Here is a 143,964-nt window from a genome sequence, read left to right on the forward strand (position 1 = left end):
GCAGACCTCTACTGCCACCATGTGATCAATCTAAATACAACGTCAACAAAAAGTAGTATTTATTATAGTTACCCCCCCCATTTTGCTAATGTCAACAGCAATAAAATATGAAAATATTTTCACAAGTGTTCTTCACCTTCTGTCTGTAAAAATTACTTATAGTACCTTACATTTCACAATATTTAAAGATAACATTAATCTTCTGATGATAAAAGCTGTTGACTAGTTTTCTACTTCCAGCTTGATTTAAATGTAGATCTATATTCTGCAAAGTGCAAAAGATTGCAAAGGTATTAGATATGTAGTTAGAAAATTATATGTTATCATTAGCGTAAGGTATTTGTCCATTTGAATTTTGCAAACCAAATGAACAGAAAGTGTATTTTAAAGCAAAATTTATTTGTGGACCCTGGATCCTTGTTAGACGTTCACAAAAATCAGCTGCAGCTGTCCATAAACTTCAAAGACATCGATGTCGTCCAGTTTAGTAAAGTGATGCTTGTAAGTGTGTGTTTGCAGGGCATTCACAAACACATCATAATGCTCTCTACTGCAGGAGATTTCGACCTGAATCACACAAAACAATAAGATCATGTCACAAAAAAACTTCTACTCTTAATTCTTAAAGGGACAGTTCACACACAAAAAAAAAAAAAAAAAAAAAAAAAAAAAGAAAGAAAAAAGGAAATTCTATCATTTTCTCACCCTTGTGACATTCCAAACACATAAGCCTTTTGTTCATTTTGGAACATAAATGAAACATTTTTAATATTATATTAACAACAATTCTAAGGAGCCATAAAAATAATATTGATTAAAAAGAACTCTCAAACGAGTTGTCTTAGTCTTCAAATCCTCATCTCAATTAGCCCTTACATTTTATTTTTTTTGGTACTGGTTCCAAGAAATATTAGTTTTTGATTCTCAGAACATTCCCCAAACAGAGCTTTAAAGGGTTAAGAATGTTTAATGTTACCTAAAAACTTCAGGAACATTTCTGCAGCCATGCTGCAATATTAGGCCTACTTTAATAAACAGTAGGCCTATATTAAAGATTAAATTCTTTCATGAATATGTAAGGTTATCTGGAACATTCATCTATCTCACTGTACCACTGAAAACTGCCTAGATCATTATCAATAGAGTAAAAAAAAAAACATCCCTGCAGTGTTCTGGGAGCATTTATGGTTATTAGAAAAAAAAAAACATTTTGCATGCAACGTTGCAAAAAACTCGAGATGCGAGAGCAAACGCTTCCGTCTAGTGCATTTACATAGAAAAACAAAGTGTTTAAAAAGAAACAAAAAGTGTTAAATTGGAGTGTAAAGTGTCTCAGTGGGGTGAAAAAGCGTATAGGTATGGGTTAATTGTTTGAGTTTTAAATTGCTTGTTTATATTTTAAAAGCTACCGCCTGCAAGTTTTCAGCGAAAATCAGTCAGCCAGTTCAAGTTTCAAAGGATCAAAAAAAAAATAAAAAAAAAAAAAAAAAATAGAAGAAATAAAATGTATATAAAACAATCAAATAGGACCCACATGCTATGAGTTATTTCAGAGAGATTTTAGATGCTTCTACATAGCCTATAAGCATTATACAAACATTACATTTAGCAAATTAGAGAAGTACGGTCATCTTAATTATAATTTCAACAATCTGAAGCAATAATAAATGAAAACAAGTGCAAGTTTGCATAAAACTATCGTCAGTTCTCTGCTTTTACACATAATGAAAATGCTACTGTATTTTTTTATTTTTAAATCTTTTGTGGATGTTAAATAAATATATAGGCTATATAATAAGTGACAAGAAAACTAAACTGAAGAAAAAAAAAACTTTATTGTTTTTAAACATGAATACAGGTTGATAGATATTAAAGTTCACAGTAATAAAAGACCACAGATGGATCACTACGGTCACCGTGACTTAAATGTCAACAGAGACAGAGATATTTATACACTGTAAAAAAAAAAAAAAAAAAATGTGTCATTGTAATCAGTAACAGTACCATTTATTTCACTATTTTGAAAAAATAAAATGGGCCAGCTTTTCTTAACATAATTCATGTTATTTTGGAGAGAGATATACAGTATAAGGTATAATTAGAACATTTTTATGCTGTTCATTTGTGTTATAATTGATTCGTTTAAACATACATCAAGAGTGATAAGAGTTTCAAGATGGCTATATAGAAATAAGCAACTATTTACTGTAATACCATATACATGATAACATACTACATAAGGAAGACAAAATACCAAAAAGGGTATTATGTTAATTCAAAAAAGCAAAAATCACAGTGCTGTTCATGTTTACGGTGAGCCATTTTTCTGTATTTGAAAGCAATTTTACTTTTCAACAATTAGCAATGCTTTCCCTTATCTTTCTTTTAAAAGTGATTTAAAAATGCAACATCACAGATTCCTGTTAAGCCTGCACTAAAGTCAGCTGCAGATCTCCGGAAATCTCCAAAATATCAATGTCATTCAGCTTTGTGTAGCGATGTTTGTAAGTGTGTGCTTGTTCGCCGTTGACAAACACATTGTAATGATAGGGATTGCAGGAGATGTTGACCTGCAACACACATGAGTAATATTATTTTTAACTCACAATGAAAGCATCAATATAGTAATACATGTTCATGGATGTAAGTGTGCCTACCTGGAAAGGTTGTCCTTTGTGAAACGGCAAGCTTCCGGACCGTTCCTCTGTACCCCACTGCTCCATCTGATTGGTGTTGAGCACAACCACTCTCTCATCGAAACGAGGATTATAGTGCAATGCAATCCCATCTCTGTAGCGCAGGTTAAATATTATTCTAATGGAGGAAACAGAAGACTTACATCTTAAAATGAACAGATTTACATTTTTGTTTAAATATTAGCTATAATTAAAATAACTGTGTGAGTCTGTCATCTGATGTCTGACCTGTTAGCATTGTGATTGATAACTCCGTGGATGACAATGTTTTTGCCAGGGTGAAGTCCACCATTGATGACGGTTTTGTACGGGATAGTCTAAATGCGAGTCAAAATAAAAAGATATTTATAAACGAGTGACTTTAAAGTCATGTAAAACTTCAAATGTTTCAATAATGCAATTAAAATGTTTCAAATTAATAACACTGGTTTTATTAACAACATCTACAACTTGGTCTACTGATGAAACCTAAATAAGCTTATAGCAAAGGAATCTAAAATGAATTCAAATCATTTTAGGAAAACAGTTAATGGAGAAAAACTGCAGAACTATTGCAAAAAGATACGGACAGAAAGGTGAATGTCCTAGAGAGGCCATCAAAAGTCATGAACATATATTCATGCAAAATAAAATAAATAAAACTTTCAAGTTTCAAGAAGCTTGACAGATACCCACAAAATACTAGTTATATCTGTAAAAATAGGTTAAAAACTTATGAAGTGTCACACTGAAAGCACAGATTCTCATATTTATCTGAATCTCTTCATGCATGACTTTCAGCTGTGTATGGTAATGTGATTTCTTGTGTAGAGTTGCTCTTACATAGTTAGGTGCAGATGGGTATGCTGGGAACTGTGGGTAGATAAACATGTTATTTTTATCATTTCCTCATACAGGACAAGCACAATGTGATCTCAAAACTGTTACTGAAAGATACAGGAGACTGCAAATGTCACGCTTGCTCAAACAACAGCAGCTTAGCGAGCACTTTCAACACATCAGAATGACACAAAATAAATGATTCATTATTAACAACATCACAAATAAGAACACTGTTAAACACAGATAACACTGAACAAAGGTTTTCTAAATGCTGACATGGTCAACCGACTAAAATGGGAAGTTGTGTGCATTGACACTTGGCAGAGGTGAAGTAGATGTCATCATTTTCTGGAACCGTAGTTGACACATTAACCCTATCACACCAAATGAGGAAAAACAAGTATATTGTCTTTCTTATAATTTCTTCCTCCAACCTTTCATGTACATTATGTTGCAGGCATTGTGTGGGCTTTGTAGAGCACCAATTAAATCATAATTTTGATCACCATAAAGGTGTCACATGACATATTTCATGATGTATTAAGCACTTACCCCACATCCTGGAGGAACAGCATACTGAGGCTGTAGATTAAAGGAACAGCAGTTGTTTATGACAGGAAAACTGCAATAATAATCGCGCTCCTTAATGTTGTTCAAACAGATTTTGCTCTCACCTGAAATCCTGTTTGAGGTGCAATATAACCCTGAAAAGATGATATACAAAATGCATTCAAAAGACATTGCAAAGCTATGCTTGCTATTATAAAGTGCTGTATCTGAGTTTTATCTCAAAAGTTAGATGCAGTATGAATTGATATCCATCTGTCTTACAGGTACATGGTGATAGTACTCACTGGAAAGGCTGGTTGTGGAGGTAAATAAGGCTGCAAAAAATAAAATAAAAAATGTTTATATGTCATATTACATTTAAAAATGTTATTTAAATAAACAGTTGGCCTAAAAGTATTCAGCCACCACACACACTGAATACTGCTTTAATTTGAGGAACTGCACTTGTGATTACTTAATACATTCATTACAAAAGACACTGGCACAGACAAAAGTCATTCCAAACTAGCTCAAAAGGGAAGTTATAGTCTGAGAATGTATTGAGAATGTCTAACAATGTATTTTAGTTCTCACCGCAGGATTCTGGAAGGCAATAGAGTTCAACTCCACCATTCCCTCCACCGAGATGGTGTTCACGTTAGTGTATGGAACACGGTGTCTATAGTCCATGAAGTGTCTCCCATTAGTAGATATCTAAAGAGAACCATCATAAAAGTCATAAATGAAAAGAGGTGAAATGCCTTTCAAATAATTAACTATTTATCGTTCTGCTGATTAAAAAGAAAGATGCCAATGGCTACTCTAAACTGCAAATCTGAGAGTGAATGTCCTTGTACCTTGTATTTGTCCTGCTCAACAAGGATCTGGAGGGTGAATGTTTGGCCTTGGGGAAAGGGAGATTCCTGTTTGCGCTCCTCTGAGCCCCAGACCCTGCTCTGGAAGGTGTTATGCACTACATACCCAGGGATCTCATAGCGTGGGTTAAAATGCAGAGCAATATCAGCCCCAGAATGAGAACCACACATAAGGTTCACATGAAATCTGCAGGACAAAAAGGAATGAGAAAGGAATGGGTAACAAGGAAAGTGTGATTGTATCGTCTCATCTCATTTCTGATCTGATATGTTCTAAAATAGTTGCAAGGCTCACGAAGTGACACCTGAATTGGTAAATAATTATTTACAAATTAAAATTGTACTACTAAAAAAAAAACATCAAGAGCACTTTTGCAGCGTTGGTTAAAGGGAAACAGCATATTGCTCAACACTCTTTGAAAATGAGAATAATGTTCTTGAAAACTATCATTAAACACTATTCCTCACCTGTTAGCCCCTGGTAAAACCCGTCCGCTTAAGATAATGCTCTTCCCCTCCTGCAGGCCTCCCTGGATTTGGCCACTGAATGGGATTCTCTGTGTTGATGTGAATAGTAATATGACACATAAGTACTCACCTAGCGTGCAGTCTGTATCTGCCCTGAGAAGCTAATACCCAAAAATTGAGGTAAATTATTAAAATGGCTTGTTTAATATACAAAATTAGGGCATGGATGTCTTTTGGAGAGCAGAGTTAGTTTTCACAAGCCAGCTGAGAAGGGCACACACATGTGTGTGGTTTCAAACTCCTAGTCATTAGATTAGAATAGCCTATGTGAAGTCCTCCAAACTTAAACTTCAATATCACCTCGGGGCATGGTGTCACATTTTGTAATATTTATTTATTTTGTATTTTTTTGACGTTTGTAGTTTTATAAATATTTTAGCGTTTCATAGACTACTAAAGGCATAATCCCAATGTGAAAATTTACGTGCCACACCATGTGACAACATGTGACACTAATGAACTGAACCTTTTTACTGAACGGTGAAAATGTTCATTTAGGCTAAAAAAAAAAAAAAAAAGAGAAAGCAAGGAGAGGAAAAAATTAAAAAAAGACACCATCCTAGGCTAGGGAACTTTTTAAAGGAGTTTTAACTTTAAATAGTGAAGTAGCTAACGCAGAAAAGAGGAAGTAAGACAAAGAAAATAACAAATAAAGGAGATATACTGATAAGCCATATGGTCCGTGTAACGCTTCACAATTCAAATTTCAGACCACATGGAGTAAATGCAAAAATGAATAAAATGACAAAAACAATCGCCATTTTCTTTCCTTTTTTCAATTTTACTTTTGCTAAATTGTGACTTCAGAAATGATAATTTGAATGAAAAAAATCTAAACAATTTTTCCATTTTTATTTTTTTTTTATCTTACAATTTGTGCTGTGGGCTGTACCATTAGCATGAGGGTGTGCCGCAGACTGTTTCACAAACACTTAAAGGGATACTCCACCCCAAAATGAAAAATTTGTCATTAATCACTTACCCCCATGTCATTCCAAACATGTAAAAGCTCCATTCGTCTTCAGAACACAATTTAAAGGGGTCCTATTATGCTCTTTTACAAGGTCTTGATTTTGTTTTGGGGGTGTACTAGAACATTTTGTTATACTAGGTTGTTCGAAAAACATATATTTTCCACGTATTTTACATTATTACAACACATCTCTCCCCAGTCTGGCATGAATGGCTGGAATAGTTCCTGTATCAAATGAAGGCCCGCCTTCAGAAATACGAAATGCGCTGTGATTGGTAAACTGCGCCAGTCTGTGCTGTGATTGGTTAGCTGGGCCAGTGTGTTTTGTGATTGACAGCACTCGGCGCCTGGTCGGGAAATGTCATGCCCCTTACCATAGCTGCCTGCTGTGAGCTTCAGTGTAAATATTGCGTCAAAATCAAATTAATTTGAGCACGATTTAAACCCGGATGATTGTAACCACTCTAAGCTCATAATAACACTCGTAATATCTGGTAATATCGTTGTGATATCACAAATCCTGGAAAAGATGCATTGTAGTCCAAACGAGTCATTCGTTGTAGTTTTTGAAAAGTGATTTCTCCTTTTGAATTGGACTTTGAGCATAGTAATTTTGCAGATCTTTTTTATGCTCAAACAGCAACATTACAGACTAACTAAAGTTGAAAAAGTGAAAAAGCATAATAGCACCCTTTTAAGATATTTTGGATGAAAACCTGGAGGCTTGAGACTGTCCCATAGACTATAGGAGACTGTTGACAAAGGAATTACTGAATAAAGTCATTATTTTTGTTTTCTTCGCTTACAAAAAGTGTTCCCGTCACTTCATATAACCCAGATTGTAGGTCTGATGGCAGATGGAGTATTCTGATGACAACTTTCATACCTTTTCTGAACCTCGAGACTGTTATTTATTTGGCAGTCTATGGGACAGTCTCAAGCCTCCAGGTTTTCATCCAAAATATCTTAAATTGTGTTCCGAAGACAAACTGAGCTTTTACGGGTTTGGAACGACATGTGAGAAAGTGATTAATGACAAAATGTTCATTTTGGGATGGAGTATCCCTTTAACATGGCTTAATGTATCCTACTAAAACAGTGACACTGGAGGACACACCTTACTAATAAACAAATAGGCTACTATTTACAGACAAGCAGAATAGCCCAGGACATGAAAGCAAATTGCGCTAAATTGCACGTTAAGTGTTTTGTGCCCCACTGAAAACCTAAAGAAAATACGTGGCTCAATGAACGAAGACAAGACGGTGGTATACATTAAAAGCACAAACTCTGTATATTTATTAATAAAATGTAGCCTATTAAAGCAGAAGAGAATATGAATGCTGCACGCTAAACTGTTGTCCTCCCATAGTCGTAATGGAAGAAGACGGTGTAAAAGTGCGGCTAAATTCGGTATACTACACCTCATTAATTTTGCCTACTGGGAAGCATGTGACCGGAATATGAACGCGACACGCAAAGTTAAGCGTTTTCCTCCCTTTGAAAACCATTATTAGAAAATGCTATGGTTTATGGCTTAATGCATTAAGACAGTAATTAAAAGAGCAAAGAATACATCTTATTACATCTTATTAGCAGAAGAGCCCAGAGTTTGAACGCAACGCGCAAGTTTCCCGTGAAGCGATTTCTGTCTACCATAACCATCGGGGGACATTCTAAAACGCATAACGTGGCTTAATGCATTAACACAGTGTTTTTAAAGGACCAAATTCAGTAAACACACTATTAATAAAGCATATAATGTATAGACAAGCAGGCGAGTGTTTAATTACGCATTAAGCGATGTCCCTCCCAAGGAACCAAAGTCAATAAACATTATTAACATAGGATAAAGCTTTATTCATAAACACCAGTCACGAAAATCAGTCTACATATATCTCAGGGCAATGTTAGAACTGTGAAAGCTACATTTGAAAAACATTACAGCCTCCAGTAATTCGCTATGCTCGGCTGACTGCCACAGACTAGCGGGAAGTGGCAGCGGCATCAGCTGCCGCCGAGTTCGTAATTCGTGATAATGTTGTAGCCTGCTGAAAAACATATTATAGCCTAATTTCTTAAGTCACAATTTAATGAACTGAAAAAAAGGAGAGAAAATGGCAATTAATTTATGAAATGACTGAAAAAAAGAAGAAAAAAATGAATGTTTGGTTTCATTTTTGCATTTGCACTATATCTGAAAATTGAATTGTGAAGCTCATAGCTTATTATGACGCCATATGATCATTTTCGCAAATAATAATAATAATAATAATAATAATAATAATAATAATAATAATAATAAATAAATAAATAAATGATCAGTCACTTACCGGGTTGTAAAACGGTTGTTGCTGATAAAAAGCCATTCTATCAGTTCTTACTTTCCTGCAGCTTTAAGTGTGTAAGAGAGAACAAAAGGAAAGCGAGCAGTTTCAAACAGGAAAGATTTAAGAACCACCTACTACAGATGTCCGCTTTTCGATTGAAACACAAGTCAAGATCGAGTTCTCCAGAAGGCTTGGAACTTGGCCAATGCTCATTGGCTGTACATGGGCTTCTACGTTTTGCTTTTTCTAATGTTGATCAATGTGAACGTTTATTCACTGATCAATCCCAAACTGCTCTGTGAGGAGGAATGTTATATAGCCTGTAATATAATAGCAATACGTTAGCTACATAAAATAGACAGAGGATGGTCATTTTGGGGGAGAGAGTTAAAACAGAAGGTTACGTCTCACTAAGTGATAAATATTTAGGCTATTTTAGGAATATTTGTAGGCTATTTCCCGAATAATCGACACTCCAGAAGCGTTCTCCCATGAGAAGTGCAAAATACAGTCTGCTGTAGGGGACAGAGGGACTAATATCATTTTTCACGGATAATCATCCTCTTATTCATACTAAATATGTTAAAACATGGCATGTCAAGATGTCAACTATAACATGATTCTAAAATGACTTGCGTTGCATGCCCAAACTAAATATCTTGTAATTTTGAATTTACCCAAACCGCCTAGGAAAATCACGTAGATCGTCTTAACTCTTTGTAGCCTACTATTTTCCAGGAAAAGTAATTTTATGGCAGACTTTCAGGAAACGTTCTGCCAAACCAGATTACCAGGGGCACGTTCAAGCTCACACCGGTGCGCAACGTTTTGCTACGTTTTCCGGGTTGAACGACACGTTTCCTGGAAACGGTGTGCAACGGGTTTGAGATGCGTTTTCTCTTGTTTGGTGGGTGTGTCAGAAATGTCGGCCCAATCAGCGGCAGCATGTATATAAACCACGCGGTATTAAAGAGACACCTCGCACAATGGGTCCTAGTAAAGTAGTTTACAAATGTGTCCGCTGCAGCTCGGTATATGCAACAATTGAAGACAGTAAAAATAGCATATCACCATGATGATGTAGTTGTTTATATTTTTAACTTCATTGCAAGGCAAGTTTATTTATATACCAAATTTCATACACAGTGGTAATGAAGTGCTTTACAAAAAATGAGAATGATAATTAATAAAGGTATTTAAAAATTAAGAACTAGAAATAAAATAATTTAAATTAGAATTGATTAGCTACCAGGAGATAAAATAGATGTGTTTTCAGTCAGAATTTGGTAAGATGTGTGCTTTCATTCTGGACGGCAAGGGCAGTGACTGTAACATCGAGGGTACTTTGCAGTATTAAACAAGTATTTATATCAATATCATCAGGCTCCGAAAATTCTTCAAAAAGAACACAGAGAATGGCCTTCTCAGCTGCCATAGTTGCAACGCTTGCGTCATCACAACAGGGTGTTCAACACGCCACCGTTTCCGTTTAAAAAACGTTTTGCAACTTTTTGTCGGGGCTGAACGCAGCCCAGCTGTTTTGTAACATTTTTGTACAACCCAGAGCCATAAAATAATGCGGTGTCAGAGAAAATGTTTAATGCTGTACAGTAAAGGAGCAGTCAATGTGTGGAATTTTTCTTGTACAGAAAACAGTTTTGGAATTTAATAACCGTAGACAGATGTAAATAATAGGCTACTACAAATACTATAGCCTTAGTACACAGACTAAGGATTTTCTTTAACATTTTTTTCTGATACATAAAACTCCTGGAAGCATGTTAAACTACACAACATTAACAACTAAGAGTATGTTTGTTTTTGAACAGGGTGAATTTGCGGAAAAAATATCTGTCAAATTACTAAAGTACTAAATAGGCTAGTACTAAATAAAAAAGTAGCTTATACTAAATTAAAGACAAAATGCAATTTCTGATTTCAAATAAGAAAAACATCTTACAGATTGTATATATACATAATATGTAAAACTCTAGATAAGATTAGAAGTAGCCTAGATTATATAGACCTACCCCTGGTTTCACAGACAAGGCTTAAATCTAGTCCCAGAGTAAAATGCATGTTTGAGCTGTCTCAACTAATGATATCTTGCTCTGACATATCATAAAATATGTCAGTGCCATTGTTCTGTCTCAAGATACACAGATGTAACATTTTTTTTTAAAAAAGCCGCTTCAATATCTTAATTTAACTAAGGCCTAGTCCTGTTTTAAGCTTAGCCCTGGCTGTGAAACCAGACTATAATGTACTATAATCTCGCTCTCTTTCATGAAATGGAAAAAAAAAAATATTTCAAATGTTTTATTTGTTTATTCCTGCGAGGATAAAATTACACTTTGTTTACAGACAAGTGGCTATAAGCTTTACAAAAATATGAATTCATAATTACATAACATTAAAACCACAATCTCATTCTAGAAATGTACAATTTGTGTTCGACACGCTTTGTATATAAAGAGCTGTACAACAGGCGTAAAGTACCTTTTCAAAAAATTTCAATGGAAACATATAACATTTTGTACAAATAAAATAAGAAATCTTAGCTGTACAATAAATAAAACAATAGTTCTCTTTTCAAATTCCTTTAAGTTGTCATGGGAACAGTCACTGCCATCTTCACCATCCTCTCATTGTTCATAACACCACAAATAAACCACTCAAAACTCTGCATGCACACTCTCACACACTTTCTCTCACACACACGCACAAATTAAAACAAGAGGTATAAGATATTAAAAGTTCCTGAACATCATCCTGCGGGGTCAAAATATTTTTCATTCTTTATGATATTAAAAATACCTCATCAGGATCCTTATTTTTGAGGCTCTTTATCCATCCTGGAAGGGCTCAGTAGGTCAGATTAGCATCCGGTAAATGATTATTCATGTAAATCTTAATATTGAGCAAATACATGGAATATGGAAGTCACTTTTTTTTTAGGGTACAGGAAATTTTGTAGACTGTAAAAGCTGAAGGTCTATCCTCAAAAGAGCATGGAAATCACATTCCATTCATCTGACGGCACACGAGGAATTTGAAACAGCAAAACGTGGCAATATCTGCTAACTCAATAAATCTGCTGAAAGCCTATCAGCATATTTTCCATTTACAAAGTTCAGCTGAAATGGCTTTGCTCAGTGTTAGAACAGGCAACAGTTCAAAAGTTGCCAAAGATGGGGCTACTATAAGAAAAGCATCACAAAAGTGAACATTCTAAAAATTACTCAGTTGTTTTCTTTAAATGCAGTAGCCATGCTAATGTTAACAGCAGCTGTGGACAAACTGTCGTATTTGTAGACATAGGGACAACGAGAGCGGAGGCCTGGACTGCAGTGCTCACGCAGACAGTGGTGATGCCATGCACTGAACATTCAGCCAATCAGAGAACAGAAGGAAGGAAAATACAGAGGAGAATATAAAGTGACATGGAAATATGATGATTTGGAAGAAGTCGGTGGTAAGAAGAAAGGTTGAGACATCAAGATGGAGACAGGAACGGCAGATGACAGAGAGGGGATCACAAGTTTGGCCCATTCCCAGTGCGGAGAGAAACCCACAAGAAAAACAGCAGAGACAACACACAAAAATATTAAAAAGAAAAATACAAAAGGGATTCAGGGATTTCAACTGCTTGTACTGATAAATAATAATAATAATAAATCATTTTATATTATATAATGTATTACATTATATAATAATATATTATATCATTATTGTCACTGATATTATTTAAATTTTTATAAATTCAGATTACACTCTTTTAACCACAGTCTAACCATCGTTTTTAAATGTACAAGGTGAATTACTGACCACAGGCCAGATATCTGGGCATATAAACATATTCAAAGTGTAACAGGTTAAATCAATAAGCACCTTCCCCCTGATCCAATCCTATTATCTGCTTCTATATAGTAAATAATAAACGATAAGTCACACAAATCTTCACACATCTGCAAACCAGACCATTCATTCATATAACGGGCAAAAACTTTGGTAGCAGAAAAATGCGCACAAACATACACTGTCACTTATTGATATTTTCCGCACCATATGATATCAGGTTTGACCAAATATATAATGGTTGATTCCATGCACAGCATCCTTCTGACTCACAATAAACTAAAAATCCAATGGTGTAAAATTAAGTAGGCTCAGAATAGAGACAAAAACAATGCACAGGTCGGCTCCAAACGATCAGTTAGTTTTCATGCTCCCTAAACTACACCCCAAAAAAAGGGGGATCTACTGCATGCTAGCGTTCCAGACTAGGATACATACTCCTCAGACTTCCAGAAGTGCCCGGGATGTGAGAGTCTGCGATTGAGCTTCGGCAGCTTCTCTAGTAAGTCTGACAGCTGAGTGAATGTGGGTCTGTCCTCAACCTTAAAGGACCAGCAGGCTGACAAGATCTCCTGCAGTGCGAATACAGTGACCATGTTAATATTATATTGTGTATATGTAATTATTTTTAAATATATATATATATATATTCCAGGGCTGGACTTACCGTAACCTCCTTGCCCAAGCTTGTACCCTTCTGGGTCAGTAACGTTCTGATGCCTTCTCCACTTCCCAGCTGATAGATCAAAACTTCAGTCGGTTGGTTAACGATAGGCCATTCTTTAGCCTGGAGTTCATACCAGATAGTGCTGAGACAGAAACATTTAGAGTCAACTGATCAACTTCAGTGTTGGTTTGCAAAATATTATAATTTGATTTTGATAAAGCCTTTACAATGAAGCACCAATCCGATTATTTTTAAGCAGAAATGAAACATTACTACCGAAACCAAATGTTTGCATAAGAGGCCCTGTATATGTGATGCAGATGTGGGAAAAGAGATTTGGTTTTTTACCCAAATGCATAAACATCAGCAGCTTTTGAAAAGGGCAAACAGTCTTCTTGGTTTCCTGGTCCCATCTTTTGCACAACCTCTGGAGCCAGGTAATAGATCCAACCTCGTGGAAGCTTCAGTTCATTTTCCCGCCTACAAACAAACGCATATGATAATGAAGTTCTTAACAAAGCATACTGTATAACAAGGCTATTTTAGTTTTCTACCACTGGGGTAAATGACATACACCCTACCTGTCCTCCTGGACAACTCCAGACATCCCAAACAGACCGAAATCGGTGATGACCACTTTGTTTGAATCGTAAAAAACATTCTTAGACTTTAAATCTTTGTGCACTATTCCCTTTGCATGGAGGTAACCCATTCCCTGCAAAAGATAAAAGACACAAAACAAAACCATTATTAATGTGATTTGAGTTAAAGAAGCAAAATTTATGATATAATGGTCAGATTTTTTTTAGCTGTATTACATTTTGATGAAACACTACAAAGACATTTTTTGGATAATAACATGCACTGATAAATCACTCAAAATAAAGCCAAGAACATGTATTATATGTGATGCTTCATACCTTTACAATTTCCTGAGCGATTTGTCTTATCTTGTTGATGTCAAGTTTAGAATCCCTGACAACCGAGTAGAGCGTCCGTCCTTTACAAAAGCTGCATCAGGACCATAATACATAAACACATTACAATCAAAACACAAATGCTCCTATATATTATAACATACTACACATTCAAAACACACACACTACCATTCAAAGGTTCAGAGCAAGTTTTTTAATGTCTCTAATGTCTAAATATATCTAATGCTCACCAAGGATGCATTTATTTGATTAAAACTACAGTAAAAACAATAATATTGTGAAATACTACACTTTCAAATAACTTTTCTGTTGTAATAAACTTTATAATGCAATTCATTTCCGTAATGAGAAAGCTGAATTTTTAGCAGTCAAATTCTCCACTCTTCAGTGTTACATGATCCTTCAGAAATCATTCTTAAATGCTTATTTGGTGCTCAAGAAGCATTTATGATTATTAACAGCTGTGCTGCTTAATATTTTTGTGGAAACAATGATACATTTTATTCAGGATGGTGAATAGAAAGAACAGCATTGATTTCAAACAGAAATCTTTTCTAAATGTCTTCACTGTCACTTTTATGAATTAAATGCTACCAATCTTGCTGAATAAAAATATTAATTTCTTTACATGAATGACACAACATTGAGAGAGCTGAGAGAGGTGTACCTGGTGATAATGGCCAGATGAGGCGGGTTCATGCAGGCCCCCATAAACAGCACCACGTTCTCGTGTCGCGTTTGCCGGTAGTTCATCACCTCCTTCTTGAACAGCTTTAGGTGCTCCTGGTTGTTACCATCAATCTCTAACAAGCGAACAGCCACCTCTCCATGCCAGCGGCCCCTGCACACCTTCCCCCAGCGGCCTTTACCGATCAGCTCTCCGAGCTCCAGCTGCTCAAAAGGAACATCCCACTCCTGCAGGTAAACGCTGGTCTGGCTGGCCTTACGGCTTATGTGGTCCTTCCAGTAGCCCCTGCAGTTGGGCAGGTCATCCACTTCATCTCCTTCACTTTCATCGTCCGAACCTTCCTGATCCTGACCGTCGTTCCCTTGCTGCTCCTCATCCTGAATGAGAAGAATAATAACCAATTTAGTCAATTCTAGGGCTAAATGTACACTCAAGGCCAAAAATATTGCCCCCTTGGTAAATATGATCAAAAAAGGCTGTGAAAATTCATCTGCATTGTTAATCCTTTTGGTCTTTTATTTAAAAAATTCACACAAATGTATCCTTTCATTGGATAATAAGAATTTAAAATGGAAGGAAATATCATTATGATATTTACCAATATTTTATAATATATACTATATGTTTCATATTCACATAATCCTAAATTAGTTTTACTTAGAAGTTTCAGAATTGTCGTTTAGTGGTCAGGGTCACTACCTTACATCAATGACCACACAAAATCATGTGACCACTACGGAAATGTTGCCACCAAATACTTTCAGTTCCTAGTTGCTCTGTGTGTGGACATGTTTCTTGCAGCACTCACCACAGCTTCCCTTTGGCCTGTTGAAGACTGGCTGACATTACCATCCAACTGATCGGTTTCTCTGCATGGAAGAGAGGACATACTAAACTTAGTGGTCATTTACTAATCACTTTTAAATAGTTATTATAACAATTTATGATATACAGTATGATCTAGACCATTTACCTAAGGATAGTTCACCCAAAAAGCAAAATTCTGTCATTTACTCACCATTATGCTATTCTGAAGCCATGTGATTTTTAATATGGATCCCAAATAAAAGAAATACCATATCATGGTTTGATATCAAATGTCTTGTCATTCACAAAAAACCTCATGAGAAACAACTTGACAGTCCACGTTTGAAATAAATGATATTTAGGTAGTGTTATTTTAGTGTAATATATATATATATATATATATATATATATATATGTATATATATATATATATTAGGGCTGTCAGTTTATTTCCTTAACTTAATTATTTAGTTATGAAAAAATAACACTATTAAAATATTTTAACGCAGTTAACGCACTGGCCCCGCCCCCAGACTTGTACATCATCTTACATGAGTTTGAACTTGCAGAAAATTTTCTCAAGAAGTCAACTGATTCATTCAAGATAAGGCAATAACCAAAAATGTGTGCTGTTCAACTACAGTTAAGAAACATGCAGAGTATTTATAATGTACCATGAGGAACCAAAATCAATGTATCTTGCATTTCAGTTGTCTGGGGTCAAAACATATCTAGAAATACTGCAGTAACAGTAATCGAAAGAAAAAGTTTTTACCCGGTGTTGCAACCTCCATCTGAATATGTGGAACTGGATATGTCTGTGAGAAAAAAGAGATTCTTGAGTCATACGTGACATTAAACTTTCAGTTTCCATGTAAAGGTGCGCCAAGTGTTTCTACTCCACTTAAAGTTTTGAAGTTGAAAGTAATTGCCATTCAAAGCTTCCTGAAATTTTAGGGTTTTTTTTAGGATTCCATGATGAATAGAAAGTCCAAAAAACACCATTTATATATAATATAGAATTTTTGGTAACTTAATTTATAAATGTTTTTGGGGAAAAAAAAAAATTAATATATATATATATATATTATATATATATATATATATATATATATATATATATATATATATATATATATATATATATATTAATCAGATTTCTGAACATAGTGTATATGCCAATGTTTAGAGATTTTAGAAATATTAATAGTGATGTATGCTAATAACTTGGTGCACCTTTAATATAATACAACTAAACAACTGAACATATCTTTTAGGTTCTCTATAAACAGCACAAGAGACAGAGAATTAAAAGCACATATACTGCAAAAAAAAAAAAAAAAAAAGCAATTCCCATAGATAACCACTAGAAGGCAACACACCACAGTATAAGCACTTCTAGCAATTTTATCTCAATTAGAGTTCACTACAGCTGAAGCTCTCAGGATTGGGAAACAGAGTTGAGTTGTCTCGAAACGTCAGTGATAACTCAACTAGGAACTCAGACACCACACCTGAAGAGTAAATAACAGAGTTTTGTGGTGTGATGGATTGTTAACTCACCAGGGAAGACAAACTGTTTTCTATGCTGAAAGTAGCAGGCAGCTATTGAGTTGGACAAATAGACAAACGTCCACAAGGAAAAGAGAAAGACCCGGTTAAACAGCTTGCTTGTTATGCGTCAGCGAGAGTTACTTAAGCAGATATTAGTAGGTTAGTGTGCATTTATTGAAGAGGTTATTTCTGAGCATTGGAAACAAGAAAAGAGTGCTTAATAATGCTGTGCTTCAAAAAGAGTGACATTCTGTAGTGCAGAGGTTTAAATGGGTTTTACATGCGGATGGCAAATAAGATCCTGGTGTATTGATCTAAACAAGACTAACCTGGGAAGTGAAACCGACTGTCAAGGTGACCCTTAGGGGAGGGGTTGGGTGGTGGGGTAGCGCTTGGGGGGTTGCTCTGACCGAAGGGGGCAGGTGAGGAGGGGGTGGAGGAGGTGGTGGAGGAGGGGTTACTACTGGAGTCCAGGTGACTCAGTGATGGAGGGTGGTCCTGAAGGGAGGACACATATCTTAAAAAACTTTTTCCAAACAACAACCAAATGAGGTGCAAACATGGATGTTTGAATCAATTAAGACATTTTATAAAATAGGATTTCAATAACAAATCTTATAGGTAGTCACTAGCATCATAAAATAAAATTGTAAAAATAAATATAAAGATATAAAAATAATGTATTTTAAAAAAAAAGTATAATATATAGATGGATGTTTGAAACAAGTATGCCATAATATAAAATAGTGTTTCAATTAATCCTATGGGTACTCACAAGCATATCTAAATAAAAGTGGAAAAAAATTAAATGAAATAACATTTATTTTTAAATTATAATTTTATTTATATGATATGATTTATTATTTATTTACTTTATATAATATTAAAAATATTAATAATTACTATGTAACATAAAAATCTTACAATATTTTAACTATAATTACATACTTCATTGGCAATCATCAGCATCACAAAATGGAATTGCAAAATAAATTAAAAAAATAATTTACCTAAATTATTATCATTAATACTACAACTACTACTACTAACAATAATAATAATAAATTAGTATATAGGGTATAAAAATTATATTATAAACAGTTATGCCAAATTATAAAACAGCATTTCAAATCTTATGGATTGTAACAAACATTACCAAATGGACTTGCAAAATTAAATAAATAATTAAAAAATTATAAAAAATAAAATAATTAATTAAAATACTATATCATATAATTTATAATTTATTCACTTAAAATAGTAATAATAATAATAATAATAATGTTAGTTCCTAACACATATATAAATATATAATATTAATTTAGTATGGTGTGACTTTCAACTTCCTTGTTTGTGTGGTTTGCTACATGCCTTTTTGTTTATTGCCTTCGGTAATGTTCCATATTGCTGAGACTCTGCCGGTCGCTCCACCTGGTTATTGATACCTGACGGTACTGACTCTGTTCTTCTGATATTGTTTGGAACTGAAAAAAAAAAAAAGAACTTTAGATCATCTGCAAAGCTGTCTGAAGATACAGTATACTACATCTTGTACAAAAAAAAAAATCTTACATTGTGCAAATGAAATCCTGCACTTAGGGGCCTCTTTGGTACATTTATTGTGGCACTTCACCCTAAAACAGATGAAAGCAAACATTAGGAGGAAGATACTCGGAAATCAGATGTGGTTTTCCTAAAAAATTCCTGTGTTTGCTTACTTGCAATGTTTGCATTTAACACCAAACATCATGTTCTTCTTGCACACCTGACACGTCTGAGACAACCAGGACTTGGTGGAAAACCTTTAAGGAGGCACAAAAAGAAAGCCAATATCAGTTGTGTTGAAAGTTGAAAGACAAACATGGACTTAAGAATGAAAACAAGCAAAAGTTCAATGGTCAGTACCTGTGTGTGACATCCAGACCAATATCCTTCCTCATGATTAGCGGAGAGCTTCCATGGGATGCAACATTATCTATATAAATGTTAAAGAAAAACAGATTGTACTCAAAATGGATTAAAATTGAGTTTGGTGTTAGCATCTCTAAGCTTTAGAGTTGCCTGGATGAATTTTTCACTACAGTGCATTCGGGAATGAACAGTATGTGTAAAGCTGCCTTGAGCCAAATCAACATATTTCATGAGCAAACATAATGCAGATGTCTAACTGTAGCCTCTTCATCTGAAGTGCACCTACAGTATGATGACTGAAAATGTTATCTAGGTAGGGAGCTCACTAGGTTTTGGAGTACACAAACTTGAGGTTTACTAAAAAGCACTTACTTCTTACACCCGCGGGATCTCCCAGGTGACTGAGGGTGTTTGGTAGGATGCAGGGGGAACGGGCAGACAACAGTGGTGACCGTGAGGGCGAGTCTTCCCAGCCGTTTCCTCCACCATTTACCTGCATGTTCAGAAGCGGCTTGTTTTTCTTCCCGCTCCTGCAGGCAAAAGGGCACAAGTCAACATTGAACATTAGTGTGATATGCTTTACTCCATTAGAATTTTGGTGTTTTTGTAAATTAAATTATAAAATAATTAATAAATAATTAGAACAATTAATCATTACCATTATAATAACAATTCATTAATTTAATTGAATCATTAAAAATTACTTTGGCATTCAGATTTTATGACCTAAGATACTACATGAATGGAACATTTGAATGTAAAAATCATTTTTACACTGCAGAACCATCTAATATGAACTTGTGTACAAACAAAAAGCATTTTACAATGTAACCTAAAATCATTAAGACTTATCCCCTGCAATCTTTCACTGGAATTATTACAATGCAGCCAATTATAATTCCCAGAAAGCTCTCATAATGACTCACTCTGCACCTCCCAGCAAGAAATCTTTCTATAGTAGTTTAAATAAACACACATCTGCAGCTTGTCCACCACAAATATTTAAAAAATGTGGTGCAAATGCAGGCGTGAGGCTTCACAGACAGGGAGTTTTTGAGGTGGACTTCAGTTCTCATACATATTATGAGGAGGAGCTCCAATCCTGCGGACGTTTATAGGCTCAGAGGAGCGGGAATGATCAAGCACCGGACGCCAGCAAGTCTGAGAAGGGGTCTGACCTCGGCCTTGTGCTAACGGGAAACACTGGGGCTACGTGAAGGGGCGGAAGGACGGGAGTGTTGAACTGCTCTCTAAAACCTGCCTGGAACTGGGCCATCAGTGATCTCAGATGTCACAGCAGTCCACTCCCACAGACTGAACACACACTGGGCAGCTCAACACAGTATGGTACACGTATCAACAGTGGGATTCAAAGGAATATGTAGAACATTTTGTCTAAGAAGGATTTCTTTATTTATGCTTCAGGGCTACAATTCATTCCAAATTGTTGCTGAGTTAGGCAACATGTTGTTACGAGTAGCAATTGTTGTGCAATGTATAACTAAAATCCTCTGGATTTATAATCAGCATCCTGCTCATTTTACATCCAATGTTATCATTATTTCTTTCCCGTTTCAAACTTGTAGGACTTTATTTCTTCTGTGGAACACAAATGGCCATTTTTTTTTTTTTTTTTAATATCCAGCCATTTTCTTAGTATAATTAATCTGAATGAGGAATGGGGCTGTCAAAATACCAAAATGCAAAAAAAACAACAACAACAACAACAACATGAAAGTATCGTAAAAGTATTCCATATGACTGTATTGCTATATTAAAAAAAAATCTTAAACGATTCAATCACTTTATGCAAACTGTAATATATAATTTTTGTAGTGCTGTCTAACAATTAATCACATCCAAAATAAAAGTTTTTGTTTACATAATATATGTATGTGTACTGTGTATATTTAGTTTGTATATATAAATAATACGCACACATACAGTATATATTTTGGAAATATTTACTTCCATATACATTTATATTCTTGTATTTTATATTATAGGCTATATAAATATATCTAACAATAAACATAACATATTTTTCTTAAATATATACATGCTTGTGTTTGTATTTATACACACATAATAAATATACACAGCACACACATATATATTATGCAAATAAAAACTTTTATTTTGGATGAGATTAATCGTGATTTAACGTTTGACAGCACTATTTTTTTAAATCTCTGATAGATTCATTAAGTCACAGTGGAAAAGGAAGATTATAAATCTCAGTTTGTTCCTCACACAAATATGTCATATGGGTTTTGAAGACTTGGAATAAAATGCACAAATCATATGGACCCCATTTATGATATTTAATGGTGACAGAATATTCATTTCAAAACCATGAAATTGTGATTATGAGTGTAAAAGAGTCTTAGTCAAAATTCTTAGTCAAGTTTCAAATGAAATGTCAGCATACAGTAAATTTTTGTGCCTGTTAAGGCTGGCACTAATCTTATGGTTTGAAGAGGCCTCACTTATGCTGTAGATTTTATCTACACCCTTCAGATGAAGATATTCCATTCCCATCATCTCAGTGCATTACTGCATGACTGTATCATGCAGTAAGTGTTTCTGAGAATCTGACATCATGTTTATAGTATTAGGTTGCATCAGGAAGGAAAAAAAGCATCACAAAACACAGGCTAACGGACAAACAGTATATATTTTTTTGGTTACAGACAGCTTCATTATATTTATATACTGAATTGAAATTGGTTTTCTTTCTTGCATATACATTACCTTTTAAAAAACTTGGTGTCAGTACTTTATTTTTTAAAGAAATGAATACTTATATTCAGCAAAGATGCACTCACTTGATGGCAGTAAGGACATTTCTAATGTTACAAAAGATTTCTAGTTTTAAATAAATTGCATTCTTTTGATCAAAGAATGCTGAATAGAAATTTATCAAAGTTTCCACAAAAATATTATACAGTAAAAAAAAAATTCAACATTGAAAAGAGCAGCAAATCAGCTTATCAGAATGATTTCTGAAGGATCATGTGACACTGAAGACTGGAGTAATGACTGCTGAAAATTCAACTTTGCATCACAGGAATAAATTACATTTTTATATATATATATATTAAAATGGGAAACAGTTATCTTAAATTGCAGTAATATTTCACAACATTACTGCTTTATTATATTTTTGATCAAATAAACGCAGCCTTGGTGAACATAAGAGCTAAACTTTTGAACAGAAGTATATCTGCTTGCTGAATTGTGATTGGTTAGTTTTCTTTGCATCTATTTATAGCCACAGAATAACTTTTTGTGAATTTCTGTTTGTAGCTGACTCAATGACTGGACACTTTTTTGTTTTTACAAAAACAAAAGCAGGTCTGATATGGCATTTCATTTACATGCTTACACCAGGATTTCCTTCAGCAATTTCTGAAATGCATATTTAGCTTGCAGTCAAATATTAGCAATGGTAAAATAGCAAAACTTGCTTCAATTTAGACAGTCCCTTTTAAAGACATCATAAAGCCCAGCAGCAGTCTCACATAAATCAATACTGTCATACTTGACATTTGACATCATTCAGCTTTTAAAAAAAAAACATTTTTGAAGCAAACTCTGAGAAGAGATCATCATGCCATGAAGTAATACATCCATAAATAAAATATTATTCAGAGCTGAACTTACTTGTTGGGTGTAGGGTCGTCGATCCGGTTGGCCAGTTGGCTCTGGCTCTTACTGCGTTTGAGGTTGATGTTGGGCAGAAGGTTTAGCAGCTTACGGGATGGAGGTGGTGGAGTTCGTGTGGGCTTTAGTTTGCCATACCTTCTCTGTGGTGGTGTGGCTGGAGGGGTGGACAGCAGCCCAGGGGTGCAGCGGTTCAGCTGCGGGGAGGATGAAAAAGGGTCCGTCAGCCCATCACAGTGAGGGTGGATGATTGTAGGGAAGTCCGTTGAGGGTAGAGCAGAAACAGAGACGCAGGAACGAGGGGCAGGCAAAGCAGAAGGAGGGGGCCAGCTGGTTGGGCTGGGACTGTAAAACTGATGTGCATGCATCGAACAAGATAGCGGGTCAACAGAGGTACTGTCACGCTGAGTGGGTTCTGCTATCCACGGGATGCCCTCTTTCTTAAGTGCTGCACCTAAAACAAAAAGAGTAAGAGACAATTCAGAAGAAGGTGGATGATCAATGCAGGCCTCCAGACCTTAATTAAAGTGATTGTTTACCAGTGTCATTTTAGTGTTATTTATTTAATTTTATAGTATTTATTAATATTTTGAATGAGCTTTTATATTTTTAGTATCAATTTAAGTTAATTTTGCACATGTCATTTTTATTCATTTTCTATATTTCTATTTGGTTTTAATTGACTTTTATTGAAGTTTTAGTGTTAGAATTTTAGTACTTTTATATTTAGCCAAGGCTATATATATATATATATATATATATATATATATATATATATATATACATATATATTAGTTTATATCTTATTATATTAAATTAAATGAATGAAAAGTATTTTAACTTTTAAGTTAACAATAACAATTATTCACAAATGTGATCAAAATTAAACTTTTGCGATAATATTTTTAAATCTAGCTGACACTGGCAATTTGGCAATGGTCTGGAAAACTTTGTGCACCTCCATATATGGTATTGTCAATATATTTACCATATATGGTATCATATCAATTCATAAGTATCTCATCATCATGCATTTTACTACAAAATTATTTTTTTTCATGTAATGGCAAAGTTGAATTTTCAGCTTTAAGTCAATCTCCAGTGTCACATGATCCTTCAGAAATCATTATAATATTCTGATGTGGTGTTCAGAAAGATTTTTTTTAAGGCTTATATTAAAAACTTAGAGGTTTTACCTCTAATTATTTTTGTGGAAACAGTTACACTTCAGGATTCTCTAGATAGAGAGTACAAAAGAACAGTATTTATTTGAAATGAAAATATTTTGTAAAATAATAAAAGTCATAAAAGTCATTATAAAATGCATTCTTGCTGAATACATTTCTATTTTTTTTCTACTAATTTGTCAATTTTATTTTATTTTTTTACTTGCATTACTATTAGACATTATTCTAAAATACAAAAATGGCCAACAGCTAGAATCTGAGCCTAGAGCAGGAAGTCCTAGTGTTTTTGTTTTGAGTAAGCAGTCACCTGTATCAGTAGCGCTCTTGAGACAGGAGAGGGCAGTGGTGATGCGGGAACACTCCTCACTGCTAGAGCCCAGTCTTTTCATGGTGTCTTCCACCTGCACACTGGACATTTGCAGCAGAGCATCCAGAGACAGCTTCACAGGGACTGCCTGGAAGACAGAAGAAAACATTAATAATGGCATAGGCAGAAAGGGACATTGGTGATTAATTGCGCATTGAGTCAATGACTCAGTATTATCTTATTTGGCCAGTATTTGACCAGAGTCGATGGTATTTCTGTGGCTGTAGACAGAAAGAATAGAGTCTATACACTAATTAGAGAAAGATTAGGTGATAAAGCTCCCTGGAATCCCACCGCCGCCACTAAGACTGCTGGATCTCGTGGCACCAGACTGAGCCAATGTCCAGATACCAGTTTTCTTTCTCTGTCCGCCTGTCTCTGTTCCATTCCTCCACCCTAAAACATCCCTGCACTCTTTGGCATCTCCCTGCCGTATTCCAATTCTCACCCAAAACACACACACACTCTTACTCAAATGCATGACTGAGAAGCTGCCCAGCAACAGTTGTAGTTGTGGTCAGTGAGGTCTCCATGGTAAATGAATAGATAACAGGACACATGAGGTCCTTTGGTCTAAAGGATCAAGGGAGGTACAAAAAGTCTATTGACAGACAAAATGGGGTGAATAAGATTCATCAATACAGGGTTTTGATTATATAGCACACATCAACGTAAAGCAGTTTGAGATTGTGGAGTCAAACGTTGGTAATTAACAAAATGGACAAATAAGGTGAACAGCAATGTTTGTGTGTCTGGTCCAGGGGAATCTTACAACCACTGCTTTGTTTACTGATAGCAGGGATATGTGTGTGTGTGTGTGTGTGTGTGTGTGTGTGTGTGTGTGTGTGTGTGTGTGTGTGTGTGTGTGTGTGTGTGTGTTTTTCACACACAGCTACTGCATATAAGACACACTTCAAGGACACAGCTGATAATTAAACGTTGTAGAAGGTTTTAAATTTCTCAAGTTTACCTTCCTTGGGGGCCCCTAGATTGAGAGAATACTCAGACACTCTGAATTTCCGATCAAATTTTCATCTCCAACACTCTTTACTCCATGCAAAAATCATTTTACACTATTCACTGTCATCAATCAAATGATAGAACTAGAACTTAAGGTTGTAATATATAATACATCAGTGTTGCTATTGATAACCAAAATTAATAGTAATATAAAAAAGTTGAAATAAAATAAAATAGAAATATTAGATGAAAATCTTTCATTAAAAAAAATATATATTTAAATAAAATTAAATAAATTAAAGCTTAACAGAAATCTAAAGTGGAATTTCAGGATCTAAATTTACTGAAACTAAAATAAAACTTAAAATATAAAATAGAAGCTACTACATAAAAATCTAAATATTAATAAATATTATAATAGTTTATATATTTATAGTTATTTATAATAGTTTATAATACAAAAAAAAAACACTGGACTATACAAATATTCATATAAATATACAGCGGTTTCACTTAGATGTAGATGTACAGGATGTATGAAAACATTGTGATGCATCGATGCATCGTTAATCATAATCGAATCGAATCGTGGGCCTCTGAAACGTAACCGAATAGAATCGTGAGATACCTATAGATTCCCACCGCTAATGCAAAGTGATCCCAATGTGTCTGGAAATAAAGATTATATTGCCTTTAAAATAAGGACACCAAAAGCAAAGTTAAAAACCAAAATCTAAAAGGACACAAAGAGATCTTTAATACTTCTGGAGTTACAACAATAGAAACATTACGGGGGGGGAAAGTGCCAAAAGGTGCCTTTTTCCCCTCTATTTTTGAACTGTCACCATTGGCATTCACAAAAAAATATAAGCAAAATCAAAAATGTGAGCCGAGGATGTTTTTTGGTTGATTTGACACGTAATGTCCCAAATATATTTTAATATATTTAACATTTATTTAGTCTGTGATAAAAAAAAAATATTAACAAAAAATTAAATGAAAATATTTAAAAGCAAAAAAAAGAAGGTATATCCCCATTTACACATGTAATTGTGTTTGTATGAGGTGGGTGGGTGTAATACAGCACATCATAAACAAGTTAAACGGCCTTCTAAATGATAAGCATGACACTCAGGGGAATGGAAATCTCCCAGCATCCTCATGGAGACTTCCTTTTTGAACAAGAGCCAGAGATCAGCATTAAGAGCACAGATCTCTTCTCAAAGACAACATCATCCACTCATTTAGCCTACAGCTGAAAGAACACAAAACTAATATCAACTTAAGCCGAATCTAAATCAAACCAACAGGCATAATCTCTACACAAACATACAGTAACATGAATAGCCTAATTATTTATCTACTGGAAATATTATTAATGTTTATTCTCTCTTCTGTCATTCAGAAAACACAACATAATGCATAATGAGGGTGTAAAATGCACCTCTTGGTTGCTCTATAGGTTTATTGTGTATTATGTGTTTTATATAAATAAACTTGCCTTGCCTTGCCTTGCCTCTGGGGCAGAGAGCAGGTGAAATGACACATACCGATACCGAGGTGATGTCTGAACATGCCTTCTACCTGAGTCTATGAGCTGATGTAACAGGGAGTGATGCTCTAAACAAAAAAGCAAGACGCAGCATTACGCTTGCTTCCATCCAAACAAACACGCACAGAATTAAAATCACCCAGGTGAGCTCCCCAAACAAATAAGTCCTTATCAGTGACAGTTACTGCTGGCTCTGTCAGTAAAGCTTCACATGAAACTACAATCAAACAGAAAAAGTGTGACAGTGGGTGCTTACGAATTAAATAAACAGATAAAAATCACCAATCCGCCCTCAACAAAACTCTTCAGTGGAACTGCAACTTGATAAGCACCTCAAACAAATGGCAAACGAGGAATTTCCTCACAAGCTTGTGAGCCTGACATGAGCCTGATGTGTTTAAACATAGCGTTAGCAGATATCTGCCGTTGGTAATTCCGTTTGCAGACTTTCTATGACCACAGAGGCTTGCATGCAGGCAGGAAACCGACAAACATCAAAAACAAAACACACTTGACAAAGTCTTGAAATGAGACTGTAAAACACGAAGCAGTCAAGCTTACTATACCATGAGAGATTCTCCACTGAAGTTGTCCTTTACTAAAGCTCATAGCCCAGAAACGAAAAACCAAAGTCTCTCCTCAAAATCTCAAGTCAGTCACGCTGTGAGAGCTGCTCCCTTCCAACCCAAACTTCCCCTCCTACTTGTCCTGTCCCTCCTCCCTTTCCCCACTGTCCCTCCCCTCTATCCCTCTTTCCTTCCTGTTAACATGCCTGGGAAATCTCTCCACAGCTCTGGACACTCCTCCTAAAAGCACATGGTCACCAATACAGGCATTTGGTTTCCTGTGTGCAGTTTAACATCCCTTCTCTCAGCTAAGGATGTGTCATGACGGTCAACTCAGGGGCATCATGCTACTTTTTATATGTAACCAAAGGCATGAATAACAACTTATATGTTAATGTCAAATTAGTATAACTATTCTATTTAGCAAAAAAATAAAATAAAAAAATAATAATAATAAAAATATTTTTTTTTTTTTTTTTTTTTTACTAAACTTGTACCTACAAAACATCTTTTTAATGGGAAAAAGTTATTTCAACAACAGTGGCACAACTTAATTACAATTTCTCCCAGATATAAAATAAAATTGTAAAATACACTTTTTTAAAAACTATGAGACTAAACATTTTTTTTTTTTAATTTATTAATAAATAAATAAATATAGTCAGTGATCACCATGCATTGTCAGCGTCAACATTTCAGTTTTGATGTGAGAAAAAAAAGTGTTATTTTCTGGCACAGTGACAATTTCAACTATTTTTCCCAAAAATAGAATAAAATAAAATAATAAAATAAAATACAAATATTTAAAACTGACTTACCATTCAATGAACTAGTTTGACAATGTTTTCTTACTTTTATTTTATAGTTTTACACTAAAAAAATGCTAAATTTAAGTGAAACAGTTCAAGCATCTTTCAAGACCCTGCATTCTGATCCAATCTGATCCTCTTGTGTAAAATCCCTCTTTAAAAAAAGGCTTCTGACTTTGGTCTGTTAAACTGCAACCAACTTTATTATACAGGGTTTTCTTAAGTCAGGTTATCGAACTACTCTTTCAGGCATTCCACTGACTAGACGACTAACTGAGCAGACATCACTGATACCACACAAATTCTACTATTCTACAAAAAAAAAAAAAAAAAAAAAAAAACTAATTTATGAGGCCATTAACTGAGCAGGATGTCTTTTGACTATGTGAAACATAGATTAATGAGGGTTAGGCTGGCCTAAGTCCTTCTTTGACCTGTCACTATACATTTTGTGCATAAGTGCTCAGTCTGGGCCGAAAGAGAGGCCACATCAGAGGAACAAAGGAGAGAAAGAGAGAGAGAGAGAGAGAGAGAGAGAGAGAGAGAGAGGCTACAGCACAGGAAACAGAGGTTTGGGTGAGATTGCATTTGTCACAGACTCTTTTTCTTTCTATCTCTTTCTCTGTATCTTTTGCCTTAAGGAAGGCCACTGGTAGATCCACAGGATGTGACCCACAAAAAAATATGACTCAACCACAACCACTCCTGCCTGTGCCCTTTAGACTTACTCAATAACACATGCTGGCATGTTGTGGACTGCCTAAACTCAAATGCTCCAAACCTTGGTTGATTTAAATTAAGCATTATATTCCATAAGCAACTAACGGTCCAAAATACTAAAAAAACCGCAAAAGGAAAAAACTGAGAAAATAAAACAACACACAAATTTGAATGGTGGGTCATGGTTGTTGATCCACTCTCTCACGCTTGTTGAGCAATGGGAAACCCCATCACTGTGGCAGCTGGGAACATTAAGGAATGAGTCACAATAAAAAAAAAAGAAGTAATTAATGTGTAAAGACGTCAGCCTGTGACATCAGTTGATACTCACGGACTATCAGAGACACCAGATATGCATATTATGGATCAGTGTTCTTTAAGTATTATTTATATAAAATTATGGTTTTTATTCATATTTTGAATTAGCTTTTATTTTATATTTTCAGTCGTGCTAATTCTATTTAATTTAATTTGATTTATGTTTAATTTAGTTTTATTTCAGTATTATTTTTAGCTCACTTTTAGTTTTCATTTATTTCCAGTTATGGTATTTTAGTGCTCCAATTTAAAACCAATGCAACATTTCTGTTTTGTTTTTTTATTTAGTAAAAATTTTGAATTTAATATTTAGATTTTTATTTCAGCTTCAATATTGTTTAAATGTTTTTAATAATTTAAGGTTTATTTCACGATAATAACTATACAATCAGATGGTCACATTCTAGGACATAATGCTTCCAAAATATTTGGAACGAATGAATGAATGAATGTTTCTGCTTTACATTACATTCCAAACCAAAGTAATAAAGAAATATTGCATAAGCACTCCTTCAAGCAAAACTGACTTCATACAAACAGTAAAAAGCACATTAAGACTGGTTGGTTAAAAATAAAAGAGTGAAGTTAGTTTTAAAACAAGTGATAGCATCATAAGCTTGATAAGTTGCTACTTGTGTTTGATATTTACTTATGTAATGCAATGACGTTCAGACATTTAGGTGTGACCTAAATGCCATAAAATCAGAATGATTGAACATGATCAGATATGAAGTCTATGATAACAGATGTGTTGTTTTTTTTTTTCACAGTATGATGACACCCTAGATAGTTCTCCATTTCTAGTAAATGTAAAGTACACAAATGCACACAAAGAAGTAGCAATAACTGAGAGGACAGCAGAGGTGTTTCCTGGTAGTTCTGTAGATGCACCAGAACTTACATGTATGTAAAACATCTCCAGTGGAACACGCTTTTCTAAAATGTCTAATCATGCAAATACAACCACACTGGCCCCAGTCCCATCTTGCCTGCCCACAGGAGAAACAGCATTCCTCTGCTTTTCCTGAGAAAGCACTATCCCATTATACTTTGATACACTGGGGCAACTGGATTCCCTGCTGTCCTCTCCGAGAGGGGCCGGCTGCCCACGTGTGTGTCCTGCCACATGCATGCATTCCTGCCCCGTGAATCACACTGTAGCAGCCTGGTGTTACACGTTAGAGAACAAACTTACTGAGCTAGGGCAGGGATTGTCAAGTGGTGGGTCACAACTCAAAATTGGGTCTCAGGTTATAGAAATAACCAATGCAAAATGAAAATAAGTAAATAATAATAATAATAATAATAATAATTAGGCTCATCACACATCAATATACACGTCAACATATGTAGGTTTAACTAAAAATATATAAAAAGTAAGAGAAATATTATCCAGACTACAGTAAAAATGTTTTCTCTCACAATACAAGCAGTTTATGATGACCACAATATGCTTTGTATTGTGAGTGATTTTATTTTTCTTTAATTATTACAATTATTAATTTAATAAATAATATTAACATCTTTAAAGACATTTTTGTTTACTTTTGTACAATTTATGTAATTTAGTGGGTCATCACTTATGTCAGATGTAAAATCTGAGTGCTGAAGCAAAAGCTGGCCACAGGCTGATGCAGACAGACATAAATGCACTGTTGCGAATAAACAACGACAAGGCAAGTATTTTGGGACATGGAAGAGAGAGGAAAACTGGAGGAGACATAATAAAAAAACACACAAAAAAACATGCTGTCCTACCGCAGTGACCGAAGTGAAGCAGTCAGCTAATCAGAGGCATGCCGCAAAGTGACCCCTTCTGTCCCCACTGGGATAAACTGTTTCTATTTTTAAAGTTTTGTTCCTCAGTCTTGCATATGTTGCTTATTTCCCTGTGTTGTCTGTTTCCGTGCCTAATGAGGACAAACAAGTCTGCGCATTTGCCAGGCAGTCACGAATGCTGTGCTGTTCTGGTCAGCTTTGAGTATATGACAGTATGGGGTGGTGGGCAGAGAGACGGAGAAAGAGAGACCCCTTTTGGAGTCTAAAAATAGACTGATGAGAGAGCTTTTGACACAGTGGCTGACACTGCACATTCTGAGCTTTGGAGTGGGATCAGGTGTGTGAATCCACAGAGGACTGAAACACCACAGAGACTCTCAGCAGCAAAACATCTTCCCTCTCCTGTCCGAATCCTCCAATATTCATTTTTTAAACAGACATTCATTAAGTAGAAGCTACAGTTTAAGAAGCCTATTTTAAAAAGAAATTATTCAACTGTAATTAAATTGTGTGTTAAATATGGGTGAATAATAAAAAATGCTACATTTCCTTATTTAAGCAATAAGGTACAAGAGGCCATGTTGTACAGAAGTGACTTATTGTGTTTAATAAAATGGTAAGTAGATAATACAAATAAGGTAAAAACTAAACATAATATTTAAAATTAATATATACATACATACATACATATATAAATATGTGTGTGTGTGTGTGTGTGTGTGTATTTTTATTTATTCTACATTTTTATTTATTCTACATTTTTAATGTGTGAAAAAACACTGGCATTTATATATGTAAAACAAAACCCTTAAAATAAACAAAGCACAACACAACACAAAACAAAACAATATAAGTGAAATAACACAGAATAAAAGGACATTAACAAAAAACTAAAAACAAAACAAATAAAGTAAAATAAAATGAAATAAAATAAAATATCAAATAAAATAACATAAAAGAGCTGGTGTTCTAACTAGTTTGATAATGTTTTTTTTACTTTTGTTTTTATTTTTGCACTCGTAAAAAATGCTAAATCTAAGTAAAATAATGTCTTTCAAGAGATAATAAAATAAAATAAAATAATTTGGTAATAAAAATACTGATCAAAACAATAATCTAAAACCTAAAATGGCCCATTAACTGAATAAAGGTCATGAAGCAGGGAAATACAGACAATAAAGGACCTAAGAAACAAACACATTGAGTACAAACACACATATTGGTACCTCTATGAGCTCTGGCCGGAGGTTGATGGTGTACAGCCAGTCTATGAGTTGTGGGTAAGAGTCCAGCGCAAGCGGTCTGTCTCCCTCTGGAACGCTCTGCTTCCACTCTAACTGTTTACTGATGTACTTCACCAGCTTCACCTGTAGATGGCAATCACACACACACAGGCTTAGACTTGTGTAACTGCTGTAAGAGACAACTCATTGAGCCATCTGTTTGCTTTTTAAATGAACACCATTTATCCTCTAATGAGTTTTTATACCTCTGAAGGAAGAGAAATTAACCATTCTTATTAACTTAACATGATGCTCTTTGTAGATTAAAATCCACTGAGGCAAAAACAGGATGACGTCAGTCACCAAAAAGGCAAAAAAAAAAAAAAACCTTCAGAGAAAACCAGCTGTTTCAAAGTGCCTAGTCAGATGCCACAGAAGTTTGATTATGTACAGCAATGACGGATAAGCATGTTGATAATCCAGCGCAAGCATTTTTCTCTTAACCTTCATGTCCGCAAGCAAGCGTTGCACGCAGAATGCAAAGTGAGAACAGAGCAAAGGAAATCCCCATGTGTGACTTCATTGTAAACGGTGGGCGATGAAAGTGTTTGCTGTGTGTGTGTGGTGTCAGTAAAACAACCGAATACAGTGCAAACAAACACTGTACACAAACACACCACACTTTCTTTTTCAGTTCCAATACCAGCCAGTGCATCCCCCCGTCATTATCTTACTATCACTAGAATGATATTGGATTAAAAATAACAAGCCAATAATGTTCAACACTCACAGGACAAAGACATTTCAGACGTACCCTCCCTTTATTGCCGTAACACTCCCACTGCAATAAACAGTGCTGTCTATAAATAGACATTGGTTATCATGGCAAGGGAGTCTTTCTCACGGGTCGTCTGTTCCTCCACTATGGCAACCCTGGCTGGAACACATTTGGCGGCTGCAGTCAGAGTCCCATGTGACATCATGGAGCAGCGAGACACTGCGGTCCGCAGGTTAACAGAAACCACTGCACACCTGCCTCTATAGGTACAAGTTCAAACACCTCAGAGACAACCACAGCTGCAACTGTGCTCATAAAGAAGAGGCCGTTTTCACTGACTCAAATCTATAAAGATTACTCAGAAATTTACTTTAGGTAAAATTGGGTAAAAGACTTGTTTCGATGGGAGGTTTGGTGTTTAAGTAAATTCATTTATGAAGTGGAAATAATAGTGATAATCAGCTTGTTTGAATATATATACAGTAGATATAACTATATTAATAAATATAGCTGTAGATATAGATTAGCTAAGGTGGTAGATATGGATATTACTTACAAATAGCTGTAGATATAGATTTAGCTAAGGCTGTATATATATATATATATATATATATATATATATATATATATATATAAATATATATATATATATATATTAGGTCTGTCAAATGATTAATCACGATTAATCACATCCAAAATAAAAGTTTTGTTTACATAATATATGTATGTGTACAGGGTATATTTATTATGTATATATAAATACACACACATAAATTATATATTTAGAAAATATTTACATGTATATACATTTATATATTTATATTCTTATATTTTATATTATATATAAATATATTTAATATATAAACATAACATATTCTTCTTAAATATATACATGCATGTGTGTGTATTTATATATACATAATAAATATACACAGTATACACACATATATTATGTAAACAAAACTTTTATTTTGGATGTGATTAATCGTGATTAATCATTTGACAGCCCATATATATATATATATATATATATATATATATATATATATATATATATATATATATATATATATATATATATATATATATATACAGCCTTAGCTAAATCTATATCTACAGCTATTTATAAGTAATATCCATATCCATAAAGTTTTTTTTTTTTTTTTTTTTTGAAAGAAACCAATGCTTTTATTTAGGATAGGTTAGGTTTCGAAGTGGCAGTAAAAATATTTATGATGTTACAAAATATTTCTTTTTCCAATTAATTTATTTTGTTCTTTGGAATTTTCTATTCATCAAAGAATCCTCAAAAAAAGTATAATGAGTATAAACACACCCAGCATGTATGATAAGCCTTTAAATGTAATTACACAATGTGCTAATTAACCAAATTAATACATAATAAATCAAGTACATAATTATTTGGTCAGGAAAGACCCCATGTAAAGAAAATTCTAAGACATTACACTATAGAAAATATAAACACTACATATACACTACAAAAATGCATTAAATGCAGTCATGCATTAAAAATCCCAGAGATATCTGCATCCTCTTCAATTCTGTTGCTTCTGTATGCAAAAACACATCCTGGATGCATAATTGCCTTTTTTTTTCTTTATAACCATTTGCATTTATAAAATGTAACACTATTTATTTATCAACTAGCTAAACACACATTCTGGCAAATATTTCACACATTTCAGAAGTTTTTTATATACCTGACCTTTCAAATCATAAATAGTCAAGACAGTCAAAGTGCGACAGGGCAGACTGCGTTGTTGAGCAGGAACAGAAGTAGTGCCATTCGTTTATGCAAACCACTAGCGTGCAAGAATAATTCTACCTATTTCTAGATTTCACACATTGTTACACGTCATCATTTTTGCCAAACTTGTGCTCTATCTAGAGATCACCACAGAGAAAGACCCTCAGTTGTCTACAAAAGCTTTTGTAGATCACAGTGGCAAATTTGCCTGAACCTGTAGCCCAGCAACCAGCCACCTGTGCAGTTGATTAGCTCTCTCCATTCGTATCTCTATATAAGGTCACGGCTCTCGGGAAGAACGCAGCTGCAGTATCAGCCTTACTAGCCATTAATTCCACTGAGAGACAAGACAGCAGTGGATGGCTTTATGTATGAGCATATTATCACCTCACCCAGGCAAAACCACCAACACAGAATGTAGCGCAGTCTTCAAAAGAGAACAAGAGCACCTTATCATTAAAGTTTCAGGAGGTCTATAGCAGTCTGAGAAGGTGTGCTGGCTCTTTTCTCTAGGTACTATCTGAGAATGCCCCCATTTGATGCTGATTTGATGCATCGGTCAGCCACGAGCGAACCTCAAACACAACAGGGTGTTAGCTTGCACCAGACACAGCCTGGCACAATGTGCAGGAGTGTGCCTGTATTCAATGACTATCTCTCCTCTCATCTGCCGTCTCCGTTACACCTCTCAAGGGGCGGCTGGAGTATGGGGCAGGGGGACCTGCTTAACTAAAGTGTCTGCAAGAGGATAGGTTGAGAATCTTTTGTGACATTTGAAAGCACCCGGCTTCTTAGATGCAAAATGAGCTTCATTAGAGAGGTAAGAGACACAATCCATAAAGGTTGGTGTCGGGTACTACAGACCTCTGTGAAAGTTCTAAAAAGAGCGTACGTTGGCAATGAAGAGTGTAGCGAGTGTGATGCTGATTTCATAAATACGGTTCCTGGTAAAACGGTTCTACAATCATTTCAAGAAGAAGAGCGTTCCTGATATGAGTGTACATGGAGAAATGTGATTAGATGTGAATGTGATTTCTTTTGTGTAGGCATGCACTCAGCATCTACAAATTCACTTAATTTAATTAAATACGACATGCATAAAAGGTTTCCAAAAAGAAGTGTCATGGTTGTACCAGATGATAAGGTAACTGTAGACTGTATTGGAGTAACGTGGATCCTGTTACACACTGTGTCACCAATACAAGCAAACCTGCGCCTATTGTTTCTGACAATAACATAAAAGCATATGGGATAATGCATGCTAGGTTTAAACAATCAGACTACCTCCAAAATCATGATAGGGCTATTATTTCAGCTGAGTACATGGCAATAGATCCATTATATGATTAGTCTCAATGATGAAATCAAAAACAGAATGCTTAATAGACAAAAACATGGATGAAAAGTTGCTAATTAAAAAAAAAAAGTAAAAGTGATGTGACATACAGCCAAGTATGGTGACCCATACTCAGAATTCGTGCTCTGCATTTAACCCATCCAAAGTGCACACACACAGCAGTGAACACACACACCCAGAGCAATGGGCAGCCATTTATGCTGCGGCGCCCGAGGAGCAGTTGGGGGTTCAGTGCCTTGCTCAAGGGCACCTCAGTCGTGGTATTGCCGGCCTGAGACGCAAAACCCACAACCTTAGGGTTAGGAGTCAAACTCTCTAACCATTAGGCCACGACTTCCCCACAAGCACAAAATGTGCAGCACTAGACAATAAAGTGCAAGACTTCGTGGAACATAAGACACAAGAAAAAAGAAAGGGGGGAAAAAGAATGATAAAGCTGTTGAAAACCACATGGGGATTTCCTGATATGAACAAACATTAGCCGGTTGAGAGGCCCATGCTCCACCGCACCTAATGGGCCTTGCAATGATGTGTTAACTTTCCATCCATAGAAACTATGTGCAAATGAACCTTAAAGGGGTCATCAGATGCCCATTTTCCACAAGTTGATATGACTCTTTAGGGTCTTAATGAAAAGTCTGTAACATAGTTTGCTTAAAATTTCTCAATGGTAGTGTAAAACAACATCCTTTTTACAATGTCAAAAACAGCTCTTTACAGAGCAAGCTGTTTTGTAGCATTTTCCTTTAAATGCAAATGAGCTCTGCTGATCCCACCCCTCTCTTCCGAGCCACTCTCTGAGGGACTGTTTACTTCAGCCGCATTCATCGTGAAACTTGCTAATTAGCAGAATATTAGGAAAGCGATTCGCAAATATTCATTAAAAAAAACTTATACTCACTTCTTCTGTTGGTGAAGCTGAAGCACCAATATTCTTTTCTATACTTTGTTTTGACAACATTGATTCGCGAGTTTCTGTGAGATCTCATGTCACTGTCATCAAGTGAATGGTCTCACGGTCTGCTGGTGTGTGCATTCAGAGGATTATAAGACTAAAAATCCGTTGAACTGTCTTCAAGTCTGTAGTCTCCAATGGTTTTAAAATCATTTAAAATCATCTAGTGTGCAGCCAGCTTTCTTGTCTACATCTGCTCCGATGGTGAAACAATAGAGGACTGATGACTAATATCGTGGGAGGAGCCTGTCTGTGTGACGTCACGCAGGCAGGCATCTGAGATCGGCTCAATTTGAGAAAGAGAAAATTATAAAAAAAAAAAAACACTGGGTGGATTTCTATAATTATAGGGTGGTTGTGTACACACACCGCCAACACACATTTCAGTTCAAACAACTTGTAAAAGTGCATGTAGCATCCGATGACCCCTTTAAAAAGACTTTGATGAGCCCTCACGTCACTGAGTAAAGACTGGTATTTCCCAGAAACCAAAACTGAGATGCTAGGGAGTTGTGATTCTTCAAAATGTGTTTCTCAGTTAGGGCAGAGGTCCCCAACCACTAGGTCGCGAACCACTACCGGGCGGTAGAAGAATTATTACCGGGCCTAATGGGTCGCTATGGAGTTATTGTGTATAGTTATTGTATTGTTTTGTTTATTTTGTTTTTTTGGTTTTTATTATTGTTCTTTTTTTTCTTTGTATTCGTTTTATGTGAATTAGGAGTTTGATGATTTTTTTTTGTTTATGTTGTTTAAATATTTTTTCTGCTCTGATCTGTCACATATTAGGGGTTAAATGGATCGCAGTTGATCCGTGATATGTACGGACGAGACCCTACACTGTTTGGCATGGATGTGATTCGCAGATTAATTTGCCAATTTACAAGTTCAAGCAATTTTAAACCACAAGAATAAGAAACGAAAGAGAGCTCAATTCGATACTCACACGCTGTTCTCGCACACAATCAAAGCACGCACAAGCGCACTATATATATATATATATATATATCCCCCCCATACCATCCACCCCCACCCCCTACGTCCAGTCGGTCCACGAGAAAGTTTTCCAAACGTAACCGGTCCGTGGTGTAAAAAAGGTTGGAGACCCCTGAATTAGGGTCTATTACATAAAAGAGCATTAACCGGGATTATCCCTCAAGTGCTTATGATTGCCACTGCCCTGGCACTGAAACCAAGATTGTGTCATGAGCGGGTTTTATCACATTCAAAAATGTGGCAATCCCTCTTCCCATCCACTGCAAATTTAATGATTTTGAAATAAGCCACAGGTCTGTACTCAAGATAACTGAGCCAAAAAGGTTGTTGCAGGTAGTAATTTAAAAGGAAGTCAAGTTGCAGAAATATATTTGTGTCATGAGTCAGTGTACTTTCCAGGTTAAGCAATTTTGGATCTTTAAAATGGACCACAGGACACAACAGGTTAATGATATATTCTAGCTAAGAGTGCTTAAAATTACATTGTGCCAAACCTGTATGACGTCCCTCTTTGTAACACAAATGAAGACATTTGAAAAGTTTCAGAAAGTCAGTGGGATCTAAATGTTGTTGCAATCCCACTGACCTTGATTACAAGGAAAAAAAAGGTGAAGGTGAAACCTTCTTAGAAATAATGTCATACAGGTTTGGAACAATGTAACAGTAAATTGAGTTAATGATGAGAGGATTTTCATTTTTGAGAGAACAATCGCTTATAATGTGATCTGCTTGGCAGTGGATTTCAGTTCACAGAAAGACGGAGAAGATGATGTTGCTGGAATTGTTCTCCTAATTTGACACTTTAAACATTCCCACGTCACCCACCTACCACTTTGCCTTCAGATGGGGGAGACCCTTTCATCAAGAGTGATGTCACTGCAGCATGCAGGGACAGCACCAAATACCCAGAAATAGGCTTGTTTGAGATGCGCCTCACCTCACCTTAAATGTAGGCGAGAGTAGGCGGCTGCAGTGAGGGGAGGAGTGAAATAAGTGCAGTCAAGACGGACAGTCCTGACCTCTCGAAGGGGAACAGATACCAACGAGATCAAAGGCGGATATCTTGTTATTCTCATGCTGTGTTGCTAATAAACATGATATAATTTCAGTTCTGTTGCTTTTATATGAAAATAAATATGATGAACAAGACACTCAAAGTGCTTGCTATTTAATTCCAGTGAAAGGTGTATATATCATCCATTTTTACTTAGAAAGATTTTTATAGAAAATAAATAAAATTAAATATTTTAGAAGAGAATGCAGCATCACAGTTGTCTGAACCAATGAGCATTAAGATGTATCGTCAGTCAGTCGTTTCCCATCCTGCATTTGATCAGTGCAGTTGGTGGAGAGCAACTGCGCTCAACTGCACAATCCGACACAGCCGCCTCGCCGTCGCAAGAGTTTTTTGCCATACGTCAGCATGGCATCAGAGCAAGTTGGACGTAACTCTGACACTTTTCTAACTGGCGTGCATCTCACGGTGATCACCGGTGATCGGTTCTGCACAGATTTTGCTCATCTCAAACAAGCCTAATATCTAGTGCACATCGGTAAAACTTGTGTTACCTTAAACCACAAATTAAAAGGTTTTTAACCATCATACTACTCAAATCCTGGTAAATAATTTAACAAAGATGACCCTAGTGACATTATTAACAGACAAAAACTTCTAAGACTACCAATCTTGAAGGTTACTCCCAAAACTTGCACGCAATTATTAATCAAACTGGTGGATTTTTGGTGAGCTGTCAGTAGATACTACGTTTTTGTGCAGACCACCTATGCCCATCTACAGGAAATCCCAAAACACAAGATGGACTGTTTTTTTGCCAGCACAAAACAAGTAAGAAATATGACTTCAATGCACAGCACTTATACACATTTTAAAAAGATGCATGATTTGCTTCTGAGAACACACAGTCTTGCAAACTGACAGATTCAGGCCACAGAGTGGTTGTGGCTAGATCTGTACTGAGCCTGTGGAGAACATTTAGTGATAGCCAGATGGCAGCACTGAAAGACAAAGAAGATGTGACTCCAACACAAATGTCATCAAAGGGACTTAGACTTTTCACAAGATGAAGAAATAAAATGCAAGATTTAGCAGTATAGTTTCACACTTGACTGCAGACTGACCGACATTTTGTTCTGAAAATAAACTGCATGAAACAGATGACACACTTCTGTGCTAAAACTGTTTTAAACAGTCCCAAAACACACCAAAATGAGGGCACATATAATACAACAGAGAAGATTTACATCTCTGTGGCAAAAAAAATTAAATAAATAAATACATGAAATAGTCAAAAAGAACTAAAGCTGAGTATAGGGCACGGGTAGTACCAGTTGTGCTGGTTAGACCCTGCTCCGAAGTAGGAGCTAATTTGGTTCTTGAAAAATGCAGTCCGGTACTAAAATCGCACCCAGTTCTTGCGGTCCAAAAACACCCAAAAGTAGTTCCACAATTAGTTCTGGTACTACGAAAATGTTCCTGCTGTGCAAAAGGCCCTTATGTTTCACATGAAGCATACATGATACTGAACTATTAGATCTAATGCCACTGAAGTTTTTAAAAAAATCCAAAAGGGTACCTCAAAATTTGCACCCACAATGTTGTACGTTTTCAATGAAAGTTGGCATCTACCAATGGGAGGTCCACCTGAGGTGATCCACTACCTAAAACAATTGATTACAGCAGGCAAGCAGCACCACCTACTAGTACAATGACTTGCTGACCTCCAGACTAAATCACTGTCAATATGAATGCCTGACATCTTTACCAGGAGAGAGTGTGGGTAACACCCATTGGTCAAGTAATTATGTAACACATGGTAGTTGGACATCTGCTAGCGTCCAGGTCTGCATCTGTTCCCCTCACTAAATCAAACAAAACCCTAAGAATTTTCTTTTGTTCCCCTATTGAGACAGATAAAAGAGATGTCATTTTGCAAACAGCTTGTCTTCTCCAATATCCATAAACACACACAGTCTACACAGTTTATTCTGAGTGCTTGATGTAACCCTACTCCTAATGCAATTCGGCCTGCCTCTCACATGCAGGCTTATTGTTCAAGCAGAGAGAGGGAGGAACGCATTGCCTGGACTTTCCATCACTTTTGTTCTTCAGCCCTTTGATGGATGCCCTTTGTCTACACAAAAGTGTTTAGTGGAGTTGCGGCATTTCAAGATTGTAGCATGCAGAATCAGACTCACTTTCACAAACCCTCCCTCGGCTTGAGGAATCTTGCTCACTAATCACATGCATGTGAAGGGAACACGCTTGCTAAATATAGGAACAGCCACAATAGCACAAACACACAGCGATCTTTCAAATGGCCAGAGAAGACAAGCCACTAACCAGAGATTCTCAGCTGCCAACCGCAGTCATTCCTTCAATGTCTGAAGAACAAGCACAGAGAGACAGCCAGCTCATCCACAGGAATTCTGTGAGATTTACTGACAGGAATCTAAACGATAATTGCCATTTAGCACCATCTCTCTGTGCTTCGCTTTGAGTGCCGGGAAAACAGGTCACCAAGTAATTCAAGTGTGTCCAGAGGTAGCAAACAAAGTCCTGCTCAACTGTTTTGGTGGCACTGATTGGGGTATTTTCAATGAGGTTAAGTTTAATGAAGATTAAATCGAGGAATATGTATCAGTCATAGCTTACATCAAAAAGTGCGATGATCACCACACTACCCAATATAAGACCTTGGATAAACGCTGAGATCCAATGTGTGACCGAATGACCGCTTCTCCTTATATCAGGGGTGCCCAATCCTGCTCCCGGAGGGTTACTAGAAACCTTTGAGCAGGGGCTGCTGGAGAAAGTTGTCCTACAGAGATTAGCTCAAACCTTGTTAAAAACACCAGCCGTTAACTTTCAGGTAACCCTGAAGACTTTGGTTAGATTTTTCATGTGTGTTAGATTGAAGTTAAACTGGATGATGGACAGGTGTACTCTACATAAAAGTGGCTCTAGGACTTTACAATCAGTATGGGCTGTGTTTACTCTCTCTGGGAACATTTTTATAACCTCAGGGGATTGGTCTCTGGTCCCTGGGTATGCAAACTGTATCCTTGTAGGTCCAGGAAGTGAGCAGGTAGGGAATCCCGTGCTACCACCCGGATGCTGTAGTCAGGGACTCAGGTTGCTAGGCCACTATGTCCCTCGCTCTGAGCTGGCCCTTGGGATGTCAAGCCACTCTCTGAGGCCTGACACCATTTTCACTCTATCCGTCTTCTCTCATCCTACCACAACAGGCTTTTGATGCCCACAGCTCTTCAGCTGAACCTACCTCTCCACAGGTATCAAAAGAGCCAAGGCCACCTGCTGTTCCTTGACTTCAAAGGCAACCTTTCTTAACACTGGTGTCACCATATTGCGGAGTCCACTGCAATACCTACCCCGCTGACCTGAGACTATCATGGAACATCAAAGCAATTACACAAGTTGATGATATCAACAAGACAGTCCACAGGGAAAAGGTAAGACAGCTTAAAGTCTGGTAAAAAGAAAACAATCACAAAATGACACGATTAGAGAGTTCAGACAAAGATGTCACCTTAACAATGGCCTTAACAAATGAACCCTGAACAACTCATCCTTAACCTGAAAGTACCTTTCTTCCATAAGAGACTCAAGGGCCGTACACACCGGGACGAATATCGGCGCGCGTTATTCGCCAGCGTTTTTCAACGCGTTTTTTGTGTTCACACCCAAGCGATTTTCGCTGACGATGAGCCGAGTGAACATGCAAATTCATTCCCTGACATTAGATGGCGCTTAATGTAAAACAGAAATACTATACTAGTTCTCTTTTATCAAGATTTTTATAATCGCTGTCGCGTTTGTCATATAGTTCTTTGTGTTCCGACACCAACGAGACCAGCAACTCTACATTCATCTTGCCTTGCATCTTCGTCGTCTTATTCCTTCCCGGCAGTGTAGACGCTACTTGGCGTATATCTTCTTCGCCGTTACGTATGTGTGCTCAGCAAGACAGTTTTGTGTTTGAGCGCCCCCAAGTTGTGTTTTACTGTAACTTCAGAAGCTCCAGACACGTGTGCAAAAGCGCCATTCTCATTGGTCGTATAGTTTTTGACGCGGTGCGTCAAACCAAAAAAACGAACCCGAGGCGTTTTTTAAAAAAATTACGCTTTTACGCGTGCCGTTTTTCGCGTCGGTGTGCACACTCACATTGGCGCCCTTTGTTTAGTCACGAGGCGTTAAACGTCGGCGAATATCGCGCGCGAAATTCGTCCCGGTGTGAACAGGCCTTTAGGCTACCCAGTGAAAATGTAACAGCTTCTTCAGGTGTGTCATAGAGAGTACCTGTGTTACCTGCTGGATCACTGTCTGGTATGTTAACTGCTCTGCTTTAGATAAAAGAGCTCTGCTGTGGGCAGTAAAAATAGCTCTGTTAGTCACTGGAACCACACTTTCTCTTGTTAGTTTCATCTGGAGGAAGCTTGAGGAATCCAAAACCACTAGACTTCCAAGTCAGTCTATCCAATAGCTCTGACAATCAACAAATGGACTGTCTACCCCCACACAATGCAGAAATGCAACCCATACTCCTGACTCTGCTTGTTATTGTTCTACCTCAGCACAATCCTTGCCGCATTACAGTCATTTTATGAGCAATAGACTCTACCTTTACATCTTGCAATTCAAGTCTCTCTGACACTGCCTGCACTATATTTAACACCATTTTTTTTAGCTTTTATATAGCACGCTGGGTGCATATTGCTTTGTATTTAATGTAAATTTCTTGTAATAACAGTTCACTACGTGGTCTTATGAAATCACACATTATCATATTGTTATATAAATATTGCTATGTTTCAAAGGACATGCAATTTATTATTTTTCTTGCACTTGGCTGATAATAAGGAAAGTGATAAAAAAAAAAACTTAACACGACTTGAACAAGAGTTATTTTTGAATTTTATCATGAGAAACAATGAAATGCCTCCCTAACAAACCTGTAAAACTTGTAGATAAGTATCACCAGAGCAAGCACCAGACACCACAATGCCACAATGCCACAATTACCTGTGTCCGTGAAAACTAGCATCATTAACATTTCAAAGAATAACGGTTTATTTAACAAAGCCTCAAGCCCATCTTCATTATTTAAAAGTGAGAGTTTGTGAGCTGTCAACATGAAAGCCATGTTTTGATTCAGAGAAGAAGGGGCTTGACCTTAATAATTAGATAATTTCATCTTCAAAGAAAAGCCCTCATTTATGGTGTTTTATTAAATACAACCATAATAATATTAAAAGTGCTGTTCCACGTTTGACCAAATTGGGATTTCAGTTCACTTTTGTGGGAGGGGTTAACCACTGTTGAAAAATACCTGCGTATGGTTAAAAATAGCACTAACACTCCTCTGACATATGCTCCTCTTGTTTGCAGAACAGATAACAGGCTGTTTGACATAGAACATGTAGTTTTAAAACAGCACAGACTTTGAGTAGTTTACTCATCTGCGATACACTAAAATATTCCATTGCAGTGATTATCATAAGGTTGAGTATGAAAATTACTCAATATGAAAGCATTTACACCTTACCTTACTACTGCAATAACATTCTGTAAAACAATTACAGAAAATGTTTATTGTATGGCTTAAATGTCTGTTTATGGCTGAAAGCACCATATAAAGTAAACATTATTATTTTCATGACACAGCTGGTCATGTGATTTCAACACGGTGGTGCATATAAAGGAGCAACCTGCTCCATGATAAGTGCTGTTCATTTCTTCAAGTGCAAAACTTTTCTACTTAGCAATGCAAAACATTTGGCTACACAAGTAAAACTTTACATCAGGAGGGGGTAGGCAGATGCACCCTAAACAACTACTTCAAGATCCAGGAAGTAATGTCAGACAAGAGGGGGTTTCCATGACCCCTATCATTTATGAATTTGGTGTCAATATATCAATAAGCAATACAATTAATATTGACTTGAAGGTGCAACTACAAAGTAAACCTCATTATTTAGGCATTTCAAGAACTATCATACACCGTCTAATAGGTTACTGGGTCGCACTAATGTCATGGCACTTACTTGATTTAATAACAACCTGCAACCTGGCATGCACTGTAGCTTATTATTTGAAATACACATAGGCAAAAAAAAAAAAAATTACCTCCAAAGCGCGTATCTCGTGTTGGGTCAGGTCGTTAGATGCGGCGCACTTGGTCCGAAGCCCCTTCAGACTAGAGATGGAGATCTCGATCAGGTTCTGGATGAGTTCGCACTGGTGAAGCGCGTCCATCCCTGCGTTGCTGCCATCGCTCGCGTCCAAATGCTCCTCATCACTTGCGACCATGTTTCCAACTTTGCCAGAGACACTAGTATCCATTCCTCGGCATTGGCACGGGTTTAGGGGCATGAGCTCGAACTACAGCAAACACTGGTCCAAAGACATGTTTGTAAACGCATGTAGACTAAACGGAGGTGCCAGTCCTACTCCAAGCGAGTTATTTACTAGTTCAGAGCGCAAGCATACACCTCAAACATACTCGTGGACTGGTTTGACAGCCAGACAGGACGCGTTCTCAGCTTGCTCCGCCTCAAATGTTGTATGTATATCCCGTGAAGCCCTCTGAGAAGCGCTCGCATAGGTCTCACCCTCTGTCAGCTGTCTGAAGAAGCGTCTGATGCTTTGCAGTGTGGGAAATGAAGTTTCGTTTACACGCGCATCGGACCGTTTGAGAAACGCTTACGTAACTGAGTATTTGTTCCATTTTTGACTTAAAAGAAAAGTTGTTGATATGTTTCTATGTTTTTGCTATTGTGTATAGGGACCTTGATCTTGTTAAAAGCGCTTTATAAATAAAAAATTATTAATATTATTAGTAGGGTAGAATAATTTAAATACAATTTAATACACTTTATTGTCCACAAGGGGAAATTGTCCTTGACTCAAGTTGTGTTTATGCTGAAAATATGTTGAATGCACATCAATCAATCAATCAATCAATCAATCAATCAATCAATCAATCAATCAATCAATAAAACCAAATACAGTAACAGTAAAAAAAACAGTATGATGTGAAAAAAGTGAAATATCCATAGTTAAGATAAAAAAAATTACATGTAGGCAATTATTCTGATTTTTTTCTTCTATATTTTTTTTTCTCAGAGACAATTCATGCTTCTAAGTTAATTAGCATGAGTATAATTTATATTGTACAGTACTGAATATTGTTAACTACCTCTCTCACAGCAGGCTTTAGATAAATGTTGAATAAAAAAGTGTAGAAAACTAAATTTTTGATCAATGTCAATATGTAACCATTTTTACAACCCTTTGGTAGAACTTGTCTTGTCATATAACTGCTCTTGTTGGGTTAGTAATACAGTTCCCATTATGTCATCAGAGGCACACTTTGTCTAAGAGCTGGAAAAACACGTTGTCTGTGTACAGTATGTGTGTGCGCATGCAAGACTGTTCACATGCTCTGTGCCCACTCAGATGAGAAAAGACTGTTTTTACACTATCCACTGCGTTACGACTTGCTGGGTACCCTTGATGTTTAAGTAATGTTATGGTAATTCAATTATTATATATGATTGTGTAAATAAACAACTCTTTGGCTGTTCAGAGTTCATGAAAGTGTTTGTGGCGAAGTGCTGCTTTATGTTACATAAGCATTAATATAATGCATATGCCTTGACTGCTGATTAGGAAATGTAACAAAAAGACATGGAGAAATGTTACAGCACCAACTCGCTGTATCAGGCACACACTTTCCCATGGGAAAAAAACTCCTCTCCTCTGCAGCTTGCCAAGAAGGAGACATAATTTCAAAATGAACGGTAAAGAGGGCTAAAGCCAAAGAAGAGCAACTGCAAATTGTTTTTCTCCATGAGGTAACCAAGCCAAGACACTGTTAACCAACTGTATTAAAAGGACAAACTGTAACCAGTTTCTGTTTTGGCTAACAACACTAAGAAAAATGTTTATGTCCATGTCAGCTGTATGACAGGAGCTTCGTGGTTCTGTGGCCGGTTGAAATGCTGATTAGTCAGTGATCTAAACCTATAGCCATCCACACCCGGTATCATCAGAGTAATGACACTGCAGAACAGGTTAGGCTAAATAGAGAAATAAGAGATGGAAAGACTTAAATTGACACTCCCTCCATTCCAGGTAAGCATTGGTTGTTTCTCTGTATCAGTCAACACATTTTCACACACAAACTGCATAGGTGGAGACAGGCAGTTGTTTAAATATGGTGCTGAATATTATTAGCAGGTTATATAAACTATAGCAGATTGCAAATTCTGTTATCAGGCTGTGAATTGATTACCATCTGGTTAAAACTTGTTTAAGGAAATATGTTCACAAGACGTGAAGTGGGAAAAGTAAATAAGCATATCCTACTTTTAAACAAATAATGTCTTTTAAACATATTATTTTAAATAAACTAAGTTAGAAAAGAAAAAAAAGTCAAATGCTGTTGTTTAAAATCACTTTCACTTCCATTTTGATGGGAATCATGCATACGAATGAGTAAATTAAAAAAAAAGAAATAAGCATATAGTGCCTCCTGCTGGAAAAATAGGGAAATTAGTAAATTTATAATAATTAAAAACTCCCTCTCAATCACTTGTCATGTCATTTAACTGGTATTTTGTTGATGTCACTGTTGAGGTTTCAGATCTGTGTTCCAGAAAGTTCGTTTCACCTTAGACATTTCACACAATCTAGGCTACACAGAATGTGTCCTGTGTGGTATTGCAGCGTTAGATGCAACATCAGGGCAGGAAGTGATTCACAATCAGAAAAGTATTTGGTTCACAGGAAGTTGGGACAATGGAAGGAAGGCAAAAAAAAAAAAAGAAAAAAAAAGAAAAAAGTGCACAACACTTATTTCTCATTTGCAAATAGCATTATTTCTACAGAAATCATCTATATATATATATATATATATATATATATATATATATATATATATATATATATGTGTGTGTGTGTGTATGTATATAGTAATCCGTTACTGATTCCAGATTACAAAAATTGTAGTTAGTAACCTAATCCATTACATTACAATTTTTATGTAATATAGCCTAATCAGACTACTTTCAGATTACTTTTGATCTATCTCGTTTTTCAAATTGATTCAAATAGTATAATCCTGTATCATATTGATGAAAAAATACAAAGAGTAAGAAAATATATTCCATTTGTCGTTATCAACAACGTGAAAAACATTAAACATGATATTATGTCAAGGTTACCCAAACTGGGTTTGTAAAGGTACTGCAGGGGGATTATGAGTTTAAAATAGTTTACATCGAATAAAAATATATTAGATGAAAGAGGATCAGATGACCAAAAAAATTGGTTAATCTGTGAATTTAAAATGTGTCTGAAAGACAAAAGTCTTCCACAGTAATAAATGGTAACATAACTGACTGAGTACTATTCAAATATAAAGTTGTGTTTTCATCAGTAGTTGATGCAATGTTGAAACACAAAATGATTTTTGTAAATTCAGTGGTTAGATACTGTACAGCCGCCTGACTAGTGACTGGTCTTTGTGTGAACGTCCACAACACTGGAAGACTTTCAGATACAACTGGTAGGCTGTTTTAGAAAGGAAATTTAAAATATGAAAAAGAGGAATTAAGGAGAATTAATAAATTATGTTTATTAAATTGTTGCATGTAATCCACAAAAAGTACTTAATTTTTGGAATCTGATTGCGTAATCCAGATTACATGTAATCAATTACTACCCAGCTCTGTACACACACACACCTCAGGACAATTTATCAACAGGAAAAAAATTATAAATGTTAAATATAGCCTATTTAATATATTTATAGGCTACATATTTTTATTTTTTATTCTTTTTACAGGTTTACATAAATTATGTTTGTCTTAAAAACTATCCAGAAAAAAAATATTGCTGCATGCTGTGTTGAATATAAATGAATTCACTCAAGGCGTACAGTATGACTACAGCAGCTGCAGCTAGATAGCGCGCGTTCACTGTCAGTTCGCTCACACTAGTCTGAGCCGCTGAAGCAATCTGGACAGAGTGGGAATGACACGCACAGCCGGTGTTGTGTCCAATTCTGACCCCCGCCAGATTATTACCCCTACAGTATTGGTAGGTTTAGGGTTAGGTATGGGGGAGGGGTTAAAATTAGGGGCGGTGTTAGGATTAGGCAATCAGATTTCAACGAGGGGGGTAATAATTTGCCTGGGGGTCGAAAATGGGCACAACACCTGAAACGGATACGGTCATGCAGCTCTTTCTGACCGTCGTGCAAGATTCTAGTGAACCTTGGCAGCATTTATGTAATGGATGAATGGATTCCCATACTGGTTGTTTTTAGGCAGAACAGAACTCGCTGAAAAAGAATAAAATTAAAATAATTTTGAGAAACTTTTTAAAGAATTTTTAAAGTTCCTTTGGGGCTATAATAATACTATAATATAATTTTATTATAATTCACATATTTAGGCCTATACTATCATATATATATATATTCCATCAAACACAATTATTCAGTAATTGGTCTATTTTTCCAAATAGAAGCTTATTTTAGGCACCTAATTTCTTGATAAATAAAATGGATGTTTAAAAAATGCACTTTAGAATCGATATTTTTATGCGAGGATCGATCCTTTCGATACAACGTCAGTATCGAAAGTATCGATACTTAAGGATCGATCCGCCCAAACTGATCACACCGGTTTGATCGTACGCGTCAAAGGGTTAATTAAACTGACACGTGAAAGGGTTAACCCGATAGCATAACCTCTGCTAGTCAATAATAAACCCGATAATGACCTTTCATGCCATTTGGACAGAGTCAACACTCGGACTGTTCAGTAAGTTTTCACACTCTGTGGAATATAAGCTCAAGAAAACATTGACTTCTATTATTTCTGAAAGAAATGATTTGAATGAATATGAAATCAAAGTGATCATTACGTATCTAAGTCTAGCAGTTTAAAATTGCGATAGGGCTGAAGGTCGGAATGATGTTTTCTTTAAGGGTTCTTGAGGAGTGAATTGTTTGTTATGTGGAGCCTGGGAAGTTCAAACCAAATTTCACAGCTGTGAAATCTGACAATGATTCTTGTTTGTACAGTCATCGATGGGTCAAATAACCCACTGAACTGAGAGCTACCAAGCCCTTGCTGCTTTTTGTTCATAGACACAGAAAATAAAAGGTTTTTATACTTATGTAGGCCTATTTTTGCACATTTCATTATAATACCAATATAGAAATATTTCAATACAAGTAAATCATTTGTAAAATCTATCTCATCTATCTTCAGCAAGGATGTATTATAAGCGAAAAAGACATTTATGTTCCAAAAGTAAATGTATATTTGAACTTATGAAAAATCATAAGAAAATGTTTAATCAAAAATATTAAGTAGCACAACTATTTTTAACATTGATAAATGTTTCTTAAGCAGCAAAATTATCATATTAAAATGATTTCTGAAGACTGGAATAAAGGCTGAATAAAATTCAGTTTGTCATCACACAAATGTAAAAAATAATATATATATATATATATATAAACCTTCAAGACAACAAAATGATTTAAAATACTTTATTTCAACAATCATAAAACCAACAAACAAAACCCCCACTGACTGGAGGACAAAAAAATAATAAAATAAAGTACATTCTAGTAAAATGACTTTTTGTTGACAAATTCACTTGCTCCTGTTGAGCACAGCATTAGGTATTTTGTCTGAAACAGTAGGACAAATAAACTAGTTTCCAAGCATCTCTATAATATTCATTAATGATTGAAAACTACTACCACCGTATTCTAAAAAACTGCAACTGCTAAAATTTTGGTTTGAACACTGAAGTGCATCTATAACGTATCCTTTCTACATCTACTTTATAGGAATCGGTCTATAGAAAACCCAATCTGTTGAACATCAGCATACATATAAACAGACATACATATAAAGACTTTCAAGTTTTAGCCATAAATGAGGGTAAGAGAAAACTGACTGTGCCAATCATATCAATAAGAACCCAAGGGGATCTTTGGCTCCAGCTTTTTCAACACATTTGTATTGCCAAGACCATGACCAGATGAATTTGCCACATTCTTGATTGATACCATTCAATTGCTTTAAATGACAGGCAGGGTCACATGCGTTATACAATCAATTTACAGAATCATGCCTTTTTGTTCCAGGAGATCCAATAAACCAGTTCCTCAAAATGAGAGGTAGATGAGATATGCCCAAACAAAAACACCTCCACAAAACCTCACTTTGGCTCTCTGTTACAACGCACAAGGCAAATGTCAAAGTGTTAACAGAATGAGGTTCGATTGTGAGTTAAGTGGTGAGAATGTGTCAGGCATAAAGTGATGTTTGAGAAGCATGGGGAAAAAAGTTGAAGCTATCACATTTATACAAACATATGTATATACACATGCCTTTACAGATCTCTGTACAGATAAAAAATACACACTTTATGGAGGAAACAAATTAGCCCATGTGTTACTGAAGTGTTAGGTTTGTGATGATGAAAGCAATTACTGAAGCAGCATAAGTTTGTGGATGTTTATTTTCTCTAAAGAGGCACGTCAAGGGGAGGCACTGCCTGTGTCCCTGAACTACCCAACTATATTTCGCTCATCACATGCACATACACACTTTCACATTGTCTCTTCCCTTCAATCCCTCTCACAACCAGCAAAGAAAAAGAAAACACTGCAGAACATTCGGGAGACAATCCCCCCGTCACATCGCTTTAAACTCAGTTTAGGAATACCTTAAACTGAGCCAGAGAAAGCACCACTTTCACCCATCATTTACCAACTGTAAGGTGCTGTACAAATTGTACCAGAATAAAAAAAGAGAAAAAAAAAACGTGGTCCACTGATTTATTAAGGCTGCTTGAAGGCCACTGCCTTATTATGGGCTAAAAAAAAAAACAAAAAAATTTGAACAAAGCATTGAAATACACTTGCAACTAGGAAAACTAAACTTAAAGAAAAAAAAAGAAAAATAAATAAATACAAAAAGAACTGACCTCACCTTTATTAGGGAGTCGGTTTGATCAGGAAAATATTTATTTTAATTTTTTTTTACGAAAAAAAGAAAAACAAAAACCCATACACATTTCATTGGTTTCGTGTTTCTCGTTTCAACTTAAAGTGTCCTGTATGCCAGGTAGTCGTGCATGGAGAAAGGAATGGGCAGCGTATAAACCTGCTGGGTGGGCATGACTCGCCGCAGGGTCAAGCGGCACAAGTGCTGGAGGCTCGCAATGCTGCGTGGAGAAGCCCAGAAATGCACGCTGCCATCACGAGACCTGTGAAAAGAAAATCGGATGCCATTTAGTTTATTTAACTTGGCACTGACACGTGATCAAATGTGATCTTGAACAAAGTCTGGTTGTGTTTATACAGTACAACTTGCCAATTCATCTTTGTTGGACTGCTATCATACAGAAACGTACGAGTTTATGTGGGACAGCCAACTCGTCTAAAGAATTTCATATACAAAGCGGGCTGCAGAACTGGTTTGGTGCATTTCTTAAATAATAGATCGTTCAGGATACTTTTGAACAAAGTGATGAAAATAATTTTTGGCTTCATCGCAAAACAGAAGAACAGTTAGAAGCCAAGATAAAGATTCGATTCTTGAGGTAGTAACACTACCCAGCAAAGAATGGAGTAACAGATTCGTACCCGGCAGCTAAGACACTCCCGTTAGTAGAAAAGGCACAACAGAGGCCATTAGTGAGAGGGCCGATGGCTTGAGGACTCTTCTCATCGATGCTCCAGAAACGCACCAGCCTGAAAAATGAAAATACAAGTTGATTGGTTTTTTTTCCACCACTGCGGTGTCTTGCATAACTTTTAAAGCAAATAAAACATGAAACTGAAAGTATGAAATTTGCCAAAAATAACTAGTTTAAATAATGATTTTATACAGTACTGTTCAAAATTTGAGGGCAGTAAGATATTAAAAAATTTTCCTGCAAGGACACACTAATACACACACTGATTAAAAAAAATTAAAAAATGACAGTAGAGCCATTTAAATAAGGATACAAAATTCAGCTTTGCCCTCACAGGAATAAATTACATTATATTAAAATGTAAAACAGGTCTTTTAAATGACTATTTTTGATCAAGTAAGCAGCCTTGGCGAACAAGAGAATGGTCCTATCACTTGCACCTAACCGCAAAACAAATCATATGCACAGTAAGTGCAAGTTTTATCATCTGCCATTTTGTAGAGCACAAATGGTTTCATTCTCTCAATACGAGAGAGAGGCGCCTCCGCCCAGAATCAGCAGGAGGCGCAGCGAAGGCAAACCGGGCACCTCATAGTGATTAATGGACGTCATATGAGAGGCATGTGATCTTTCCCAGAAAGAGGCCCTGCAACAAATCACACACTCCTTCCAGAGCCCCTATCACCTTAATGCTTAATACAGGCTACTAACTGCAACACAAACTATGTTGAGTTTTCAAAAGCATATAACCAAGTGTTCGCATTATCTTACATGTCATCAGTGACACTGGCAATGTGCCGACCGTCGTGACAAAAGGCGACAGACCGAACCCATCGATCATTTGCTCCTCCTGCAAATATGGGTGAGGGAGGGGGGAAGAGATGCCTGAAGGGAAGATAAGAGATGAGTTAAACAACATGAGCTTGAGAGAGAAATCACACAGAGCTAGAAGAGGAAAAGGGGGTGGAAAAACAAGTCACGTACCCCAGCTCGAGCAGAATGGTGGCTGTATGAGGGTCCCACATGATGACACGGGTGTCGTAGGAAGCTGTGGCCAGCAAGGCCCCGTCCGGAGAGAACTCGCAGGACACCACGTCATTATGATGGCCCTCCAGCTTACGGATCAGAGTATACTTATCCATGTCCCACAGGAAGACCTGCAATGCAAAAGACAGATGTTATAGCCTACTGTGTTTTTTTCAGAGACAAAGAATTCAATTATTTCAAAATAAACAGCAAGATCAACATGTGCTAAGCATCATTTTTTAGGTAAAATATTAAGCGCTACAACCAAACCCAGAAAAAGTAGCACATGCCAATGAAACAGCAAGGCTTAGTTGCACAGTCAAACTCTACAGAGCAGCTAGCAGTTGCAAGTCTTTAAATTACATCAATGCTCACATTTTTAAAATTAAAATCTACAGTGACACAGAAATACTACAGTGTACACATAAAATTACAGTTAAATATATAAAATTACATTATTCCAAGAATTACTACATAATTTGTAAATAAAAAAAATACAAACAAGTAGTAACTTAAGGTAACATTATGTTACTCCACTGGTATCCCCTTTGAGTTTTAGTTCACTTGAGTTTACAATAGGCTTGCACCACGTCGGTGGAGGCCTACGAAGAGACAGATACTGCAAGAGAAAAGAACATTCGATGGCCAAAAGGTTGACGCCTTTGGCAAACACAGAATACAGACGTCACAACTGCAAACTCTGCTAATAAATCAACCATGAGAATTTCTAGTGCTTTATTTGCTCCAGCACAATTTTTAACAAGAAAGTGCAAAGGTGCGGTCACATTTAAGGCTGTTGGTCAAATTTTCATGGGCGAAATCTATTGATTTCAATATGAATCCATGCAATCGGGAATCATGTGAGGGCAAAAGATTTCCCCACACAGATTACGAAATGGTTTCAGAATGATCAGGAACCGAAAACTGCTTGGTTCGAAAGTGACTTACATTTACATTTATGCATTTAGCAGACGCTTTTATCCAAAGCGACTTACAGTGCATTCAGGATATACATGTTTACCAGTATGCAAACCAGTATGACTTAAGTGTGAGCTATGCTTCAGCGATACACTTAACAAAGGATAACAAACTTTCAAAAATGTGAACACACCTTAAGATTTTTGAGTGCCAAGAAAACAAGGTCCCTGCATGGTCTTTATATTAAAGGGGTCCTATTATGCTTTTTAACTTTTTGAATTTTAGTCAGTGTGTAGTGTGTATGTTTGGGCATAAAAAATATCTACAAAGTTACAAATCCAAGTCCACTCCAAAGGGAGATATTTCGATTAAAAAAAAATCCCTTTTCAAGAAATACAACGAATGGCTCATTTGGACTACAGTATTGTTTTCCGGGTTTTGTCACAAAGCAGCCCATTAGAATATCATTGATTCCCGCCTATGAAAATTGAATGATTGGGGGGTGGGGAGGGCGAGGTCATGGTTAGAACGCTTGGTTGAGTGCATCAGACTAGACAACAGCGTAGTAGTGGTGCTGGTGTAGCATCAAGTTTTCTCAAGTTATTACACATGCACCGTTTTTTTAATAAATTGCTGACAGTACAATACTGGCCAATGATGTAATCTGCAGAATTTACACTTGAATTATGAGACTACAGTGTATCCCATACATTGAGTGTGGGTGTTTTTATATCACTGTATTTCTGATAGAAACCGACTGTCTTCAGAAAACTGGATGTCATTTTCATTTCATCTTGCATGTAATGTCTGACAAAAGCAGCGTTTGTGAGCGAAGCGCTGCTTTGTGTACAGCGGTTACCGAGAAAACCTCGGTCTCCACTCCAACACGCTGCCACAAACAGAGTGCAAGTCTGTGGGAAACACTGGACTATGGTATAAATAAATTCAACTGTATAACAGTTTCACTGCGATTCATGTTATAATGTTAGAATTAAAAAACAATAAACATAATACATATGCACTTATCTGTAAATAGTAAATGCAGTTATTTTTAAGTGGTTTTTGACATCGTATCCAAAACATGATTTAGGCAAAAACACAAAACAAAACATAAAAACAACGTTACCACTCTAATATGTCTTGTAATTATCCATGCGTGCAAAGGTTCCGTGCGAATCTCTTGCTCAATATTCTCGGGGTCAGAATCTGGCTCAAGTTGATATGGCAATATTGACGCCATCCTTAACTATACTGGAGCAGATGGAACTTGCTGCTTTGGCAAGGGGTGTGGCAGTACTGAAACACCATGTAATCTGTTCGCCAATTACAACTCACTGGGACAGCTAACCAATCACATCACATTTCGTTTTTTCGGAAGCCGGGCCTTCATCAAACCCAGAACTAATCGAGCCGTTTGTGCCAGGCTGGGGAGAAAGGTATCGTAAAAATGTAAATTATGGGAAAAATAATGCGTTTTTCTAACCACCAAGCATAAGAGCACGTTCTAGTACACCTCCAAAACAAAATCAAGACTTTGTAAAAGAGCATAATAGGACCCCTTTAAGAAAACATTCTTGTTTATTCCTTATAAGCTACAGACACTGCACTTGAGTAAAAGTATACATATTTATTTATTCATAGCTAATTGCTGTTTAAACATTCTGGTTTTGTTTGAGAAACTACAACAGTGCGTTATACAAGGCTAATTTACAATTATCTCTTACCTGGCATTGTGAGTTGAAAGGGCTTCAGGGTGCACAACTACTGCCAGCATTCAATGTTAAGCTAAGCCAAATATTTTGCACGTGGAAGAATCATTACAACCATTTTTGGAAGTTGAACTAGTGCAATTTTATCAATCTTTAGGAGAAACAAGTGCTACTATTAATTAGTGGTTCCTTACGAATTAGGAAAAACAAGTTGGTGTACTGGCATCGCCAAAACAGACTCTGCTTTCAGAACACAACAAATTGTGCTTTCACTTAGTAAATGCAACCAGCTTGGAAAGTACAAACAGGTCTTGCTTCTGATGGCTTCATGTATGATGCAACATGGAATGATACATTTGTGTAACCCATTTTCCCGATCTGAGTAATTCCACAGGTTAGACTGACATTATCGGTCTGCAGTCAGCCTTTTGAGACGCAAGGAGCCCTTTCATTGCTCACACATGCCAACAATGCTCCCAATCCCCCCTAAACTACTAACCCCATTACAAAAGAGTTTGACTAGGGCGTTAAGTACAGAAAAATCGACCAGCGGCCAAGTGTTGCGTATCAGAGGTGTCGTGAGTTCGGTTAACTAAGACACTAATGAGTTGGGGGGCGGGGGCTCTACTGGCTGACTCATGTACACGTACAGCAGACACAATGTCTAGAGCTCCTCTTTTAGGGTGAACGTGTAGATGATGGGAATGCTACTGAATATAGAGATGGAAAGGAGTTAAGGAAGGGAAGTAGGTGTAGGAAGGGAAGGGGATCTCACTGTCAACTCTTCTGAAAAATAAGGTAAAAAAGAACTGTGTCAGCGGGAGGTAGACAGACATGGAGCAAAACCTACGTACAGGAAGCCCTTGTGGGCAGGAGCATGGAAGCCCCTGGGGCGTGGGCACGGGCACATGAGCGTCCAACGGGGGCCGCGATGGCAGCCGTGCCCCGAGTGGTCCGCACCAGCTGCTCTATATGTCAGCACGGCGCTTCCCTCAAAATCACTCAAACACAGAGCTCTGCCACCACCTGGGACAGGGAAAGCAAGACACTTATGGACACACACAACCGTACAGTTCAACCACTGCTGCCTGTTCATGGGAGGAGAGTTGGCTAGGAGTCGGAAAGACTCAAGAGCTGGTTTCAGGGATGACTTACTTACATCTTTGTGCCATAAGGGCTTTCACACACAGCCAGCATTACAGCTACATACAATACACTACTGTTCAAAATTTTGAAGTCAGTAAGTTAATTTTAACACAATTTAAAATATACATTTTCTTTTTGAATAGATTATGAAATGTAACTTAATCCTGTGATGGCAAAGCTGAAATTCCAGCAGCTATAACTCCAGTTTTCAGTGTCACGTGATCCTTCAGAAATCATTCTAATCTGCTATTTTGGTGCTCATGAAACATTTATTATGAATGTTGAAATCATCTGTGCTGATTCTTTAACAAATAGAACAATCAGCTTTTGAAACTGAAATATTTTGTAAATAAATGTCTTAACCACTTAATCACTTTATAAAAAAAAAAAAAAAAAAAAAAAAAAAAAAAAAAAAAAAAAAAAAAAAAATCAAATATTTTATATATATATATATTTTTTGTTTTGTTTGTTTTTTTAAAGAAAAGTATAGGCTTCTTTTATTTAACATCTTACTGACCTTAAGGGTTTTGATACCAGATTTAATACCACTAAGTGTGTGGGAAATATCCTAGGGACATCAGGTTTTATTCAAACTATATTTATGAAAAGATATAGTTGATTATTAGTCTCTTAAAATGTTATTAATAGTAATATCAAGAACAGCTTTATGGATGAAGAAGATACAGAAGCCATTTGCATTTCTATATACATGCGCATAATAATCAGGCACTCATTTGCATGAACAAAACAAGCCAAAAACCAAAACTACAGGCAGGGTTTATAGAAGCAGATTATGGCAGTCAGCATTATGATGATATATAAAGATTCATTTAGCACTCATTGATTGGTCATAGCAGAACTACTAACAGTGAGAAACACACCAAACAGGTTATAAAGAGGAAGAAAGAACTGCAAAACATACCGCTTTGCCTGCGCCTACGGAACAAAGGACAGATGAATCCGGCGAGAAAGCGCTACAGTAGACCCAGTTTTGATGGCCACGGAGGACTTTCACCATGTTACCTATTAAGACAAAAAATTTAGATTGCTTAATGTATAGTAATACTTTGTTTTCTGCTATAACATTAACAATTGGTTATTAAATTCCCTAAAATTCAAAGTAAAATTATGTTACAATTTACGCTAACCATTATGCAAACGGTTTACAATAATAAAGACTTTTCCCAATACAATATTTATCCTTTGAAAGCAATGTTGATGGCTTAGAACTTTAGGTGGTAGCTAAATTCCTTTTCACATTCTAATGGTGTCCACTTTGAGACTGGGGAAAATTGTAAAATTATTAGTTAAAAAAAAACCAAACAAAAAAAACCCTGTTTGCAAATACAGTAAACTCCATTTTATCTTCAAGTTCCCTGCATATAAATAAGATTCATGTGATCTTATTAAAACAGCAAGCCTGTCCTAGGATCTTGCAAGAAAAGGAGAAAATATCAGCAAACATTCTTTTGGACTTGGCATCCAATTAGTTTCCAACTATTTCCCCCACACCAAATGCCCAAATCTCTGAGTGGGTGTGCATGTGCATGCTTGAGCGAGTGTGTGTGCTGAACTCCATGGAGATGAAATGAAAATAAATGGGCTGCAAAAAACAAAGCAGGCTGCTGTGAAGGAAACGTCTACTCCAGAGAGCACACAATATACAACAGGGTTACACAATATCTAACTCTAGCATGTTAATATCAATATGTAAAGCTAACAGTAGTGGCACAAAATACAAAATCAACATTTGGTCCTCACCGTCATCTTTGAGGTCCCATACGCGTAGAGTCTTGTCTCTTGAGGCAGAAACCAGCACTAAACTCCCATCTGGGGCAAACGTTAGGTCTCGCACAATGTCTGTGTGGTCCATCAGGTTCAGCAAAAGTTTTCCTGTACAGAAGAAAACAAAATTGAGGATAAAGGTAGGACAAAAAAAAAGCTGAATAATTCCAGATCAACCACTGTTTACTGCACAAAGTCCACGTTAAACGATGCAAACTGCGTCAATGTTGCATCGGTATCAACATCTTGTCACTGTATCTTGGGAGCTGCATTTAACACAGTACTTTAGAAACTTTTTTGACTACTTAGGAATCAAAGAGAGGAAGATTACATTTGTGGTTTTATGCTTATTAAAGCAGATGTCAAAAAGGGACTTCCCAAGGTGTTTCAGAAAAACAGAGCAGTTATACATCTAAGCCCTTTCTTAATGAAAGGTGCTGGATTGCCCTGAGGCATATGGAAGCACAATCACTGACAACAGCCAGACTAATCTGCTTTAAATCTCTATAATTAGCTGCATCTACAGTGACAAAACTAAAACCTTTAAAATGTGTTTCTAAAATTTGATTGAGGCTTAGTAACAGGACCGATTTGTATCCTGTCAAGCATGAAAACATACATTCACTTAGCATATAGAATGGCAGGTGCATGGCGCAAATCCTGTCGAGATACTGTACAATACGCTGCTATCAGATTTCCAGAATGTTTTCAGAGGGGAAAAAAATAAAGGCAGCTAGAGGAAGAGTCTCACACCCTGAAAAGAGCAAGTCTGCTGGGTAAATTTATGGCATTGCGGTTTTAGTTTGAAGGGAGGTGGAGTCATCCACTGAAGAAAACATCTCTTACCCCTCAGAACAGCCAATGGCAGTGTCTTTATAGGACCTGCCCACCTATTTATATATTTTACACCTGGACAAAAATGAATTATAAAACTCGGAAGAGTTGCTACTTTTTCTGCAGTCAACAACCACCTCTTTGTTTCGCAAAAACAGCGATTTGTTTTCCGATAGCAGATTTACGCACGCAGTTATGAGCATTAAAAAAAACTTGTAACACTTAGAGGCACAGAAACAGAACATAAGTGGCCAAGAAACCAATGGCAAAGCGGTACAAAGGTTCATAAAGTGGAGAAATGTATTATGTAAGGGAGAGCGTACTTATAAGTTTGAGTAAATATGTAATAAAAATAATTTAGCACTGACTGATGACTGCATAAAAAAATGCTAAAAATCAATAGGTGTATACAAGACATACATTTGTAAAATATGAAGAAAGTATGGTTAAGTGATAGAAATGGTTCAAAATGACAAAAAGTTAGGCTTAAAAGATCATGTCAACATCTTATATAACCACCACCTCCCCTCTCTCTTACACACACATGTGAGCGCACACGCATCTGTTGGGAAATAGAAAAACAGGAAGCTAGCATGCAGAAGTGTTGAGAGAAGATGTCATGTGTGGACTCTAGTGCAGAATCATCAACAAAAAAACTGATTACTTGATTCAGTGAGATGACCCTCACCTGTATAGACGTCCCAGATTTTGATGCGGCCATTGTTGAGGCCCGTGGCCAGCAGCAGCTGGTCCTGGCCGAACTTGAACCTGTGCCATTCAATATTAACGCAGCGACTCTGTTTTTCAGGAACAGAAGAGCCGAAGGCCAGGCCCCAGACGATGTCACCACAGTCGATGGTGTGCTCTCTGGGCTCGCCAGGCAGCAGACTGCCCTCACTGTTCTGCCGGGACAGTCGTCGAGGACCTGCACCACTCGACTGATCTTCCTTTCTTACAGAACTAGGGCGAGGAAAAGAGAAAACAGTTACTGTGTTGTGTTGGTATGAGAAACATGTCTGTGCTTCATGGAAAACAGATAACAAATTCTCTTAAAGGTGATAAACTGTCAACAGCAAGAGGGCATTTTTTTTAAAAATGTTATCTAGCACGTCTGTTGAAATAAGCTGCACATTTTAACTCTTAGGAATATTTGAAAACTAAGTAAACTCCCAGCCTTAGAGGTTACTTAAGTGTTGCATCAACTTGGACCCATTTATTGTCACTTGGCCAGTTCCTGAAACTCATCAAATAAGGTTCTGGAATGTTTACAAGAGGTTACTGCATGAATACAGAGCAGGCGCTGCAGAACTGAAACAGCCTGCCACGTGTCAGCTAAAGCTTTTAATGGCACAGTGGCTTCTGCTTTTGCATTAAAGGTATAGTTCATCCAAAAACCTGTAAGTCTTGTGTTAGTTTTCAAAACACAAATTAAGATATTTTTAACCAAAACTTTGATCCTTCAAAAAGTTCATAAAGAGACTGTAAAAGTAATCAAAATGAATAGAGCATTTAAATCCAGGCCAAATTTGAGTTTTAAAGATAAATAATTCTTATGGTTCTGGAACAACATGAGGTTGATGAAGTGATGACTGTGAATTTTTTTTTTTAAATTAATTTAAAAAGAATAAAGATTCAAATAACATGTATAAAAATTTGCCTTTGATTTTAGTGCCACTGAAACACTATCACAGCTATTGTTTTTGTTTGTTTTTATTAAACTTAAAGTTTTAGTAATGTTGCTGTTTTTTTGTCACTTTTATTAGTTGTTTTTAATGTCTATATTGTTAATAACTTTTACTTCACTTTTAAGCCGTCATGTTATGGTAACATCTTTTTAACATCATTTTTATGTTTTTAATCAACTATAACAACTGCTAAAGTATTTTTCCCATTTTTTAAAATTATTTTGGTTCAATTGTGAATCTAAACTTAAATTTTTACCAAATGATGTCCTTTGTGTGTACAACTACTAATAAAGCTACTACACTTTTTTACAATACCATGGTTCTCTTTTATGGACACATGTAGAAACTGTTTGTTTACTTCCAACTATCATAAATTCTGTTAAAGTTTTATTTTAAGTTTTAAAGTTGCCTGCATGGTTTATGTTGCAATGTTATTTCTAGTATTTTTATGAAGAACACTAGCATGAGCATGTCAATAAATCCTGCACCGAAAGCACAAGATAATTACTTAACATTTTATAAAATGACTGCCAAAGTAGTTGGTGGGTTGATCATTTTGTGCCCAACTAGAAAAGTACGTGACCTAGACCTACTGCATTTAACACTGGCAAAGAGCCCAAAAAGTTGCTCAGTTGGAGACATGCAGCCAAGGGCAATGATGTGAACCTCATAATGAGGACTCTGCATTCAGTACTGGACAATAGCTGGTTGGCAGAGCTGTGCGCTTAACGGCGGTCTCTTTATCCACAGGGTAAGGTGAGATGAGGACTGCTGATCTATGCCATGCCGCTGAATTCTAAACAAACCCAAACACTGGGCACCACTGTGGCGTAGCCACCATGTGAAAGCCCAGAGGGCCAAACCAGACAACCAGCACACGTGCAGACTGCCTTTGTCAGTCCATCAACACACAAGCTCTATTGTAACAACTCACCACAGTGAGAAACAAAGAGATAAGTGTGCATACTCACAAGCTGGCTAAGCATTTTTTCCATGGTACAAGTCTCACAATTCGATGCCCTTGAGACCAAGCGAAGTAGGAACCATCAGGTGCAAAAGCTACAGTCCAAGTCTCCCGTCCAGACTTCTGGTCAAAGGGAGCAACAGGAGGTATGAGTTCCCCGATGAACTTAGCTTTACCTGTAACAACAGAAAGAACATTTTTAAGCCTTTAAAGCATTAAAACCAAACTTGTTGGCAAACTACCTTTTGTTACTGTTTTATAAGAAACATGCATTTTTGCCTTCATAGCTGTCACTGAGTTACATTATAACTACATTTTCATCTACTTTTGCAAATCAAAAAAATACTATTTAAATTAAGAGTTCATCCAAAAATTAAAATTCTGTTTGACAAAAAAACCTGATATATTTCCCAAAATGTCTTTTTTTTTTAAATCTTCCACAGAAGAAACAAAGCCAATGTTTCTTTAATTTTGGGGTGAACAATCCTTTAAATTATATATATATATATATATATATATATATATATATATATATATATATATATATATATATATATATATATATATATATGTGTGTGTGTGAATTTTTATATATATATATATATATATATATATATATATATGTGTTTTTGTGTTTTTTGTACATTTTTAGTAAACAGCAAGCAATCCAAGAATTTTGAAATGGACTAGAAGCTGTTCATTGGATAGGTACTAATTACAACAGTGAATATGTAACATCTGGAATGTATATAATATTACAAGCTAGTAAACAGTTGTCTGTAGAATTCATTGACAAAAACGAGACATTCGTGAACAGAAACAACACTTGACACTAAAACAGGTTAATGACTAACGTTAGTAGCAGCTAGCACCTCACCAGTGACTAACTGAATAGTTACTAATCGCTATAGGAATACGTCTTCCTGGATATTAAAATGTCAAAACAAAACAAATCACTTAAAACTTTATTTCCCTCAAAAAATGTAAAGTTTATATAATTAACTCCAGGCATAAGTGAGATGGTGAATCACTGGTGTCTGGAGAAACTGCTGCTGGCGGTGGGGGAGGGTGTGGATGTGCTCTGGGTGTGTATGAGGTGTTGTTGTGAACATAGGGCGCAATAATTATAGCATTGCCAATTAACTATGAAATGTTCAAATAACTCAACATTTAAACGTCATATTTTAACGGACATAGACGGCGTAAGCATTTGTTTGAGTTCAATCTGAGTCTAAGCGATAATTGAGTCCTTATATGGCTGAAATAAACACGACACAAGACACTGAAATTATGAGTAAGTTACGTTAACGTTAAATCTATAGCTGCACAAATGTAAACACTAATTATATACGTTAATACACACGTTTAAAAAGGAACTAAACAGTAGACCATCCTCCCATGCAAAGCAGTGACGAGAAATGGAGAGACTCACCTATTTCATTTTCGTTTACAAAATCTGGGAAGCTTGCCATCTAAATCGAAGCGAGTCTCTTAAATCTGAATCTTCTTGGTTAACGAAATGCAGGCGTTGAATTAATGCGCTGAACAAACGGAAAAGACTGTGCGCGCGCGTCTCCTGTGAGTCAAATGCCTGGGAATGCGGAGCGTCTCGCGTCGACGCAACGCTGACTATATTTACATATACGACTGTTTGAAAAACAGACAAGAAGTACCGTCTTTAAAGTTCAAATTTAGTTTTATAAAACTGAAATTTAAACAAAGAAAATGAAGCAGTAGTAGTCTAGTTTCTCTAATCGCGTTGTGTACGGTTTGAATAGTCTATTGTAATGGCTGCGTGTATTGATTCGAACACACACACTGATGGGCGGGATAGTCTAGCGACGTCATAACAGTTGCCGGGGCAACGGAGGAGCACCGATTTCTGATTCGCGGAAATCCGTTTACGTGTGGCCTCTGATTGGCTGTTCGCTCGAGAAAATGAATGGAATGGATTCGTGGAATACGTGCTGATAAGGAGTGTGACGATGAAGCGCTGATCCAGTGCTGCAGTTTAAATGTTTATCTCTAAACGCAACAAGATATCGAATTCAGCGATGAAATTGCTTGAAAGGTGTCAGGAATTTAATGTAAAATTTATTTCGGTTTTATTTTTGGTCTGTTGTGCCTATTAATGATTCATGTCGCGATATGTTCTGTTGCAGTTAGAGAACAAAGAAAGTTTAGTTGCAGTGTTTAATATCAAAGATTTGGAAATTTGAAAATTCTCTGTAAAGCTGAGATGAAAATGTAGATTTATTCAAGTTTATTTTTATAATTGTATTCTTATTCAGAACTAGACCTATAAAATCCGAATATTAATCACTGATTAATTTAGGCTACTAAATTACTAAAAAACTAAAAACTTGGTAGGCATTTAATTGGTTACTAAAAACTTGATAGGCATCTACATATTTGATGAATACATAAAATATATCTGTTAATTTTTATTGACAGGGTTGCACATAAATAGAGCTGTTTTTATTATAATACATCCATACATGTATATTATTTTATTATATCATAAAAATGCTAAATTGTTAATTCCTACTGACATGACCATGCTGGCCATGAAAAGAGGTCAACCTTGAGAAAGTGAGAATACTTTTCTATAACTGTGATGACCCTTTCAAACAAAATGGGTATAAAAATATTCAAACAGCTCAAGTATTGAGCAACCAAGCAAGAAGGTCATCTGTCAGAAAAGCTACCAAGAGACAAGTGAGTTTTACAAAGTACTTGGCTAGATATTAGTCTCTTTGGCATTTCACAGCTTAGACCTCTTTAGAAGAGTGGGCTGAAAATAGCTTCCCCCCAGCAGAGCCAAGTCCAGCCCCATTCCTGTGGTTTGCAAGAAGACATTTGACAACCTGAAACATTTTGATATTAAAAGTGGTCTGATAAGACTGAAGTATAGGTATATGCCCTCAAAGAAAAGACATAAACTTACATTTGTGCATCCTCAAAGTCAAAATTGTTTTTTCATAATCAGAACTTGAAAATATATTGCTAACAAAGGCAAAATAGATGGAGCCAAAAGCAGGTGGTTCCTGTTAAACCTGCAGCAAAAGATTGATTTTGATTTGTTAAGTGTTTGATTTTGCAGTAAGACTCTCAAAGCCATGTTGTGAATATAGTTAAAAGTTGGCATGACACAATAGAGAGAGACTACAAGCAGCAGCCTCGAGTGGCTTATTGCTTTTATAAAATAGTATGTTAACATATTTTTTTTCTTTTGCTAGTAGATGCTATGGTTTCATTTATATCAGTGGTATGACACACATGTTCCAGAACATTCTGTTAGCACAGTTCTGATAAAACAGATAATGTATGAATGCAGTCTTACAGTTTCTCTGTCTGTTCACCTTGTTTATCTTTAAATGTGGTTTCAACTATTTGATCATCCCCCTCCCCCCCAAAAAGTTAGAATGCAAAATGATGATTGAAAAAGAGTTTTGAAATGATGTTTCTTGGTCAAGAGAAATGCATGTGTATTTATTGCCAAATCATTTCGTTTTAAGGAAAACTTTTTAGGGTTAACTTAGTGTGTCATACAGATAAGTGTGTTAGATACAAGAGGGTTTTTTTTATCTTTGTATTTTTGTCACGGTGGCTCACTTGATAGTGAAATAATTTTATTTTGTCTTTTGCTCTGACCGTGGAGTTGTAGCTTTGTGCCCGGTTTCCTAGTAATTCCAGTTCACAGATAGTTGGTGAAGGAAAGGTCATTCAACTGTGTAATACCAAAAGGTAAATAATTTAATATACAAATGTAAATGTATGTATATAAACCCCCAAAAATTCATCAATAAGGAAAAACACATCCATTATAAAGACTTGTGCTGCCATCTAGTGGTTACATTTATATAGAACAGTGGTTTTCAAACTTTTTATAGCCAAGAAACCACATATGATCCCCTTAAGATTATTAAAAAAATGATAATGTATATCATTGTTTTAATATATTTTAAAATGCAGTTTATTCCTGTGATGGCAAGACTACATTTTCAGCAGCAATGATCCTTTAGAAATTATTCTAATATTTAGATCTAGTCCTCAGTTATTATTACTATTGGTACATATAAGTTATCTATAACTAGTTTCTGTTGACTTTATTGGGGGGGGGGGGGGGGGGGGGGGACAACATGGTCAGACAGAGTACAACAATTTTATTATTTATTCCAATAACTAATAAACATCTGGATTGTAAGAAAAGTCCAGAACTTGAAATAGTCTTAAGTGAATGATGTGATGTGGAACAATAACATAGATTTTGGACAAGTAGACAAAGAGTCAACTCAATTTGTTTGAGAATCATATTTTTCAGAAGAAACTACAGGGACAGAAATAATGGCTTAAACAAATATTTCATATCAAAATTGCCAATTTGCATGTACAGTCGCTTTCTTCTAATACAGTATAAATAGTACATTCCACTAATTGTAAAGAGCTACTCAAAGTCATGGGGCTCACACACAACACTCTCTGAACACATCTGCCAGTGATTTCGGCTCTATCTGTCCCATACAAAAACCGAAGACGGAAAACGGGATCTTGAAGAGATTTCAGGTAAACACACAAGATCAAGAAAAGGAACTTGGCTACATACTGAAGCAGATCAGCCACATGGTCCTTGAATTCTTCATATCAACCTCACGACGGGTAAACAGATGGCGCTACCTTGCCTATTAAAGATGCCTCTGCATTAACAAGTTTTCAGTTTGAGTTGTGCTTTTAGCAGAAAGTGAAATGAAAGCAAGTTCCCTGAGAGGATAAAATATGTTAACAAGCAGGATGGAAGGGAAAACCCTCACACAGTCGTGCCTGTGAATCACAGATGACAATGCTGTATGCGTTATTTCTCTCAACAAGGTTTGCCTCTTACAAAACCTTTGTTCTTTCAATTCACATCATTTTCAAATCAGATTACAGACTTGTTTTTTGTGCCATCCATGAAGATTTGGAAAAAAGTAATCATGCAAATATGCACGGCATGAGCACACGTTTCATAACGGTGATTACAATTTACAGAACATGATTTTATGTGGTATACATGTCATTCATGATGCCTAAGAATACCTTTATAATTTGTAATAATGGCAAAAATCAATCACATATTGATGCGACATGAACATGACTTCATATATATAACAAAGCCCCTAAAATAAAACAAGCAAGCTCTTACAGCCACATTGGTACATTTCAGGAGCACAAAGTGGAATCCTGCATATAATACTGAGACGAGATGGTTTCAAACTGACAGATTTAACTGTTGGACAAGCTGATGTACATAAAACATAAACATCAATGTCAAACAATGTTTTCCAATGGGCCACTTTACACTGAATCAATACTGGGATGCACAACACTAAAAGGAACATAATGGCACATTCTTATTGGTGGATCGCAATTAGACCTCTAACCAGTCATGAGTCACGTGACCTACTGGAAGCACAGCATTAGGGTAAATCATTCTGTGTGATTTCCGAAAAAAAAAAAAAAAGCAAAACACACAGCAGCGTTTTGGTTGGTTCAAGGACAGCATCATTCAAAATGTTCTATGCTCATTCTGAAAAAAAAACAAACACGTTTAGATGACAACTATACTGGCTCAATCAATCAATCTAATCACTTTTACCAAGAAACAGTTGAAAAAAAGTATTTAAATATTTTATAAAACAGATATGGCAGTGCAAACATGAGGAGAAGGCAAACTATTCAGTGGATCAGTAGTTTGCCTTTCTTTTTTGTGTAAAAAAAAAAAAAAAAAAAGACTGAAATCAAATTTTGGAAATTGAAAATTTATTACATAGAAGGTGTGCATTGCCTTAGTCTTAAAGAGAGGCATCTCATCTGAATGAACTAGTGGTTTTAATTTAACTATTCAGCACCCTAAAATCACAACAGACTAAATGGCCCGAATAATGGTGTTATTTTTCCTTAATAGCAACGATAAAGTAAGGTTTATGAGTAAGTAATGGACGTGACGATCTGGGTACATTCTTTGAGAAAATGCTGCTGATGATTAATGTGCAGATTAGACTCTGAAAGTCTATTAAAAATAAAAGTGTTCTATACTAATATGTTGAAATGACTGACCGTTAACTCTGGACAGTAATAATTCAGTAAAAAATTAAATTCCTCAGGTAAATTATATATACTTAAAAAAAAAAAAATACAAAGGGAATTTCATTTCAGATGGTTTAGGATATAAAAGAAAAATACATAGCTGGAAATCAGTACTATAACTGTTGAGTTTTATATATGAAACCAAATATTAACAAACAGTTACTATACAATAGCTATAATAGTAATCAAATGTAGGTAACAATGATCTTAGGCTCGCAAAAGGCTGCTACAAAATGATCACGCAGTCCTGCCTCGGCTGGTCCTCTGGAGTCTGCGATTGCCTGGCACTGAGCTAAGCACTGGAGCCACTGAGATAAGGAGCTATCAGCCATGGGTCATTCTGAGGTCACCATGGAAACCCGAATTTTCCAAGAGCACAGAGGGATCTGGAATGAAATTAGCAAGCGGTATGTTACTAGATATCATGTCAGTTATAGGACTTTTTACAGACTGTGATGACACCACTATATTTTCATTTTTATACAACTTTTATATATAAGTTATATTAAAAGCCCCTCTAACAGGTTTAGAAAATACAAAAGGATACAACAGGAAAGTGGTTTATCTCACTGCATGAGACACTCACCATGATAGTGGTTCCTTATGTGGCTCCTCCTCTTCCTGTGCAGCCAATCGTCTAAGCTGACTTTCTTCATCTAGAAAGACACACCGAAATCCAAAATTAAACAGGTATTTACTCCAAAGTAGTGCTGCACAATTAACTGAATTCATAATATGGCCTTATTAAATTACTAAAGGCTGGTAAATAAATAACACGATAAAAATAACAGAAATAACATACATGCATATATAAATCTATACCTAGGGTCAGTGTTTTCGAAAAAAAGTTTGAGGAATATAACAGAAAAGAACATCGTTTACCTGAAATAGATTTTTTTTGCAACAATGTAAACTTATTTACGGTTTTTACTTTTGATTAATTTAAAACATACTTGATTAATAAGTTATATTACTGACCCTTTGAAAGGATGTTTGTGTGTGTTTGTATATAGTTACATTTGCATTTAAAAATTTAGCAGATGTTTTTATCCAAAGCAACTTACAAATGAAAAATGAAAAAAAAAAAAAAATTATATATATATATATATATATATATATATATATATATATATATATATATATATATATATATATATATATATATATATATATATATATATATAAATATATATATATAAATAATTTCATATTATATATATAATTTCATATTATATAGATAATGAAAGTGCTGTGACAAGCCCTGGTTAGACTAAAGCAGTAAACTTTGCAAGGTTTATTTATTTATTTTTAATAACAAATAATACGAAAGCAACTACATTGAAAAAGAATACAGAACACTAATGTTAGAAGGTCAATATATATGTATTAAAATATTAATAATAGTATAAAATAAAATATTAATCGATTACATTCATAGAGTTTATCGCTAAAAATATGAATATTTCAGCATTCTCTGCAATGAACTCTACCCAAGCAAATACGCTTTCAATTACCCAGAGATGTAAAGAAAAAATAGCTTGGAAAATTGGAAAGAAAGTCTTACCACATGGGTTTCCTTCCACATCGTCTAGGAGGTTGGCAGTGGAGTTGGCTGTGCCCAATCTGAGAAAGTGCAGTCAAAGTAAACAATCGACACTGAACTGAATAGAAGTTACTGTGCCAAGCATCATAAATAACATTTGCTAAGAAATTCACAGCCTTCTGAACACAAAACAGGGGAGCCACTGAGTTTAACAGTAAAAACAGCATCGTAACCAACCTATATCTCTAAATATTTCACATGCCTTTAGCTTCCTCATCCGTGTCTTAATTTTTATTTCAGACTTGCCCTAAAAATATTCTGCTTACTTCTTACTTATACTGTACTGAATTAGACCAATGTTTATCTGACACATTTTGAAAGATATGAATGATGCCGTAGCAGTGTTCTTCTTTTAGACTTCCTCCGCTTCGTCTTCTCTGAGAACCCTCTGGCAATTTCAAACAGCTTCTTCCTGGTTGCTGCAGATGAGAACGCAACAGAAATGTTAATGTCCTGTAAAATCCTTAAGTAAAATCCTGAATATGCAATTATCTTCCAGTGAACTGGGGTGTTTTAGGCAAGACCCTTACACTTCCCCATGAGCTTTAGCTTGTCTCTAAACAGAGCGTCATCTGAGACTGCTGTGCAGGCCTCTGCAGATCCGGAAGCATAGTGGTCACCTGTGTTTCGGAGAAAAAAAAATTAAAGCATCTTAAATGTCTACATTATGAATGTTGCAAAATGTTAATTTTATATTTTAAACAGGTTAATCAAAACTTTCTACCATTAGAAAGCCTACTGTATCACAGGCCTTTGAATTATCAGCATGATCAAAACTGATGAAAAACCTGTTGCACACAATGTACAATATGCCTCATTAATATTACACTTTTTTTAGCAAGAAAAAGGCCCAGAAGTTTCCCTTCAGGTCCTGGTATGCATGTCTTTTTTGCCGTGATATAAATGTGAATTAAATGTATGAATAACTTTTATATTGTAAGCATTTTAAAATGAACACTTACTTAGGTTTGATTATCCATTTATCCATTTTAAAAAAACATAATACAACAGGGTTTTGTCAAACACCGCTGTATTGCATTGCATTATATGTTTTCCACCCCACAATTAAAACCAGTTTTGATCATAATACTAAGCATTTAAATATCACCTTACTATATTATTAGAAAATATAGAGTGATGACATATTTATTTGAATTTTATGTAAGTTGTCTGCTATAATGTTATTAAGATCTCATTGATTTACATTACAAGCTATCAGAATTTTCAGGACTTTCTGACTATACAAATATCAGCATTTGCACCAAGTTTTATATTTTTGCTCAGAAAACTCATGTTTTATTCCCCTTCAGTATGAGCTCTATATTCTCTTATCTCATACTATATAAGCCATAAAAGCCTGATGTAACAAATATTATACTTCACAAAAAACATTATATGTCAGGCTTTACAGCGTTAAAAAGTGAGGATTGGCAGTTTTGAAAAGAGAAAATTATGCATATGCACACAGACAGAGTGTGACGTACATGCTCACATACACACAAACATGCACTGACACCGTTCAGGTGAATGATATCTACCTGTGGAGTTCTCCATGCTAGCTGATGAATGACTGGATTTGGATTTCTTTGACTCGTATTTCAATCGATCTACAACATAGAAGGCAGGTGTTATGGAAGGAAAACTAGGCCTTGACATTCAACGAGGATATGAGATCGTCCAACGAGAAGCATTTAAGTGTAAAAGTACAAAATGTGTAAGACAAATCATAACAGAATGTGAGAAACAGACACTGTTATTAATGGCCTTGGAGAGAAACTGCAACAGTCAACGTCAATGTTCACAGTCGGGTTGAGTAAATTAGCATAAGAATTGACTCTTCAGGATTTGTGTAGGTGGAACTGTAAAAAGAGGGGAAGTGGAGTATGCCAGAAACTGCTCATTGTCCTGTTTAATGTGTGGGCGAGTGTCTTCCTACCTCTTTCCAGCGCAACGAGGAACTCTCGGTTCCTTTGCAGCTCCTTCATGAACTCCTCATTCTGCAGGAAAAGTGCAATACGCTCATCCTCTAAATATTGCTTCAGTTTGTGTTCCTGCTCTGAAGTGCCGCCTGTTCCTGCGGCGGCCGCCACAGTGGGGACCTTCTGGGGTGCTGAGGAGGAGGGCTTGGAGACGCTACTCTGAGAGCCCTGCAGAATATTGAAACGTAGAGGAATATACAATTATTCTCATGAAAAACTGAAAAGCTAGTTTTTAAATTAAACATAGTCAGCATCTCAAATATGAACAGTAAATCATAAAAAAAGAAAACAAACAAAAAAAAAAAAACCTGCTGCAATGAGGTTAATTTAGTTTTTTAGTTCTTTTTAAATCCAGTTCTCCAATTGAAATGATTTTATATAAATATCTGAATGAATATTTAAAGAATATTTCAACTCCAAATAAAAATGATTTTGCATATAGTAGATGAAGCCTATTTTTGAACTCTTCAGATTTTTTTTTGTTTTTGTTTCAATTATCATCTTAAATGAAGTATGTTTTCCAACAAATTCTGCATTACTGTATTTCTGATTCTCAGATCATTACTACCATAAAAGTCATTTTATATAATTCTGTTTAATGAATACTATTAAATACTCCATACTATGGAATACTATCTATAGTATAATAATTTCATCTTTTTTCCCATTTTGGTAATGCAGAAGAGAACTGTTCAGTGTTCACACTATGTTAATGGGATGGAAATATGCTTAAAACAGGCTTTGTTTTTATTATTTTTATACTTCCATTTAAATTTTAGATGAAATATGATCTATACAGGTTGAGAGATTCGTTCTACTAAAAACACTATTAAAATGAGAACCTTAATAACATGATAAATGTCATGTTGCCTTAAAATACCGATACAATGCCTTCTGTATGAATGATCATCATATGCAGGATAGCTGTGTATGTACAATAGAACAATGATGCCATTATAGTTCATTTAGCCATTCAGAAATCATGATCTGGCTTTCTGAAAGCTTAAAAAAAAGATTGGCTTAAGAGCTTAAAGACAACTGTACACTGGCTTGCCAGCTGCACTTCAGTATTGCATTAGTATGTTTTAATGATCAAACTCCTGGAACTCACTGAACTATTAATGGATCTTTAACATCACTGATAAAGAAAAAAAAAGAGCTTGAATTCAAGCATGAACTAGTTTTTGACATCAAGTCCAGAGGCCACGTGGTTTTAGAGTTTGAGATAGATAACTGAGAATATGGACCCTTTTTAACCCTTAAGTGTAAAGCTGGTAAAGGCAATGTAACACTCTAGATAAGTCTATTGGATACACCACTTAAAATATTTGGAATCAGTAAGATTTCTTAAAAACATTTTTGAAAGAAGTCTATTATGCTCAACAAGGCTTAATTTCTTTGATCAAAATACAGTAAAATGAGTTATAATGTTGAAAAAAGTTGCTGCTAAATTTAAATTTTTTTTGGAAACCATGATGCTTTTTTTCAGGATTAAACTCTCTGATAAACAGACAGTTCAAAATAACAAATCTGAAATAGAAATATTCTGTAACACTATAAATGTGTTCACCTTTGATCAATTTAATACATCCTGGCTGAATAAAAGTATCAATTTGTAAATTATTTCTCAAAAAATTACTTAATATCTAAAACAAATAAATAAATAAATGAAAAAGTGTAATCTTACTTATTTGAACTATTATTGCATCACATGATAAATGTTCACCTGTATACTGTCCAACTGTTGGGGCAGGATTCGCAGGAAGTCGTCAGGCAGATTGCCAAGTAACGGTGGGTTCCAGTTTTTGTAACCTTGCACTTGTCTGTGTCCAAGGGGAGGTTGGGCCTCAAATCTGAAAGATAACAGAGGCCAGTGTCACTGACACTTGTTTCAATGACAACACTCACATCAGAGTTATGATTTAATTACAGTTCAGATTTCAGATGACACATAATTCAATTACAGATGTGTCTAACCTTTTTAATGTTTGTGAATTCATGGGTATTACGATCCGTGGAAAAATGGAATCACATGCATATATGGTTTATTAAACCACACACACACAAGGATCAACAAGAACTGCAGTTTGGTTAATGAACACCAGGGGGCATCATTTAGAGAACTGTAACTAAAATTAACAAGGAGCCCGAGACCCATGATGAGTGACCCCATTACATGTATCCAAGACTGATGTTTCAGTAATTAATTTAAAACAGCTCTCAAACTCCTTTTTTTTGGTGGAAATTGGAAAGAATAATAAGTAGAGACCATCAAAGTGCTATTTATAACCTGGGTGGAGGAACAGGAGGAGCATCTGGGTATTTCCTATCATATATGTGCATGTCATATGTTGGTGGTGAGTAGACAGGGGGCGGCTCTTCATCTGAGCTGTCTGGCTCGAGGGTCCGCTCAAGAATCTGATAAAAGAGAACAAATGGAATTAGCAGCAACTTGAAACTTTTATCGCGAAAATAAATACCAAATTACACTGCACAGACCCATTCATTTATTTAGTAGTGGCCAGCTACTAAAACCATTAATGGCAGAAGGATGTCAAAAATATTGGTTTCGTGGTAAGTTGATAATTACATAAAACTAGACTAATCTTTGCTTGAAAGCTACGAGACATTGCTTTAATTTAATTTGTTCATAATTCAGTTAAATCTAATTAAATTACTGCTACAAGCATTAGCTTGTGAAATTCTGGTATCATAAATCTAAATTATAATTATGGATCTTCTGCATCCATAATTGTATGGATTTTTTTCTTTATTTTTATTGCATCTCAGATCAATGATTGCTGTGATTCTCATATAAGTGGCATACACAGCACATCCAAAACATGAAAAAAGTCTTTACTTCAAAGCCATTCTTGTAATTTGATTGTTTAGTAGTAAATAAAATAATAATTGTGCAATTTTTTATTGGTTTATATTTGTTTTGATTTTCATAGGAACTGCATATGCAGTACAGCATGTGTAGATATTGTTTTAAGATATTTAAATTTATATTAGAGTGAAAAATATAACAATGACAATGTACCGTCTTTAATTAAAAACTATTGTTTTAATTAACTGGTTAATATTTGAATTAAATTCAATATTCAATTCAACAGAAAATTCAGTTAAAATTAAATCACTGTCATTAAATGCAGGCTATATATTAGACTGGTATCAGTTATCAATTATTGTTATTGTACCTTAGATCAATATTTGCAGTGATTTTCATACCAACAGCATATGCAGCAGAGTACATACTGTTTCAGCACATCCCCATCTAAACATAAGATTATAAATAATGCAAGAGAAAAAAATACACCAGTGGGGAATGTCCTTAAACACATAAACAAAATGCACTGCAGTTTATGCTTCACTTAGGATCACATCGAAGTCTAATGGCAGAGCATCTCCACTGGGCCATGAAGCAGATGGTTACAGAGACACAGACAGACAGACTGTAATGTGTCTCAGATCCATCTCGGGGCCCAATACTGACACACTTCCTTATCGGAGCAGTCAGGTGTAGGAGGACAGTGGGTAAGAAACCTATTGATTATCACACCCCAAGAGAGTGCAATAAAACCTAGCCCCAATTTCAGTTTGTTTCTGATGCAAAAACTATTGTATGACTTCAGGAGACTTATAAAATAAACAGTAATATAGAGCTTAAGCCGTATGGACCACTTTTCTAATATATATATTAAAATGTCACTTTTTGTCTTCCACTGAAGAAATGTGATAATATAGGCAATATGGGTTACAATAGATGCTTTAAAAGACACTGACCTCTGGTGGGATGCTGTCATCTGAATCCGAACTGTCATCTGAGCCTTGTCCCTCAATGCTCATCTGCAAGAGTTGGTCAATGGTGGCATCCACAGCCCCATTATTGGAGCGCAGTACACACTCGATCACCTCATAGTCCATGCTAGGGAACATGGTTTTAAAGTCCTCCATGGCCTGGTTGAACTCCAGCCGTCGAACTTGCCGATTGGGCCTGGAGTTATTGAGCTCACCTGTAGACGAGCCCCCGCCACCCCGAGACCCTCCATTACTGCTACTGCGTCGGAAAAGGCTGGTCATCCTACAGGGAGACCGGTTTTCTTACCCGACCAACGACGCCACGCGGTCAACGCTGGCGCTTACTTCCACCTGAAGTCTCCCACAAAATGTATCTTACTGTCCCACGTGTTTCTTTGGTTTCTGGAACTATTCAAGTTCACTTTTTCATCATTCCGAACACAATCTAGTCCACTGGAGCGAGAGAAATCCTTTCTTTCTCTTCTTCTGCTTGTTAAGCTGCATCCAACACGACAGTACAGAGTCACCAACACGAGGGAAGTAGACGGTCTGGTCTTGAGCGCACTAGCTTTGTGTCCGACTGTGCGATCTCCCCATTAGCTCTGTTCAAACTGAAAACAAATACACAGACAAGCTGTTAAAGGACAGGGTTTGAAACTGTACGGTTCATTATAAAAATCTTTGACTGCCAAACATCATCCGTTTAATAGTCTGAACTCATGCTTCTTATTTGCTCGTTCTGAAGACTAACCAGCCTGTATTTAGTCCACACACGTCGCTACAAAGTCATTTATCCCTAAGAGACGGATATAATGACATTCGAAGATATAATGACACAGGCAGAAATAAGCAGACGAAAGAGGAGGAAGAAAAAATGAAGCTAGTGAGTGGAGTCAAATTCTAGGTTGGGATATAAATACAAGGGTGAGAAATCCAGGAGCTGGATGACAGAAAGTGTATCCGAATACTACATATATAAAAGCATCATCACACTAAATTCAACATTAAGGAGAATTTTTGTGTTGGGCTAATGGGCCCAACCACAAAATTAATCTAATTATCAATGTTGAAAACAGCTGTGCTGCCTAACATTTGTGGAAACAGTGAGACCTTTTCCTTTCTGGATTTTTTTCTTTTGAAAGATCAAGGGATCATAATTTATTCAAAATTAAAGTTTCATTTCTTAAAAAAAAAAATACTAACCCTAAATTTTTGAATAACTGTGTATACTAAAATATTCTTGCAGTTTCAACAAAACCCTTATCTCTGTTAGCCAGCAACATACTGTGACTTAATTTGCTGACTTACATATTTAATAAACATTTACAACTGCAAGGTATAAAAATACACGTGATCAATAAATGTAGTATTCAGTGACAATGCAGCCCTGGTCCAGCGGGTCATGTGACCGTTCCATCATCTGGCCCGAACTCTTCCACACTGGCCCCATAGGGCATATGTTATCACACAACATCAGTTCAGCTTCAGTAACAGCACTAGCTTGGAGGAACTGCAGCGAGGAAAGATTAGCTAAATTATCATCATGCCAGTAAGAGATAGCTTCCACGGACACATGAGCTTAAGAAAAAGTCATGCAATACCCAATAAGTCCAGGCAGGATTAGCACTAGTTTCAGTGTCTATGAAACCGCAGAGTGAGACGATATAGTGGCTGAAATCAAGGAGCAACCGCAACTACTAGAATGAACTCTACTCAATAAATTAGATGGTTAGAAGGACGAAAACGGCTGTAGGAAGTCTTTGACCACAAGGAATTTTATTTAACATAAGCTTTTATTTCAACCAACATTTTGCAAAAACAGTGCTTTATAACATTTTAAGATACTGTGTATGTAAATGGCCTTTACAACTTACTGCAGTCACAATTTTTTATTTTACACACATATATTACACTTTTTTAATGTTAGTTTTGTGACTTGTTTTACATACATTGTAAGGGTGTGTATATGCATACATACATACATAGTATTTACACACACACCATATATGATGCAATGTATATATATATATATACACACACACACACACTTAAAATGTTCTACAAAATACATAATTTTATTGTATATTATTTTATTTTAATGAATGTATAAAATAATTTCAATTATTGTAATACTACACATTTAAAAAAAAATTTATCATCATTTTATATCATCATTTAACTTCCAGGTTTAAATAAAATGATTTCTAAACCATAAAATCTATTATTGACAATTAGCAAATCTTAATATCAAATTCAAAATCGCTTAATTTACCTTTTTTTTTTTGGCTACGTAATGCAAATCCTGACAACCATCAGGCCTCAGTCCTCTCCACATCTAGTGCTCCAAAGTTTTCCATATATCTGCTTTGGGGTTATGATGCAAAACAGGAATCCTAAAAATGTGCGAGTCTGCAGAGCTCATATGCCTGCCTCCTTACTTGCCCCATTTCCACCCTCCCTTTCTCCCTCTTCTCAGTACAGGGCAGAGAAATCCCTGCTTCGGTGAAACAATGCACATAACCAAGCCCGAGCCAAGCCCACATGGCACTGCCAGGACCCAGCACCCCTCACCAGCCTCTCGTTGGCATGGAGACATTTTGTGATGTAAACAGGATGCTTCGCCGTGCACTGATATGAAAGCGTATGCACGCCTGCAGGGATGCCGGCAAGCACTGTTTAATGCTCGAGGAAAAATTCCTCACGTGGCCAATTTCAGTGGCTTGAGGATTGGGTTCGGAGTGAAAAGGTATTGTTTTAGTTCCCTACTGAACCAAGCTATTTTGCATCTACTTAGTCATTCGGCTTAGATGCTGCAATGCCTTGACGACGCACAACAAGAAAGGTCACCAGAACAAGAGTGGTTTTCTAAGAGTATGACCTATTTGGCTGGGAATAATGGCAACTCAAAAAAATACGCTGAGGCGAACTGTGATTTCTGGAAAATCCTTGGTCTAGGATAAGTTTAAGAGTTTATTATAGTGCTTTCAAGGCAAAGCTGTGTTAATATTCCTTAAAACATGTTAATTCGGTGTTTCCTTAAAATTAAACTTCTGAAAATAAAATCTGCCTGAACCGCTGAACATAATTTTTTTTTGGTTAGAAATTGTATAAACTCTGTAAAATAAATTTAAGAGTAAAGTCTGAAAATCTCCTTTTGACTTTCATTTTTAAAATGTTTACCAAGCGCATTTAAAATGTAACCAACAGTGATGTCATCATCGCACTATTTACATAAATAAATACATTAAGTTTTTTTTTTTTTTTTTATAAATTAGTACTTTCATTCAGTAAGGATGCATTAATCAAAAGTGACAGTTGAGACATTGCTACAAAAATTTTATTTTAAATGCTGTTCTTTTGAACTTTTCACTAATCAAAGAATTCTGAAAAAAATAAAAATAAAATCTTGAGCACCAAATCAGCATATTAGAATGATTTCTGAAAGATCATGTGACACTGAAGACTGACTGAATATTCAGCTTTGCATTACAGGAATAAAATACATTTTAAATAAAATATAATGTAAAAATATAAATACAACAGGAATCAGTTTTTAAATTGCAATAATATTTCACAATATTACTGTTTTTATTGCATTCTTGATCGAATAAATGTAGCCTTGGTGAGTATAGCAGATTTTTTTTTTAAATCATTAAAAAAAAAAAAAAAATCTTACAACCCCAAAATTCTGAACTGTAGTCTATTTAACTATTAAAATAAAAAATAAACTATTTACACTGTAATAATAATATTTAAACATTCTCTTTTAAATGAATTTTATGCTCTATAAAAACACTCAGCCTGAAAATAGTTCCTCCTCACAAAGCAATACTATGCCTATATTTAGTGCGAAGCTGCTTGATGTCTGGTGGAGTATTTCAGTATGGAATTCTTTTTGCATTATTTCAACTCCCATCAGGGATCCCTGGAGACAGGAAATAGGGAACAGGATGCTCCATAACAAAGCCTTTAGAAGTCCCAGAAACTTGTAGCACGTTTAGTGCAAAGACTATATTCTATAATATAATATGAATGTCAACAATTCAGCAGTTTAAAAGATAGTCTAGTAAGTCTTGTTCACAATGAATGAAGGGATGTAAACACCTGGACTTTGAGGCATACAAGGTACAAAGAGCTGTAGTCAATAATATATAGATGAGCTTATCATCAGCTGAAATTCTGAACATCCCACTTTCCACTCACCCTTCCTGCTTGAGACTCTCACTTCCTGTTGTGAAGCACCCGTCAGACCCATCACCAACACTCCATATCAAAGAGCTTTGAACTGAAGAAGAACACAGCTGAGATGAGTTGCAGTGCACGTATATGTGTGCGCTCAGAGTTGTAACGGACTGCACAAAGCCAAGGCCATACATTCCACAGAGCTATTTTTCACATGACTATGATCTGTATCCGAGAACCTTCTGTATTTACTAATGGATGCCAGATTTTACTCCTCCAGAAAACCAACTCACTGTCTCCACAGCCAATGTAATGGCAAAAAAATTCAGAGCAGATGTAAACTATTCATGTTAAATGTGCTTCATACATCTGTTCTGTAACCTGCCTAGGAATTATGACTAGTGTGTTTTACAAGCAAGGGGCAGTTTGGCTACTTATTCTTAGGTAATATAAAAACTAAAAAACATCTAGGAAAGTACTTTGACCTCAATCCAATCTACTTCATGCTTTACAGCTGAATGGAACAGTGGTTAAAAAAAATACAAATAATTTCAGAAATGTACTATTACACTACAGGTTTAAAGGTTTTGATGAATTTTTGACTTGATGGTCAAGAAAGTGAAAACAGTAGTTTTGCTTTACTATTTTTATTTTTATTTTTTTTGATGAAAAGAACAGCATTTATTTAAAATACTAATATTTTGCAACACTATAAATATATTTACTGTCACTTTTGATCAATTTATTCCAACCATGCTATAATTTTTTATTGAATGTTAGGCTATACAGACTATATATTGTTTTTTATAGGAATCGTCATTTTAAGCAAACAGGCTGTCAGGTAAATGTTATGTTCAAACAAACAACAGAAATCACAGAACATATGAATAATATTTAATAAATGTTATTTATCTGAACCAATATAATAATACATTAAAACACAGTAATATCTTTTAGTACTAAAACATTTAAAGCATGTAAATTGCTCTAAGATTTTCAGCAAGTATGCAAATTATGAAAACTATCAAATTATCAAAAATACACTGCCATTTTTCAAACTGAAGTTTAAATCAAAGATGTTGTTTATGCTGTTAAAATCTCAACATAACACTATAACATGTTCCCTGAGAACAGAAACAAGCCTTAAAAACAGGCCCAAAAAATCTATACAATACACATAATGCTACTTAATTTTGTTTCTGCAGCAATATAATATTGAATTCATCACAAAAATTCAATTTAACAATCCAGCCCTAGTTAGAATCTGAAAAATTAATGGAACTGGATCTGACAAGAAAGCTAGTACAGACGCCCGTGACACAGAATAAGAAAACAACTGCCAACCGCAGCAGTCATGAACTCTTGAACCAAGGATTTAGCAAACTCATCCAGGTTAGTCAATAACTCACATGGTGCACAGAAGGTTTCCAGATACAACACATGATGTGAATTATGGGAAAAGAAATGCATCATATCCTGCCTGCAAGCTGGCTGCAGGCCAGTGGACATCCAGATGCTCCAGTGCTTTAAAAACTCCATTTAGAAAAGTCCAGACACCATCACCTGCTCAGAGGATACATGGATGGGAGATGCCCAATTTCACATGCATTATTCCGCTCTTTTCAGTCTTATCGTTTAGACAGAGATGAATTAAAGTGGGCAGATCTTGATGGGGATAAGAAAGAATTAAACTGATGAAGTGTACTTGTAAAAACCAAACAGTGTTTGCTCTTAGAAAGCATGCCTGATGTAGTTGAGGCATCTAGAGTTTAAGAGTATTTTCAAGTGCACATTTTTTTTTTCACAGTGGAATGGATTTACAAATAGTACTGGCACCCAGAATAATATATGAAAGGATAAAAAAAGAAACATTTAAGAGCAGAAAAAATATATTGCATTTAACAAATAAGTGCGTTTAGTAATATTACTTTGCCTTATTTCAATGCTAATTTGACAACAAAGCACTGATTTTGAGTTGGGAAGTATAATCACGCATTGCTTAACACCATGTTTAAATATAACTATGGTTTCTATAAAACCTTATTTGCTATTTGTTATAAAAATATTTTGAAATGGCCATAGTTTCAAAATAAAAATGAATAAAAAATGAATTACTAATGGTTTTGGTAGCTGAAAATCAACAAATTAGCCAAAATGTTAGATAAAAGAGCATGAGGCTGGGGATTTGTAGAGATTTGTGAATAATGATCGTTTCCAATTCAGTGCAAATCTGGAGCTTTCTGCAGATGCCGTGTGGGTCAGTAAATAAGCAGGGATATAGACGGATAACTAATTAATCATTCATTGATCACCAAATAAAAATTTCAAATAAATAAATGTAAAAAAAAAAAAAAAAAAAATACAAGAATGTCTTGTTAAAAGCATCTGCTAAATGAATACAGAGTAATTCATTGTAAATGTTAAATCTGTCAACAATTGCATCTCTGCTTACAAAGTAGAAATTACTCAAATACAAAACAGGCACATTCTAAGGCAATGACAGGTCAAGGAAACAATGAGACATTTTGGGTGTTGATCCACATTAGTGCCCCGTCGCAGTCCTCCAGCCCTCCTGATTGTGTTGCACTCAACTTGTTTTGACAGCCGATAAAGGCCAATTAAAGCCTGAAGGTTGTGTTTTCACAGGCCTTATCCAGGGCATTATCAAGAAGCTATTTTTTCCAAAATAGGTTTCACTTTGCATTAATAACGGTAAATCTGACAGACTGCCAAACGCTGTAAGATTGAAGGACTTCAAAGGATAATAAAATGCATTATTGGCACGCAAGCTTTCATGTAATGATTCCTCAAGTGTGCGCTGTGATCAATATTTAACAAAGCTCTAATAACGTCAAAGTGGGAGAGAGGGAAAGTACAGTTTAAAACCACTCAGAAAATGCAGAAGACGTCCAAAGAGACCAAGACACTTTTCAGATGGGAAAGTTTGTGGCGAAATCAACACAAGCCAAAAAAGATAACAAATGTGCTAGCAAATCAGGAAAAAAACAGAAGTGAGAGAAACACACTTTCACCAAGACCGAAGAGAGGAAGGAAAAAAAAAACCATGGGTTTGTTGACAGCAGATCTTTTCCAAGCAGCGTGTGCCATGATCAAAAGAATGCTAAATCTAGATGCACAAATATCAGGCCGTTTCGTTCCTTCAACGCCGCCCGGCTTCAAACTGTCAAACACAGATTAAAGACAACGCTTGCTCTGCTGGGTACAAAATCAATCTGGAATAAACAGACAAAAATGAAGTTAACAAATAGACAATAACAATATTAGGTCTTACGATTATATTCCGAATCAAAAAAGGCAAATGGAGCAGTCAGAAGCAAAAATATGGCCGTTCTGCAAGCAGACGAACAGAACGGACCCACGGGGGGAGAAACTGGAAAGCTTCCACGCGTTCTTAAGCGAGCCAGTCAGCTTTAACACCTTGGCAGACGAACAAGAGCAAAACTAATTGCAAAACAGACCTTAGACAGAGGCACAATCAATTACGCCGTCTGTGACGTCTGGCTGTGAATGAAAGAAGTGTGAAGTCTGCAAAGTAGAATAATTCATGGTTGAAAGGGAGTAGCTCACTGCTATCTGTAATGGGAAGTGCGTCTATCTGAATGCATCACTGACTGGATGGATGCCATAGAGCTACTCATTGGCAAAATCACTTGAATAGGGACGCAAAACAGTTCGGGTTTGATTCATGGCAGTTTCTGCATTCATTCTGAAAGCACAACTCAAAAAGGCTCGTGTGTGGAGTTAATACCCGAAGTATTTCTGTGGGAAAGCACCATCATTTGTGACTCCAGGTCAGATGAATGAGCAGGAATCAGTCAGGCAGGCACTGAACCAAACAGTGCAAGGCTTGACAATCTCCCTCCTCTTTTTTCCTCCTTTCCTCTGACCTGGTTCCAAAGCCACAGTCAACATGATGGAACTGGGGTTTCTGAAACAGGAAAGCTGACTTGACTCTGACACCCCCAGCATGTCCACTGACCCGCTGCTGGATGGTCTTCAGAGTGTCGCTCCACTAGTGCATCTGTTGAGGTTCGACGCCATAAACCCAATAACGATAGTGATGATCTTAACAGACCTTTTCTGGACCATCTGCCACAGAAGGAACAAAAGTCCGCCACTGTCCTCTGGGAGCCCAACACACAAAACATTTAGTAGTAACAGCTTTTAAAAGTACAGTAGCACTTTTTAGCTACACTACCACTATCCACACAAATACAAAAACGTATTGTTAATGCAGTGATGTAATAGGTCTATAAAAGTTTAGTTCATCTAAACAAGTCTGTTTTTAAAGCAAGGATGCATTAAACTGAATAAAAGTGACAGTAAAGCCTTTTCTATTTTGTAATAGATTTCTATTTCAAATAAATGACTTGTTCAAAAAAGTCATTAATGTACAACCACGCCATTTAACACATGTAACCTGAGCGATGACCTCACTAATAAGGAAGGGTAAATCTACATCCAGCTCATCACCCCTGAGGTCCTGGGGTGGATCAAGAGACATCTTATAAGCTTTCAATGGGATAATGCCATACAAAATGGGAGGTGTGTAAGTTGATACAATGAGTCCATCACCCACTTCAGCAGCTTCAAGAAGGGCAAAAACAGGGTCAGTGGCCATATGCAAATCAAGGCTCTGTTAAGGGGAGAGGAGTGGCACCAGCTGTCCGACAGACAGACCTTCACCACCTCCTCCATCATATACAGCATTGCGAGAATATGGCAGCCTGACACTACATTTTTAAACTCAAACCCCAGTTTTGGGTCTTCAAATATGACAGTAGGATTCCTTGCAAGGAACATATGCACAAGCTATACTTCAGAAAATAACAAAAAATGATATGCTATACTGGTTGATTAAAAATCAAATTCCAGGCTTTGAAAAAGCAATAAAAAACAAGAAATATTACTTTAATTTCTTGAACACTATGCCTTGTGCTACATGAAGCTGTGCAGTGATTACGCACTGGAATGGGCCTCTGGTTTGTCAGATCTGAAATCTAGGGGGAAAAACTAAGGGCTTCAAACAAAATGGATATTTTGGTGGTTGGAACAGCATGTCAGCCTCAGCCAAGAAAGCACATCTAATCTCTGAATTTTTTTTAACTGAGCACTATCATTGGATTTTATTAAATGGGCTAAAACTCGTTCCTTGGTGTAAAGTTCTAAGGAAGCTGTCAAAAGTGTAATGAGTAAAAAATTTGCAATTAAAATCTACTGTTGCGTGCACTGAGATGTGTCTGGTTAACACACTGAAAAGAAATGTTCAAACAGGCCTATGAAGCCCAAAAAAATTCCATTTGAATGGGCAAATTGTGCTCAGACAGCCTGATTTCCATGAATCGGTTCTTTCCAACAGCTCGTTTCTATTAACTGGTTCACAAAATGATTCAGCGGTTCATTATCATGTGGCATCATACAGTATATTATTAATCATTATTATTTCATATTATAAATAATTATCATTCCATATGATAAAGAAAGAAGATTGTTGTAAATGCGTGTGTCCGTGTTCCGTTTACTTTAATTATAACGTGCCTTTGCATGAAACATTACTAAAATTTAAATATCTCTAATGAAAGAGCTTGCTTGTTTTAATAGAACTGAATGCATTTCAGTCTCCGAAAGAGGGGATTCTTGCGAGTTTTGACATTTTTATAGAAGTCATTAGGAAATGAACAAGTCCGCAAGAATGGTGTTCGGTCCAATGACTTGGCATGTGTCCGATTCGCAGTGACCCTGAGATGAGTCGTTGACTCAAGAACCGCGCGAACCGATTCGTTGAACGAATCGTTCAGACCAGTTTTGCGAATAGGTTCAACCAATTCACTGAAAAGATCCGACTTAAAATAACGATTCATTCACGAATCGGTTATCGATGTTGAATGTGCCAAAGAAGACCAAAAATTTAATTCGCTCGCGTTTGATCCCTAAAAATGCTGTCTAGGTAGACAGCTAGCTAGCTTTTAAAACACAACCAACCAGATTCATGGTAGAAAGACAGCGCTTCTCAGATCCAAGACGTGGACTTCACAGTTTTAATTTTAACACGAGTAACGTTACAGTATAATTACCCTTCTTCACAAATATAAACTCATACAATTTACGTATAACGTTAAATAAGTCGCGAGGCCGCACTTAACGTAACGTACACTCCTCAACAACAGCAACCAAACAGCCATACTCTAAGCAAAGACGTGTAAAACAACCATAAAACACAGACATAGCGATTTTATCAGTGTAGTAATTACCTACCTGTCTTTTATAAAGAACACATCGTGCAATCCGTGGAGTTCAATGTTTCAGTTTAAAAAAACAAAGCTACTTACTCTAGGTGAACAGAAGCAGAACGCCACAGCGCACGTTCCCAATCCGTCCCGTCTTCCTCTTTTATCTTTAAAGAGACACTATTTGCACATTTTCTTGGGCTTTAAAAGATTACACGCATCGGCATGAATCATCTCTGTCGACAAAGATTGGGTCCCGATCGGTGCGCTCATGCCGCGGCGCCTGAAAGCCCACAGAAAGGGAACTAGCAGTGTGTTGTTGTGTATTGGGATGAATCAAAGAGATGGGAAAAAATCTGTCACAGCCAGAATCTGTGCGCGAGGGAACAAAGAGCCACACAGCCGCCTAGTGGACAGAGAGCGGAACTACACCTGCTGAGTCCAAATGAAAGACGTCCAGGTGGCTGGGAAATGTTTGAGAAAATGAATGTGAATATAATTATTTATTTCTAATGAAGAAAAATATAAGAATAGAATAAGAATGAATAAGTCTGCGTCACAGTTTACGTGTAATTCAATTAAAGGGATACTTCATCCCAAAATTAAAATTCTGTTATGATTTACTCACCCTCATGTTGTTTAAAATCTGTGTAAATTTCATCTTTCTGCTGAACACAGAGTTGCTGGTACTCAGTGAAGCCAATGGCTACCAGCAGTCTTTAAAATATCTTACAGAAAATATACATACAGGGTAGAAACAACATGAGGGCAAGTAAACGATGACAGAAATTTCATTTTTGGATCCCTTTAAATCTACAAATTAATTACCTGTACATTTTATTAAAGTATATTTTTTACAAAAATTGTGTATGTATTGCCTACATATCTGTTTGAAAATAAATATATATATTTTGTAAATGCCAATTTATATATATAAAAAAGATTAATTTCCAAACAATAAGTATACTTAAAATTTAATTTATGTAATACTATATTTACAAATAAGCGATTATCTGTGATGTAATTCTTAAAAAAAGACAAGGATATAAAGCATTTAATTGTAGATTTTGACTTGCCCTTATCCTGAATTTCCCATTAACATGATCTTAGTGTAATTTACCTTTAGTAAAATTGTTTAAAATTTATATCTATCAAGTATAATATCTAAGAATAATTCTAAAAACACTGCAAATTTATCAAAATTCTGATCAGCATTTGGTAAAATGGAACCTGGATTAACTGCAAGTGAATAACCAGTTTATACACCACCATCATTTATTGCTCATGGCATTAGCAGACAGGATATGAGAATTATATTTTGTCAATGTGTATAGTGACATCCACAAATACTCAACAAGTTGATGGATAGATTTAAATCTGTATGACATTCACTCAAGATACACAAGACACATGAACGGTCACATATGCATCAATCATTGCTTATACGGTCAGAGGTCTAATGTATGCCCTTTCCTTCAGAAATCAAACTAATATGCTTTTTTGGTACTCAAGAAACATTTCTTCCTACTATCAATGCTGGAAACAGTTATTTGATGAATAGAAAGTCTAAAAAAGCAGCATTTATTTGAAATCTATTATTTGACAAAAGCAAAATTCCCTGCAAAGCATTGAGAGAATGAAGCAAATCATACTTGACAGTTTTCTTTTATTTAGACAACCCAAATAAAAGGCACATAAAACATTGCGCAATGTGTTTACATAATTATTCTTGACATACATTTAAAAAAAAAAAATAGGAATGTTTTTACCTTTCTGCTAACCAAAAAAAGCCTAGTCTTCATATATATATACAAAATTACCAATGTTAATGTTCTAATACAAAAAGTCTTATAAAAGGTTATTTTACTTGTGTTTTTCCTTGCATGTGTCTATTGTAACTACCACGTTCTCTGAGCTAAATGTTTTTGTACAAAGATATACATTCATTGGCCTTCACATGGGTTTGCCAATTTAATCAAAAGAACATGAAAGGACTGGACTTATTTTAAACTCTCCAATCCAAAACCGAACAAGTCTTTTCTTGTTTTTGCCCCATTAATGTTCTTTAAAAGATACTGATGCATAAGGAGTAACTTCATAAGCAATACTTTATAGGATATAAAAAAAAAAAAAAAAAATACCAACAAATTCCTCAAACATGGCAACTTGATATTTCATACGCAAAATAGATTTTAAATCTCCACACACATTTGGTAAACAGTTAAACTGCAGTTGGCCGCCCAGGCAGTTTCCATCGCTGAGCACTGCTCGTCTTATCTGAGAGAAGACTGATGTGTTTCACGGTGGCATTTTCAGACATGCAGTTCAGGCACGGAAGTGACGCCATTGTGGAAGGACAAACATTTAAATCACAAAGCACAATTAAAAACCCTTTCGTTTGTTTTTGTTTTTTGTTGTAGTGTTTTTTTCAGCCACATTCCTCGAATTCCAGTTCTCAGTCGTAATAAGCCGCCTCTACCGAAGGCAACATTTATAAACAAACAAAACGAAAACGTAAAACAGGCCATTAAACGATTTTTGCTTTCACATCCCTACATGTAAGTCCACGTAATACTAATTTAAGACCACAAATGCTTTGCTACCAGGTCAACGCTGGTTGGGAAACACTGGGGGTGCGAGTTAACACAAACTAAACCTTCTTCCGGCGATTTACGCCGAAGCGCGGTGGTAGCTATGACATCATCATTTAAAGTACGATCACATTCAGCTGGTTTTACTAATTGTTTGAGACTCATTCACATCACACAAGCGCACACAACTGGTGCCACGTGTGACTACATACCTTGCATCGGTTTCCCCATATCATAACACAAAACAGGTACGACAGCTGTCCGGCTCGGTCAAAAGTAGGACTGAGAAAGGCATATTGCTTATTATATCCAACAGGGAAAGGAAAATTGAAGAGAATGACTAGTTTGGGGATATCTGCGCAAGCCGATTTTATCTGTTATTTTTAAACAGGGTTACTCCAAACAATATGACAAACCCTGAAAATTTGAAGGCAGTTTTGGTTTTTACTGTGACTGGGGTAAACGAACAAGCAACAGAGGTTAACTTCATGCTCCTGTGACTGACGATCACGCCAACAGCTTAAGAGTATATGGCACCTCAACCTCTGAGGTGCGTCTCAGTTTTCGCCAATAAAGGGAACTATGTTTAGTGTGTTAATTGCGTAGAAAACTAGGTCTGGAAGAAAGTGTTACGCGCGATTCTGTCCATAACAGGAGCAGAGTAAGTTGGGACACCCTCAGCAAATTTCCTGAGCAAAAGGTCCTAAGGAAAAACAGCCCTCGTCCTTTGGAAAGGAAGAGCAAAGACTACACGGTTACAAAACTAAATGCTCTTAAGAATACAAATGGACCTTTCTGTGTTGAAGTCGGCCACTTGGTGACCAGGCATCTATGCAAACCCTCAAAATATTTGATCTAAAATAATACTGCCGTCAGAATAATCACCAAAGAGATATGTGTTCAGTGCAAGATTGTAACTGTTAATGTTCAACCCCACTAAGCAGAAGAATATCCCAGCTATTGAAACTGAACATAATTATTCTACAATCAGGAATGACCAACTCCAAAGATTACCTATAGAGTATAATAATTATAATAATAAAAAAAATAAAAACACAGCTACAGATTAAAAGGCTTACAATGACAGGAGGCCTTTTAAAAACTTGTTCTAATTTTTCCTCATTTGTAGAGTTTTGTCTCAAAAAAAATAAAACCCTCTCATCTTCCATTAATGGAAGCCACTGTCCCTTTTGTTGTACGTGACTCATTAAATGCATAAAACTATGAAATACTGATAAGCAAGCTAATGTAACAAAAATAAAATCCTCACAGTTAATATTTGCCAAAGTCCTTAAACCGTTAACACTAACAATGAAGCGCTCCGCTTCAAACAGCCGACTGGCAAGGATTTTCTGGCACTAGAAGAGTGAAATCACCAAACATACAGCATGTCAGTCTTCCACTCCATGCATAACTATTTTTTTCTGTCCATCACTAAACTCTAGACAATCTCTCAGCCGAGCGAAGGAGATGCAAAGTGCCAGCTAACATCCGCATGATTCCTTGCCGCTGCGGACTGTCATTTTCCTATACTCGCCATTCCTCCAGGCTCTTTTTTTCCCCTCACAGCTGGAGAGAAAGACTAAAACGGGAGACATGAGGTTTACTAGGAGAAGGCGGGTGGGACGTTGGGTTCTACCAGGGAGGAGAGGAAGGCAGGACCTGCGAGAGGAAAGACATGCTTTCCATTGGCCTCATGGCGATGTTGAGCGGACCGGTGATGTTCATTGACATGGGCGAGGTTATGGCGACGGGATGGGCGATGTTCATGGGCGCCGTAGCTGGGATGTTGACCGAGGCGATGTTGACGGGAGCAGTGATGGTGACTGGATGCTGAAGGCTGATGGGGGAGGTGATGTTGACCGTGTTGGTGGTGATGTTCATCTGGGCGGCGATGGTGACGGGGTTGCTGGCGATGCCGCGGTTCATGGCCGTAGTGTTGGACGCGGTTGAAGCAGTGACTGATGTGACTGAGGCAGAGTGGCACACGTTGTTAGAGTCTGATCGGAAAAAGTAAAAAAGAAAAGAGTGAATAAAACACTGGAGTGATTTCTAGGGTTACACTGTGGGCAAGACAGAAAAAGCATGGTTCATTAATAAAGATGGCCAGTGGTTAGTGTGAGAGTTTCAGGCGAGTAGCTGTATTGCCATGGAATATTTTAAATTTATTGAGCTTATACATCTATTTTTACATTCGGTTTACTACAATGTATTCCACATTGCTGTTGCAAATTTGTCACCAACATCATTTTTTTTTTAACTGGCTAGATTGTCAAAAATGTCTTGTGATGGTCTTTAAAGTATCAGTAAAACCTACAAACCAATGTTTTGCATTACATACCATCTGTTTTTTTAATTAGCTTGTTGTAAATCTTTGTGTGTGTGTGTGTATATATATATATATATATATATATATATATATATATATATATATATATATATTTTTTTTTTTTTTTGTACAAATGTATTTTTATAACTACTTCTAGTAAATAATAGATTGTTAAAGACCAATGTTTCTAAAGAAAAGTGTTTACATTTTCTGTAAACACTGTAAATAAAACTGTGGATTGTTTGGCAAAAATCTAACATTTCATGAAAAATATAAATGTTTCTAGTAATTATAAATATTCAGTGTTAAAAATGTTTCTAAAAGAAATGTTTACATTTTCTTTGTAAACTTTTTTATATATGTAATGTAACATTTTATAAAAAAATATAAATTATTTCTAGTAAATTAATTGTAGTAGTATTAAAATAATGTGGTGGGACTAGTAAAAAGTAAAAATCAGAACTGAAGAAAAATCTGTACAGTTAAGGCCTGAATAGCTCTTATTTTTACCTAACCTCTACATAAATGAATATCCAATATTCACAGTACACGGCTGACATTTGTGGACTTTAAAATGCCAGGTTGGGGAAAATACCCTTTAGCACCTAATATTACGAAAAGTGAACAAAACGGACAATTCCATTTTGTAATGGCCACATCAAATCACACAGGTGGCAAACAATCAGAAAGCACTAATTTATTTGGCATGATCAAGGAAAACCAGTGGCACTTAGTGTGAAAGTCATCCTAGTGGACATCTGAAAATTGTTGGAGAACTGACATACCTTTGTTACAGGGGGAGGTGAAGCCCGCCTGGCCATGGGTCTTGAGGTGGCTGGTGATGTAGGCGGCACTCAGCATCTTCCCGCAAATGTTGCAGGTGACTTTGCCTTCATGCCGTATCATGTGTGAACGCAGACGGTCTTTGGTGGCAAAGGCGGATGTGCAGGCCTGCAGTGACGGAGAGACAAATCAGTGTGTGGACAGAGTGCGACAAACCAGGAGAGCGAGGGGCATGTGCAGTCTTACGGTAACTTGGCATTTAAAGGGTCGTTCTGTGGAGTGTACATGCTTGACATGACAGCTAAGATGATCTGGCCTGTTGGAGAGGAAATCACAAACAATAAAAAAAATTACATCTCTGTACATTGATGAGAGCAATACCTGAACTGAAATGCATAATGACACTATTATTAGGGCTGCACAATAATGGTTAAATTGATAATCACGGCTAGTAAATGAGAAATGTCTAAAATGACTTTTCACATAAGCACAAATCAAGAAAACAAACTTAAGTGGCTTATTTTACCTCATCTAGGTTCCTGATGCATTACATTTCGCAAATAAATTTACACAGTCTTTACATTATGAAAACTGGTCCAACAAGAAACTTTCCAAAGCTGAACCAGTGAAATTCCTAATATTAACTCCAACAACTGCAAACCATGTTAATGTTTTTTTTTATTATTATTATTATTTAAACTACAACAAAAATTTATTTATATTGTGACAGAGTTTGCACGCATTTATTGAGCAACCACAATTGTAAATAATACAGTTAAGACTGGCTTTATTACAGCACAAACAACTGCATGAAAGAAAAAGGACAGGCTGTATCGTACTTTCATTTGAACAAAATATCATGGAGGAACTGCTAAACTGATGTGTTTTCAGATTTTCAGCACTTTTTCCTTAAAGCAGAGAGAGTGCATGGTTGCCAAATCGGGAAGATTGACAATGAGCAGAAATGTTTTCAGGATAAATAACCTGTGAACAAATATTGCGTATAATGACACTATTGTCTTATTTACAGATGTTTTACAGCAGAATTTGGATTTGTCTCCTTTTAAAGAAGTTTTATCATTGCTTCCATTATGTTCCTGCTTATTACTTTGAAACTGCTTTGAAACATTATACTGTTTATTGTATAAAGTGCTACATAAATAAGTGAGACAAATTGGTTTCTTCTATAAAAAAAAGAAAAGAAAAAAAAAGAAACAAAAATTAGAATTGCTGAACATACCGAGAGAAACCTTTCCCACATACGGAGCAGATATACGGCTTGTGCACGCCGCCGTCGTGCGAGCGCACATGGTAGGTCATGCGGTCCTTCCTCTTGAAACGCTGGTGACATATGGGGCACTCGAATGGCTTCTCGTCCGAGTGTGAGAGCTTGTGGCGGTTGAGGTGATAGACGTCACGGAAGGCCTTGCCGCACATCTCGCAGCCGTGGTTCTTCTTCACCGGTTTGGGGGGTTTCTTGGGTACGGCTGGCTGCTGCTGAGGCAGGACTGACATCACGCCTGCGGCCGTAGATGCGGAGGTGGTGACGGTGGTGAGGATGCCCGCCACTGTGGAGACATAGGAGGGGTTGCCGTTGTTGTCACGTGGCACAGTGGAAATGAGAGGCACCATGGTGGGCGCTGTGGTTGTCTTCTTGGGCCGTGACACCATCTTAATGCCCGTGTGACAGGACTCATGCCGCCGGAGATGGTAACTGTCCCGAAAGGCCTTGTTGCAGTAGCCGCATATGAAGGGAGTCTTTGACTTGGGTTCCTTCTTTATTACTACCTGACCACCGCCACCGCCACCACCACCTCCCCCTCCGCCCGTCCCACCGCCCATGTTGTCTTTGAGGAGGTCAGCCGCACTGACTGGGGGTTTCTGGTCGAGCAGGATGGGAAGAATAGGCTTTTGATCCTGCGGCTCAGAGTTGAGCAGCGGCAGCAGGCTGTTCTGGTGCTGGTGGTGAAGGGCTTCATTGGCCTGCTGAGATAAAAAGAGAAGACATCTTAGCATGTTGAACAATTCTTTGAAGCTTTTAGTGCTGAAACAAAACCTAAACTGACATAGGGGCTTTTAGTGATGATTTATTTAAAGGAATAGTTTTTAAGTACTAAAGTACTGGGACGATTTTGCGTGAACTGTTTCCTAGTACCATTTAAAGGTTTGCATTCGCACCGAGAGTGTGTACTAGGACGTGATGTAAACCATTCTATAGCAATTTAATTTGTGCGTGGCTTTCAACAAAGTTAACAAATGAAGAACAACGTTAACAACAGGAGGATAGAGGATGCTGTGATAGGAGCTGTGTTTTTGTTGCGTCTCGCGGGTTTCACAATAATGGACATGGAATGTCGACGTATACATAAAGCGACTGAGAGAACGGAAAGAAGGACTAAGATTCTCCAACGACAACTGACAGTGCAACATTTGCTACAAGTGCCTAAACTTCAGCGTCCGTCCATCTATCGCTGTTCGTCATACTTGCGAAATAAGTTGACACAATGTTTACAGTATGTTACATGGCGTTTTAAAAAATGGCGGGTGAGGGTGTTTTCGAACGCGTTTGGCCAATCAATGTCTAGTACGTCACGGGTAGTACCAGTTGTGCTGGTTAGACCCTGCTCCAGAGTAGGAGCTAATTTGGTTCTCGATAAAGGCAGTCCAGTACTAAAATCGCATCCAGTTCCTGCGGTGCGAAAACGTCCAAAAGTGGGTAGTTCCACAATTAGTTCTGGTACTAGGAAAAGGTTCCTGTGGTGCGAAAGGCCCTATAAAGTGCATTTTAACACTAGTGGTTGACCGATATTATTTTTTTGACAGCCGATGCCGATATCTTAGAGAGCAGGGTGGCCAAAAATATATATATATATATATATATATATATATATATATATATATATATATATATATATATATATATATATCTATTACTTTAATTATAATTTGTATTTATTTTAATGTATGAGAAATTGTACATAATTTGAAAATGAATTATATTAAAAATAAGTGTGTAAAATATACATACTTTAGATGACAACTTCCTGATTCTGTAATCCTATTACAGTATTTTTCACAAATAAAGAAATATTTAAAAATATATAAATAAAACAGTACCAAAACCACTGTAACCAACAGGGCAATCTGGGTAGTATGTGTATATTGGGCACGCAGTAAAAACAACATAAATATGACTATGGGCAATGGATAAAGTGAAGCATAACTTGAGTCTAATGTTTGCTGATCGCACATTCAATTCGCATGAACCGACCATTACGCAGAGAACACGCGATCATGCAGGATACAAATGGATACTTCACAAGATCATCTCACAACTAGAATGGACCAAGTCTGCAAGGTCTGTGGAATTAAATGTTTATTAGACATTTGTTTAAATGATATAAATGCGTATTTGCTGTACACTGACAGTAAACGATAAAGTATTAAAATGTTTGTCTTTCTATTATTAATAATATTTAAGCAATAGTTATAATACTTTTTTGTATACCTTTTCATTAATTTGTTCAACAGTTCTACAGCAAACAATGAAGAGGGAGAATGTGAGCGCTGTACTGTTCTCAGCACCGTCAAAATAAAAATATAGTGCGCAAACATATCCGCCAAACAGAAAAAAAGAAATTTTAAATAATCTGAAAATGATAAATGTGTAAAATAAACATACTTATACTTTAGATGACAACTACTTGTTTCTGTAATACTATTACAGTATTTTTCACAAATAAAGAAATATTTAAATATATATATATATAAATAATAATAATAATATATAATAAAAACGAAGTAAACACTGTAACAAACAGGTCTCTCAGTAATCAGGGAAGTTGCATTGGGAATATTTTTATTTTTTTTCAAATAATGTCAAGGTTACACTCATTTTAAATACAGCACACAGTGAAAATGACATGAACATGACAGTGGGCAAATGGATAAAGTGCAGTATAGTTTGAAATAATGAGTTTAAAGTTTGTCGATTGCGCGTCTCTAGTGAAACTGAACTCTCCTCCTGTCAGCATTCAATTCACACAGACCAACCGTCACACAAAGATCATGCTATCATGCAATATTCAAATGCATACTTTACAAGATCTCATAGCTGGATCCAAATAAGTTTGCAAGGTTTGTGAAATTAAATGTTTTAGACATTCAAAGATTTGTTTAAATAAATGTGTATATGCTGAGTGCTGATGGTAAACGAGAATGAATTATGTTTGCCTTTCTACTACTAATAATATAAAAGCAATCGTTATAATAATTTATTGTATACCTTTTAATTCCTTTTTTAACATTCTATTTGATAATCAGACAAACTTCTATACCTATTATAAAGAACTGTTAAACTGTGACAGCAAACAATGAAAAGGGCTCAGGTGCTACCGTTCTCATCGCTGTCAGAAAACAGAAAAACTTATTGGCCGATGTCAATATTTGAAAAAATGTCAAATATCGGCCGATATATTGGCCTTGGCAATATATTGGTCAACCACTAGTTTTTTAAGGATGCATATGCTCACCAAGGCTGCATTTATTTGATAAAAAATACAGTAAAAAAGTAATATTTTAATATATTTTTACAACTTTAATTTTATGCTTTAATAGTGTATTCCTATGATGCAAAGCTGAATGTTCAGCAGCCATTACTCCTGTCTTTAGTGTCACATGATCCTTCAGAATTCATCTTAGTATGCTGATTTTGTGCACAAGTAAGAATTATTTTTATCATCAAAGTTGAAATATTTTTATGGAGACCATGAGATTTTCTTTTCAGGATTCATTGACGAAAAGAAAGTTGAAAACAGCACTTATTCGAAACTGAAATCCTGTGTAACATAAATGTCTTTCCTGTCTATTTTGATAAATTTTAATGCATCCTTGCTGAATAAATATATTAATTTATTTATTGAAGGGAGACATAAAAATCTTACTGACCCTAAACTTTTGAACATTTAAACTTTTATCTATTTTAAAAACAATAAAGAATGCTAAGCCTAGCTATAACTATGTTTTTATGGTATGGCTGATACTTGATAAACGGCAGAAATTAAACGTTTTATAACATTTTGACTAAATATATTAAAAATAAATCATTTTAATGCTACTAGGGAATTTAGGCATCACAATATCACAGTATGAATAAACATTCATTTTAAGACTTCTAAATACTACATGTAACAGGATTATTAAATTAATAGTACATTTGAAAATTAAGTAAGCATTAAATTATGATAAAGGTTTAATTTAAATACTAAATACCAGCCAATATGTCTTCTATATTAAAAGATAACTATACATAACAAAATCTTCTGTAATAAAACCTGACTGTGTATGCCAATCATTTGCTTTGAACACATGACTCATAGCCTGAGCTGTGTGAAAAGCCTGACTGTGATATTATAGGCCAGCGTTGCTATTGGCCAGTATGAGGTAGACACGACCTCAGCTGAGAGACGGTGTTAAATGTTTAGCAAAAATAGAAACTGACTCATTTCCAGGGCATCTGTACAACTTGGAAAACAAGAGAAGCCCTGACTGGGACCTAGCAGGGGGACAGTCAGCGGTTCAGCAAAGTGCAGGATGACTAATGAGATATTGGAGAGATTGAGAAAGCTTAAAAGAAAGTGAGGGAGAGAGAGAATGAGAAAGAATGTGTACTGTAATGCATTCAGATGTAAAAAACTTGCCAAAAACTGTCCATAAAAAGCAACTCATTAAAAAAAGAGCAACATACTTCAAGATGAGAAAAAGCAGATGCATAAAAAAAGACGTAATTCTTGGCAAACATAATCCCTGTGTGACTAACTGGAATCTTTAGATCACGTCAGGGCAAGATGCAAATGTGCAGACATGTGCTTCATAACAGAGACTTCAGTGTTTTTGCACAAGAAATTGACAGCTTCCTGCAGCCTGCAAACATAAATCTACTGCATGTAAAATGATCTGAGCCTGTAATGAAAGCGGTTCCTCATGTGACTGGCCTCACAGGCTCAGGACGTTCTGCTAAACTTACATCATGTCATACACAACAACGACTGCAAAACACACATGGTGAGACATGGTCAAAGGAGCAAGTCGTTCACATAGCTCTTTTCTATAAATGAAGGTGGGACATATGCGGCCAAGCACCAAAACTGCCATAAAAGTATCCAATACATTTAGTAAATTCTTGCAATTCTTAAATATCATTTGCATATTCAAACATGGCAAATCAAGATGTCAATTATTATGTTCATGCTGCTAAACACACATTGTTGGTTCATGCTTGTTTGAATAGTCTGTATGGAAGAGCAAATGAAATGTGATAGCTACTGTGGAGGGAAAAACGATCCGTTCATCTTTTTTTCCCCAAGATTTATTTTTGGCATTTTTGCCATTATTATGATGGGACAGATCAGAGCTGGCAGGAAGCAAAGTGGGAGAGAGACAGGGGGACGGGATCGGTCCTCGAGTCAGATTCGAACTCGGGTTGGTGCGCTGCCCACAAGGCTATTAGCACTGACAACTTTATATCTTTAATAAAAAAATGTGGAATATAGTGTAATACAGCTATTACAGTATTATTACAGTAATTCAATTTTGGAGTACGACAGCATCTGTACCATTCAGTTTCATTGTAAAAACTAAAAAGGCAGTGTTAAAATTCTTCTAAATTTGTTTAGTGATCCACAAAAGAAAGAATCTCATAATGTTTTAAAATGAAATGCAGGCCCGAAAATTACGAATATCATTTTTTGGAGTAAATACCACAATAGATAGGAGAAGATAAAATAAGTTTTTTTTTTAGTGGAGGCCAAAATCTGTTACAGGTTAAGAAATAAAAACTACACAAAAACATAAAACATGATTATAAATTAAAGAACGAATGAACAACAAATTGGATTACAGGCAATCACGAACAGAAAAAACAGCATAAGTGAAATAAACAAGGTTTTATAATCACAATATAGCAATTCTTGCAACACAAAATAATACTCTTAATAATATAATAAAAAAATTATAAAATAAAATGTATATAAAATCAATAAAAACAAAAAATATTAATAAAAGCAAGATTATGTCTAATCAAAAAGAGCATCCCTTCAGGCAGAGGAGGGAAACAATTAAGTGGAAGTCCGTAGAGCATAACTTGCTCATAAAGGGTGGGGTCGTTGGGGGTGGGGGGGTACAACCCTTAGCGCAGGGCCCAAACAAGAGCAGCTGAAAGACTACACGACTATTAGGCTCCCCGTTCTGCAGCTGCCTGCATTGTCCCATTGGTCACGGCATCCAGTCGGTGGGGTGGGGGTGGCCATTCACCCACACAATTGAACCACTGAGGAAATATAGTAAAGCCTACAGTAACGAGAGACCTGCAGGCTGGGCCTGCCTCTGACGACAGCCGGGGAAACGCTATGCCACATTAAAGCTTACAGGCTTATATATCCTAAAAAAAAATGTAAGAACAGACGTGTTGAGTTTGCATTTTCACCTAAAAACCAGGTAGGAGGTCTTTGTGAGCTTGATTAGGTGACCTCGCTCTACAAAATGTGCATTTAGATGGGACACAGCTGCTTTGGGAGCTCTGAACATTGTTAACCCAGCACTATTTGCTGGTATGGGTTATCAGTCATTCTATGAGTATATTTGTATTTGGATGCATTCAAGTTTGCCACACATGATTAAGCATTCAAACAGTGACAGTGGCCTGCTCTTCATGCCGCTTGGATGATTTTGATACAAATCTGCATTGAAGGCTGAGGTCACTCCAACAGAAACAATATGGAGGTTGAGCAGCATACATAAAAATGCAAGAACTGTAGGTACTTCAAAACGCAGCTCTAAATCTGACAAGCGTGACTATACGCAAAATAAAATCTGAAGCAAACTTAATGCATTTAAAATACGCTGCTATTGTGAGCTTATATATTGGAACGGCGTGATGGTAAATATGATAATCTACATTGTGTGCACAGCCATAATGTGGAAAATGGACTTGGAATTCATAATATGATATAAAAACTGACACACTCTGATCTGCTGCGCAAACCTCAAAACTTTAACAGTGATCGGTGAAGACAGCAGATGCATGGTTAAATCTGTTTAAGCCTATTACAGACGTTCCTGTTGGTGAAAGAGAAAAATAGATAATAACAATGCCAAAATTAAACATCTTTGACATCAAAACTAACATATCTGCTCATGTAATCCGTCAAAAAACTAAAGGCAAGAACAAGAGCAGGCAGAACTCCTTTACGCCAAAGACAGAAGCCAGTGAATCAGATTCTTGTTTGCTGCAGATGGATTAGGAAATGCCTGTTGGGAGCCGGACAATGCCTCGCTCATGAATAACCTCCGACGCCTGCAGAACAATGAGGAGTGATGCGCTAGACCGTCGTCTCATTAGATGCTTCATCACATGGGTGGAATCAAGCAGAATAATTAAGCACTTTTTTTTACACCAGTTTTAATAAATCACTGATCTTGTGGTTTTAAAACTGATGTAAGTTTATTAAAGTGTAAAGATTTCATAACTAGAGCCATATTAGGGAGTTATAAGACATTTTAGAAGAACTTTGAGGAATATTTTAGGAAACAAATATTGAGTTGTTTATCTCTTAAGTGGTCAGTGAATTCTAGATCAGCATTTGAGGTAAAGCTTGCACAAAATCAAACATGGATTATGAATGGTGCATGCAGGATAAGCAGCGTGAAGAAACTTCTGAGGAATCTTCAGTGGACAAACATGCAAAATGTGGTCAAGAAAGTTTCAGACAGGGTCTAACAATGAATCTATGCTTACAGAAAAGGCTAAATCTGATGTTGGAGTTAATTGCAAAATTGTTTCAGTATGTGTCCAATTAAAAATACGTGTTAAGATGATGTTGATGATGATGAAGTACATACTGAAGAAGTTACAGGCCTTCCTACCGTTAACTCCCAACAACATTTTGGACATTGTCTGCTTCTATTTCCAAGTAAATGCATTTTGGGAAACTTTTCTGGAACAAAGCCTAGAGCCGTAGAGCGCTTCAAATGTTTTCTCTCCCAAGAGAAAAGTTAATAAAAAGTAGAGTCCCTACTTTCTTATACTCTTAATAATACTAAGAACTTAACATACATATCTTGACTATATTTAATAATTGGTTTGATAATTTTTTAAAACAATACTTATACTTTTCTACTCAGCTAGCAACACCATGTTCTTGGGTTTGATTCCCAAGGAATGCAAGAACTGATAAAAATGTGTACTTTGAATGCAATGTTAAGTGGCTTTGGATAAAAGCATCTGTCAAATCCATAAATGTTCCACCAATGGGTCCACTTGTAAATTACATAATTCAGTGGATCTCTAAAGAATGGCACCTAGTAATTCCAATGCATTCAACAGGAAACAACAGTTTTCACAGGTAAAGTAACCTACTTATTGAATGACCTGATTCTAAATGAAAATCACATAACATTTTAATCTTAACGGTTAAATGAAACAAAGACTTTGCATAAATAGTCTGATCATTTGTCAAAAATCAGAAATGCATAAAAATTGATTCCACATATCAAGTATGAGACACATAAACAATAATTATCAATACCATTGTAAAAAAAATAACATTGGTCGATCTCTACAAAATGGCACTAAATCATTCAGCAAATGGGGAACATCAGGAATAAGAGAGAACAATATTTGTTACCTTTATGTTAAGTTTAAAGTGTAAAATCATATCAGATCAATGGTAAAAAGAATTGCATGCTGTCAATAACAGTCACATTTCAGTACAAACATGCACAGATTCCTCATGCATCAGTGCAAAAGTTACATTTGCACCTCACATACCAATGAAATGCATGCTTTAATAACATCAATCATTACATGCATAAGCTTAATGGACGTCAGCAGCATGAGAATGGGATGACCATACAGCAAACTACTTTTTAAGGTTTGAGTACGAAAATAAGTCCACATTTAAGAGGTGCTTTCAAACTTAAACATCAAACGTTCTGTGAGACTTTGGGGTCTCATAGTAGTGTTCTACAGTAGAGAACCTCTACAGTATTTTTGCGTTCATCATATGCACGTTCTATTCGATTATGATGTCTAGGTAACGTAGGCAGCTGAGAAGATCTTGAAACAGCCATTAACCCCATGTTCCCTCCAATAAAACTAGGGAGCTGCGTTAACAACAAATAAAAATAAACACAGGAAATTAAGGAGAATCATGGAGATCGACTGGGAAAGAAAAATTAAGTATTAAAAAAACTGTGCCAAAAATGCACATAAACATCGTATTCTATTATCACATACGCAGACATTGACGTTGCGTCTGGTCAAAACATCCAAATTGTGTCATAACAAAATCAATGAGTACACAAATGGAATAAGCTATCTTCTAAAAGTGTTTAACTTAAAATTTAAAAAGGCAAAAAGCACGTAAAAGGAGTGTGAATGAGAAGGAGAAGGGGAAAAAGAGAGAAAGAAATCTCTTGTACGTCTCCCTCATAGTTCACAGCTGGAAGTCTGGGAGAGATGCAGCATTAGCGGCTAATGTGAGCTAGCTTAGCTGCCATTGTTTTTACTGCCTTAAAATCCCCGCTTTTAAAGCTCAAATCTCCGCGCTTCGCGCTGTTTTAAGAGTCCCGAACGATTTTCATTTTTTTCCGCGCGGTTGGGATTTATTTCGAACGGCTGGCTTACCTGAAATAAAAATGAACTCCAGCTCGGCTCCATTGCAACACTTAAAAAAATCTGCAGGAAACCTACAAGAAATCTACAACAAAGCAGCTAAACATGGCAGCTGCTACAACTTCCTGTAACCCCGAGGGCCAAACCATTTCATCTGATATACGCGCTGCTGCTGCTGCTGCTGAGATTCTGCCAGCTCACTCCATCACAGCGCTGCACTCACAAACACACTTTAGAGCAACGAAACCTTTTATTTTTAATCAAACATTTATGCATTAGATCATTAAATGACTTTTAACACGACAAATCGAAACTGATTTTCAAATATGTCGAAAGTAATAACCAGGAAATTGTTAAATGAATATGCATATTTTAGGTAGGCTACTACATAAGCAACTGACTTAAAGTAAAATTATTGAAAAATGTAAAAACATTACACATTTATTTTAAAAACGTCTTATTTATTTATTTATTTATTTATTTATTTATTTATTTATAGTTTTTAATCAAGTTAAAGCTGTTGCATTAACTAAGACAATATATTTATAATCGGCCGATATATATAAAATACAACAAATATTAAACAAACACACACACACACACACACACACACACACACACACACACACACACACACACACACACACACACACACACACACACACACACACATATAGGCCTATACATTATAGCCTCTCTCTCTCTCTCTCTCTCTCTCTCTCTCTATATACATATGTGAGTGTGTGTGTGAAATAAATTAGAAATAATAAACATACAAACATAGAAATAAACATGTGCAACAGATTATAAAGTAAACAGACATTCAGTTTTGATGTGCATTAAGTGAGAGGACCAAAAGCAAAATATTAATATTATGTGTATGGAGTAACCAAGACAGATGTCGAGGCGGTACAAATTATGTTTTACTCTGGATATTGTGTGTCGGCGGCAGATGGTGAGGTAGCCTAGTGAAAACATTGACGATGTGCAAAATGTATACTATAAAGTGCATCTGTCTGTCTTTTGTTTGCTTGCAGTTTTTTATTTTGCTTAATTGCATATGAAATATTTTTGTTCTTTAGTACAGCAGTTGCAACTGTAACTTTAAAGTTATTAAACTTTTATTTGCCTATATGATTTTGAAGTGCTGCATTGCACTTGAAAACTATATTTTAAAGCATATTTATATTCTTAATTCAAAAGATTTCACAGAATGTATTTTTTCCCAAAGCTCTAATTAGGAATTTCATGATTGAATTATTATTATATTAAAAGACTGTTGTTTTGCTTTTTTTTTTTTTTACCCAAAAGATGATATATTGTGTTGTGTTTATAATACATTTCAACAGATTAAATGTTGTTTATTTTCATATTGTGTTTCATATTGTGTTATAGTTATTGTGTTAACTATTTATCATGTAGAAAATAATTTCATTAGCTTTCACACTCTCAGAGCAGGTATAGGACAAAATCTCTCATGAATTAGCATTGTTTCTCATTCCAGCAGGTTCTTTTGAACAATTTGTTTGACTGTTCAGGGACATTCAGAGATGTTGCATCCCATTGTATTTTTAAATCTTTGTGGCATTGTACGTCGGGACTCTTTGTCTGTATACAGTACAATGAGGGTTTGGATAGATGCCTGTGGTCAGCCCGTTTCCCCCAGCTCACACACTGAGGTCCTTTCCTGGTGACAAACAGACCTTTTTTCAAATGTAACAATGCAAATTTTATTTTTTGCACATTTTGTCATTTTTGTATACAAATTATCCAGAGGTAAGTGGTTTTCCTTGTCTGTTTTATTATATTAATCAATGTAATGGTTATGATGTTGTAAAATTTCATTAAATGAGTGAGACATTTTATTGTCATACCAAATTAAATAATGACTGTATAATGAGGATATAAGGATAGTCCAGGATAATTGAGACATTTTTTTTTACCAGTCACCTAAATGGCAAAAAAGTGTCAAAATTTACCGAAATTCACCTCAATGTAGATGACACAAATAATCAAGCAATTAGATTAACCTTAAATACATTTTAAACATGAAACATGCATGATGAAATACTTACATGAACATAAATCAACATACTGGCATCACAAATTGAAATTTTCTGAAATATTGTTTTTAATTTGCCTTTTTTGTGACGGAATAGTTCACACAAAAATGAAAATTTGCTTAAAATGATAGCCTTAGGACATTCAAGATGTAAATCTGTAGGAACAGATTTGGAGAAAATACTTACATTTTAAAGTGGATTTGTTTTGGGATTTGTGAAGTGAAAAACTATAAATAATAATTCATGAACTGGAGTCATGCTGTAGATTATATTGTTTTTATCAACTATTTGAACTCTTATTCTGACGGCACCCATTCACTGTAGAGGATAGTTAGCAAGTGATGTAATAATGATGTAGTGATGTAAAATTTTTCCAAATCTGTTCAGATGAAGAAATACACTCTACATCTTGGATAAGTAAATTTTCTGCAAATTTAAATTTTTGTATTTTTTCAAGAAATACAATTTTATATAATATACTAAATAACAACATAACAGAAAATCTTTGCTTTTCCACTGTTTACTTATTTCTTCAGATTAAAAAATGGCAGACTGGTCAATTCTGGGCCGCTTTCTAGCAGAGGTTCAGAATCATTCGACGGTCATCGGTAAGATCTGGCTGACGGTGCTTCTGATCTTTCGCATCCTGCTGGTGACCCTTGTTGGAGATGCCGTGTACAGCGACGAGCAGTCAAAGTTCACCTGCAATACGCTGCAGCCGGGCTGCAACAATGTCTGCTATGACACTTTCGCCCCTGTCTCACATTTGCGCTTCTGGGTCTTCCAGATTGTGCTGGTCTCAACACCTTCCATCTTCTACATCATCTACGTGCTGCAAAAAATCGCCAAAGACGAGAACCTGGAGACAGAGAGGGTCCAGGCAGAGGCTAAACACTCCGTGGGAGACTATTCTGGGCAGCTGGAAGGGGACGGTGTCAGATTGGGATATGGACAGCAGGGAGAAGAATGGAGTGGTCAGGATGAGGAAAGTGTGGAGCAAAGTCTCCTGCAGGATGATTACGGAAAGGCCGGCAAGGATCCAACCACACTCTCCAGTCAGGTTCTCCTCATCTATATTGTTCACGTCTTGATCCGGTCCATCCTAGAGATCATGTTTCTTGTCGGTCAGTACTACCTGTTTGGATTCGAGGTGCCTCATTTGTTTAGATGCGAAACGTACCCTTGTCCGACACGGACTGATTGTTTTGTGTCACGAGCCACTGAAAAGACCATTTTCCTTAATTTTATGTTTAGCATTAGCCTGGGTTGTTTTCTCCTGAACATTGTGGAGCTTCACTACCTCGGATGGATCTACATTTTCCGCATGTTGTGTGCTGCCTGCTTCCTGTGCATCAGACCAGAGAGGGAGCTGTATTCTCAACGCAACCCTTTGCTGCTACGCCTCAGACATTCAATGCGGAGCAGGCTGGTCCTGCAGTCCCCCACAACCACCTTGTCTGAGGAAAAGACGGGGACGGCTTACCTTTCACATGGCCCAGCCATTTCCTTTGAGACTGACTCTACTCTTGAATGCACCTCAAAGAGGAACCCAGAGGAGAGGGAACGCATGAGGCTGAAATTGGCCAACATGGCTAGATTTACTGGCAAAAAGTCTTGGTTGTAATGTGTATTGATGATTTTTATTTTCTCTTGTTACATAAGCTCATTGTAAATTTCAGTTTAAGGCCTGCTTCACACACCCTGACCATATTAACAAGTAACGCAGTTCTGCGTCCAAGAAGCACTGAAAGTCAACTTTTGGAGCACTTCATGCTGAAATCAGCAGAAAACATCTTTTGAAATAGAAGCTTTTGAATAAGATCAACATAAAATGATGGAGTGAATTATTTGTTTGAAAAAGACACGTGTTTTTAAAAGAAATACTTTAGGTAAACTTACTTAATGTAAGAAATTATGTGAAAATTCGGCCTAGTGTACTGTGCTAATATGAGGGAATTTTCTGTTTTTTTGATTTTTAGATTTTTGATAGGTGTTTCACTTGAATTATGCACTGCTTTGTTTTTTAGGGTTGTCTGTATCTGTCTTTCTTCTATTGTAGTAACCCAGTAAATCATTTTGAGTGTTTAGCTCAAAATGAGCCCACAGGATATGTGAAACAGGCCGAAACTATTAGTGATTGAATATTATGTTGTGATCTTGTCAGCTGAGCTTGTTGTTTTGTCATGTAGTAACGTTCAGTGCCATTTTGTGTTTGATTCAAATGCTTGCAATGCTTGACCTAAAAAAGTTTAACCCTTTTAGAGCTTTTATTATAAATCAACATGCGCACCTTTCAAAAATTTTGAAATGTCATAAAATGAATATTATATATTCAGTTAAATGTCCAAATATGATCATCACATTATGTATATTACATCTCCTGAATTGTATTATTACCTTACTGTTTTTTGAGATAATGACTATGATTTATTATTTATTTCTTCGTGACACTGAGACACATGTAACAACAACTCTTGGGCCAGTGCTTTATCTGCGAATGTAATACTTACCTGCACATAAGGTTGATCTGAGTGTTTATTTAGATTTATATGCAGTGCAAATGCTTCTGTATATGCAATGCACAGTGAGAGATTGCTTGACACTCAGTTTACTTTTTAATGTATATACATTTTTATTTTTTGAGACATTGAAAAGTAAATATATTTTACGCTGAACTTCTCTTAGATTTCATAATATTGTTTCTTTTAAGAATAGGGCATATAGTATCAGACAATTCCACAATATATTATAAAGCATCACAACTGTTTTCAGCATTGATAGCCATAAATGGTTCTTGAGCAGCAAATCATTGATTTCTGAAGGATCATGTGAAAATGAATACTGGAGCAATGGCTGCTGAAAATTCAGTTTTCCCATCACAGAAACAAATTACATTTTAAAATATATTAAAACAGAAAATAAATGATTTAAAATTGTAATAATATTTCACAATATTACTGTTTTACTGTATTTTTCATCAAATAAATGCGATAATAAGAGGATAAGAGGTTGTGTACGCTAACAGGTTTTGTCCATCACCAAAAAGAGAAAAGAGCTCTTAACATAGAACAGTGCATGCTTGGTCATAAAAAGATTTACAGAAAAGGCTTGTACTACTTTCATAAGCTCATTAGAACATGGAAACATAAAACCAGTGGCCTATTTCACATTTAGAATGAAAAAAAAGGAAAAAGAGAAACACATAAAATGATAAACAAAAATATTAACTTGAATTTAAAAGATACTGAGCACTAACAACAAGAGCTGACCTCCTCAGCCACTGACTTCTCTCCACCAGGCCATAAGGGGGCACTGTTTATTTTAGATCCCATTTTAACAGCTTCATTCTGAACGCTGTCCGTCCCGATCCTCTTCTGGATTTCAGAGGCCATTGTTAAAAATGCCTTCTCTACGTTGTTTGCGTTCTTGGCACTTGTCTCCAGGAATGGGATTTTGAGTGACTCAGCAAATTCCTGTAAACAGTGCAAATGAAAGTTCAAATATTTGCTTGGATCTCCCATTTTTGTAGAACAGACTTTACCATAAGTTTGCATTAGCAGAGGGCTTACCTTTGCTGTGGTAAAGTCCACCACCTTTTTTGAGGCAAGGTCACTCTTATTACCGACTAACAACTTGGAGACATTTTCACAGGCGTAGCGATCAATTTCTTCTAACCATTGCTTCACATTGTTGAAAGACTCCTATAAAAGCAAAGTACTTCATTAAACATTCTCTATATCCAAAATGTTATAACATTTTGTAATATTTAAAAGTATTACCTGCTCTGTGACATCATAGACAATTATAATCCCATGTGCCCCTCGATAATAGCTGGATGTTATTGTTCGAAATCGCTCTTGCCCTGCTGTATCCCATCAGGACAGAAAAACATGAAAAAATGTTACAAAAAAGCACAACACATATGTTGTTTGCAAAAAACGAGAGTATATCATTCTTCCTCCAAGCATTTAGGGCCTTTTTGCCAACACTTAAGTGAGTGGTGGTTAGTCAGTTAATCATCATATTATCAGTTTTTGTCACTTTACAAAAAGAATTAGATTTTAAACGTCTTGTTGCAGAAGCGTTTGTTTAAAACAGATCTAATAATTACATGAAACAAAAAAAGCAACACATGCCTGACACAAACCAACTAAGTCTGAATATGAATGTATATAAATGTATGTAATATCTATACTCACAATCTGCAGTTTAACAGTCTTCCCCTCCATTTCGATAGTTCTGATCTTAAAATCTACTCCAATAGTGCTGATGTAGCTCTCTGTATAGGTGTCATCCTGTTAGAATAATTGTGTGTCATCAATAGAATCATCAACTCGTTTCTTCCATGACAGATTCTTAAAGAAAATCTTTTTTTTTTTTTTTTACATTGATAAAAACAACTGGTATATAGATTTGAAACATCATGATAGTGAGCAAATAATAGAAAGAATTAACATTTTTGGGCCAACTACTTTAAATGATTCACTGAAGAAATTTTAAACAGAAAATTGTGGGTAAAATATGTCGCTTACAGCAAACCGTAGAAGTAAACATGACTTTCCTACACCAGAGTCCCCAATCAGCAGCAACTTGAACAGGTAGTCACTGAGAAAAACATTATAATATTATTAATATGTCACCGTACTGGGCATTCATGCTCAATTTAAGCTGCATTTTTATTTACCTATTATTTTTGGGCAAAATTGATAATACTAATATTAATAGCACAAATTAGAGGCCTCCTCTATTCACTGCAACTTAAGAAAGTCTGTCGACTGTTAGCAACACAATGCACTGTAAACAACAACAACAAAAAACTAGCACCGCAACAATGTAGACAAGCAATCTCGAGAGCCAAAACTACTTACTACTCAGGATTCATCCTTAGGGTTATTAATAGCAGGATGCTGTTTAAATGTCTTTCAGCTTAATTATCTTTGTTCAGCTGGTTTCTGTCCTTGAAAATGCAAACAGCAACAACCGTGGCAATAGTGAACCCAGATACTGCTCCATCATTTATTCACGCCTTGATCAGGTTACAAAGTGGCCATTGCCTGTTTTTTAAAGTTGCAGGCCTGTAGTAGTGACAACAAGGGTGACAGTCATGGCATACAGAAACATATATTGATTTCTGCTAAATTCTGAAGACACAAAGCTGTCCATGTATTATGTAACTGTACCAACCACCCAACATGATGTTATTGTAATGTCAGAACAAGTAAATCACTAAAAAAGTAAAAACAAAACAAACAAACAAACAAAAAAATTACAAACCACATGAAATTCATATTAACAAGCAAGAAAAAAAGTGTAAACCCGAGACAATCACCAGTAACCTGGCCAAAACCTAACTTGTAATAGCACACTACTGCCGCTAGAGGACGCTGAAGAATGAGATAATCCACTCACTTCATTATTGTTGAATGTTAGTCAATGCAAGATATTCCATTCCACATTTAAAATGAATTTGTAAAATTGAATGTCGTAATTTTTGTAAATAATATTTTTAATAAGCAAAGATTTTCTCACAAAAATAATCTGAAATAAATAGGCGTATGTTTTTTTTTTTTTTTGAGAAAAGGTGGCTGAAGCTTAAAGGCTTGACAATGATTGAAAACATCACCACAAATGATGAATTAATGTACATCCCAAAGTACTTTTTTGTATTTTTATATTTTAGGATGCACCCTTTATGACTGTTAGGCTGAACATTTGAATGTTTGAGTTTTTACAATTTGAATGTTTGAATAGTTTGAGGCATACATTTTCAGGTCTGATGATGTTACACAGTGTTGTTGCTAGTTTTATTATTAAATGATTTTATTTTCATACTTTTGTTTTTACATTACAATTGTTTGTATGTTAAAAATGTCATACAGTCATACGGAACAGTTATGGCAATAATCTCGCTGCAAACAGATACAGTAACAACAAAACAATACAGGCCAAGAGATCCAAGAGGGCCAATTATTGTGTTCCCTAGACTTTAATACACTCAAGAGGCTTACTGAAAATACTGCAACAGAAAATGACTTCATGAAGTCATGTATTGCTTTTCCTAATGATTCTCCCTACAATACTTGAAATGATCCAAATGTTCATTCTTTTTTATTTCTTTTCAGGAATTCCATAGAGTAAGACTTTAACTGTTTACAGGCCTACATGCAGCACTTACTGTATAAATGCACATGACATTAACATTTAGAAACAATTAGTTCCACTCAAAGAGGTCTAATGTGCTTCGACAGGGAAATTTGTTTGCATTCCTATTCAACTCAGTTGCAGACATGGCCTGGTAAATGTCTTGAATGCTTTACTTTATAATCACTAACATGTTTTGAGTCAATCATGTGACTGATCATTCTGTATGACTCCTTGCAGCAGACGGGAAAAAGAGTTTGTTTTACACTGTTACTAAGAAGCCACTCTAAAAATCAGTTATGAATAAAACAAAGGAACAAACAAACAAACAAAAAAAGCATTTCATCAAAGTACATGGCTATTATTTTTAATTGTTGTCAAAGTAAAAAGATGCTTTCTGGGCTCAGATGTGTAGGTGTATGCCTGGTCTTAAAATATCTTATAGCGTCTATCAAGGTTTTCATAAAAACAACAACAAACACAGCATGTTGTGTCAATTAGGAATTTTTATTTTATTTAACGACACGTGAAATTGTAGCAAAAATGACAGTGATCTAACAACCGTTATTAGCAGAATACATTAATAAATGACAATTGACACTTAACATAAATACTTAAAGAAGTAAAACAAAAATAGAAACAGAAAATAGTGTAATGAAGACCAAGTTCCAGTGAAATACTATATTTTCACAATCCTCTATGATGCCTTTAAGTCCATCATTTTGGTGTGACTGATTGGCAATTTCTTTCTGCAGAGGACGAGGTTGTGGCGGGATGCATCTGAAATACACAACGAAGGCCAAAAGCAAAAATGGACAGAATGTGAGCCCTTCCCAATGTTAAAAGAAAAAAGTTATATACAGGTGCTGGTCATATAATTAGAATATCATCAAAAAGTTGATTTATTTCAATAAATTCCATTCAAAAAGTGAAACTTGTATATTATATTCATTTATTACACACAGACTGATATATTTCGAATGTTTATTTCTTTTAATTTTGATGATTATAACTGACAACTAAGGAAAATCACAAATTTCAGTATCTCTGAAAATTAGAATATTACTTAAGACCAATACAAAGAAAGGATTTTTAGAAATCTTGGCCAACTGAAAAGTATGGACATGGAAAGTATGAGCATGTACAGCACTCAATACTTAGTTGGGGCTCCTTTTGCCTGAATTACTGCAGCAATGCGGCGTGGCATGGAGTCGATCAGTCTATGGCACTGCTCAGGTGTTATGAGAGCCCAGGTTGCTCTGACAGTGGCCTTCAGCTCTTCTGCATTCTTGGGTCTGGCATATCGCATCTTCCTCTTCAAGGTCAGGCAAGTTTGCTGGCCAATTAAGAACAGGGATACCATGGTCCTTAAACCAGGTACTGGAAGCTTTGCACTGTGTGCAGGTGCCAAGTCCTGCTGGAAAATGAAATCTGCATCTCCATAAAGTTGGTCAGCAGCAGGAAGCATGAAGTGCTCTAAAACTTCCTGGTATACGGCTGCGTTGACCTTTGACCTCAGAAAACAAAGTGGACCAACACCAGCAGATGACATGGCACCCTAAACCATCACTGACTGTGGAAACTTTACACTGGACCTCAAGCAACATGGATTGACCCTGATTTCCAAATGAAATGCAAAATTTACTTTCATCAGAGAACATAACTTTGGACCACTCAGCGTCAGTCCAGTCCTTTTTGAAGCGAGACGCTTCTGACGCTGTCTGTTGTTTAAGAGTGGCTTGACACAAGGAATGCGACAGCTGAAACCCATGTCTTGCATACGTCTGTGCGTATTGGTTCTTGAAGCACTGACTCCAGCTGTAGTCCACTCTTTGTGAATCTCCCCCACATTTTTGAATGGGATTTGTTTCACAATCCTCTCCAGGGTGCGGTTATACCTATTGCTTGTACACATTTTTTCTACCACATCTTTTTATTCCCTTCACCTCTCTATTAATGTGCTTGGACACTGAGCTCTGTGAACAGCCAGCCTCTTTTGCAATGACCTTTTGTATCTTGCCCTCCTTGTGCAAGGTGTCAATGATCGTCTTTTGGACAACTGTCAAGTCAGCAGTCTTCCCCATGTTTGTGTAGCCTACAGAATTAGACCGAGACACCATTTAAAGGCCTTTGAGGATGTTTTGAGTTAATTAGCTGATTAGAGTGTGGCACCAGGTGTCTTCAATATTGATCCTTTTCACAATATTCTCATTTTCTGAGATACTGAATTTGGGATTTTCCTTAGTTGTCAGTTATAATCATCAAAATTAAAAGAAATAAACATTTGAAATATATCAGTCTGTGTGTAATGAATGAATATAATATACAAGTTTCACTTTTTGAATGGAATTAGTGAAATAAATAAGCTTTTTGATGATATTCTAATTATATGACAAGTACCTGTAAAGTGTTGGGATAGCTTTAATATTTTTTTGTGACTAGGTATGTTTATGCATAAACCCAAGTGATAATTTCATTACATTACATTTACATTTAATCATTTAGCAAACACTTTTATGTAAAGCGACTTACAAATGAGGGTAATAGAAACAATCAACATGACAAAAGAGCAACAATATGAGCAACAATATATAAGTGTTGTGACAAATCCTGGTTATTTTATAATAAAGCAGATGGAAAAGAAATAGAATAGATAGAGCTAGTGTTAGAGGTTAAATTATTATTATTATTTTTTAAAATAATAATTTAAAAGAAAACAAGTAGGTGGAATAGAAATAGAATATAGATTTCTGGTGTTAAATTATTATTTTTTTAAATCTAACAATATGTATTATAAATTTAATGTCTCTGTTACTACTCAGTGGAGAAGAGGAGAGAAGTATCCTCAGCTTACAGAGCTGCTCACACTTACATGTGACCAAAAAACTAAAAAAGAGAAAAAAACATATTTGTTTGGAAACCAGTTACAATTTTAAAGTTAAATTTGTGTTTAAATTAAAGAATGAAATCATTTACCTGTTTAGAGTGTGTTGACAGTCTGTGTAGTTGGATGGCTGAGCTCCAGAAAATCAGTAATGAGGAGCTTTGAGAGTTACAGATTTAAAAAAACAAAAAGGGCGGGAATAAAGAACCCTATACTCTAACACAAAGAACATTTTCAGCGTAAAAGGGTTCTTCATTATGCTATGGTTCTAAATAGAACCGTTACTGTACATGTAAAGAACCTTTAAAGAACCATGTTTTTTTAGAGTGTAGTTACAGACTCTTCCAACAGGGGCAACCTGGGCTATGCTACCAGTAACTTTATACAACATTTAAAGTGACCTGAGGCTTAATTCACTTACTCAATTCAGGGCCTTGGTCTCTACAGTCTTAATCAACCCACTGCAGCTTTCCCTTGACCAATGTTTCTCAGACTTAATTAATATGTTTCCTCTCTGGTCTTTAGTCCCAGTAGGGTCAATGTTTTCATGGTACATTGACATAAGTCCTGACAAATCCTGGTTATTTTAAAATAAAGCAGATGGAAAAGAAATAGAATAGATAGAGCTAGTGTTAGAGGTTAAATTATTATTATTATTTTTAAAATAATAATTAAAAAGAAAACAAGTAGGTGGAATAGAAATAGAATATAGAGTTCTGGTGTTCAATTAATTTTTTTTTTAAATCTAACAATATGTATTATAAATTTAATTTCTCTGTTACTTACTCAGTGGAGAAGAGGAGAGAAGTATCCTCAGCTTACAGAGCTGCTCACACTTACATGGGACCAAAATACTAAAAAAGAGAAAAGAACATGTTTGTTTGGAAACCAGTTACAATTTTAAAGTTAAATTTGTGTTTAAATTAAAGAATGAAATCATTTACCTGTTGAGAGTGTGCTGACAGTCTGTGTAGTTGGATGGCTGAGCTCCAGAAAATCAGTAATGAGGAGCTTTGAGAGTTACAGATTTAAAAAAACAAAAAGGGCGGGAATAAAGAACCCTTAACTCTAACACAAAGAACAATTTCAGCGTAACAGGGGTCCTTCATTATGCTATGGTTCTAAATAGAACCGTTACTGTACATGTAAAGAACCTTTAAAGAACCATGTTTTTTTTTTAGAAGAACCATGTTTTTTTGGGCAACAGGGGCAACCTGGGCTATGCTACCAGTAACTTTATACAACATTTAAAGTGACCTGAGGCTTAATTCACTTACTCAATTCAGGCCCTTGGTCTCTACAGTCTTAATCAACCCACCGCAGCTTTCCCTTGACCAATGTTTCTCAGACTTAATTAATATGTTTCCTCTCTGGTCTTTAGTCCCAGTAGGGTCAATGTTTTCATTGTACATTGACATAAGTCTAGAGAATTCTGAATTCCTATAGACCTGTGTTTCACATTATGGCACAATTAAAGGCATCTAATTAACTTGACACTCCCAAATCTAGGTCAGGTAGCTCTATATTAATGTACTTAGAGTAGAAATATATTAATTGAATCAGACTGTATATAGAAAGGAGATGTCCACAATGTGTAGTAAAATGGGGTTATTGATACAGAATTATATATGTAACCGAGCTAGTTCAGTCACTCCCACTAAATTTTTCATGCTCTGCATTCTCATTACAACAAATTTTGTTAACTGAAAGTCTCACAATGATATGTATTAGTTCACGGTAGACATATTTAATAAAAGCAAAACTGTTAGAAAGTGTTTTCTTGGTAAGAAAGTCTCAATTTGTTTAAGAAGTTTTGGTAATGATTCAAAAATGATTGAGATTGAGAACACTTGCAAGTATAGGCTGTGTGACATAAATCCCCAAGGTTTTATTAGCAACAGTGTTTGTACTGTAGTTAGGGTGTTGGATAACTGGTGAATTTTCTTGAAGCACTAGAGGTTTATTATCAAAGGGTTTATTGAAAGTGACAAAACAAAATATAGAGGCCATTAATAGACTCTCCCACAGGTCTCATCAATCAGACATTTTAAGGTGATGAAATGGTCTGGTATTTGTAAAAAATAAAAAAATGCTCAATGGCAAATATATGCCAGGGTAAGTATTTCATATTATTCTTATTTGCAGTAGTCTCAAATTTAATGTACTGATTGAGTTAAAGTATGTAGATCTTTTATATTCCTTTCTTAATAATACAGCAAAAATAAGGATAAATATAGGCAGTTTTGGGGATAACAGATTGTGAAGCTAGGCTAGTAGCTTATTTGAAGTTAGGTTAGTATCAAATATATCACTATTTTTTCAATGCCATATTAATTTCCATAACTATCCAAGCTGAAGTGGACTACACACACACTCAGGACATATTAAGATTGGTTTACTGGGACTTGGATTGGAGTCTGACCTGCAGTCTTAAAAATAAGGGTACTAAAAGGACAACTGTTTCCCCTTCCAATGAACAGTTTTTAAAAGAACCATTTCTTTTCATAGTGTAAAGAACATTTTAATAATCTAAAGAAGGCTTTTCCCCTATAATGAAAAGGTTCCATGGATGTTAATGGTTCTTCATGGAAAAACAGAAGCCAATAAAGAGTGATATTCTGCTAATGGAGCTGTTATTTCCATAACACTCCTCCCTTTTGATCATTATTGATCACTTCTATTGATTAATGTAGATAAAATGTGTTAACACATTACCCTTATAGTTTACATCAATCGTGTAAATTCACTAGGATTTAAAACAGTATCACTCTCATAAGGGTGAAAAAAAGTATTTGCATTGTTTTTTTTATGGAACATAGTCATTCCTAACATATAAGCAAGCTATAAATTAAACAAACAACTCTTATATTTGATTGTAGGTAAAAATCTTAGTGTGATATTCAAACAGAAGAAACTTTCATATCTTAAACCCATAAACCAATTCCATCCCCAGTTATCATTGGCATTTACTTCTCTAGCTGTCAACCTGTGAATTGCATTAGTCATGTTTTGAATACAGTTCCCACAAGTACACACACCCCCGCCAGGAGATGCGGTGAGTTGGTCCAGAACTAGTTGGTCTTGCAGTGCAGTCAGCCTCAGTCCTCGTAGTTCCTCCTGGATGCCTTCCATCATCACCTTGGTAGTGTTCATGAAACTTATCAGTTCATATCTTGTGATTTCGACTTCAGTTTGAAGAAGGCTGACCCCAATCGCCGGAATTACAGCATGGAAGAACTTCTCCACTTCGTTCCACACCCTGTTTTCCCTCAGAGCATAATTGTCTCTTGCCAAACTTGATTGTTCTGCTTGGCCTTTCAGTGGGGACACTTTCTTTTTGATCTCTCTCTTGGCTTTTGTCAGACGATTTCTGGTGTTGTTTTGAAGGTGTTCAGGTGTCCACACAGCCAGCGGTCTTCCAGCACACTGGTACCTTCATTGTCAGGCACATGGGCAGCTATTGTGGTAGGCCTCTGTGTGTAAAAGTGTTAAGCAGAAAGTTCATGCACATGTTTATTGTTGCGTCACTTGTCAAGTTGGTCGTGTAGTTTCTCTGCAGTGGTTGGATGGTATGTTTCCTAACAGCTCAAGTCCCTCGCTGTCATCTGTTGGCCTGTACTGACTTCAGATCACTCCCACACAGTGATGTTGCTGCATTGTTCAGCTCCCATACACCACTGTATGTTTGTTCACCTCAGTCAGCCAGACGCCCCCCTTGGCACGGGGTGGCTGGTCAATCACCTTACTGATCTGTCGTCCTCTGGTTGCACTGGAACCGTCCTGCAGTGACTTGCATGCACCCACGTAGCTCTCTCTGCCACTTTAACCGCACTGTGTGTTATCAGCAAGACCTGATATCATGCAAGACTCCTTCCGCTGGCTTGGGCAGAGTGTCCTTGACCTGCTGAGATCTGAGAGAGAACAAGAGACAACTATCGACAGCAGTTTAGCATGTCATCTTTACACAAGGCTGTAAAGGACAGTGGTTGTGGTTCTGGTCCAACTCCATTGGAAGCTGGCCTGCCAAACAAAATTTCAAATGGAATCAATTTAGTGTTTTTTTTTTTTCTGGTTGTCATATACATTAACACAATGGGGAGTGCTTTTACCCAAGACAGTCCTGTCTGCTCACAACACTTCATTAATTTGTTCTTTAATGTCCCACCTGAGTGATGGCTTCATTTGCAAAAGGTGTGCCAATGTCACTCAAACATTATATGATTGAATGGCTGGTTTGGAAGTGGGTGTGCTGCTTGAGGCATCATTTGCCCTCTGTCCACTTTGCTTGTGGCACAGATCATACATTATTGACAATACTTGTCCGTAAAGGAAATATTGTGAACCAATATTTAAACTGAGCAAATCAAACATTCCCCCTTACTCACGTGATCTAGGCCATGTACAAGTTTTGCATAGTGTGGGAAAAAGTGTTTTGGCAGACATGGTCTGTCTTCAGTACTCAGCCAAAGATATTTTTTTTATTTTTTTATTATTTGCACTCGGCCTTCACCCATTGTTTCTTCTCCTCTGTTGTGGAGAAAAGCTTGCATTGCTGTAAGAGAATCAGAAGGGACTGTGAATAAGTCATTGTTAAGTGTTACACAGGTAAAAGAAGGCCCTGTTCTCATAGCTGCATCATTCGCCGCAGTATCAGCTCGTTTGTTACCTAAAAACACAAAATCATCACTTTTGGAATGTGCGACGCATTTGCAAATAGCAAATGACTTTGGTAGCAAAATTGCTTCAAACAATGCTGCTATTTTATCATGGTTTAGATCAGGCTTACCATCTGACTTTAGAAATTTCCTGTGTTTCCACAATGCCACAAAATCATGACAAACCCCAAAAGAGTAACGAGAATCTGTGTAAATGGTAACTGTTTGTCCTTCAGCAATTTTGCAAGTCTCTGTCAATGCTACTAATTCAGCCCCTTGAGCAGAGCAATGCGCGGGGAGCGCTCCAGATGTTATTGTCCCATATGCAGTGGTTACAGCTTAATTTGCTCTGTTTTTGCCAATATTTGGGTCTCTAGATGCTTAACCATCAATTAATGGAATTAAGTCAGCATTTTCTAAGGGGGTTTCTTTTAAATCTGTTCTTGGTGTACAGACCTGTTCAAATGTGGCAACACAGTTGTGTTGTTTCCCCATCCTGCTTGATAGGGAGCAGTGTAGCAGGATTTAACACTGTGCATCTTTTAATCGTGATTTTTGGCATTTCAAATAGAATTGCATTGTACCTGAGCCACCTGTCGTTTAACAAATGGGATGTTTTCTGTTCCGACAGGATCACAGAGACCATGCGTGGCACGAGCAAAGTCACATCAGAGTACCCCACAATTTCCCTTGAAGCTAAAATAGCTTTTTCTTCAGATGCAACAGCTCTCAGGCATTTTGGCATGCCTGCCGCTACCGGATCGAGCTTACTTAAATATAATAGGCCACAGGTCTCCCTCATGATCCTGTAACAGAACAAAAGTCAGAAACCCATTCTCTCATCAACAGTTTGTACAAAATTTCTCTCTGGGTCTGGGAGTCCCAGCGTTGGTTATGTTTGTAGCAGTAATATATTCTTAAATGCTTTCTCTGCTTCTGGAATCCAGGTCAGTTTGTCATGGGGTTGCAAGCTCTTCCCATGAGCCAAAGTGCTCAGGGGCGATTCTTCATTAACATAATTTGGAATGAACGTTCGACAGTACGAACACATGCCCCAAAATGACATTAGTTGCTTTTTTGTGACAGGCTTTGGAATCTTTTGAATTGCCTCTTTTCATTTCTCAGATAAAGATTTGCCATTTTTAGTGATGATGACCTAAAAATGTCACCTCCCTTTTTACAAACTGCAGTATTGACAAACTTAACTTGCTTTGCGACCCTCAGTAGCCAAATGTTTTATAAGTTTTACAGTGTCTTGTTCGCATGTTTCATGATCTTTTTAACAGGGAAAATAGGTGTATGCACAGGAGAATTTTCACAGTGCACAATTACCCCAGCTGCTCTTAAAGATTCAAAAACTTGCGTTATACCTTCAGTAGCCTTTCTCTTTAGAGGATATTGAGGTTTACAGGGTCTGTAATCAGACTTTGGAGTGACTTGAACTGGTTCACAAATTTTAACCAGCCCCAAGTCAAATTTGGAGGAAGCCCAAAGTATTTTAGGGACTTCTTTAAGAGCTTGGTTACTCTGTACTTCCTCTGCTGAGAGGAAGTAGTGATCTGTCATTGCATCATCAATTAACAGACTGTGCGTACAGCTTTAACAGCAGGCCTGTGCAAACACATTCGGTATGCAGACAGTGTTGGATTGTATTCAACACTGTCCTCTGCTGTCGCCACCCAATTCACATGAAAAATGCAAATTTTTACAAATAAACCAATGTCTTCCCAATGTTCGTTATTCTTTCTGGATAACGCAACATGTGGAAGAGAATCAACAACATCAAAAACATTTGCTGTTCATTTCTCAAATCAACAGCAACAGCACATCTGTGTTTTGTCCAGATGAACCATTTCAGGTCTATTCAAACATTTCATCTCTTTCAAATGATACATGTGTTGAGCATTGTAATTCAGAGAATGGCATAAATTCAGAATTAGGTGAAACTGTCCTTTGCAGCATTGACAAGCTTTTCACATAATTCATCATCTTTCAGTTTCCACTGGCAAATATACAACTGCAATTGTTGGATTGTGGCTAAAGTTTGAATTTGACACTGGGCCAATTCCCAGTGAAATCTCTTTCTAACAAATTTTGAAGGCAGTTTTCTGACAGTAGAAAACACTGCTTAAAGTTCATGCCATTCCTATCCTCACATCTCAACGGTTCAGTGAAATTTTCTCTGACAGTTTAACCAGATGCAGTAGTAGACCAAACTAAATTTCCACTTAATTTTGGAATTGGATGTATTTCATCAATTCTAATTACTGAGTTGCCAGCCCTTTCAACTCCATTAACCCATAATTTAATCTGTGGCATTTGTTTATAAGATAATTTATTCAGATGACTATATGTGCCTATGTTCTTGTCGAGAGAAGATTTATCATTTTCTAATCTTTCAATGTGATCATGTATCAAATCAACCATTTTTCTTCATTGCTAAGAGCGAAAATATGAGCAAGCATATTTTCTTTGTTGCAGTGAGCATAAACATGAGCAAGCATACTTTCTTCATTGCAGTGAGCTTTAGAGAAAATGTTTGTGTGTTTCAGACTTATCTGTTTGTGCTGTGTGGCCTTGGTGGACTTTGCTCCCAACTCCCCCCTCCTTCTCCAGCTTCTGCTGTGAAAGTCTCTGTTGTCAGTCTGCCTCAGCTTTTTCTGGTCCAGCCGCCGTTTGGTTGATCAAATGTGGACAGTGAAATTTTCCAATGTCCCCTCTCCACCAGTAAAAGCAAACATCTGGATCAATCTGAGACAGTCTTTGTCCTCTGCCTCTTCAGTGTGATTTTTGCGGTGCAGATGCAGTTGTGCTGTAGGATGGAGGCAGCAGTGGTAGTTGAATCTGGGCTGCTGTGGTATTTGTCGATAGGGGTGAAGCCAGGAGTCTAGATCAAAGTCATTTTTCCAAGCTCTCTTTTATTTTGTTGAGGGCTGTTATGCTAAAGGTACCTTTTCTTTTGTGGAAAACCATGATTCTCAACCCAGGGTATAACTTCCATAATAATTTCCCATATTTCTTTTTCATGTCATTGTAAATTGGACTGTCCAAATCATCTAGATCGATCTTAGATTTGACATTTCCAGACCCCATCCTGCAATCCTCGACTTTACCTGGAACGCGTCCTCTTTCCCTCACACGTGGTCATCACCACCGTGTGGCTTCACACTCAACTCGCGGGAAGTCTTGTCACCCCCATCCTGCTTACTTGCAGGCCCGTTTCCTGTACCCGCGAAAAAACCAGTCTCACATACCTGCAAATCTATCCTGTTTCACGTACCTGTGAGAAACTGTTTCACGTACAGGTAAAACGTATGCGTACCTGTGAAAACTTGTTTCGCGTGTATCTGCGAAACCATATAGCTCCATGTACCCATGAAAAAAACGTTAACGTACTGGTGACCTATGGAGTGGCTTGGACTTGCATCATAAGGTCTAGGAATATCAAACCCCAGTTTACCAAATTAGAACCCCAATTTTTTAATTTGCAAGACAATTGGATTTTGAATATCAGTATCAGTGTTTGTGTTTGTAGCTTTTGTTTTCTGATGAGATGAGAGAAGTGAAGTTAAGGTAGCCCTCAGACATCAACCCCCCTTCCCTAAAACCTTTTGGGGTTTAGGGCTAAACCCTTTGTGGGTTTAGGGTGATCAGCCAACTAATGTCCTCAGGTCCCGGACAATCAGCTGTGGAATCCCGTCATTCGTCGCCAAGTTTGTCGTGGAAATTCTAATTCAATAACAATTTGTAGAGACTGAGAATGAAAAACCAAACAGAGTTTTGTCTTTGTATTGCTTTAATGATCTGCAGAGAATGATCTGGTTTACACATAGCTTGAGTCTGTGTGCAAAGAGATAACACACAGACTCACAGCACACTTTTTATAGTTTGTAAAAAGATACATTGAAGGACAGATTAGGACCTTTGAGCCAATCATGTTGCTCAGTGCACATCACCCCATAACACATGCACATCTCATCCACATTACATGGTATATGTCTAGTTACTCTCAAAACTGCCCGTCCCTGGTACACAGTTTCCCCTTAAATGTTGTTTTTCAACCTAAAGCAGTTACGTGCACAAGTTACATAAAATAACTCAATGTCCCTATGGACTATATACCTTGATCATTGTATGTTTAAAAAGATACTTAAATGAGATGAATGCAATCAATGCAAGATTAACAAAATTTCCATAACAGTATCAATAAAGTATCACTAGATTAAAATAATATGACATTCTTTTTGACATGCACCTAAAGCAGGACATCAAACCATGTTTGAGATTCATTAAAAGTGATGATTAACAACTGACCCGATCTGGGTTGCATTTCCCAGTTGATAGAGACCATTGGTGGCAATGGTTTCTATGATCTACTTACATGCCTATGATTCTTCTGGAAAATGTTGCCCTGATCAGTATAAATAATTTCAGAAAACATGTACAAACATGGCTGATATCTACTAACTTTTGCAATTTAATTTTAGGTACTCAGGATTGTTTTGGTACTCATGTAGTCTCAAGTCTCCTGCTACTCTTCACCCTTTAGTTTCATGCTTTTTTCCACAGATTTTCTTGTCTTGAGGGGATTAGATGTGGGTGATGTCAGAAATATGGTTGTCTATATAAGACTAATGTGTTTCACTGTCCTTCGTGATTGACTTCACTTGAATGTAGTCTCTTCTACTGCATGAGGTGAGAAACATTAATTGTGTTGTCTGTCAAGTTATATTATAAAGATATTTTTGGGTAATTTTATATTAATCTTTACTTTTTCATAGTTTTGACAGGGTCATAATGGAGAACATATCCATCGTAGTCAGTTTTGAGCTGACCCTGGATCCATTTTCCATCCCTCCAGGAGCAAAATATCCCATATTTCTCTTTGGCATCTTCATTTATATGTTTGGTGCTTTTTGTAATCTCACCCTGTTGCTCCTTATTATTCTGACACAAAGTCTCCACAAGCCAATTTACTTCATTTTGCTTAGCCTCCCTCTGAATGATTTTGTGGGAATTAATTTCATGCTTCCCAAGGTTCTCTCTGACATTGTGACGGAAACCAATAATACATACTATCCCCTTTGTGTGCTCCAGGGTTTTCTGCTCCATATATATGGAGGTGGTGTTTTGTTCACCCTGGCAGCCATGGCTTTTGATCGCTATATTGCCATTTGTATGCCATTGCGATATAATACTCTGATGACACCCAGAGCTGTTATGACGATTGTGGCTCTTGCATGGGGGGTTGACTTTTTATTCATTTGTACACTGTTTTCCTTGCAGGGAATGCAGTCAAGATGTAGATCTCATATTGTGAGTGCGTTTTGTGATAATCCTTCACTTGTTAAGCTGGCCTGTGGTAATACTATAGTTAACAACATTTTTGGCTTATTTACAACAGCCATGATACAGATTATTAGTGTTTCCATTCAGGTGTTTTCCTATGTGAAGATTTTGATTACCTGCTTGGTTACAAGTAGGTCTGACACAAAGAGCAAGGCCATCAACACCTGTGTTGCTCAACTGGTCATTTTCATCATGTTTGAAATTGTTGTGATTTTCTACATCCTGTCCCACAGGTTCTCAAATATTAATGCAAATCTGCAGAAAGTTATGGGAATGCTTATTTTTTTGGTGCCTCCTGTTATGAATCCAATTGTTTATGGACTGAACAGCCATGAAATACGAAAACATTTCCTTAAAATCTTTCACAGAAAAATCTCTGTTTAAATGTGTTTCATTATATCAGTTTGTGCCAAGATGTCTTATAAAGCCTTCTGCTGATGTTCAAAGGCAATTCCAATAAATTATTTTTAACATGTAGTCAGTAGAGGGCAATTGCACAACAATTTTCACTTTTGGGAAAATTAATAGTTTCACATTAATGCCAAGACATATATATGATCAAAAATAATAAAAACTGGTCTGCATTCTAATTTATTTATTTATTTATTTTTATTATTAAGCTATATAACAACAACATCAACAACAACAGATGTTTTGGCTACCTGCCTTCACCAGTGTAACAGTTCTTTGTTTCTCAGCTATTACATAGAAAATTACAAATATCAGATTATCATAATCAATCCACAAACTCCAGTTCCACATCTGAAACCAATTAATGGGAACAATACCAGGCAAAAACAAAACAAAAACAACTTTCCTAATAAACATTATGCCCATAATTTACCTCCTTCTTTAACATAAAAAAGAGTGCAGACCAGTCTTTCTAACTTTTGAGAAAATTACCAGAAATTAAAAGCACAACATTTTTTATTTTTATTTGCTTTGTTCCAAATTTCTTGCTTACTTTGCATACTTATAATAGAGAATGCAGAAGTGCATATGTCATTTTCAGTGTTAAATGATATCTGCTATCATGAATGGCATTTTATGACAAACATCATTTATCATTAGGCAAATGTCAGGCCCTCTCATTTTATGGTACTTTCTCAATATAAAGTTTTTAGCTGTAATAGGTTTGCAGGAAATTTCTAAAATAGACATATGCAGAGAAGCATGTATGTAATGACAAAATATATGTATGTAATGTAATGATACTGTACATTTGGTGTTTGTGTATTCATAAAAACCATAAAACATTGTGAAAATTATTTTTTTTTCATTTTCAAAGTTTTCTGTCACTTCAGTGTGAAACAATCAGTTTTTTTTGTTCTGTTAAAAAAAAATAGAATGTGTTCTGCCTGCTTCTGTCATTTCACATGCAAACAAAAAAGGTCAGACACATCATTTCTGTAAGTAAAGTAGCAGTCTCATCCTCTGTTCTGTTTACACAGACATTATCCAGATTGGATATTTAAAATGATATTGAACTGAAAATACAGTTTGTGGGGAAGAGCCCTCAAGTACAAGTCTTCTTTTAATTAATCGGCCAGGTCTAAAATGTAATGTTTTTAATGTTGCTGGGTGTGTGTTAGTTAGACGTTAATTTCTGTAACTCCAATATTTGCTCAACATATTATTGATTTAATATAAAATAAATAACAGGTACTACTGAGCTCCATGTGCAGAAATATTAATAGGGTAATTCAAAAATCACAGGATAATGAGGCAGCATAGCCTAAACGTAATGCGAGGACAAAACCATGCAAATGTAATCAAGATTATATGAAGCTTGTCTGCTGAGTGCATTTAAAGATATTTTTGTGTTAAATGAGAAAGTATCAAGTAGACATTACACATTGTAGCTTTAGAAATATTTTATTTGATTCAATGGCTGTAATGGCCTAACATAAACTATGCAACATAAAAGAAGATAATTTCAGAAACATCTCAGTATAGTTTGTTCATATAATGAAAGACTCTGGTAACCAAAACAGCTTTGTTACCAACAGTCTTCAAAATACCTTTCTTTATGGTCCACAAAAGAAAGGTTTGAAACGACATGAGGGATGTAAAAGAGTAAATGATGACAGAATTAATTTTTTTGGGGGGGTGAACTATCCCTTTAATGTTTTTATTATTATTTTTATTATTATTATTACTAACTAAATGATACTCTAAAAAAAAAAAAAAAAAAAAATGCCGGCAGGTGCAGTTAAATGCCTTCAGATGATTCGTTCAAACGGCTGTTTCATTCAGGAAAGAAGTAAACGGCTCTCTTTAGGTGTGTTTGACTTCATGTAGCACCCTGCAAACCTACCGGCGAGAGAAGCTGCTTGCAGTCGAGGGCGGAATTGAAACCAGAAATGTGAAGTCGGACACTTTCTTCTCCCGGTAGTGATGCTTCTGCGGTGTTTGCATACTCTTATCACAGATGAAGTGAATAACATGCAATATTTGTCAAATGCACAGACGTTTCAGAAACGTTTTAATGAGCAACAGAAACACTTTTTATATACTGCATAATACAGTCCCATCTGTTCAAGAATAAAGTTACACATAAACATATACTATTTAAATACCAATAAAGTGGAGGTATATTTGCTTTTATCAGTGTTTTTTTTTTGTGAAACAGATGCCAGTCGTGAAACAGATGTCGTACTCAGCGCTTCTGCTGATCTCAAAATGCTATCGTGGTACTTTGATGCCATACTTGACAGTGACGTGGCATTAGTTCAAGTCGGACAAAATTTCTAACCAGCATGCACTGCTTCAAGTCAGCCACCGGTCGGTCTGTGCAGTGCTGCATGAAGTCGAACGCATCTTATATGAATGGAGCTTTGAATCATTGATTCACACGATTTGTTCAAAATGCAGATGATTCGTTCAAAACACTGTTTCATTCAGAAACGAAACACCGCTGTGTTGCTCAGAGATGCGCAACAATTCTGCTATGGCTAAGGTAACAAAAATACATAATATTGTGTTTAAAATATAATACAATATCAACATTCAGCATCGCGTTAGTTCAGTCAGGCCACGTTAATCACGCTTGCATCAGCCGACAGTCAGCTGTTCCTGACGTGTACCAATCCAGTCTTGACACCTATTACATGCGGTCTATTTAAATTCCCATTCTTCAGCATCTCTTCTCTTGCATCGCTGCTTGCAATTAACTCCCTCCTCCAACCCCAACTCCACCAACTGAACCTGTAATCCAATCTAACTTTGTTCTTTCTTTACAGTCTCTTCATTAGAAGCAGTCTCTATCACATTTCGTTTACAACTCATGTAATTGTGAATTGTAATTATGTATGCATATAATGGTTCTGTTCTGTACCCCAGGGGGGTTTGTCTTGCTGCTCTCCCCGCTCTGTCCAAGCATGGCTGCATGGACAGGCGTGTGGAGTCTTGCCCAGAACATAACCATACTGCCAACACTAACTGTATGCAATATAATTGTCATAAATATACTTGACGGAAGTGGTCCTGATTGAATTCTTATTTACTGAACTGTTGTATAAAATCACAATTAAACTTGTGATAAACTTGTGAAATCAGCACTCGTTTAATAGCCTACAGTGCTCCCTGCTCATGTGATATTGTATGATATAAATATGAGACAAAAACACAAACAGGGGCATTTTTGCACCAATATCTTGAATCTTAGGGCATAACTGCATTTATGGAGTTGTTGCCCTGCCCTGCATCATATTTGTCAACATTTAGCTGTATGAAATGTAAGATGACGTACAGGTCTGTGGGCGGGGCCATGCATTAACTGCATTAAAAGACTTTAATCACGTTTTTTTTTTTTTTTTTTTTTTTTTTTTTTTCATTTTTTGTTATAACTAATTAAAGTTAACATGTTAAACTGACTGATCATCTCTGTAAACTTCAAAGATGTGAATTTGTGAAAACAGTGATGTCATGCTATGTGTGGTACTAAAAGGACAACTGTTTCCCCTTCCAGTGAACAGTTCTTAAAAGAACCATTTCTTTTCATAGTGTAAAGAACATTTTAATAATATAAAGGCTTTTCCCCTATAATGAAAAGTTTCCATGGATGTTAATAGTTCTTCATGGAAAAACAGAAGCCAATAAAGAACGATACTCTGCTAATGGAGCTGTTCCTCATGTCTGCTAGGCCTGATTTAAATCTTATCAACATAGCCATAAGTATCAATAAAGTATCACTAGATTAAAATAATATGACATTCTTTTTGACATGCACCTAAAGCAGGACATCAAACCATGTTTGAGATTCATTGAAAGTGATGATTAACAACTGACCCGATCTGGGTTGCATTTCCCAGTTGATAGACCATTGGTGGCAATGGTTTCTATGATCTACTTACATGCCTATGATTCTTCTGGAAAATGCTGCTCTGATCAGTATAAATAATTTCAGAAAACATGTACAAACATGGCTGATATCTACTAACTTTGCAATTTAATTTTAGGTACTCGGGATTGTTTTGGTAACCCTTTTTTTCCACAGATTTTCTTGTCTTGAGGGGATTAGATGTGGGTGATGTCAGAAATATGGTTGTCTATATAAGACTAATGTGTTTCACTGTCCTTCGTGATTGACTTCACTTGAATGTAGTCTCTTCTACTGCATGAGGTGAGAAACATTAATTGTGTTATCTGTCAAGTTATATTATGAAGATATTTTTGGGTAATTTTATATTAATATTTACTTTTCCATAGATTTCACAGGGTCATAATGGAGAACTTATCCATCGTAGTCAGTTTTGAGCTGACCCTGGATCCATTTTCCATCCCTCCAGGAGCAAAATATCCCATATTTCTCTTTGGCATCTTCATCTACATGTTTGGTGCTTTTTGTAATCTGACCCTGTTGCTCCTTATTATTCTGACACAAAGTCTCCACAAGCCAATTTACTTCATTTTGCTCAGCCTCCCTCTGAATGATTTTGTGGGAATTAATTTCATGCTTCCCAAGGTTCTCTCTGACATTGTGACAGAAACCAATAATACATACTATCCCCTCTGTTTGCTCCAGGGTTTTCTGCTCCACATGTATGGAGGTGGTGTTTTGTTCACCCTGGCAGCCATGGCTTTTGATCGCTATATTGCCATTTGTATGCCATTGCGATATAATACTCTAATGACACCCAGAGCTGTTATGACAATTGTGGCTCTTGTATGGGGGGTTGACTTTTTATTCATTTGTACACTGTTTTCCTTGCAGGGAATGCAGTCAAGATGTAGATCCCATATTGTGAGTGTGTTTTGTGATAATCCTTCACTTGTTAAGATGGCCTGTGGTAATACTATAGTTAACAACATTTTTGGCTTATTTACAACAGCCATGACACAGATTATTAGTGTTTCCATTCAAATGTTTTCCTATGTGAAGATTTTGATTACCTGCTTGGTTACAAGTAGGTCTGACACAAAGAGCAAGGCCATCAACACCTGTGTTGCTCAACTGGTAATTTTCATCATGTTTGAAATTGTTGTGATTTTCTACATCCTGTCCCACAGGTTCTCAAATATTAATGCAAATCTGCAGAAGTTATGGGAATGCTTATTTTTTTTTGGTGCCTCCTGTTATGAATCCAATTGTTTATGGACTGAACAGCCATGAAATACGAAAACATTTCCTTAAAATCTTTCACAGAAAAATCTCTGTTTAAATGTGTTTCATTATATCAGTTTGTGCCAAGATGTCTTATAAATCCTTCTGCTGATGTTCAAAGGCAATTCCAATAAATTAATTTTAATATGTAGTCAGTAGAGGGCAATTGCACAACAATTTTCACTTTTGGGAAAATTAATGGTTTCAAATAAATGCCAAGACATATATATGATCAAAAATGACAAAGACTGGTCTGCATTCTAATTTATCTATCTATTTATTTTATTATTAAGCTATATAACAATAACATCAACAACAACAGATGTTTTGGCTACCTGCCTTCACCAGTGTAACAGTTCTTTGTTTCTCAGTTATTATATAGAAAATTACAAATATCAGGTGATCATAATCAATCCAAAAACTCCAGTTTTACATCTGAAACCAATTAAAGGGAACAATACCACATCATGCAAAAAATAAATAAATAATAATAATAAAAAATAAAGCCCTTCCTAATAAACAATGTGCCCATAATTTACCTCCTTCTTTTACGTAAAAAAGTCTGCAGACCAGTCTACCGGAAGATTAAAAGCACTATACAACATTTTTTTTTTGCTTTGTTCCAAATGTCTTGCTTACTTTGCATACTCATAATAGAGAATGCAGAAGTGCATATGTCATTTTCAGTGTTAAATGATATCTGCTATCATGAATGGCATTTTATGACAAACATCATTTATCATTAGGCAAATGTCAGGCCCTGTCATTTTATGGTATTTTCTGAATATACAGTTTTCAGCTGCAATATGTTTGCAAGAAATTTCTAAAATAGACATATGTAGAGAAGCATGTATGTAATGACAAAATAGATGTATTTAATGTAATGATAGTGTACATTTGGTGTTTGTGTATTCATAAAGACCATAAAACATTGTGAAAATTATTTTTTTCATTTACCAAGTTTTCTGTCACTTCAGTGTGAAACAATCAGTTTTTTTTTTGTTCTGTTAAAAAAATAGAAGTATTCTGCCTGCTTCTGTCATTTGACATGTAAACAAAAAAGGTCAGACATAATTTCTGTAAGTAGCAGTCTCATGCTCTGTTCTGTTTACACAGACATTATCCAGATTGGATATTTAAAATGATATTGAACTGAAAATACAGTTTGAGGGGAAGAGCCCTCAAGTACAAGTCTTCTTTTAATTAATCGGCCAGGTCTAAAATGTAATGTTTTTAATGTTGCTGGGTGTGTGTTAGTTAGACGTTAATTTCTGTAACTCCAATATTTGCGCAACATATTATTGATTTAATATAAAATAAATAACAGGTACTACTGAGCTCCATGTGCAGAAATATAAAAAAATAGGGTAATTCAAAAATCACAGGATAATGAGGCAGCATAGCCTATACGTAATGCGAGGACAAAACCATGCAAATGTAATCAAGATTATATGAAGCTTGTCTGCTGAGTGCATTTAAAGATATTTTTCTGTTAAATGAGAAAGTATCAAGTAGACATTACACATTGTAGCTTTAGAAATATTTTATTTGATTCAACGGGGATAACGGCCTAACATAAACTATGCAACATAAAAGAAGATAATTTCAGAAACAGTATAGTTTGTTCATATAATGAAAGACTTTGGTAATCAAAACAGCTTTGTTACCAACAGTCTTCAAAATACCTTCCTTTATGTTCCACAAAAGAAAGGTTTGAAAAGACACGAGGGATGTAAAAGAGTAAATGATGACAGAATTAATTTTTTTTGGGTGAACTATCCCTTTAATGTTTTTATTATTATATTTATTATTATTATTACTAATTAAATGATAATCTAAATAAGAAATAAGAAATATGCCGGCTGGTGGTGTTAAATGCCTTCAGTCAATTCATTCAAATGGCTGATTCATTCAGGAAAGAAGTAAACGGCTCTCTTTAGGTGTGTTTGACTTCATGTAGCACCCTGCAGACCTACCGGCGAGAGAAGCTGCTTGCAGTCGAGGGTGGAATTGAAAGCGAAAATGTGAACTCGGACACTTTCTTTTCCCAGTAGTGATGCTCCTGCGGTGTTTGCATACTCTTATCACAGATGAAGTGAATAACATGCAATATTTGTCAAATGCACAGACATTTCAGAAACGTTTTAATGAGCAACAGAAACACTTTTTATATACTGCATAATACAGTCCCACCTGTTCAAGAATAAAGTTCAACATAAACATACACTATTTAAATACCAAAAGTGGAGGTATATTTGCTCAGTGTTTTTTTTATTAAATGTGACTCAATATAACATTGTGACTACAGTAAAAAAAAACTATTACTTTTCTAAAAGCAGATTTGTGAGCAGTATAGGAATTGAAGATGTTAGAAACACACGCCATTGTTGTCATGTGTTGAATTTGGCCAATCGTGAAACAGATGTCGTCATTAGCGCTCCTGCTGCTCTCAAAATGCTATTGTGGTACTTTGATGCCACATGTAACAGTGACATGGCATTAGTTCAAGTCGGACAAAATTTCTAACCAGCATGCACTGCTTCAAGTCAGCCACCGATCGGTCTGTGCAGTGCTGCATGAAGTTGAACGCACCTTATATGAATGGAGCTTTGAATCATTGATTCACACAATTTGTTCAAAACGCGGATTCATTCAAAAACTAAACACTGCTATGTTGCTCGGAGACGCACAACAGTTCTGCTATGGCTTTAAAGGTAATATACAAACCCGATTCCAAAAAAGTTGGGACACTGTACAAATTGTGAGTAAAAAAGGAATGGAATAATTTACAAATCTCATAAACTTATATTTTATTCACAATAGAATATAGATAACATATCAAATGTTGAAAGTGAGACATTTTGAAATGTCATGCCAAATATTGGCTCATTTTGGATTTCATGAGAGCTACACATTCCAAAAAAGTTGGGACAGGTAGTAATAAGAGGCTGGAAAAGTTAAATGTACATGTAAGGAACAGCTAGAGGACCAGTTTGCAACTTATTAGGTCAATTGGCAACATGATTGGGTATAAAAAGAGCCTCTCAGTGTGGCAGTGTCTCTCAGAAGTCAAGATGGGCAGAGGATCATCAATTCCCCCAATGCTGCGGCGAAAAATAGTGGAGCAATATCAGAAAGGAGTTTCTCAGAGAGAAACTGCAAAGAGTTTGAAGTTATCATCATCTACAGTGCATAATATCATCCAAAGATTCAGAGAATCTGGAACAATCTCTGTGCGTAAGGGTCAAGGCCGGAAAACCATACTGCATGCCCGTGATCTTCGGGACCTTAGACTGCACTGCATCACATACAGGAATACTACTGTAATGGAAATCACAACATGGGCTCAGGAATACATCCAGAAAACATTGTCAGTGAACACAATCCACCGTGCCATTCGCCATTGCCAGCTAAAACTCTATAGGTCAAAAAAGAAGCCATATCTAAACATGATCCAGAAGCGCAGGCGTTTTCTCTGGGCCAAAGCTCATTTAAAATGGACTGTGGCTAAGTGGAAAACTGTTCTGTGGTCAGACGAATCAAAATTTGAAGTTCTTTTTGGAAAACTGGGACACCATGTCATCCGGACTAAAGAGGACAAGGACAACCCAAGCTGTTATCAGCGCTCAGTTCAGAAGCCTGCATCTCTGATGGTATGGGGTTGCATGAGTGTGTGTGGCATGGGCAGCTTACACATCTGGAAAGGCTGAAAGGTATATCCATGTTCTAGAATAACATATGCTCCCATCCAGACGTCGTCTTTTTCAGGGAAGACCTTGCATTTTCCAACAAGACAATGCCAGACCACATACTGCATCAATTACAACATCATGGCTGTGTAGAAGAAGGATCAGGGTACTGAAATGGCCATCCTGCAGTCCAGATCTTTCACCCATAGAAAACATTTGGCGCATCATAAAGAGGAAGATGCGACAAAGGAGACCTAAGACAGTTGAGCAACTAGAAGCCTGTATTAGACAAGAATGGGACAACATTCCTATTCCTAAACTTGAGCAACTTGTCTCCTCAGTCCCCAGATGTTTGCAGACTGTTATAAAAAGAAGAGGGGATGCCACACAGTGGTATACATGGCTTTGTCCCAACTTTTTTGAGATGTGTTGATGCCATGAAATTTAAAATCAACTTATTTTTCCCTTAAAATGATACATTTTCTCAGTTTAAACATTTGATATGTCATCTATGTTGTATTCTGAATCAAATATTGAAATTTGAAACTTACACATCATTGCATTCTGTTTTTATTCACAATTTGTACAGTGTCCCAACTTTTTTGGAATCAGGTTTGTATTCTTTGCAAAATTGAGGAAAAATACATAATATTATAGAGTTGTTGCCCTGCATCATATTTGTCAACTTTTAGCTGTATGAAATGTAAGATGACGTACAGGTCTGTGGGCGGGGCCATGCATTAACTGCATTAAAAGACTTGAATCACGTTTTTTTTTTTTTTTTACATTTTTTGTTATAACTAATTAAAGTTAACATGTTAAACTGACTGATCATCTCTGTAAACTTCAAAGATGTGAATTTGTGAAAACAGTGATGTCATGCTATGTGTGGTACTAAAAGGACAACTGTTTCCCCTTCCAGTGAACAGTTCTTAAAAGAACCATTTCTTTTTATAGTATAAAGAACATTTTAATAATCTAAAGAAGGCTTTTCCTCTATAATGAAAAGTTTCCATGGATGTTAATGGTTCTTCATAAAGAAACAGAAGCCAATAAAGAACGATACTCTGCTAATGGAGCTGTTCCTCATGTCTGCTAGGCCTGATTTAAATCTAATCAACATAGCCATAAGTATCAATAAACTATCACTAGATTAAAATAATATGACATTCTTTTTGACATGCACCTAAAGCAGGACATCAAACCATGTTTGAGATTCATTGAAAGTGATGATTATCAACTGACCAGATCTGGGTTGCATTTCCCAGTTGATAGACCATTGGTGGCAATGGTTTCTATGATCTACTTACATGCCTATGATTCTTCTGGAAAATGCTGCTCTGATCAGTATAAATAATTTCAGAAAACATGTACAAACATGGCTGATATCTACTAACTTTGCAATTTCATTTTAGATACTCTGGATTGTTTTGGTAACCCTTCTCTTCCACAGATTTTCTTGTCTTGAGGGGATTAGATGTGGGTGATGTCAGAAATATGGTTGTCTATATAAGACTAATGTGTTTCACTGTCTTTCATGATTGACTTCACTTGAATGTAGTCTCTTCTACTGCATGAGGTGAGAAACATTAATTGTGTTGTCTGTCAAGTTATATTATATAAAGATATTTTTGGGTAATTTTATATTAATATTTACTTTTCCATAGATTTCACAGGGCCATAATGGAGAACTTATCAATCGTAGTCAGTTTTGAGCTGACCCTGGATCCATTTTCTATCCCTCCAGGAGCAAAATATCCCATATTTCTCTTTGGCATCTTCATCTACATGTTTGGTGCTTTTTGTAATCTGACCCTGTTGCTCCTTATTATTCTGACACAAAGTCTCCACAAGCCAATTTACTTCATTTTGTTCAGCCTCCCTCTGAATGATTTTATGGGAATTACTTCCATGCTTCCCAAGGTTCTTTCTGACATAGTGACGGAAACCAATAATACATACTATCCCCTCTGTTTGCTCCAGGGTTTTCTGCTCCACATATATGGAGGTGGTGTTTTGTTCATTCTGGCAGCCATGGCTTTTGATCGCTATATTGCCATTTGTATGCCATTACGATATAATACTCTAATGACACCCAGAGCTGTTATGACAATTGTGGCTCTTGTATGGGGGGTTGACTTTTTATTCATTTGTACGCTGTTTTCCTTGCAGGGAATGCAGTCAAGATGTAGATCTCATATTGTGAGTGTGTTTTGTGATAATCCTTCACTTGTTAAGCTGGCCTGTGGTAATACTATAGTTAACAACATTTTTGGCTTATTTACAACAGCCATTATGCAGATTATTAGTGTTTTCATTCAAGTGTTTTCCTATGTGAAGATTTTGATAACCTGCTTGGTTACAAGTAGGTCTGACACAAAGAGCAAGGCCATCAACACCTGTGTTGCTCAACTGGTCATTTTCATCATGTTTGAAATTGTTGTAATCTTCTACATCCTGTCCCACAGGTTCTCAAATGTTAATGCAAATCTGCAGAAAATTATGGGAATGCTTATTTTTTTGCTGCCTCCTGTTATGAATCCAATTGTTTATGGACTGCACAGCCACGAAATACGAAAACATTTCCTTAAAATCTTTCACAGAAAAATCTCTACTTAAATGTGTTTCATTATATCAGTTTGTGCCAAGATTTCTTATAAAGCCTTCTGCTAATGTTCAAAGGCAATTCCGATAAATTCTTTTTAATATGAAGTCAGTAGAGAACAATTGCACAATAATTTTCACTTTTGGGAAAATTAATGGTTTCACATTAATGCCAAGACCTATATATGTTCAAAAATGACAAAGTCTGGTCTGCATTCTAATTTATTTATTTATTTATTTTTATTAAGCTATATAACAACAACATCAATAACAACAGATGTTTTGGCTACCTGCCTTCACCAGTGTAAGAATTTTTTGTTATATAGAAAATGACAAATATCAGGTGATCATAATCAATCCACAAACTCCAGATCTACATCTGAAACCAATTAAAGAGAACAATACCACATCAGGCAAAAAAAAAAAAAAAAAAAAAAACCTTCCTTATAAACATTGTGCCCATAATTTACCTCCTTCTTTAACATAAAAAGAGTGCAGACCAGTCTTTCGAGAAAACTTTTGAGAAAATTACCAGAAGATTAAAAGCACACGATTTTTTTTATTTGCTTTGTTCCAAATTTCTTGCTTACTTTGCATACTTATAATAGAGAATGCAGAAGTGCATATGTCATTTTCAGTGTTAAATGATATCTGCTATGAATGGCATTTTATGACAAACATCATTTATCATTAGGCAAATGGCAGGCCCTGTCATTTTTTGGTACTTGCTGAATATACAGTTTTCAGCTGCAATAGGTTTGCAAGAAATTTATAAAATAGACATATGTAGAGAAGCATGTATGTAATGACAAAATAGATGTATGTAATGTAATGATACTGTACATTTGGTGTTTGTGTATTCATAAAGACCATAAAACATTGTGAAAATTTTTATTATTTTTTATTTACTATGTTTTCTGTCACTTCAGTGTGAAACAATCAGGTTTTTTGTTCTGTTTAAAAAAAAAAAATAGAAAGTGTAGATAATCTTTGTTCTGCCTACTTCTGTCATTTGACATGTAAACAAAGAAGGTCAGACACATAATTTCTGTAAGTAAAGTAACAGTCTCATCCTCTGTTCTGTTTACACAGACATTATCCAGATTGGATATTTAAAATGATATTGAACTGAAAATACAGTATGAGGGGAAGAGCCCTCAAGTACAAGTCTTCTTTTAATTAATCGGCCAGGTCTAAAATGTAATGTTTTTAATGTTGCTGGGTGTGTGTTAGTTAGACGGTAATTTCTGTAACTCCAATATTTGTGCAATGTATTATTGATTTAATATAAAATAAATAACAGGTACTACTGATCGCTATGTGCAGAAATATTAATAAATAGGGTAATTCAAAAATCACAGGATAATGAGGCAGCATAGCCTAAACGTAATGCGAGGACAAAAACATTCAAATGTCATCAAGATTATATGAAGCTTGTCTGCTGAGTGCATGAGAAAAAGATAAAAAAACAAACAAAACAACAACAACAACAAAAAAACGCACGTATATACACACACACACACACACACACACACACACACACACACACACACACATATTTATACTTACATTTATATGTGTAAACAAGGACAGTCAGTTGATTAAAATTTTTAATCTAATTAATTTCATGATGTTTCGGTTAATTAATCTAATTAATCACAATTAATCTGTAAATAAATTCGACTGTGAAAATATTGAAAAAAATTGGCTTTGACCTTTTGACCTTTCAATGGTCGCAGCTATTGTTATGACGTGATATGACATCTGTTTGTAATAAATCATGCTTATATGTCATCAGCTGTGAAATTACTCAATATTTACAACATCCGTGAATGATCGGCAGCTGTGATATCACATCTGTTTTGTAATATATCATGTCATTAGGGATTAACCTTATGACAAGTGTTATAACATCTGTTTGTAATATAGACATCAGACCTCTGGTATGCAACGCAAAATCTGTTTGCGCTATTGTTTATGTCATCTGTTATGGAAGGCAAATGTTGTCTGTGCGTGACCATCTGGCGTCAGGTGTCCTTGGGGTGAAAGACAAATATTGCCTGTGCGTGACAGGCGAACTTAGGGTGAAAGATGTTATGGTGCGTCATGGAGTTGGGTTTCCCCATCAGTGACGGCTTAGAGAAATAGGGGTCCCCCGAATTTCTGAGGAAATCAGAAAAGAGCTGTGAAAAATACATAGACATGGGGCCCTATTTTAACAATCTAAACGCAAAGTGTAAAGCGCACGGCGCAGGTGCACTCAGGGCGTGTCCAAATGCACTTTTGCTATTGGCGCGCCCGGGTGCATGGTCTAAATGGGTTGTCCCTATTCTCTTAATGAGTAATGGGTGTTTTTTGGGCGTAATGTGCAATAAACCAATCAGAGTGTATTCTTCCATTCCCTTTAAGAGCCAGTTGCGCTCGTGCCATGATAGATTTGCTATTTACACGGCGGAATTTGGCAAGCGCAAAGACAGAACTCGTATCCGAGATGAAACGGAGCTGCTCATGTGCAAGCAAATAGATAGCCTAATTCTGAAACATGCGATGACTATCCATTATGACATGTAGGCATTTTTATATTTAATTAGCCTACAAAAAATTCTTATGCATTGCAATTCTTTAATTTTTAATATTTGGCATGTTTGTGTGCTGCTGTGCATCCCTGTGTTTAATAAGCAGCGTGTACGTGCGTTGTGGACCCGTATATACTAACGCGCTCTTCAAATAATAAAGAAAAAACATTGCGCCAGACTTTAGATCAGGTTTGAGTTGGTCTATGGTGCAGTCTATTTTCAGCTCCTTAAAATAGCAATGCGCCAGCAATGCGCCTGAACACACCTCTTTTTTAGACCAGCACGTTCATGGGTGCACAAATGGGCGCAAATGCATTTGCTAATTAAACAACGTGGCGCTGGACGGGAAAATGCTGTGCCTTGCGTCGCATTGCGCCAGGTGTATGATAGGGCCAATGGACTTCTTATACTCACCTAAAACCCCTGAGAAGGAATGGGGCAAAGAGATGATGGAAAGGCTGAAAACCGTACAACAGTAATTTGTGCTTGGCGAGGTTTCTCCGTAAAAATACGGACAGCGTGCAAGATTAATTTTTATTGGGCAGCAGGCGTATATTTGGGTACATATTTCAAGTTATGTCTTGAACGGTTACGCTCAATACGTCTGACGAAACCAAAGAATTTGAACAAGGCCTAGATCCCTGTCTGGTCTTTCCGGAAAAAAACTGGGATACATAGATAAAGTCATAGAAAGTAACAGCTACATGCAATATTGTAATCCTAAAATTCACGTCGTACTTGCAAACTCTGTGCATGCATTATGGTTAATGCATGCTAGAGTAGTCGATTGTGTCCGACAGCGCCGACTAGTGTTTGAAGTAGTCGATCACTTGACTACTCGACTAGTCTATGCAAGCCCTAGTTTAAACTATCAACCGGCATTGTATAACACGTAATATCCATACCAACCAATTTTTTCATTAAACTCAAAGTTTCTTATTTTTATTGAATTATTTATTTTTATTCATCAAGCTAAACGTTTTTATTTCTTTATTTTCAAATTAGTATACAACATTATGTATTTTATTTAACCCCATTTTTTTTAGATTGAAAAATACTCCCCAGTTCTTATCAGGAAAGACCAGACAGGGATCTTGGCCTTGTACAAATTCTTTGGTTTCGTCAGACGTATAGAGCGTAACTGTTCGAGATGTAACTTGAAATATGTACCCGAATATATGCCCGTTGCCCAGTAAAAACTCATCTCGGATGTCCGTATTTTTACGGAGAAACCTCGCCAAGCACAAATTACTGTTGTATGGTTTTCTCAGCGCCAAAGTCAGCCTTTCCATCATCACTTCGCCCCATTCCTTCTCGGGGGTTTTAGGTGAGTATAAGAAGTCCATGTCTATGTATTTTTCACAGCTCTTTTCTGATTTCCTCAGAAATTCGGGGGGCCCCTATTTATCTAAGTGAATGCAATCTGATGCCGTCGCTGATGGGGAAACTCCACCCCGTGACACACCATAAAATCTTTTACCCTAAGTTCGTATGTCACCGGATGGTCACGCACAGACAATATTTGTCTTTCACCCCAAGGACACCTGATGCCAGATGGTCACGCACAGACAACATTTGTCTTCCGTAACAGATGACATAACCAATAGCGCAAACAGATTTTGCGTCGCATACCGGAGGTCTGGTTTCTATATTACAAACAGATGTTATAACACTTGTCATAAGATTAATCCCTAATGACATGATATATTACAGGTCAGCCCCGAACCAGTCAGTTACGTGAAGGCGTTCGTGCCGCTCGCCCAGCTTGCCAGCTCCAGTGAAAGACTGTGGTAACCAAAACAGCTTTGTCACCAACAGTCTTCAAAATACCTTCCTTTATGTTCCACAAAAGAAAGGTTGGAAACGACATAAGGGATGTAAAAGAGTAAATGATGACAGAATTAATTTTTTCTTTTTTTGGGTGAACTATCCCTTTAATGTTTTTATTATTACTAATTAAATGATACTCTAAGAAACTAAATCTGCTGGCAGGTGGCGTTCAATGCCTTCAGTCGAATGAGAAGAAAGAAGTAAATGGCTCTCTTTAGGTGTGTTTGACTTCATGCAGCACTGCGCAGACTTATTGGCGAGAGTAGCTACTTGCAGTCGAGGGCGGAATTGAAAGCGGAAACGTGAAGTCGGACACTTTCTGTTCCCGGTAGTGATGCTCCCACGGTGTTTGCATACTCTTATCACAGATGAAGTGAATAACATGCACTATTTGTCAAATGCACAACATGTGGAACAGAAACACGTTTTATATACTGCTTAATACAGTGCTATCTGTTCAAGAATAAAGTTCAACATAAACATATACTATTTAAAAACCAATAAGGTGGAGGTATATTTGCATTTTTATTAAATGTGACTCAATATAACATTGTGACTACAGTAAAAAAAAGCTATTACTTTTCTAAAATCAGATTTGTTAGCAGTATCAGAATTGAAGATGTTAGAAACACACGTCATTGTTGCCATGTGTGTTAAATTTGGCCAATTGTGAAACAGATGTCGTCATTAGCCCTCCTGCTGCTCTAGGAATGCTATCGTGGTACTTTGATGCCACACGTGACAGTGACGTGGCATTCGTTCAACTCGGACAAAATTTCTAACCAGCATGCACTGCTTCAAGTCAGCTGCTGATCGGTCTGTGCAGTGCTGCATGAAGTCGAGCGCACCTTATATGAATGTGGCTTTGAATCATTGATTCATACAATTCATTCAAATGCGGATTCATTCAGAAACTAAACACTGCTATGTTGCACTGAGACACACAATAATTCTGCTACAGCTTTAAAGGTAATATATTCTTTGCAAAATTGAGCAAAAATACATAATATTGTGTTTAAAATATAACACAATATCAACTTCTTATTTACCGAACTGTTGTATGAAATCACATTTAATCTTGTGATATTCGGGACAAAATAAGCACTCATGTAATAGCCTACTGCTCTCCCTGCTCGTGTGATATCGTATGATATAAATATGAGACAAAAACACGAACGGGGCATTTTTGCACCAATATCTTGAGTTTTAGGGCATAACTGGATTTATGGAGTTGTTGCCCTGCATCATATTTGTCAGCAGTCAGCTGTATGAAATGTAAGATAACGTACAGGTCTGGGGGTGGGGCCATGCATTAACTGCATTAAAATACTTTAATCGCCTTTTTTTAATATAACTAATTAAAGTTAACGCGTTAAACTGACAGCCCTAATATACAGTATATAAAGGACTTATTATTAGAAAACAAACATATTTTAAAAAAGTAGACCTACTAAGGGCATGTTTATCATGTGCACCTTCTTTTCTTTTTAAAGTTATTGTGATTCAAACATTGTATATTTTTAAATACAAAAACAACTTACAGTCAAGCTCGGCATCCCAAAGGTATTATTAGTGGCATTTTTCATATTGACCTCTCAACAGCAACACAATTAGTGACACAGTTAGTTAATTATCGAGTTGTTTATTATATGTGACAAAACCAAGTGGAGGCCGTTAATGAAATCCCTCCAGATCTCATCAATCAGACTGACATAGGCCTACTAAAAGTCCCAATAGAACAATAAACACATGCATGTGCAACTGTTATTATTAGTGCAGTGAACTTAAAGTACCAGTGAATGTTGTGTTGAATTACAATGTATACATTTAGTTCAAATTTTACCATCCAAAGTGTGTTCTCTTAAAATGACATGGTTTGACCACCAAGTGAAGACATTCAAAAGTGTATGTAGATGTTTTTTTTTTTTAGACTTAAGCATTTTACATACTTTAAACAGAGTGAACTCTACAGTGTTTGTGTTCAGGAAACATCCACACTTCTGATTTAACACATAAAATGAATTTTATTGGTGTAAATAAATGTATTTTGATCAATTTGGTGATATTAAATAACATTTTTAACTTGGATAAAACCAGTTAATTTAGGTATTTAGGTTTGCACAACATAGTTATTAAATAAAAATGGAAGTTGTTTTATTCATTTTGTCCGTTATGACAAAACAACAGCACTTTGGGGGCATGGAAATGCCAGTTTTTAAAAAATGGTTTTCAAAGTGCAAGATTTTGAAAACAATATGTTATCATCTCTGTAAAATTCAAAAATGTGAATTTGTGAAAACAGTGATGTCATGCTATGTGTCTCACATGTTCAGTCTATAGGCATGAATTATTTAAGAATAGGTATGTGTGCAGGTGTGTAGTGTTTCTTTAGAAAGTGACATCACCAACAACTGGCTTGGCATACATAATACAGCGTTTTTAGTTGTTTTCACAGATCCGTGTGAATGAGGATTGTTTTGAAAATATTGTCACCTGTATGTGAAACTTTTCAAAAATGCCAAAACTTTTCTGTTAAAAACTGTTTTTATTACATTGCTGTCGTGTAATGTACCCTTAGTTACCTTTTTTAGGTTTTTGTTTTTTTCAGTGCATGTCAGTAATTTCATACAAGCCTATATTTCTTTTACTGCAGGGCCTATATTGCCCTACAGCCTTGCTTTCATAGCTGCCAGCATGTCTGTTTTATAATCAGTGCAATATCCCCAAGATCCCCCTTTGGGATCAATAAACACTCTTTTCAATTCAAGGAAAAATACCAACTTTTAAAGTCACCATCAATTTAACACTAGCCCTATTATTTTTATTATTAAAGCGTGTTCCTGAAACACATTTCAGATGTGCACAGATTTTTCAGTGCTAGAATTAATTAGTATATGTGGTATGCAGGGCGGACTTGGGACTGATTTGGGGGCCCTAAGCAAATTCCAGGTATTGGGCCCTAACACAATAAATATGTGCTCTTTTACACCAAACCATTATTTTGCTCGCTCACCCTCACAGTTTATAGTTTATTTATCCCTTCACAACCAGTAATTAGTCAACCTGATGCTGTTTTAAAACCATATTAGGCTACCTAATTTTGTTTAGGATCACAAAAGAAGACATTATAAATGAAAAAAAAGAAGCTTGCACTTGTCCATTTCATAAATTGTAAACTTTTTCAATCTTTTTACAAACATAAAATTATCACATGCAA

The 143,964-nt window shown here is 36.1% G+C and overlaps 9 protein-coding genes and 1 pseudogene across 19 annotated transcripts; 4 read left to right on the top strand and 6 right to left on the bottom strand.

Annotated features, from left to right (window-relative positions):
* Positions 1-1,816: 1,816 nt before the first annotated feature.
* LOC109103103 (galectin-9-like) lies at positions 1,817-8,934 on the bottom strand. 2 transcript variants are annotated; one of them, XM_042739736.1, is made up of 11 exons: positions 8,777-8,934; positions 5,411-5,499; positions 4,925-5,129; positions 4,662-4,781; positions 4,373-4,402; positions 4,193-4,222; positions 4,071-4,100; positions 3,519-3,548; positions 2,925-3,013; positions 2,658-2,814; positions 1,817-2,570 (listed from the first exon to the last, which is right to left on the bottom strand). In XM_042739736.1, exons 1-11 carry the CDS (start codon positions 8,810-8,812, stop codon positions 2,424-2,426), a joined length of 963 nt encoding a protein of 320 aa, XP_042595670.1. In that variant the 5' UTR covers positions 8,813-8,934; the 3' UTR covers positions 1,817-2,423. The 2 variants fall into 2 exon arrangements, with proteins under 2 accessions (XP_042595670.1, XP_042595669.1); XM_042739735.1 differs by having other exon boundaries at positions 5,411-5,571; positions 8,777-8,930.
* Positions 8,935-11,081: 2,147 nt separating this feature from the next.
* Positions 11,082-45,870, bottom strand: LOC109103098 (kinase suppressor of Ras 1-like). 4 transcript variants are annotated; one of them, XM_042739737.1, is made up of 20 exons: positions 45,363-45,870; positions 32,347-32,487; positions 24,357-24,504; positions 22,863-23,316; positions 19,569-19,726; positions 19,191-19,260; positions 19,004-19,087; positions 18,858-18,919; positions 18,657-18,769; positions 17,615-17,783; positions 17,295-17,336; positions 16,507-16,549; positions 15,733-15,793; positions 14,904-15,301; positions 14,219-14,309; positions 13,880-14,013; positions 13,647-13,778; positions 13,299-13,440; positions 13,070-13,203; positions 11,082-12,154 (listed from the first exon to the last, which is right to left on the bottom strand). In XM_042739737.1, exons 1-20 carry the CDS (start codon positions 45,606-45,608, stop codon positions 12,016-12,018), a joined length of 2,961 nt encoding a protein of 986 aa, XP_042595671.1. In that variant the 5' UTR covers positions 45,609-45,870; the 3' UTR covers positions 11,082-12,015. The 4 variants fall into 4 exon arrangements, with proteins under 4 accessions (XP_042595671.1, XP_042595672.1, XP_042595674.1 ...); XM_042739738.1 differs by lacking the exon at positions 17,295-17,336 and having other exon boundaries at positions 45,363-45,869; XM_042739740.1 differs by lacking the exons at positions 32,347-32,487; positions 45,363-45,870 and adding an exon at positions 31,100-31,519.
* Positions 45,871-50,791: 4,921 nt separating this feature from the next.
* On the bottom strand, positions 50,792-64,868 carry LOC109103105 (WD repeat and SOCS box-containing protein 1-like). Its single transcript, XM_042739741.1, has 9 exons — positions 64,470-64,868; positions 63,045-63,213; positions 61,077-61,348; positions 59,531-59,662; positions 58,692-58,792; positions 53,955-54,127; positions 53,742-53,855; positions 52,918-53,025; positions 50,792-52,538 (listed from the first exon to the last, which is right to left on the bottom strand). Exons 1-9 carry the CDS (start codon positions 64,507-64,509, stop codon positions 52,376-52,378), a joined length of 1,272 nt encoding a protein of 423 aa, XP_042595675.1. The 5' UTR covers positions 64,510-64,868; the 3' UTR covers positions 50,792-52,375.
* A 2,320-nt stretch (positions 64,869-67,188) lies between these two features.
* On the bottom strand, positions 67,189-87,347 carry LOC109076283 (CUE domain-containing protein 1-like). 6 transcript variants are annotated; one of them, XM_042739744.1, is made up of 12 exons: positions 87,079-87,347; positions 80,750-80,831; positions 76,532-77,157; positions 75,036-75,163; positions 74,472-74,598; positions 72,703-72,913; positions 72,305-72,373; positions 71,297-71,386; positions 71,092-71,185; positions 70,728-70,786; positions 69,750-69,819; positions 67,189-69,549 (listed from the first exon to the last, which is right to left on the bottom strand). In XM_042739744.1, coding segments are annotated over exons 3-12 (1,146 nt in total). In that variant the 5' UTR covers positions 76,829-77,157; positions 80,750-80,831; positions 87,079-87,347; the 3' UTR covers positions 67,189-69,548. The 6 variants fall into 6 exon arrangements, with proteins under 6 accessions (XP_042595678.1, XP_042595682.1, XP_042595680.1 ...); XM_042739748.1 differs by lacking the exon at positions 80,750-80,831 and having other exon boundaries at positions 76,532-76,761; positions 76,854-77,157; positions 87,079-87,346; XM_042739746.1 differs by lacking the exon at positions 87,079-87,347 and adding an exon at positions 87,005-87,022.
* Positions 87,348-88,624: 1,277 nt separating this feature from the next.
* LOC109076271 (vascular endothelial zinc finger 1-like) lies at positions 88,625-103,553 on the bottom strand. 2 transcript variants are annotated; one of them, XM_042739750.1, is made up of 5 exons: positions 103,364-103,553; positions 93,920-94,662; positions 92,926-92,995; positions 92,682-92,847; positions 88,625-91,567 (listed from the first exon to the last, which is right to left on the bottom strand). In XM_042739750.1, the coding sequence occupies exons 1-5, from the start codon at positions 103,394-103,396 to the stop codon at positions 91,203-91,205; spliced, it is 1,377 nt and encodes a 458-aa protein (XP_042595684.1). In that variant the 5' UTR covers positions 103,397-103,553; the 3' UTR covers positions 88,625-91,202. The 2 variants fall into 2 exon arrangements, with proteins under 2 accessions (XP_042595684.1, XP_042595683.1); XM_042739749.1 differs by having other exon boundaries at positions 93,920-94,665.
* A 2,405-nt stretch (positions 103,554-105,958) lies between these two features.
* LOC109076276 (gap junction delta-2 protein-like) lies at positions 105,959-108,282 on the top strand. The gene has a single exon (XM_019092003.2). The coding sequence runs from the start codon at positions 105,959-105,961 to the stop codon at positions 107,036-107,038; it is 1,080 nt and encodes a 359-aa protein (XP_018947548.1). The 3' UTR covers positions 107,039-108,282.
* Positions 108,283-108,288: 6 nt separating this feature from the next.
* Positions 108,289-110,765, bottom strand: zgc:171927 (uncharacterized protein LOC100124616 homolog). Its single transcript, XM_042739752.1, has 6 exons — positions 110,283-110,765; positions 109,947-110,019; positions 109,615-109,709; positions 109,194-109,290; positions 108,984-109,115; positions 108,289-108,887 (listed from the first exon to the last, which is right to left on the bottom strand). Exons 1-6 carry the CDS (start codon positions 110,294-110,296, stop codon positions 108,666-108,668), a joined length of 633 nt encoding a protein of 210 aa, XP_042595686.1. The 5' UTR covers positions 110,297-110,765; the 3' UTR covers positions 108,289-108,665.
* A 12,932-nt stretch (positions 110,766-123,697) lies between these two features.
* On the top strand, positions 123,698-124,827 carry LOC109076280 (olfactory receptor 51I1-like). The gene has a single exon (XM_019092008.2). It carries the CDS (start codon positions 123,892-123,894, stop codon positions 124,825-124,827), a length of 936 nt encoding a protein of 311 aa, XP_018947553.1. The 5' UTR covers positions 123,698-123,891.
* A 4,139-nt stretch (positions 124,828-128,966) lies between these two features.
* LOC109076270 lies at positions 128,967-130,106 on the top strand (annotated as a pseudogene).
* A 5,314-nt stretch (positions 130,107-135,420) lies between these two features.
* LOC109076279 (olfactory receptor 51I1-like) lies at positions 135,421-136,356 on the top strand. The gene has a single exon (XM_019092007.1). The coding sequence runs from the start codon at positions 135,421-135,423 to the stop codon at positions 136,354-136,356; it is 936 nt and encodes a 311-aa protein (XP_018947552.1).
* Positions 136,357-143,964: the final 7,608 nt, after the last annotated feature.

This window comes from Cyprinus carpio, chromosome B15 (assembly GCF_018340385.1).
Source record: "Cyprinus carpio isolate SPL01 chromosome B15, ASM1834038v1, whole genome shotgun sequence".
In the NCBI taxonomy this organism is placed as follows: Eukaryota; Metazoa; Chordata; class Actinopteri; order Cypriniformes; family Cyprinidae; genus Cyprinus; species Cyprinus carpio.

Excerpts from the sequence above, each read along its gene's own strand:
- LOC109076271 (XM_042739749.1), bottom strand. The coding sequence starts at position 103,396 with ATGGAGCCGAGCTGGAGTTCATTTTTATTTCAG. Across the intron at positions 92,848-92,925 it reads CCTTTAAATGCCAAGTTACC|GCCTGCACATCCGCCTTTGC; the intron begins GTAAGACTGCAC and ends CCGTCACTGCAG. Across the intron at positions 91,568-92,681 it reads CACCTCCCCCTGTAACAAAG|ACTCTAACAACGTGTGCCAC; the intron begins GTATGTCAGTTC and ends TTTTCCGATCAG.
- LOC109076283 (XM_042739743.1), bottom strand. The coding sequence starts at position 76,828 with ATGACCAGCCTTTTCCGACGCAGTAGCAGTAATGGAGGGTCTCGGGGT. Across the intron at positions 75,164-76,531 it reads ATGACAGCATCCCACCAGAG|ATTCTTGAGCGGACCCTCGA; the intron begins GTCAGTGTCTTT and ends CTCTTTTATCAG. Across the intron at positions 71,387-72,304 it reads TAGCATGGAGAACTCCACAG|GTGACCACTATGCTTCCGGA; the intron begins GTAGATATCATT and ends TCCGAAACACAG.
- LOC109076276 (XM_019092003.2), top strand. The coding sequence starts at position 105,959 with ATGGCAGACTGGTCAATTCTGGGCCGCTTTCTAGCAGAGGTTCAGAAT.
- LOC109076280 (XM_019092008.2), top strand. The coding sequence starts at position 123,892 with ATGGAGAACATATCCATCGTAGTCAGTTTTGAGCTGACCCTGGATCCA.
- LOC109103098 (XM_042739737.1), bottom strand. The coding sequence starts at position 45,608 with ATGCCCCTAAACCCGTGCCAATGCCGAGGAATGGATACTAGTGTCTCT. Across the intron at positions 16,550-17,294 it reads AAAACAGTTTGTCTTCCCTG|ACATATCCAGTTCCACATAT; the intron begins GTGAGTTAACAA and ends TTTTTCTCACAG. Across the intron at positions 14,310-14,903 it reads CATCTGGCCATTATCACCAG|CTTTTGTAAAGGACGGACGC; the intron begins GTACACCTCTCT and ends GTCCTGATGCAG.
- LOC109076279 (XM_019092007.1), top strand. The coding sequence starts at position 135,421 with ATGGAGAACTTATCAATCGTAGTCAGTTTTGAGCTGACCCTGGATCCA.
- zgc:171927 (XM_042739752.1), bottom strand. Across the intron at positions 109,291-109,614 it reads AAGACTGTTAAACTGCAGAT|ATGGGATACAGCAGGGCAAG; the intron begins TGTGAGTATAGA and ends TTTTCTGTCCTG. Across the intron at positions 109,116-109,193 it reads TCTATGATGTCACAGAGCAG|GAGTCTTTCAACAATGTGAA; the intron begins GTAATACTTTTA and ends TTGCTTTTATAG.
- LOC109103103 (XM_042739735.1), bottom strand. The coding sequence starts at position 8,812 with ATGGCTTTTTATCAGCAACAACCGTTTTACAACCCG. Across the intron at positions 4,101-4,192 it reads CACCTCAAACAGGATTTCAG|CCTCAGTATGCTGTTCCTCC; the intron begins GTGAGAGCAAAA and ends TTTAATCTACAG. Across the intron at positions 3,549-4,070 it reads CTGTTCCTCCAGGATGTGGG|TTCCCAGCATACCCATCTGC; the intron begins GTAAGTGCTTAA and ends ATCTACCCACAG.
- LOC109103105 (XM_042739741.1), bottom strand. The coding sequence starts at position 64,509 with ATGGCAAGCTTCCCAGATTTTGTAAACGAAAATGAAATAG. Across the intron at positions 54,128-58,691 it reads CCGTAGGCGCAGGCAAAGCG|GTCTTCCTGTGGGACATGGA; the intron begins GTATGTTTTGCA and ends TTTGCATTGCAG. Across the intron at positions 53,026-53,741 it reads GCCAGTGTCACTGATGACAT|GCTGGTGCGTTTCTGGAGCA; the intron begins GTAAGATAATGC and ends TTCATTTTTCAG.